Consider the following 122,702-nt stretch of genomic DNA (forward strand, 5'->3'; position numbering starts at 1 on the left):
AGAGTTTTGAGGTGTAATAGAATGGCTCAGAGGGTAAAGAATCCACCTGCAATGGTAAAGACACAGAAGACACAGGTTTGATCTCTGGGTTGGGAAGATCCCTTGGTGAAGGAAACTGCAACCCAATATTCTTGCTTGGGAAATCCCACGGACCAAGGCAGGCTACAGTCCATGGGGTTCTCCAAGAGTCGGACAGAACTAAGCATGCAAGCACAGCCGAGTTCTCTCTTTTTTTTTTTTTAATTCTAATCCCAATGGAAACGAGTTTAAATAGTGAGAGAAAATATCCTTAGCAGATGTGTCTGCTGATTCTGACTCACAGGCTTGGAGTGGGAATCCCATGAGACCCTCATGACTGCTGCCCACGAGGAACTGCAGTGAACGGGAGTAGGTTTAGTTCAGAGAACAAGTCCGGCCAGAAAGAGCGAGGGAGCAAGGCCTGTTAGCAAACTCACCGAGGTGAAGCCAAACAGCCTGATTGTAGCAACCTAATCCTCTGAGTAGGGGCATCCCTGGTGAGCCAGTGGATAAGAATCTTCCTGCCCCACTGGCAACTAAGCCCACGCGCCATGACTGCTGAGCCTGTGTGCTGCAAGCGCTGGAGCCCATGCACCCTTGAGCTGATGCTCTGCAGCAAGAAGCCACCGCACTGAGAAGCCCGCACACCGCGACTGGAGAGTCACCTTGCTCACCACAGCTAGAGAAAGCCTGCATGCATCAGTGAAGACCCAGAATAGCCAGGAATAATTCATTAATTAAAATCTTCTAACCCATAAAAAAAAAATCCTCCAAGTAGAGCTTTGTGGGAGATTTAGGTCTGCAGAAAAGCAGGGCATAAGATGGAAATGTAACCAAGAAGACAAGAGCCTGTGCTATTGCTGGAACTCGGTACCCAAGGTTGCACATCTTCTCTCCAGGAATAATCCATGGAGTCACGAGTGACTTAACGAAACCTGTCACAGACTAACTGTCCCAGTGAGCTGGGCCAGCCCTGAGTGTGGGCCAGGCCCCGGGTATAACACACAGGAATGACAGCAAGTGCAGGGCTCCTTCAATAACCTGACGCACCTCCCTCCGTTTATCTTCATAGGATTGGGGTGGAGGGACCCCTAGAGTCACCAATTGAAAAGTGAAAGAGAAATCACTCAGTCACATCAGACTCTTTGAGACCCCATGGACTGTAGCCTACCAGGCGCCTCTGTCCATGGAATTTTCCAGGCAAGAGTACCGGAATGGGTTGCCTTCTCCAGGGGATCTTCCCAATCCATGGATCGAAACTGGGTCTCCCACATTTCAGGCAGACTCTTTACCATCTGAGCCACCAGGGAAGCCCCGTTAAGAGGTGAAAATGTTCAAGAGAGAAAATCCTTTCTTCACACCCAGGATTTTTTAAAACTTCTTGGGTCACTACTTTTTAATGACACAAGCAGAAATCCAGATAACCGCTCTAGTAAAATTAGACACAGTAACACTCTGATCTGTATCTTTATATATCAATACTTGTTCTAGAGGAATGATTAAGGGTTGAGAAACTGCCCGTCATAATGTTACTAACAGGGGCCATAAGATGCTTGCAGGAATTTTACTTCAAAGTCTGAGGAGAATTGCCTTTACACAGCTCACCAAGTACAAGGCGTGCCTTGAAGGGCAGAAAATAGCTGACAACAGAAATTTGAAGCCTTCACACTCCATGCCAAAGGGGTGAGGGGAGAAGGGCTCTACTACTTTTGAATCAAGGGAAAAAAGCCTCCAGCTAGATACAGCAGTGCTTCCTCCTTTAGGAAACCCACATCTCTGCATCGGTCTCTGCAGCCACAGTGCCCGCCCTGGGGCTGAATTCCTGGCGGCTCACTTGCCTGGTGACCTTATAGGAATGATTTAACCTCGCCAAGTCTCACTTTTCTTATTTTCAAAATGGCATTATGGTGATACTTTCCTCATAAGATGGGATTAAATAAATATAGGCTTGAGAATTTGCTGGTGACTCTTCTCATCATTATGAATAATCGCCAAAATGATATGCAGAATCAAACAAAGCTATTCAAATGGGAGAAGTCACAAAACATGAATGTGACCCCTAACATTGTTGCATGGAGAGAGGAAATGTAAGAGACCAGAGACAAGAGGTGGGCCTTCCCTTTGTCTTTTTTTCTCAAGATTTATTTATTCATGGTAGTGCTTGGTCTCGGTTGCTGCATGCGGGCTTTCTCTGGTTGTGATGCGCAGCCTTTTCTTGTGGCTTCTCTTGTTACAGAGCTCAGGCTCAATAGTTGTGATGCATGAGCTTAGTTGCTCTGCAGCACGGAAGATCTTCCTGGACCAGGGATCGAACCTGTGTCCCATGCATTGCAAGGTGAATTCTTAACCACTGGACCACCAAGGAAGCCCCCCAAAAGGGCTTTCTTTAAAGATAATCTTTTGTCCACTTCACCAAAAGTACATGTCAAAGTTGGAAGAAGTGTTAACAGCTGCTTGAACCTCAGATAATTTCAGATCATTTGGAGAGCTACTACAACCACCTGCTGGAGGTCTGTTTGCAGGGGGTGCAAGGGACTTTAGAGAGAAGGAGAAAAGGAGCAGAGTACAGCCCATTTGACCTCATAGCAATGTTGATTTCGTTTTTGCTTGCCAGGTTTTATATTTTACTCTTGAGAGGCTGAATATAGAACCGATGGCCCAAGCAAATATGACAATAGAACTCCGACCCACCTTCAAGGCCTGGATGCCAAACCCCAGTTCCTTTAGCAGTCAGGCCCAGAAGCCAAACCACAAACCATGCAACAAACAGCCTGGAACAGTGAGGACCTGTTCCTCCTTTGGCCCCAACTTTGACCTCAGAATCAACCAGAGAAAGTCAAATATACTCTTCACACCAATCATGCAAGATGCCCCTTTTCTGGGTGATCCGCCTCCAGCTTTACCATGGCAACAGCCTCCAATCAGAGATAACTGATGCCTTCCCTTTTTCTGTGTGACAAAGCTTTCCCACGTCCGTTCCTGTCTGCTTCTGAGTCTCTGCCAAACCCAAGTGATCAGTGCTGACTCCCTTGTTATACACAGCTCTGAATAGAAGGCCTCTGTTCCTATCTGGGGTGTTTTTATTTTTTACTACCTTCTATAGCATATACATTTGTTTTCACGAAACAATCATGTTTCACATTAGTGTATTAAATTACCAGTGAATAAAATGAATGTTTCAGAGTGGTACCGGGTTTAATCCTGTTCCCCTGGGTGTTCTCACACCCTGGATTGTAAGCACTGACTTCAGGATCACAGAATCCCTTTTTTAAAATCAACTTATTGAATGATAATTTACATACCATATAACTCACCCATTGGATGTATTCTCCTAGTTTTCTTCAGAAGTTTTATAGGTTTAGCTCTTACACTAAATTTTATGATCCATTTTGGATTGATATTCATGTGGGTGATGTGAGGTCAAGGTCTGCGTTTATTTATTTTTTTTGCATGTGAGTATCCAGCTGTCACTGGAGAAGGCAATGGCACCCCACTCCAGTACTCTTGCCTGGAAAATCCCATGGAAGGAGGAGCCTGGTGGGCTGCGGTCCATGGGGTCGCTAAGAGTAGGACACGACTGAGCGGCTTCACTTTCACTTTTCACTTTCATGCATTGGAGAAGGAAATGGCAACCCACTCCAGTGTTCTTGCCTGGAGAATCCCAGGGATGGGGGAGCCTGGTAGGCTGCCGTCTATGGGGTTGCACAGAGTCGGACACTACTGAAGCGACTTAGCAGCAGCATCCAGCTGTCACAGCATAATTTGTTGAAAAGACTCTCTTCTCTTCCACTGAATGCCTTGATACCTCTGTCGGAAATCAACTGACCATCAACATGAGGGTTTATTTCTTTTCTACTCTGTTTCATTGATCTATATCACACTGTCTTGATGACTGTGGCTTTATAGTAAGTATTGAAATCAGGTAGTACAAGTCATCCAATATTCTTCTTTTTCTAAATGTTTTTACTATTGTAGGTCCTTTGACTTTTCACATGCGTTTTAGAGGCAGTTTGTCTGCTTGGTATTTGACCTCCATTCAACTGAGGCACTGAGATTACAGTCTCTGCTCAGCCGCTCAGTCGTGTCGGACTCTTTTACGACCTCATCGACTGTGGCCCACCAGGCTTCTCTGTCCAAGGAATTCTCCAGGCAAGAGTACTGGAGTGGGTTCCCATTTCCTCCTCCAGGGGATCTTCCTGACCCAGGAATTGAACCTGTGTCCCCTGCATCTCCTGCGTTGGCAGGCGATTTCTTTACCACGGCACCACCTGGGAAGCTCCAACTCACTTCAGCAGATACTATATTTAAGTGAAATATTTCTGCAATAAAATTCACCCACAGGATCTTGGAAAGCTATTTATTTTCTCTTCTTAATTCTACATTCTCTACTAGCAACTTTAACTTCTCCAGAGAATCATTTCTCTTCTTTCTCTGAAATGTTCTTTTCTGGTTTTGTCCTTTAAAGTAAAGTCTTTCTTCAAAGTCATATAAGCAGTCACATCTGTTACAGTGTATCTTCAAGTGCTTCATTGAGAGGAGCAGGAAAACACTACTACTATTCCCTTGCCTAAGAAGGATTAATCATTTCTGTAATCTGAAAACTACTGTAAATGTTGAGTGCCGTAATATACATATATTACTTTTGCAAAAGAAAGTGGTGGTAGAAATTCTCTTCTGTATAAGCATCGATGGTGTTCAGAGTAAAATGGTTCCTCTTATAAAGAAAAAGAAGTATATGCACAATACAATCAATTATGAATGGCAGGAGAAAAGTGATGCTGTGGTTGGATAGCAATTCACTAGCCAGCTAATCTCTAAAGCAAGTGGGAAAATAATGCCTTTTTGAGTTTTCTTATTAGAAGACTCAGTAATCTACAAATGGCTAGCTTTTGTTTTTCGTATAGTGCTGGTATTTAAAAAAATCAACACGTTAACTTATTAGTATTTCGGTTTTCAACAAAGTTTAGAACTTTTAAAAATTGAAAAATTTAAGTCACATTTTAGCATTAGTAGAGCACCCTAAAAGTAGTAAGCATTCAATTAACATTTACAGCTAATGATTAAACCTTTATCTTATTTGTTAAAATGTTACATTATACATTACTGTATATGTTATATTGTATTGATATACATTTTGTACCAGAAAAAGTAAGTAAAAAACATTCATACATTCTACAAGAATGCATCTATGAATTGATAGGAGGGCAAAAACAACATCAGGGTTAAGAAAAAAATTCTGGGAATTTAAAAATAATTTCCTTTAGCAGAAATAAAACAACCTACTCTCCAGGAATACTGTGTTTTTCTTCTCAAAGAAGCAGATTCACAATATGTATAAACCAGCCCAGTTGAGTACAAAGTAGGCAGAGTCATTTTGTTGTTGTTAGTTGTTCAGTTGCTAAGTCACGTCCGACTCTGCACGTCACCTCCGACTGCAGCATGCCAGGCTTCCCTGTCCTTCACCGTGTCCCGGAATTAGCTCAAACTCATGCCCATTGAGTCAGTGATGTTATCTAACCATCTCATCCTCTGCTACACTTTATGCTGCTGCAGCTACTAAGTCACTTCAGTTGTGTCCAACTCTGTGAGACTCCACAGACGGCAGCCCACCAGGCTCCCCCGTCCCTGGGATTCTCCAGGCAAGAACACTGGAGTGGGTTGCCATTTCCTTCTCCAATGCATGAAAGTGACAAGTGAAAGTGAAGTCACTCAGTCGTTTCCGACTCTTAGCGACCCCATGGACTGCAGCCCACCAGGCTCCTCCGTCCATGGGATTTTCCAGGCAAGAGTACTGGAGTGGGGTGCCATTGCCTTCTCCGGCTACACTTTATACTTAACTATAATTTTTTGGACAATTTTTAATTATTGGGTCTCAGTGCTGATTGAAGAGGAATGACAGAAACTATAGGCTTTGAAAATGTTGAGTAATTTTCATCTAATTGCACTATAAATACATAAATAATGCTAATAGCCATCAAGTAATAGGGGTTTCCTGAATACCTGTAGATATCTATACATCAGTTTATATGTAATACACTTACTCGCTCAGTCATGGCCAGCTCTCTACAACATCATGGACTATAGCCCACCAGGCTCCTCTGTCCATGGAATTTTCTGGGGAAGAATACTGAAGTGGGTTGCCATTTCCTTCTCCAGGGGATCTTCCCCACCCAGAGGTCGAACTCATGTCTCTTCCATTGGCATGCAGATTCTTTATCACTGGGAAGCCCAATATATATATTAAGTAGTTAAGTGATTCAGAACACAATTTGACTCATTGTAAGGACTCAATATTAGTTCATTATTATTATATGGACATGTTGGTGTTTTATTTATATATTAATTGCATATACTTATTAAATAAGTAGAGAAATTCTAGCTCTGTTAGTTACATAGGGAAGTAGCTGGTTGTCAGTCTGAACTTTTAACTCTGTGATACTGCACATTTCAGCAGTGTGTGTGTGAATGACAACCGTCCATCAAACATTGAAAAGTCACCCATTCTTTCAGCTCTGAATGCTAATTTTGACATTATCTTGCCAGGGAAAGGAAGAAATGTGACATAAATGATTGAGGTAAAACAATCCAAAAAAAAATGTTATGTGGCAGCCTGGATGGAAGCAGAGTTTGGGGAAAAATGGATACATGTATATGTATAGCAGAGTCTCTTTGCTGTTCACCTCAAACTATCACAACATTGTTTGTTAATCAGCTATACTCCAGTGCAAAATGAAAAGCTTAAAAAAAAAAACTATACTTCAATAAAATTTTTAAAAAGAAATTAACAAAAATCATACTGGAAAAAAAAAGGACAGTTCTATGAGAGTGGTTATCTATTTCATGTTACCAGATGTTAACTTGTTCAGTGTTCAGTCGTATTCAACTCTTTGCAATCCCATGGACCGTAGCCAATGAGGCTCCTCCATCCATGGGATTTTACTGGCAAGAATACTGGAGTGAGTTGCCATTTTATCCTCCAGGGAATTTTCCCGACCCAGGGATCGAATCTGCCTCTCCTGCATCTCCTGCGTTGCCGGCAGATTCTTCACTGCTCAGCCACCAGGGAAGCCCAGCCGCTAACTTTCTCCTTTAACATGAGTTTGGACTGTTCGATGATTACATCGGTTGGACTCACTATAAAACAAATCATTTTCCTTTTAAGTGGGACTGTCTAGCAAGGGGCCATGATTTAATATGTGTTAATTACAGGGATAGAAAATATTAGCTGGCCTATTCATTTTTGTAACAAAGTTGTGGGTGAACGTGGTGGACAGCTACTGAGGTGACCCCAGTGAGCCCTACCTCCCAGGAGTCACACGCCTGTACAAGCCCCGCCCCTCGAGTCCACGTCACTTCTGTTTGTGTTGGAGCACTCTTCCTAGCACTCTCTTCTGCTGACTGCCGCGCAGTGAGATGCTCTGTGGAGAGGTCCTTGAGTCAAGGAACTGAGGCCCGGGTCCAGCAGCCTGCTGAGATCTGAGTCCTGCCAACAAACACAGAAGTGTAGCTGGAAGTGAATCCTCTCCAGGGGACCATGAGCTGACTGAAGCCTCGGAAGATGCTCAGAGCTAGGTACTCAGGTCAGCAGTGCCCGGGTTCCTCATTCAGAGAAACCGTGAGATAGTAAATGCTATAAATCAACATTTTAGAGTAATCTGTTACACAGAAATAGGTAATTAACACAATGGATAAATTGAAGAGCCAAATATTTGCTTGATAAATTTGGGTTGAGGGACATACAATTTGTTTAATTTGACTCTAGTTATCTGAGATATTATGTAGGATGTCTCTGAATTGAAAAATTATACAATATTTTGAACAGACGCATCTTTTTTTCTATTAATAATAATTCTCCCTCCCCCAACCCCATGCCCAGCCTGAGCTTCAGGATCTACTTATTTTGCACACAGTGGTAGAACTATGATATTAGAATTTTTTATATTTTCATTTATTTATTTTATTTCTGTTTGTGCAGGGTCTTCGTGGTTGTGCACAGGCTTTCTCTAGTTGCAGAAAGCAAGGGCTACTCTCTATAGTTGCAGTACACCGGCTTCTCGCTGTGGTGGCTTCTCTTGTTTCAGAGCAAAGGCTCTAGGGCACATGGGCTCAGCGGTTGTGGTTTATGGACTCAGCTGCTCCATAGCATGCGGGATCTTCCAGGACCGTGTCCCCTGCATTGGCAGGCAGATTCCCATCCACTGAACCACCAGGGAAGTCCAGAATTTTTCTTTATGTGTATTACTCACTAGCCAAAAGACAAAAAATTAAATAATATGACAAAAATGATTTGCATGTCACAGCTCTAGGCTACATCATGTCACGGAACATGATGTTAGTATTTATTTATAATACTTTCATTACCCGTGGAAGAAAGGTACTTGCCATGGGGCGTTCTCCTTTGAGATGATTTGCCTGGATTACACCAGTCATACTGCATTACATCACACAAGAGAATGCTGATTGCCACTGTCAAACGCAATGTGCCAGATGGAAACTGCCAAAGAAAATTGTCTTTGAGTTTGCATAATATGAATGCCTCACCGCTTCCCTTCGTTGTAAGTAATTTGTAATTCAAAACGCATATCATGGGCAGGTAGAATTCTGGAGAAGGTGATTAAAAAGGTAGTGTTGGTTACACATGTGTGATTAAGATTTCGCCATATTTTCCTTCTACGACTTTGAGCTCGTGTAGCCAAGTGAGAAACTGTGTAAGGAAAGTAAGGTTGAAGTTTATTGAGTTAACTCACTTTGCCAGAGAAAGGAAATGAAATTTAGTGGGATTTCTGGCCTCACTTTATTCCAGGTCTAACAATGGTCTTGTGCAAGCTGGATGGTTCTGGTTTGAAGTTATCCTGTTAAAGTGCTGTGGTTTTCATCTTCTGATGAACATAGCAGATTCTAAATAATTTAGATGTTAGCTTAAGGGCAGATTTTGTATGGTACAGCCTCTCCTGTTTCTGCATTTAGGGCACACTAATTAAGCATTTCAACCAGCTGTCGGAGGCAAAAGCAGGTTATTGGGTTTGGCTTATTGGCTGCTCTTTGTCAAAAGAGGGTGATCCATATTGGTTTGGGTCCTATTAACAAAGGAATCAAAACGCAATTGGTTTTAAATTTCAGCTCCTGCTGGATCAATGCAATGGATCAAGATACAACAGTGAAAAGATACTAATTTATGAGGGCCAGAATTGGCCCTAATAATATCTGGTTTGTATTTCTATAGTTGAATGTTATAAATACTTTTAACCTTATTGCTATGGACAATTAGATAAATACAGCCTACTAAACCACGAGTCAAATTTACTTACTTTCTGGTCTGTTTAGAGAAAAATTGATCATGATTATCTGTTTTTTGCTCAGATTCCTTATAATCAGTCAGGTGTAGCAAGTTTTTCTCCATCCAGACACATGTAATCCTGACAAAGTCTGCTTTCTTCACTAATGCTGCTCCTGGTTGTTGGTTTCAGATGTCTTCAAGAAATCATTCTTTCCCACATCACATAAAAGATGAAATGCATGTTCTAAGTAATTAACAGTGGTGGAAGAAAATGGTCAATTATTTTGTATTGTATTTAAATTAGACTTATTACTCTATTATAAAATAACCTAGATAAAAGCATTTATTTAAGAATAAAAAATACTAAACTCAAAATGGATTAAAGATCTAAACGTAAGACCAGAAACTATAAAACTCCTAGAGGAGAACATGGGCAAAACATTCTCTGACATAAATCACAGCAGGATCCTCTATGACCCACCTCTCATAATATTGGAAATAAAAGCAAAAATAAACAAATGGGACCTAATTAAAATTAAAAGCTTCTGCACAACAAAGGAAACTATAAGCAAGGTGAAAAGACAGCCTTCAGAATGCGAGAAAATAATAGCAAATGAAGCAACTGACAAACAACTAATCTCAAAAATATACAAGCAACTCCTGCAGCTCAACTCCAGAAAAATAAATGACCCAATCAAAAAATGGGCCAAAGAACTAAATAGACATTTCTCCAAAGAAGACATACAGATGGCTAACAAACTCATGAAAAGATACTCAACATCACTCATTATCAGAGAAATGCAAATCAAGACCACAATGAGGTACCGTTTCACGCCAGTCAGAATGGCTGCGATCCAAAAGTCTACAAGCAATAAATGCTGGAGAGCGTGTGGAGAAAAGGGAACCCTCTTACACTGTTGGTGGGAATGCAAACTAGTACAGCCACTATGGAGAACAGTGTGGAGATTCCTTAAAAAACTGGAAACAGAGCTGCCTTATGACCCAGCAATCCCACTGCTGGGCATACCCACCAAGGAAACCAGAATTGAAAGAGACATGTGTACCCCAGTGTTCATCACAGCACTGTTTATATTAGCCAGGACATGGAAACAACCTAGATGTCCATCAGCAGATGAATGGATAAGAAAGCTGTGGTACATATACACAATGGAGTATTACTCAGCCATTAAGAAGAATACATTTGAATCAGTTCTAATGAGGTGGATGAAACTGGAGCCTATTATACAGAGTGAAGTAAGCCAGAAAGAAAAACATCAATACAGTATACTAACACATATATATGGAATTTAGACAGATGGTAACGATAACCCTGTATGTGAGACAGCAAAAGAGACACAGATGTATAGAACAGTATTTTGTACTCTGTGGGAGAGGGCGAGGGTGGGATGATTTGGGAGAATGGCATTGAAATATGTATACTATCATATAAGAAATGAATTGCCAGTCTAGGTTCGATGCAGGATACAGGATGCTTGGGGATGGTGCACTGGGATGACCCAGAGGGATGGTATGGGGAGGGAGGTGGGAGAGGGGTTCAGGATGGGGAACATGTGTATACCCATGGCAGATTCATGTTGATGTATGGCAAAACCAATACAATATTGTAAAGTAATTAGCCTCCAATTAAAATAAATAAATTTCCATTTAAATATATAAATAAATAAATACTACAAATAAGGCAAAAAAAGAAAAGAATAAAAAATACAACTCTAACATGCTTTCTTGTTTGGTAAATAAATGTGCACTTGAAAAATAAAGCCCTACAAGAAAAGTGTGAACCAAATACTGCTTTGTCTTTCAATTTACCAAAGAGAAAGATAAAACATGTGAGTCAGAAAGACTTTCCTGAGATAACTGCATAGTCTGTTACAGATCGGCTTCCTCGGTGGCTCAGCAGTAAAGAATCTGCCTTCCCTGCAGGAGACTCAAGTTCGATCCCTGGATCAGGAAGATACCCTGGAGAAGGAAATGGCAACCCACTCCTGTAAACCCATAGACAGAGGAATCTGGTGGGCTACAGTCCATGGGGACACAAAAGAGTCAAACACAACTTATCAACTAAACAACAAAGAATGTTATAGATAAAACTGGTTGAATAAAGAAAAAAATGTTAATAACTTCTGTGTGAAATTGGCTGTAATCTCATGGATCAATATCCCTTTATGTGACTTTGTAGAAAAATATATTCATTATTACAAAGCAAGGCTTATTTATTCTAGAATAAAGTAGAAAATTAATTCATTTAAGAAATCTATAATTTCACCACCCAAAGCTTAATCTCTAATCCTTTGATTACTTATTATATACTTTCCACACAATTTTTTAGCCTGGATAGTATCAAAAGATATGCGATTTTACCCCGATTATAACTTGCTTTCTAATTCAACAGTATTTTGCTCACACATTTCTTTTCAGTAATGCGGCATCAATATTATTCTTGATGGCTGCATTAGTATTTCACTCTATGGATATATCATCCTTTGTATAAACATTAGGCATTGCTGGACATTGTAATCTGTTGTTAAGCAGTCCTAAAATAAACTTTCCTATTCGTAACATTTGTTGAGTCCTTGTCAGATTCCTCCTTTAGGATACATTCCTAAAATTAAAATTTCAGGATTAATGGTTTTAAGTGTTTGGATACACTCAATTTATCTTATCAAGTGAGAACTTCTTTCATTTCTTAAAGGATATATTCAGGATCCTCCTTGTTGTTTGATCATTTTATATTTTGTAATATAAACAACTCAATTTCTCATGCCAATGTGTGTCTTGGATGACCACTGGAGGTCATCTAGGAAATTAAATATCCCACCTGCGACTCAAATTTTTCAGTCAGAGATTGACCTTTAGGTAAATCAAAGAGAAAAATCATCTTGAGTTAATGTTTGCTAACTCGAATAACATTAAATATTAAAGTCAAATCTCTTTCCTTCCGCCACATCACCACCTGCTTTTAAAAAATGACTTTGTGTTTGTGGAAGACTCAGCAGCATTGGATTGTGTTCTTTTTGTGGTTGAGAGGTAAGTTAAGAGCTTATGCGGAGCACATGTTTCTCTTTCACAATATTTCCTGTTCCTTTCATGTATTTTGCTCTATTGTACTCATTTGAATTAGTTTATGTCAAATGGTGAATCTAAGAAATCTTGGAATCAAAACGCCTGGTGGAGGTTTGCTCCTGCTCTATTATGGTGGCAGATGTGTTTGCTACCGTATTCTTCCTACCCCTCTGCCACGACATAGATTATGCCAGGGTTTGGTTAGCACATAATGTTTTGTTGATATATTTTCATCTTGATGGGTATATCATCATAATTTTCATTCTTGAAGGCTGTGGTAATTATACTTTTTAAACCATGTAATAATAAAATTTTTAATTCATTCTAATAATCTTCTATGATTACTTCGAAGGTATACTAGAGATGAGCAACTCCACTTAAATATATGTATTACATATAGAGGTATTAGTTTATATTCTGAACATTTAGGTAGGCACTTATGTATCAAGAAAGTTGTCACACTGATCAAGTGAACGCCTTAATTTTTCTTCTTTTTCAGACTTAACTTTTGATTTATTTATATAGTATCTATCTCAGAGTATGTAACATATCCTGATATAACAGAAATTATATAAAGATTTCATTGTGGTGACATTTATATTATACACATACACGTACAATGTTTTTAAAGTTAAGGGCTGTCACAATTTGTGGTAAGCGAGGTGCTTCATCCTCTTTTGCTATAGTCTGCTGAAGCTATTTTGACAATCTTTTACAATCTGGACTCATTAAAAGACATGCAATAAAATGTGATAAAAGCATTCAGCTTCTCACATTCTAATTCATACTTCACTCTATTCCAACACAACTAGAAAAAAAAAATCGTACCACATCACCTGACAATAATCCCTTGAAGGTCTTTTCTCACAGAAAAGTAGCCTCAGTGGGAATAGATACAGGGATGAAAATGACACTGAATTTCAGGGTACCCCAAACACTGCCAGGCTGAATATGTGCCCGTTGAAAGCCACTTGCAGCAACGTGGATGGACCTGGTGATTATCATGCTGAGTGAAGTGGGTAAGACAGAGAAATAGATGTCATGTGATGTTGCTTACATGTGGAATCTTGAAATATATGGATGATCTTATTTGCAAAACAGAGGCAGCGGCAGCGAGGTAGAGAACAGACTTGTGGCTGCCAGGGGATGGGGAGCAGAGGGATGGGTTGAGAGAACCGGACTGACATAGACATGCTACTGTATAAAATAGATAACCAATAAAGACCTACTGTGGGCTTCCTAGGTGGCGCTAGTGGTAAAGAACCCTCCTGACAATGGAGGAGCCAATCCCTGGCTCAGGAAGATCCCCTGGAGAAGGGCATGGCAACCCACTCCAGTATTCTTAACCGGAAAATCCCATGGACAGAGAAGCCTGGTGGGCTACAGTCCAAGGGAAGCAAAGAGTCAGACACGACTGAAGAAACTTAGCGCACACTCATGCAAGGACCTAGAGCACAGGGGACTCTACTTGATGCTCTGCCTATATGGGAAAGGATGCTTAAACAAAGAGTGGATATGGGAGTGTTATAGCTGATTCATTTTGCTGTACACTTGAGGCTAACACAGTATTGTAAATTAACTATATTCCCATAAAAATTAAAAACAAACACAAACATTGTTTATATGATCTTGTTTTTCTCTCTATGCTCTGGTGCTGACCGTGGCATATTCTTCAGAGTTCTCAAAATTTTATTCTTAGGGTATCTCTAGACTCTTAAAAATTATTGTAAATGGAAGTGTAATTATTTTTTAAACATATCCTTGGACTACAAGAAAATTATTGAGGCTCTGAAAAAGCTTTTCTCTATGAGTATATATATCTAGAGATACTTAGTGTATTCAAACTTAAAACTGAAAAAAAAATTTAACATATGGATGATTTGTTTAAAAATAGCAAACCCCATTACATGTTAACATAAATAATGTTTTAACGGAAAATAATCTTGGGAATTCCCTGGTGGTCCAGTGGTTAAGACTTGTGCTCTTATTACTGAGGTCCTGCTTTCAGTTCCTGGTCAGGAAGCTAAAATCCCACAAGCTGCGTGGCGCAGCCAAACAAAAAAGTCTTAGTTTCTAAAACTTAAAAATTAACTTTAGCGAGAAGAGTAGCATTGTTTTTATTTTTTTGCAAATGTCTTTAATGTCTGGCCTAATGGAAGACAGGTGTATTCTTATATCTGCTTCTGCGTTCAATCTGTTGTGACATCACAGGTCAGGCAGCCTCTGGTGAACGTCACTGTGGGCTTAAAGCGGAGTGAGAGTAAGAAGACGAATAATGTTTTCTCATTGTTATGAACATAGTTTTGATCTCATGGTCTCCCTGAAAAGGTCTTGAGCACCCCCAGGGGTTCCCAGATCACGCTCGTGAAACGCTGGGCTAGATTATAAAAATATGGATATCCTTATACGTACATCTCTCTTGAGGAAGAAGGGCATTTATGGGGACCGTTCCTGCATGGCAGTCCTGGGGAGTCCAGGCTAGGGCTTGAAAAGCTGCTCTACCATTCAGTGGCTTTGTTGCCATGGAGAGTCAGACATCCCAATCTTAGTTCCCTCATGTGAAAAATGAACATAGCAATGTTTACTTCATGGGGTTGCCTTTAAGGATTGGCACTCTAAGTGACCTGTGATCTCTCTTGTGCTGTTCCTGAGAAACTGCTGGGCTCATTGATCAAGACCCCTTTCTGGTTCTGCAACGTGGAGAACTTGGCTCTGTATCGGGGTCCATAGAGAACAATTGAATCACGGGATGTGTGACCCTGGGGCATCTGTGTGCCGTCTTGGGGCCCACAGGAGGACACGCAGGTGTCATGAACCATGGACAGGGCCAGCGGCTGCACAGATGTGACGGGAATCGGAGCCCACCTCCAGAGTCTGCCTCCCTAGCCTGTTCCTACACAGCTTCTCTAGGTAGCATGTTGATGTGATGCTTCACATCATGGAACTTGAACCTAGAGTTTGTTTCTTGTCATTTTCTGAACACATTTTACATTATGGAAAAGTTATTAAATTTACATCAGTCCCACCTTTGTGTACTCATGGATACTGCTGTAAGAACTTTCACTATAATTGCTATTCTTTGCATCTGGTTTGATTTTGTCAGAATTTTATGTTACTGATGGTGTAGCTGTCTTCTCAAGTTGTTCTTTCTATACAGTGTCTCAGCCTGATTGTATAAGGAATAATTTTCAGCATGGTTATTATCCAACTAAGATGTGCTTTTCTAATTTTTTAAAATATTTTATTTTTTCTTCCATTTTTATTAAGATATAATTGACATAGAGCACTGTATCAGTTTAAGATGCAAAGATTTAATGTGTATATATATATATCAGGGAATGATGACCATTTTTAAAATTTTTAAATAAAGAGAACTGTATGACTCTTACTTTAAAGAGAATTTTTTTCATGTTTGATTTAATTGAATTATTTTATTTAAATGAATTTTTATCTGTACTGGACTACCCTATGGTATCAGTGACATTATTCTCCAAAGCAACTGAAATTAGGGTAATAGGTTTAATTTGGTTCCCTCCAACATATATTCGGTACAAAAATTGTAATTTTTACATATATGTAGCAGTTAGACAGCTGCATCAGATCTCAGTGTTAAGAAAGGCTCAGATTAATCTTTTCTGAGAAGTTTTACTTTATCAAGGAAGACACTTCTGTGTAAATCTGGACCGCTAACAGTCATTGTTTTGCTTGGATAAACCACATGGCACAATTTAGGCCATAGGTTCAGCTCAGTTTAGTCGCTGAGTCGTGTCCAACTCTTTGTGATACCATGGACTGCAGCACGCCAGGCTTCCCTGTCCATCACCAACTCCCAGAACTTACTCAAATTCATTTCCATCGTGTTGGTGATGCCATCCAACCATCTCATCCTCTGTTGTTCCCTTCTCCTCCAGCCTTCAATCTTTCCCAGCATCAGGATCTTTTCCAATGAGTCAGGTGCTCAAAGTATTGGAGCTTCAGCTTCAGCATCAGTCCTTCCAATGAATATTCAGGACTGATCTTTAGAATGGACTGATTGGATCTCCTTGCAGTCCAAGGGACTCTCAAGCGTCTTCTCCAACACCACAGTTCAAAAGTATCAACTCTTCGGTGCTCAGCTTTCTTTATAGTCCAACTCTCACATCCATACATGACTAATAGAAAAACCATAGCTTTGACTAGACAGACCTTTGTGGGTAAAGTAACGTCTCTGCTTTTTATAATGATGTTTAGGTTGGTCATAGCTTTTCTTCCAAGAAGAAAGTGACTTTTAACTTCATGGCTGCAGTCACCATCTGCAGTGATTTTGGAGCCCAAAAAAATAAAGTCTGACACTGTTTCCATTGTTTCCCCATCTATTTGCCTTGAAGTGATGGGACCAGATGCCATAATCTTAGATTTCTGAATGTTGAGCTTTAAGACAACTTTTTCACTCTCTTCTTTCACTTTCATCAAGGGGCTCTTTAGTTCTTCAGTTTCTGCCATAAGGGTGGTGTCATCTGAGTGAGATTATTGATATTTCTCCCAGTAATCTTGATTCCAGCTTGTGCTTCATCCAGTCTGGCATTTCACATGATGTACTCTGCATATAAGTAAAATAAGCAGGGTGACAATATACAGCCTTGGCATACTCCTCTCCCTATTTGCAACCAGTCTGTTGTTCCATGTCCAGTTCTAACTGTTGCTTCCTGACCTGTGTACAGATTTCTCAGGAGGCAGGTCAGGTGGTCTGGTATTCCCATCTCTTTCAGAATTTTCCACAGTTTATTGTGATCCACACAAAGACTTTGGTGTAGTCAATAAAGCAAAAGTAAATGTTTTTCCGGATCTCTCTTGCTTTTTCGATGATCCAGCGGATGTTGGCAATTTGATCTCTGGTTCCTCTGCCTTTTCTAAATCCATCTTGAATATCAGGAAGTTCATGGTTCATGTACTGTTGAAGCCTGGCTTGGAGAATTTTGATCATTACTTTACTAGCATGTGAGATGAGTGCAATTGTGCAGTAGTTTGAGCATTCTTTAGCATTGCCTTTCTTTGGGATTAGAATGAAAAGTGACCTTTTCCAGTCCTGTGGCCACTGCTGAGTTTTCCAGATTTGATGGCATAGTGAGTGCAGCACTTTCACACCATCATCTTTTAGGATTTGAAACAGCTCAACTGGAATTCCATCACCTCCACTAGCTTTGTTTGTAGTGATCCGTCCTAAGCCCTACTTGACTTCACTTTCCAGGATGTCTGGCTCTAGGTGAGTGATCACACCATCATGGTTATCTGGGTCATGAAGATCTTTTTTTGTATAGTTCCTCTGTGTATTCTTCCCACCTCTTCTTAATATCTTCTGCTTCTGTTAGGTCCATACCATTTCTGGCTTTTATTGTGACTATCTTTGCATGAAATGTTCTCTTGGTATCTCTAATTCTCTTGAAGTGATCTCTAGTCTTTTCCATTCTATTGTTTTCCTCTATTTCTTTGCATTGATGGCTGAGGAAGGCTTTCTTATCTCTCCTTGCTATTCTTTGAAACTCTACATTCAAATGGGTATATCTTTCCTTTTCTCCTTTGCCTTTAGCTTCTCTTCTTTTCTCAGCTATTTGTAAGGCCTCGCCAGACCACCATTTAGCCTTTCTTTTTCTTGGGGACGGTCTTGATCACTGCCTCCTGTACAATTTGTGTTAATAAGGGTCAGCATTGCCATCTGGACCATAAAAGAAGGCCACCTCTCGAGGAAAGAAATTATCTCGTTTCTAAGCTTGTTATAAGAGTTTCCTTTAATTTAGAAAGATGGTAATGATAACCCTGTATGCGAGACAGCAAAAGAGACACAGATGTATAGAATGGACTTTTGGACTCTGAGGGAGAGGGAGAGGGTGGGATGATTTGAGAGAATAGCATTGAAACATGTATACTATCATGTAAGAAACGAATCACCAGTCTATGTTCGATACAGGATACAAGATGCTTGGGGCTGGTGCACGGGGATGATCCAGAGAGATGATATGGGGTGGGAGGTGGGAGGGGGGTTCAGGATTGGGAACTCATGTACACCCGTGGCGGATTCATGTCGATGTATGGCAGAGCCAATATATTGTAAAGTAAAATAAATTAAAAATAAAAATTAAAAAAAAGCTTCCTTTTAACTACATTTATTTAATTATGATATTGAAGGGAAATTGCATCCTTTCAGGGACAGTTTTTAAAATATTTCATAGTTAAAGCTGGCACAGATGCTGTGAAATAATATGGTATCCGTGGTTTGGAGAAAGATCTGAACAAAGTGTGAGAAATTAGAGACTGATCGTGGTCCTGTGCTCGCTGGCTCCCCTTACGTAGAGAATTTCTGGCTCTCTCTGCCACCCATCTCCTCCAAGCATTTTGCTTTTAATCTCTTTTTAACCCTGAACTCTATGTCTCGCCTCTCCAGGGTTTCTCATTGATCAAAGGCATCAACATCTTTCTTGCTCTTCTACTAATTCTCTCTAAAACAGACAGACCCCTACCAGGCTGAGTCTGTAAGTTTTCCAGATCTTTCTGTTGCACAGTTTCATTTCTCAGGGCTGTGCCATTTCCTTCTCTACTCCCAGTCCATCTCCATCTATATTTGCTATAAGGAAGCATCCTCTTTGTGTGTTAAAAATAAAACTCCACTTTATAATGTAGTTTTTTTCTTAAAAGAAATACAGTTTGAAGTATAATTATTTGTTACTATAAATAGGAATCCTTCTGGTGCCCCCCCTAATTAGGTGACATAAAATCTTATACCTCAGCCTCTGTAACTTAGTAGAATAATTATATATCATTTATATACTTCTGGGGATTAATAAGTCAAATGAGATTTTAAACAATTTCAAATATAAGTGATTTTTAATAAGGCAGATCTAAACATTTGGCTTAGAGAAACACTGAAAAATCTCCTTCTGGTTTGGTTTACATTATTGATGACTGATTTTCATTTTAATGGATTATTTCAACCCCAGACTAGACAATAAGGAAGAGAACACAGATTTTGGGAGACAGAAGACCGTGCAGATGAACAGTATTTTTGATGTCCTGAAAGGATTGCTCACTTTATATCTTGGAAAATTATTAAGGATTTTACAGATCTGTTTTCCCAGGAATAGCAACAAGAATCGCTTTTTAAAAAGCCATGCTGAAGGCAAGGATTCTAAGATTTCTCCATTGAAATCCCATGGGGGAGAAAGGACTCTAAGCATATCTCCTAAAAAGTTTAATCCAGGTTCAAAAATCACGTCTTAGATTAACACAGTCTCCCATGTGTGGGAGTCAATGTCTTTTGTTGTTGCCCAAGTTGCAGCTGACTCTTTGTGACCCCATGGTCTACAGCACGCCAGGGTCCTCTGTCCTCCACTATCTCCCAGAGTTTGCTCAAACTCATGTCCATTGAATCAGTCATGTTATCTAATCATCTCATCCTCTGTCATTTTCTTCCCCTCCTGCCTTCCATCTTTCCCAGCACCAGGGTCTTTCCCAATGAGTCGACTCTTCACATCAGATAGCCAAAGTATTAGCGCTTCAGCATCAGTTCTTCCAATGAATATTCAGGGTTAGCTTCCTTTAGGATTGACTGGTTTGATCTCCTTGCAGTTCAAAGGACTCTCAAGAATTCTCTCCAGCACCACAGTTCGAAAGCATCAATTCTTTGGTGCTCAGTCTTCTTTATAGTTCAGCTCTCAAATTGGTATATGATTACTGGAGAAACCAGAGCTTTAGCTTTAACTATATGGACCTTTTGTCAGCAAAGTGATGGTTCTGCTTTTTAATATGCTGTTTGTCCATGTCTTTAGTGATTACAATTTGAAACTTTTTCTGTCAAATGAGTACATTTGCCAGGGTGAGGTGGTACACTGCATTTTTCTTTTGGGTGGCTCCTTAACTTGTCCCGATAGGGCTAAAGTAGGAAGCAAATGAGCACTGGCATGTACAGACTCAATGGTCAAGGAAGCAAATGTGATCAGTACATTTCTTCCTAAAATACTTTCAGATTCATAAACTCTTATGAAGCACAAGAATATTCCAAAGGGTTCTTTCTTCATCTCCAATCCAGAGTGGGTTGAGAACATCCAAGAAGGAAATGTTGATTATTCTTCTGGGGCAAAAAAGACATCTGCTGTTGATTCATCAGTTAATCTGTTATTTCAGTCAACGGCTACATAGTGAATACTTACTATCAGCTGTCTACGAGGAGTTCTTCTAGTGCTAGAAGGTATTGCAGTGAATAATAGACAATACTTCTGCCTACTTTGGGCTAGTTGAGATGAGTGGCTGCTTGAGGGGAGAAAGAAAATTGGGTTGTTACCCGTTTCCGATTTTTATAAATTTTGTTGCTATAAATATTCTTATATGTGGCTTTTGGTGAACATTATACATATACATCTCTTTGGGATTATAATTAGGAGGAAATATTTAGGATTGTGGAGAAGATATATATTTGGCTCCAGTCAAAGGTAAGATGTTCAGAAAGTTCCTCTTCTGTGATGGCACATTAGTAGCTTGAAATTGGCTCCCAGGGAAGCATTTACATCAGAGGCAATATTAGAATTCACACCCCTCTTTCCCAGTCCTGTCCAGTGCTCTCCTGAGAGTCAGCTGTTCAGCATTTACAGGCATTCCACTAGCTTTAGTTATTTTCTTATAGTTTTCCAAATTTGTATTTACTAGCTTACCAGTTTATACTCCTGTCAACAACATAAAAGAATTCATGTTGTTCTATATTCTCACCACCATTTATTATCTTGATTTTTAATTTTAGCCATCCTGGTGGGTATGTAATAGAATGCCACTTTGAGTTTAATGGCACTTGGGAAAGTTTTAGGTTATTTAAATTAGCCTGCTACATGGATTTGTGAACATAGACAAGCATTGCATGAATAAAATTGCCTAAAATTCATGCTTCAGGAGAAATGCTTTTCTTCTACAGAAGACTAGAAATGCCCTCTATGTTAGATAATTTTCATCCTTTTAGAGATTTGAAACTTCATTTTAAACTTTCTCACTACTTCTTTTAGGTAGACATGTCTGGATTTTGATATCAAATGAAATTTACCAATGCCCCTTTAAAAAAAAAAAAAGACATGTGTGATGTCAATATAAAAGATGAATTTCCTCTTGACTCCTACTTGTGTGGTCCAGTGGGATGACAGATGGTCTGAACAACAATGAGGTATTGGCTCTAACACCACATCAACTTCCTCATGGGTGTTTCGGGGTTGGGGAGGGGTTGCCTTTCTGTCTGTTTCACAACTGCAAGCAGCCTTCTCACTGGTGATTTGTGGTGATTGCTCCAGCCTCTTTAGCTTTATCTAAGTTACATGTTCTTCCACATGAAGCGACTGACTGATGGTGGCAGAGTTTAAAATAACTCAGTGCATTTGGATTTGAAAAGTTAAAAACTCTTTTAAACTAAAGCAGTGTTTGCTACTATATTTGAAAATGATCTATCTATCCAGTTGGACAAGCACAGCATATGCTTTTTGGTACATTTATTATTTCTTTCTTAATTTGGTAATGGGAAGTAAATGAGGGGATATAGGAGTATATAAATACACACATTTTCAAAGAAGGGACACATTCTACAAAGCACTGTAGACATTATATCCGAGGAAGAATTTGAATGCCATGCAGATATGAAAAGTGCAAGTGGCGTGGATGGAAATGAGTCCCCAGATACTGGTGATATAAAAAAGATACTGAGGAAGAACATATGGAAAACTCTGTATGGTGATTCTGGATCTTGCCACTTTGGGGGGCCACCTTTAATTTATCCTTTGTCCTAAAATGTTTTGCTTATCACATTATGTTGTATAAATAAAACTGTAGGACAACTGTGTTAACAAAACAAACCACAAAATCCTGTATTGATTTGGCTGTGCCATCTTTGCAAACATTTGTGCATTTAGCAAAGTAAACAGTTATTTACACAGAGTTCTTAGGGATTTTAAAGCAGATGGGATGTGTCGATGGTTTGAATCCAGAAAGAGATTTGAGAGTCAAAGTGTAAATGAGTGTGATGGTGTAGCTCAGAAATTCTGAGGTCAGGAGGAGGTGACGGTGACAGGGAACAGTGTTCTCCAAGCTTCTACCAGTAATTCCACACCCCAACTTGGGTCCAATTTTTCCCTATCTCTGTCTCTCTTCACAGTCTGTCTTTCACTTGTCTCTTGGGCCCCATCCTTGCTTCTCAACCATAACTCTCTCCCTGGACCATTCACAATCCTATCAGAACACAAAGATGCTCTGATGCTTCCTGTCTTTGGGACAGAAATATCAAACCTTCTAAGTTTCCCCCACCAATATCCCGTTCTTAGCTGAATGTGAAAGAGACAGAGGTGTGTCTGTTTCCCTGTTGGCTTTCTCTCCTACTCATCCTGGCGGGAGTCTTGTTGCTGGCTCTTCCGTACTATTCCCTGAAGTTAGCTACAGTGAGCGACACTGGTCACATCGAGGTTGCCAAGTCACCAGACATTTCCGCCCTGGTTTTCCTCTTCCCTAGTTCATCCTTCCTTCTCTCCTCTTTGTTTGCCAGGCTCCAGTCACAGCTGTCTTCTCTTGGATCTTTGAACAAGTCTAGCTCTCTTCCCCCTGAGTGTGTGCACTACTTCCATCTTGGCAGGGGAGGGCTTCTCTCCACTCCCTGCATGGTAATTTCTCACTATTAGGTCTGAGCTTTAAGGTCATCTTCTCAGAGTTGCCTCCCCTAATAATTTTATTTAAACTCATCCCCTCAGTGCTTCTCTCTTAGCTACTTGTTTCTAGTTTGCATTTACAATACATTTTACATATTTGTGTGCCGGGGGCCAGCGTGAGGAGCTCCGCCCATGGCAAAGGTCATGAGGAAGGAGGCTTGGCATACGCAAAGGCGTGATCAAGCCTCAGGAAACCCCCTGTTCCCGAGCATCTAACCCCAAAACCAGAGTCTGTTTTATGCTCTCACCTACACCTCTGACTTTACGGGGGGCTCTCCCCCATAACCGTTTCTCTCGGAGAAGGAGTAAACGTGCAGCTCCAAGGCAATAAAAATTCCTGGGCGTGACAAGAGTGTTTCAGCTTACGGACTCCTCTGAAGGTTATCTAGCCCACCTGTATAGGTTCGTCCGGCCACATGTGATTGTTTACAGCCTCCCAACCTGAGAGGCACGAGATGTTTTAGACTTACTAAAGGCAAATTCTTTTGGGGAGTTAGAAATTATTAGTATAATGGGTTGGTTAGGAATTATATTGGTGAAGGGTTTTTTCATTTGTTGTGTCAATAATTGCTGCTAATTCCCTGCTCTGGGTGGGACAAGGATGTCTCAGGTCAAACCTCTCAGCTGACAGACTAGCTTGTGTGACAGGATTATCCATACTCCTGCCACATGATTGTTTACTACCTCTTAACCATAAACAGCACAGAGTTTTGGAGTATTTTGAGAGTCTTAATTAGCATAGGGCTTTTTCTTCTTGTTGAGTCAATGATTGCCGCCAGGCCTCCATATCCTTAGGCACCTAGGAATATATTAATCAATGTATTTGGAATATAGAAAAGGAAATATGGTAGTTTTTGATGTTAGCAATACTAGACTTTTTGAGTTAATGGATTTTCTCTTTTGTAATAGATCACTGTACTTTGTTATAAATCACTGTGTCCTTGCTATGTAAGAATGTAACTTTATCATATCTTAAGACTAAATAGATCTTAAGGGGAGCATTGGTGAAAGGATTTTCATTTGTTAGGCTGATGTTTGCTGCTAAATCTCCATGTTCCCTACACTTATAATGAATATAACTAGCATATAGGAAGAAATAAGTATTAACCCTTAAGCATATAGGAGAAATAAGTATTAACCTTTAAGATTAATCTTGTTAACCTTGGGTTAAATAAATTCCTTTCTTGATTGTACCTCACTACACCCTCACCCTATAGGAATGTAACTTTATTTGGAGGGTGGTGCCTGGTTTAAGAAAAAACACCCTTGGAAGAAATAGGTTTTTTGGTTATCAGAAAGAAAGAATCATAAAATGTCAGCAGGTCTCACTCATGGCCAGAAGATGATGTAATATCCCTAAGACCTTTTTTTATACATTTATGTGAAGCACCTGATTTTAAAGGTCAGGGCTGCTGACCCCCCGGCGACTCTGTATTCATCCCTATGTGTAACAAAAGGTATATAAGCAAACCCAAAAATAAAGAAATCGGATCAGTTTCCAGAAAGACTGATTCCCCCATGTCGCTTCTTTCTTGCTCCCGTTTTTCTGGCTGAATTCCCATCTGGAGCATGGATGCTATTCCACGTAATCCAAGTTATTCAGCCTCCTTTTCTCCACTAATCTTCCTACTACACTATCCATTTCTAATGTCTCTATATCTGTGATTAAATATGTATTTTTCCAAAGACGCCGACTCCGTCCCCACCTTCGAATCACCCTGGATCCACTGGGGCTGGACCCCGGCATTTGTGTATGTATGGTCAGGGGCTTGCTTCTCATTTTCTCCGTCTTCCTCAGAGTATAAACTCCATAAAGACAGTTCATATTCTAGGGACCAGGAACTTACCTAGAACTGTGCTAGGTATTATCTATGAATGAGTAAAAATGGAACCAGATTACAGTTCATATTATTACTATGTTTTCATTCCAAAAAGTGTCATTTTGAATTCAAGTAACTAAGTGAAAGAGGAGAGTCTCAAGTATTTTGTGTGTGTGTTCGGTCGCTCAGTCCTGTCTGACTCTTTGCAACCCCATGAACTGTAGCGCGCCAGGTTTCCCTATTCTTCCCTATCTCCCAGAGTTTGCTCAAGTTCATGTCCATTGAGTCGGTGCGTTTTTTAAGAGTTTCATTTTTCATATATGTGATACTGCTATAAATAAACTAACTTTTCAAAGAATTTTCATCCAAAAAATTTAGGTAACATTTTAAAAGCTTTGGATTTCATCGTCTAATACCCCACTTAACCGAATCTGAGTGCATTCAATTTAAGTAAAAGTGTGTGCCTTTGTGCACTGTGAAAGCTGCTAATATTCCTCATCCTCAAGTCCACTTCTCTCCACTGGGTGACTTTGAGTTCTGCCTTCCTTCCGAGCTCTAATGTCATATGATTTGGGTCACTCCCCTTAGTCTTGTTAGCTTTCGCTTCCCAGTGTAATTGCAGCCAGAAGTGCAGGGTAATTTGAACGCTTTTGACAGGAATAGCTCTGGATAATCTTTTATTAATGTAATTAGCTTGGCTTAATTAAGGGTCAAACCTGAGGGGCTTCTCCAACCATTGGTATTCTATACCCTGCTTTAAATGCTTTTAGTCTTACCCAGGGAACTTCCATTCCACAACAGATAAATCCCAGCAGGACATTCTGACCTGGTTCTGTCCCCAGAACACACAAACAGATAAATCCAACTTCAGCTCCACGGTCCTGGTGTTTTTGACTTGTTAATCTTTTCCAAGGCTGCATGGCAGAGACATGACTTCTGTCCTGTTTTTACTTCATTCTCTCTTCTTAACTCTCAATTCTCTTTTTTAACACTAAAATCAAAGGATTATCTTCAAAAAGCTATTGATAACTACATATATGTCTGAGAAAAGTGGCAGACCCTGATAGCGACACAAGGGTTTTCCATTATTCCTTTTCTTCAGAAGACAAATTCTTACAAAATAGCTTTTTTTTAAGGAAAAAAAAAGGTATTATTGCTTCATACTGCTGTCAGTTTCTGCTGTACAGCAAAATGTATCATCCACACATATACATATATCCCTTTTTGGATTTGCTTTCCAGTCAGATCACCACAGAGTTCCCTGAGCTATACAGTAGGTCTTCATTTATCTGTTTTAAACATAGCAGTGTATACATGTCAATCCCAATCTCCCAGTTCATCCCCCTTCCCCCCTTGGCATCCATATGAATATTCTCCACATCTGTGTCTCCATTCGTTTTGCAGACGGGCTCACCTGTACCATTTTTCCAGATCCCACATATACGCATTTTTTTCTCTTCTGACTTCCCTCTGTATGACAGTCTCAGGGTCATCCACATCTCTGCAAAGGACACAACTTGTTCTTTTTTATGGCCGAGCAGTAGCCCATCTTATCTACTCATGCTGGTGGACATATAGATTGCTTCCATGTCCTGGCTATTGCAAATAGTGCTGCAGTGAACATTAGGGAGCACATATCTTTTAGAATTATAGTTTTCTCTGGGAGTGGGGTTCCTGGGTCATATGGTAACTCTGTTTTCAATTTTTTTTAAGGAACACCCATACTGTTCTCCATAGTGGCTTTATCAATTTACATTCCTACCAACAGTGTGAGAGGGTTCTTTTCTCCACATCCTCTCCAGCATTTGTTTGTAGATTTTTTGATGATGGTCTTTTAACTGGTATGAGGTGATACCACATTGTAGTTTTGGTTTGCATTTCTTAAATTACCAATTACATGTTTCACAGAATTAGAACAAAAAAATTTTACAGTTATGAAAACACAAAACACCCCCTGCCAAGCAACTTTGAAAATGTTCTATTTCATTCTTTCACATGTAGCTGTCCAGTTTTCCCAGTACTACTTGTTGAAGAGTGTTTTCTCCATTGCAGTTTCTTCCCTTCATCATAGATTAATTGACCATAGGCATCTGGATCTATTTATGGGTCTTCTATCCTAGTCCATTGATCTATGTCTTTATTTTTGTGACAGTAGCATACTGTCTTAATTATGGTAGCCCTGTAGTATCATCTGATGTCAGGGAGCCCGATTCCTCCTGCTTTATTTTTCCTTCTCAAGATTGCTTTGGCTATTTGGAGTCTTTTGTGCTTCCATACACATTTTAACCTTTCTTGTTCTGCTGCTGCTGCTAAGTTGCTTCAGTCGTTTCCAACTTTGTGCAACCCCATAGACAGCCGCCCATTAGGCTCCCCTGTCCCTGGGATTCTCCAGGCAAGAACACTGGAGTGGGTTGCCATTTCCTTCTCCAATGCATGAAAGTGAAAAGGGAAAGGGAAGTCGCTCAGTCGTGTCTGACTCTTCGCGACCCCCTGGACTGCAGTCTACCAGGCTCCTCTGTCCATGGGATTTTCCAGGCAAGAGTGCTGGAGTGGGGTGCCATCGCCTTCTTGCTCTAGATTTTTTTTAAAAATACCATTGGTATTTTGATAGGGATTACATTGCATAATACATGCATATGAATAAAAACCCTAAAATTATATTTCAAGAATCTTGTCCTAATTTTTATTACTCCTGATTGCCTTTTCTCATAGGAAATTTTTTTTTTTCCTTTTTCCATAGGAAATCAAATTCCATTTTGTTCTTTTAGTTGCTTTTAAAAAACCTATCACCCTTTTTATCAAACACCCCTAAGTGCAACTTCAGCGCCTGAACTTCCGTCATCTCTGCAGGAGCCAGCTCTGGGGCTCTAGGTCACTTCCCTGAGTTGTGTACAAACAGGCTCTCACGTCCAGTCCACCTCCTACCTCCTATGCCCCTTACCTCACATGAAGACTTCCCTATTGGCACTGAGGTATCAGCTGGCACACTTGGTGACAGTTTGCTTAACTTAATGTGAAGTGAACCTTCGTCCAGTGAGATGTGGAAGCTGGTGATTGTCTTCTTCCCTCTGTTACTGTTTAGTTGCTAAATTGTATCTAATTCTGCAGCTCATCGACTGTAGCCCACCACTCCTTCCTCTGTCCATGGGATTCTCCAGGCAAGAACATTGGAGTAGGTTGCCATTTCCTCCTCCAGGGGATCTCCCCGATCCAGGGATTGAACCCAAGTCTCCTGCATTGGCAGGATTCTTTACCACTGAACCTCCAGGAAAACCTTTCCTGGATTCCCACCAGAATGGGCTGTCTCCAGTCATGGTCATTTATATGGGATTTCACTGGATGTTCTTGCGAGAGTGAACCAGTGGTTGTGCTTGATGAGAGGCTGACCTGCTTTACACCTTGGCAACCACCTTTCATTAGTGCCCTTATTTCCCCATTTATCCGTCTCTGTCCCCAATAAAGGAGCAGCTTGTCTGCCTCTGCCTCAGGGTCTGCATTCTGAGGAACCCAGGTCAAAACTCTGTATTCCTAAGCAACTTGTTCAAAGTCATCTCTCTTGATTTTTCAATTTAAGACATTATCAATTGAATTTCTTCATGAAAGATAAGGACTTAGTGGTTTTACATTTTTATTCACCACCCAATACTTTTTTTCTCTCCCTATTCCCTCTACTCCTGGAGAACGAAATGGCAACCCACTCCAGTATTTGTGCCTGGGAAATCGCATGGACAGAGCAGCCGGGCTACAGTCTGGGGCCACAGAGTTGTACACGACTGAGCAACTAAACCTATCCCCTCTATTGGCTTCCTCGGTGGCTCAGGGGTTTAAAAAAAAAAAAAAAAGCCTGCTAATATAGCCAAACACTTAATCTATAAATATCCTGTTTACATACATAATTTTCATAACCACTTTATAATGTTGCTATTACCATCACCATGTAGCAAAAGATGTGTTGAGAGGTTGAGTGGCTTGGCAAAGGTTACACAGTCGGGTGATTTCTAATTGGTTGTCTTTCATATTCATTTGAGATTCTCTCACAGTGAATCCAGGGAAGTTTACATAATCTAAATATCCTTGGTGAGAGCTGAAACACATTTATAATCACACTCTACCAAATGCCTAAGTCTTTTGGCTAAATGGTGACGGGATCATAAACCTTACAGTCTTATGAAAGCACTCAGGGGCTACACATTTTTTACAAATTTCATTTCTTGTGGAAAACAGAAAACGTTCTTAGTTGTATTCTGTTGCTGAATTTTAACCCGGGAGTAAGAGATGCCTTTCTCTGTGAAACAGAGCAGGACACTTTCATCTGTTTTCCCCTGAGGGGCTGGCTTTGGGGGCGAATTTTTGTGGCAAGCTGACTCAGGGTCAGGGAATGTCAGGAGTGCAAAAGCCAACAGAACCCTGGACAGGAAGAAGAAAGGATGGGATCAGGTGAGGACCATATATAGAATACCTGTCCGGGAAGGGTCAGACCCTGGTGATGCGGAGTTAACCAATCAGTTAGAGCTAGATTCAGGTTCTATACACCACCAGGTTGGGTCTAAATCTGGTTAATGAAGCTGAAGTCCCAACTGGAGATTAAAAGTTTAAGCTGGGGAAGCTGCAAAAGTCACGTTTTATAAAAGTGAACACATGCTAGGATTCCCTGGTTGCTCGGTGGTAAATCACCCGCCTTCCAATGCAGGAGACATGGGAGATGCAGGTTCGATTCCTGCGTCAGGAAGATCCCCTGGAGAAGGAAATGGCTCTCCATTCCAGTATTCTTGCCTGGAGAATTCCATAGACAGAGGAGCCTGGGGTGGGGGGGCTACAGTCCATGGGGTTGCAGAGTCAGACACAACTGACTCACCACCACCACCACCTGCAGCTAAATGCTGGTGGAGGTGGGGGGCGGGGGGGAGTATCACACCACAGTTCTGCCTAGTTACTGTATGACCAAAACCCAAAAAAGGATACACTGCTGCCCAAATCCTACTTTATTTCTCCATGGGGTGGAGTCCCCTTATAATTTTTCTCCTCAAATTCCTACATCAACTTGCTTTAAACTACATTAATGCTCCTCAATTTATTTCATCATCAGTAACTCTTTTATACTTCCTTTTTGTGCTCAGTGGTGCATTATGGAATAAAAATGCATAACTAAGAATGCCAACTCTTTAAAACCAGAACCACCATAAACATCAGTAATGCCCAGCTGGGCTAAAACAACTAATGAGCCACGAACAAGTTCCTCTGATCTCCCCCAACCATTACAAATACACTGACTTGATAAATCTTCACATTACTCCATTTTAAAGAGAAACATGTTCATGTTATTTAACAAGTTTAAAAAAGAAAAAAAATCAATGCTATCACCACACTTACATCTTTAACACTGTAAACTGCATGATGGCAGTTCTGTGAATATACATTACCATATTTTTTCACAGTGAATGTTGTATGACCCAAATGAACCTCCACTTGGATTTTTTTGGCAAATGAAGCCCAATAAAATATCCAAATGTGATAAACAGAATCTCTCAGATGTCTTGTTTCTTATGGTCTCAGCCCCATTCATATCAGTTTCATGATATAAATCAACATTCTCTAGATGAGGGTGAATTGTAAACTATAAATAATTCTATGCCAAAGGATCTACAAATAATTATGAGGCAGATTCAACAGCACAGTCTTCTCCAGGGCTAATTTTACTAATTTTACTGTTTTTCTGTGGTTAAACTGACAGGGAAAGTCTTCTAACCAACCATAAACGCTGATCATTATACAATTAAATATAAAAGGAAAGTGTTTTAGAAAATGAGAGGAAAAAACCTTATTTGGCAATGTGCTGTTACTTACATACTAGCACCTCTGAGCCCTAAAACAAATTCAACGTTTACAACTCATGCTACATCTATTTTAGTTAGGTGAAAGCTCACCCAAGAGCAGAGGTTTAAGGAACAGGGAGCAGAATAAAATACATATTTAGTGGGCATTTATGAATTGGATGGAAATTAAGTTTGAATATGGCCCATTAAACTCTTCATTAAAGACATTCTGCTGCAGAAGATTCACACATTATTACTGGCCCCACCGATATGATGCTGCTGCTAATGATTTGATTATGTGGGAGTAGAGTTTTTTTGAAACTTTAAAAGTTGGGATGCTCAAACTGTAAAGATAATGTAATTTATCAAGATACACTCTTAATTCTATTACAACAAGGATATAGGAAACGTGACCATAACCAAGCTGTAAGTTCAGCCAGGCACATAGTTTATTATCTTTATTAAGAACTATGAGTCACTATATTGTTTAACTTATTAACAGAAAAGGTGACTATATATGTACTTAGTTTTCAAAGTGGAAACTTATATTCCATTTATTTTCCAAGCAGAGGAATACTACGCCTGAAAAAAAATCTCATGAATCATTTATCATCTATATCCTACCCCACACTACAGTTTTTGTCTTCTTGATCGAATGTAATTTTTCTGTCTTCTTGTTTGGTGGGGGGGGGGGGGGGGAGAGAGGGAGAGAGGGAGAGAGAGAGAGAGAGAGAGAGAGAGAGAGAGAGAGAGAGAATGTGTGTGTGTGTGTGTGTGTGCGCGCGCGCGCGCGCGCATGCATGCATACTGGGGTGGGGGGAGTAGTATTAAAGCACTACAAAACATTTTATTCACAATTAAACCTGAGACTTAAAATCCAATGAAATTAAATTAGAATGAGTAGAACACTTTATCAGGTTTCGACTTAAACTCTATTCAAGAACCACTTTGAGAAATAAACAAACTGATGGATAAACAGTCACTTATACTGCCTACACCATGTACATCAACCGCATGACATATGAAGCACTAAAATCAAACACGGAGGTTAAATAGCTTTTGGTAAATTTGAAGTGGATAGAAACGGAATTCAGTGGCAATATTCTGAGAGGTAGGTCATTTACTAAAATTTGACATAGGATCACCCCACTTTTTGAACTTCGGCAATAAACCTAGTTTTATTTAACTTTACTCACTTAAATGGCACACATTTATAACTCCCAAGAAATTCTTATAAACACTACCTAAAATAATACATAAAAAAACAGACCAATAACCTGCAAGTGTTATCCATTTACTAAATGTAATTCTTTATACATCTATTATACATTTAAATTTATTTTCTTACTTATTATTCCAACATGTTAATGTAGAAACCGTGCTGGGGTCTTGAGTCAGCAATGAGCTGGCAATGTGGCAACGAGCTGGCCAGAACACGTAGCACGTGGCATTTCAAAATTTCTAATCCAATTCTTAAGTCAAATTCAGTCATTTCTCCCCTCTTTCATTTCTAAAGTTAATATGCCATAGATAGAGTAGTCCATTCCACATCAAATACAACTGAATAATAAAAGCTCAGTCATGTAATATTAAAGTTAATGCCATTATTTTTCATGGTTCTTTTAATTTTGACCAGCTTTTGTAAAGAATGCATTTGTAACATTATAAAATATACCACTGGTCTTAAAAAATTTTATAAACTAATTTATAAACTAGTAAGACTCATGGAACCGTTATCTGCAAGAGTGGCAATTTATTCCTGGCCACATATGTATACCCTATCATCACAGCCTCTATTATTAATACCAATAAAATAGAATTGCTATGTAATAAGAAATATGGCAACTAAATACCCCCCTCCCCACCTTCCAAAAAAAGAACAATGTCATCACTTTAATTTTATTAGGAGTCACAATATTTTTTATTTAGGAAAAATATTTCCTTCAATGTTCATTAGATAATGAATCTTATTTAAATGAATAATTTACTTTCACTTTTCTGTGTAGACCAATTAAAAAGTATGCCTCTTTCCCTTCATAAGCAAACTCTAATTCTGCATGGCAGATAAGAAATTAATACTTTATTTCCTTCTAACTTAAAAATTATGAAATTTTCCTCATTATGAATCAGTTATTTCTTTTGGACTGTTGTCATGCTGCTGTTGAAAGAAAAAGTTAGTAAAGGATGGATACATGGGAAACAAATCATAAAGTATAAGACTAGTTTATAAGGAAATATATTAAACATTATTTAAATATTAAACAAAATATTCCTACATTAAATAAATAAGACTTGAATTTGTCATCTGGAACCATAGGCCAATACCACCAATAATGGGGATGGTCTAGTGCAAAAGGTGGCCACAAAAGAAAAAAACAAAAACAAAAAAAAGGAGGAGACGACACAATATTTAATTGTTTTCATATTTAACCAGTGATTTTTCAATCCTTTTTCAACAGAAAATTATCTGAAGGACTTTTAAAAAATACTGATGAACGGGTCTCATCCCAGACAAATAAAATCAGAAACAGGATTCAGGTAATGGAATTTTTTAAAAGGGCCCCAAGTGATTCTAGTATACAGTCAGAGTTGAGAGCTGCTGATGGAAACCCACAAGCTTCTGATTGTTGCCCGACTCAGAAAGGTATCCTATGAATGAAGAAAAGGAGCTTTATTTTACTGGTGGGACAAGACACGGGTGTCTCCAGTTACTTGTGGATAAATCAAGCTTACTAATGTGTATTTCATTTCCATCAAAATATGTGCATAGGACACTTCATTCACTGTAATTCTATATTTTCAAGCTCCAAGATCAAGTAGAGTCAACGCTTTGTAATAAACCAGTTATACTGAAACTCCATCACTCATTCATGCACAGAACATTTACTGAAAATGCCTACTATGTGCAAGGCACTGTGACAGGCACTGCTATAGGACCTGGAGTCATGAGAAAGGAAGAGTGATTGGCCAGAAGCTTGGTTGTTTTTTTTTTCCCTTAGAATTCATGGCTATAAAGTGAATTCCATGGACCTAGATAAGGGAATGAATTTTTTAAAAAGGAAAAGAAATTAAGTATGTATTAAAGGTCTGATTTTAAGATACATTAAATAGCATATTTGTACTTTTCCTAATGATTTCCAGAGCCTTTGAATACACGTAAGGCAAATTCAAGATAGAAAAATAAACCCTATTGAAAGCAGATGTTCTGAGTTATAACCACACTCTGTAAAAGTAAATTTCATACATAAGTATAAATACTAAAAATCTTTATAGAAAGGTAGTTCATGTCCACTTGTAGTAGTCTTAACAAGTAATCTTACATTAAAATATTACAGATTCTAGTCCTTGACTATTTCATCATGGAGAAAGTTCATACAATACATAATTTATTTTGAAAACAGACTTATATACTGAGAAATTCTAATGTGAACAAATTTGAGTTTTCTTTTCAAGAAGAAAGGATGCAGAGAAGGTAAGAAGGGGGGGTGGGGCACAATCTGTTCAAATCTTATACATGTCCTAAATCCTAATAATTTAAAATGCTGACTGCTTTTTTCCTGAAGAACCTAGTAAATCCCATATGAATAAATACTTTTCCTATTCATTACTGACATGGACTTTTGTGGTTACTTAAAAAATAAATAATAAGTGCTTTCCATTTTTATGACAGCATTAGATTTCAAAATGAGGCTAGGTAATGTCAGCTTAACCCAGAAAGCAGCTACATGTGGGGGGAGGGGAAGGATGGGAATGGCACAAGATGAATGATCAGCAACAATTCTAGTGGTAAAAACTCTTTAGGGGAGTAAAGGGTCCAAGTTGCTTTTTAAGGAATAAAGGATGGATCAAGACTCAAGAAAAATGTTCATTCATTGTACCTTGGAGGCAACACTCTGTCTAAAGTACAGAAGTAGTAAAATATTTTACTAAGTTAAAATATAGGTTTTATATTTTATATGATATTGAATACACACAAAAATACCAGTGTTTTCATCTTGTTTCTGTTCAGACACTTAATTAAGCAAATATGTTCTTTGGTGTCTGGGAGAGTTATCAATATTAAAGATAATGGAAGATAAGAACATGCCTAGAAATAGAAGACTCAAAATCCTATACCATATAAAGGAAGAATTGAAGGTGGACTTATGAGAAAAGATAAAGTTACTCTGCAGAAGGACTTACACATTTCTTTCCCCCGAATCATATTCTGGCTCCCAAAATAAAAAGTATTATAGCCTATTAGGTTTTTAATCTTGTGTTTTGAGATTTTTTCAAGTGGAAAGATATCACAGATAGAAATATATCACTCTAAGTTTTACAATTACCAAAGTCAGTGAGAAGAATGTACATTCATTCAATGTATTCATTATAAGTAAAGAAGTCTTGAAAAACTGAACAGTTCAACCAAAGCTGAAGAACTGTTCTTGATTTTTCATTATTCCTTTTTAAATAAAGAGAAAGTATAGTACACATACAGGCTGACATTTTGATTCATTCAAAATAGTCACATCCCTTTGCTTGGTTTTTGAAGTTTCAGAGACTAAAATTTAATACCATTCATAACATAGTATTTTCAATAAAAGGAATTAAAGAGCAATGAAAAATCAGAAGCAAGATGGCTTAGAGAGCCTTATAACCTCTACATATACACACATTTGTAACCTGTATTTATTTTCTAGAGAAACAAATTTTAAGTGATGCTAATGTAACCAATGGAGAAAAAACTTCTATCAAAATATACAATTTCCATTACAGACTAGAAGACTAATATTAAAAAAATAGTTGTAAGCCAAAAAGTTTGCTTATATGGATGATAGGCATCATCCCTTTGAAGCATAAATCATCAAATAAGGTTTTATAAAAGATCGATCCGTGACCTTCTTCACTTTTAAGTTCTTGATAAATTCATAAAGCTTCAGTCCCAGTCTTTAGAGCATGGTGTATCCACGGTGTTATCATCTTAATTCAGATTTCCAGAAAAGCAAGAAAACAAGTAACTCAGAATCTCAAGTGAGATTTGTGCTTTACCATGTACCTGAAAAATATTATAATAGGTCATAAGGATTATAGGAATTTTAGAATTTTTAGAATACTACATGTAAAAATAAGTATTGGTATTTTTAAAGCTTAAAATCAGCAGTGGAAAAGGATGTTTTGCTTTCTAAAAAGTAGATACTGTAACCCTTGGGAATATAAAGATTTCTGAAGTAAGCCAGAAAAACCATTCATCTTATGAATTTCTACAATGTAAGAGCTTCTGGCTAAGATAATTAATGATTCTCTTTAATATATTATCAATTACAACCACTGGGTAATCTCAATCATCTCTGTCTCTGAGGAAACACCCAAGAAAGTTACAGTTACTTTCTAAAAAGTACCTCAAAGGAGAACAGGTTCAGTGGTACTGTGATCATACGCTGTCCTTACTTTCCAATTATAAAACAGATATTATTGTAAACGGCTTTAGAAAAAAACAATTTATACTAGTAATTAAGATAAATTCAAAAACCAAATTCCTTTCACGAGCTACCAGGTACCCATACCTCGAGTCAGAAACCTTTCGAAAGGTCCTGTCAAAAAATGACAGGACTGCTTAAAGCCAGTTCCTTGGATAGACAGAAAACAAGGTTCAGACAAGTCACAGGGCTCATCAGAGCCAAACTGCAAAATCAAGACCAAATCTGAGTCTTTGAACTCGGGTTTAGTGTTCTCCCTACTAAGCTTTAAGCCCTTTCTCCCTTTGTTTCCAAAGTCAATACAACAAAGATCAACATCAAATTAGGCAATGTTTCAAAGGGGAGCTGCGGGATATGGTTCACAACTTTAAGGAACCTAAAATACAACGGAGAGACAGGAAAACTACTGCAATAAAGCAGAAGTAAGTGCATTTTAGGATCATGATTACCTATCCAATGTTTCCCAGAATCGTAAGAAAACTGGTCTGTCCAGATGACGTTTGTGATAGCTGAGTTCTAATACTGTTACGTCCCATTTCTGAACGTTTGGGTCCAGACGAACTTCATCATATTTGAGATGGAAGGCTTTAACTAGAAGTAGGAGAAATAACATTCTTTATTCAAACTGCAATCAACATTATAAAAATATTTTATTAAGGAATAAAAAACCAACCACAGACATTAACCGAAAAAACTTAAAAGAAAAAAAAGTTCAATCTTTCTTCTACCGAAAAAGCTTCATTACAACCTAAGTGATCTCTAAAATAGAGGCTAAGCACTGCAGTATCCCCCAAAACATTTAATTCAACAAAAATTTACTGAGGCTTATACACGCCAGCCACTGGGGACTGCAATGAAGAATGAAGTAAAATAAAATGTGTACGATCCAGTGAAGGATAAGAAGAAAATGCCTACTCACATACAGCATGATAAAGGTAGTAGAATATCACAGAAACACCAGAGAGTAGTTTACCCAGATTACGGGATTCAGAAAAGGCTTGGATAGTTAGGGTGGCATAAGAATTAGGCAAACACAGAACAAAAGTGACCCAGTTAACAAAAGAGAATGTTCAAAGAGAAACTAGTTTAGTTTAGAAACTAAAGAAATTTAGCAAAGTTGCGTCATGCAAAGTAGCACCGGAAATGGATGAAGGATAAGACCACAGAGGTTCAGAGCAATGTTGGTCCTAAAGGCCACATTAAGGAGCTTGCATGGTTGCCTAAGAGATATGACAACCCACTCTGCAAAGTGTTTAGCAGAGACCAATGATACGGTATAAAACCTAGAGGAGAGACAGACAGATCTGCTCTACTGGGGAGAACATACACATACGACAGGAAAGATTCAAGAGGTAATTAGTAAGTGGGACATGGTAATAAATGATGGGACATGGTAAGAAATGATAAAAAAGGAAGAGGAATTGGAAGGTCTCTAGAGAAGTTGACCTGGAAATAGATATTTACTTGATATAAAAAGAGTCTAGCAAAGATCCTGAGAAACAGGATTTCAGGCAGGAGCAAGCTCAGAATGCCCTACCCAAGAACAACTCTCTGTAGGCAATGTCCTACGTGTAGATCCTACTCAGCCATGATTTTAAAAAATCTGAATTTTACTTCAAATGTGATAATAAACCACTGGGTAGTTTGAAGCAAGAAGGTGAAATTATTTTCACTTTCAAACGCTATCTCTGGGGAGATTAGAGACTCTAGGACAAAACTTCCCAACAAATGTATGCTGCCAAGGTTGATAGGTTTTGACCACAAAACACTGACTCTGAATCTTCCTCCTTGATCATCTATCTGGCTGGATAGATGGCAGTTTATCCTCAGCAGTTTATCACTAGTGGTATTTGTAGTCAGTTTATCATCAGTGGAGTGTTAGTTTTACTTGTGCACATGGAGGACATTTTGCTTTTCTTTCCTTTTTTTACTTTTTCTTCCAACATTCAAGATATAAACATTACTATAACCATTATGATCTAGTATTAGGAGTTTCTAAAGAGAAAATGATTGACTGTTAATTGTTTTTAATAACTCTTTACAGACTGCTTGTTCCATATCATTTGCAGGCTTACTGGCTTTTGATGTTAATAATTAATCAAGGTCTAATTCTTGATTAAAATACAAAATAAACCATTTGTGACCCTCCAACAGCCCAAAAAACACATAAACATTATTGCTAAAGTATTTGCTTTTATACTCTCCTGAGTATATTATTTGCTAAAGTATTTGCTTTTATACTCTCCTCACTGAGTACATTATTTATTTTGAATTTAATTCAAAGTAATCAATTTAAACCAGTTCATTAAAGGGGCTGTATGTTATGGATTCAGAAAAGCCATTTTCAAAATATTTATTATATATGGAGAAAATATTTGTTTCTTTAAATTTTTAAATCAAATGAAGTCACTATTCAGTACTCTCTACTCTGCTCATTACATGTTTCTGTTTTCTGATCTTCTCATTATTTGTTTCGAATCATTCTTAAAAATACATGAGTTATAATTTTTTAAATGACTTATTTAAAGTCACAAGGGCCAATAATCCCCTTTACTAATTTCAATAGATATAGTTTACATAGCATTTATTTTTCAACAGAATGCATAATTTTTAAATTGAAACTGAATATCAGAGTTCAAAAAGTTTATGTTACAAAATGAGGAAACAATTTCTTTCATCACATAAAGTATCTTATTAGCATGAAGCAATGGTGGCAAGCAAACTTAAACCAAGACATCACCATAAAATATCTTTCTTACTCAGAAAAAGACATAGTTTTTAGGCCTCACCAAAAATGGAAGAAATAAGATTCTTTTATAACTAGACAGTTATCTGGGAGTACTAAAGCAAAACTTTACAAAATGTGTTGTTCATTTTCTGCAAACTGCATGACTGTTGTCGATACATTTTTTGCAGAAACAAAGAAAAGAAACAGAAAAGGTGCTCTTATATAGCATTTTGGTAGATACATGATGGCATGGAAAATGACAAAGGGGCAGCATAATAGAGAAGATTATTAAATCAGAAAAATTTCTCAATGATAACTAAAAAATTTCAAGAAATTGTCATTTAAAAATCTTGGACTTGAAGCCTAAAAAACAGTATTTTTAAAAATCAGTATCAAGCTCAAATTTCTCATAATTTTGAAAAGATTTTATTTGGCAAAATTTTATAGTTTAATATTTAAGATCTTCTCTAAACCTCTATTTTATTATGCAGCAAAAAGAAAATACATTTTTTTACCAAGTACCCTCAGTTTACCCCTATGCTATACAGATATTATCATTTTCCATGTAGATTGGGGGAAAGGTGAGAAGCTACAACACTCAAGAGTTAATTTACAGCAAGGAGACCAGCTCCTCCGTCCGTGCAGTTTTCAAGGCAAGAGTACTGGAATGGGTTGCCATTTCCTTCTCCAGGGAATCTTCCCAACCCAGGGATCGAACCCAGGTCTCTCACATTGTAGACAGACTCTTTACCATCAGAGCCACCAGGGAAGTCCAGCTAAAAGCTAGGAGAGGACATATTTCTAAATTTCTGGCTTATGCAAATTACTAAAAACACTGAGGAAAAGAACAGTCTGGGGAGGAAGGAGAGCATAAGACAACAGATTCCTCTCAGAAGAGGCAGAGCCCGATGCACCAATGGGACTTCACAGGGAGCCACCTGGTCATCGGTGAGACAGAGAGGCCCAGAACATCAGCCAGAGACATAACTTAGAACTAAGGACAGAGATGGTGACAGGAAGCCACCAGATCTCGAGTGCGTGTCTATAATTAAAGCAGGAGAGAAGTGGGAACACAAAAATGTCACTGATGTCACTGAAAGCCAGAGGAAAGATAGCTAGAGTCTGAGTAAATGTAACAAGCCCTCAGAAAAGAGCATTTTAAGAAGAGGAAATGGATCAAGAGTAATATGATAAGGAGACCAAAAGTAGCCAATATCTGGATCCCTGTGGGAGCAGCTCAGTGGGTGAGCAGGTACCACCACAGCTGCCTGCGATCAGACTTGGCTGTGGAGGAAAAGGAGAGGAAGCTAGAAGAAAAGGTGAGGGAAGAGGAAAGGGTTTTTCTTCCATGTGTTTTAGATGGAAGGGCAAGAGTACTTTCATTTTAAATGCTGGTTAAGTAAAGAAGGAAGGTTTACGAGAAAGAATAATTCATGGAAGAAAATCATAATTGTTCATTAAAAAAAATCTCTAAGTCCTTATCTAAATTTCTGAAGACTAATGATCTGAACAAAACTCAATTAAAAGTTACGTTCTTAATGAAATTTGGAGAGTATTTTCATCTTCAAGACATTCTAACCATTGTTTATTACAGTACTAGTCAACAAGGCAAGCAAGTAGGTGAAACACAACAAAACTAGCGTTCAGTGACATTTTGCTTTCATTAAAATTCCCACTCTCTCTGTATCTTTGACTTCTATTTATCAAATCTGTGCATTACTCAGGTTTTAGAAATAACAAAAAAAAACTACAGTCATATTAGCATTCATTTTAAAAACTGAATGAAGGTAGGAGAATAATGATTAAAAGCTTTCAAGCTTGGGCAGGTTTTGGCCTAAAAGAATGGTGGCACCACTGACAAAAACTGAACTGCTTTATTTAAAACAACAAACAGCTGGATTTCACAGTAGCACAATCTACATTCAAAATAACTAAAGTTATTATTTCTAACAAACATACTTGTTTATGAGGATGCTTTTTAAAACACGATTTTATTACTGATACTAACTTCACTGGGTACTCAAATTAAATAATAATTTGAATATCCGTACATATAAAAGGGCTTCCATGGTGGCTGAAATGGTAAAGAATCTGCCTATAATGCAGGAGACCAAGGTTCAGTCTCTGTGTCAGGAAGATCCCCTAGGTACTGGCAACCTACTCCAGTACCCTTGCCTGAAGAATTCCAAAGACAAGAGAAGCCTGACAGGCTACAGTTCATGGAATTGCTATTCAGTCAGACTTCAATTCTTCTTCTTTTGGTGTATCAATAATGCCAAAATGTGACCAATGAAAGATATGATACATGACATCTACACATTTAACAGGTGTCTACAAAATGGTTCCCAATGCCGTGCTCCTTTCTGTGCTGATGACACGAGAGTCAATGAGTCAGACCACGCTGCTCACATCCTAGAAATGGCATGACAGCCAAGGAGGACTTACAATACAGATATAAAAATGAGGTCAGGTCAAGCAACGAACGTTACCATGAGATCACCAGGAGGAAGTAATGGCTACTTCCAGGATGGTCAGAGGAGGGAGCTCCCTAAAGGAGAGAGTAATTGGCTGAGACCTGAACAAACAGAAAAGGGCCAAGTCTGCTGCAACCATTTCAGACAGCAGGAACAGCAGCCAACAGTCAAGTGGCATTGTTAGTTCAGCAAAAGTCAGCCTATTTAAAGACTGGCGATCAATTCTACATGTACGTACATGCAACAAGATTAATGATTTCTAAGCAACCTACAAAGTAATTATTAATGTTGAAACACAGGCAATAATTCACTTTTGGATATAAAAACACAGAAAATATTAATATTCCAAAAAAGGCTTTTAAAATATTTCACAGGTGTTTAAAAGTAAAAATATATGGTACTTACTAAGAATCCTTTGATATACACATCACATGTGCAGAGCCCTAGATGGCTCTTTCTCTTAAATAATAGAGCAAAAACATTTCTACATTAGATAGGCAGTAAAAATAAAGAGAATCTTACTTTTAGCAAATATGTCAACTGGTGATCCATCAGGCAAAAGCCAAGGCCAACCTTTGAACTGCCACGCAGGACCCTGCACAAAAACTGCTACAACCCGGTCCCTGTTAGTGGAGAAGAGGAAGGGGAGAGTGGAAACTGAGTGGCTCAGGCATTCTCAGTTACTACAACCCTTAGGGAAAGAGTCTCACCATCACTCCTGCAGTGGAGTCTCCTGTCCACACGTCTGTGAGGGGAAACACAGTGCTGCACGTCCACCATTTTCTTTATGTTACAGCAATAGAGTGTGTTAACGACTGCTATACTCCCCATATATTGTTTTTAACACCTAAGTCATTTAAACATAATTACATGCACAGTCCTTACATGAGATCCTTTCAGCCTTTTATCTCTGCCCGATCTATTAATTAGTGGGCCTATTTTTCTAATGTAATAGGGAACAATAGTGTATCTGTTAATTGAAAAAGTTAGTTTTAAAATCATTTACAATTCAAACACATCTTAAATGTTTAATTAAAAATATCATAAATTACAGTATTTCACTATTTTGAATTCACTACTCACTAAAGCTCCAACACCTTAGTTTGAGTTCTTCTGATTATCTGGAAAATAACCTGAGTATAGAAACCACCTAAACTTTTTCAATTGTTTTACAACTATTTCACTCACTCTGAATTCTCGACTTGGTGTGGTGTGTGCGCGCACTAAAGCAACTAGTTTTTCCCAGACATTTAACTTCCTTTTCCGAAAAAAGCACAAATCTCTTTCTGGGGCCTTACATTTCTTTACAAAATATTAATTGAGAAATTACAATAAAAACAACTACCATAAACAGTTTAAGCCTACAACTAAAGAAATGGAAACAAAATCATAACATTAACAATAACCAACATTGTAAGATTTACTACAAGCATTCACTATGTGCCAGTGCTGGTCTACACAGCCTACTCATGTCTATACATTTAAACTTCAAAATAATCCTGTGAGGTAACCTATTACCCCTATTTTACAGAACAGCAGAGTATGTTGGAGACCAGGAGGCAGGAAGTGGGGAGGGAGCAAGAGCGTGGAGAAAAGGAGGGTGTGAACAGAGAGAGGGGAGAACCAATGACTGGTCATGCTACCGTCCTATATGGGGACTGATAAATCATGACAACAGCCAACTCACTGTTATACTGGAAAACAGTTTTGACCTCATGACTCCCTTAAAGGGCCCTGGGAATGCCCAGAGGACCACAGACCATACTGTGATAATCACTGCATTAGATTACGCATCCAAGAGAGTATTAAGCCAAGGTTACCTTCAAGTTAAAGACCTACAACAACATAGTTACTGTGAAAAGCCACAGCTTAAAATTCTTAACAGCTCAAAAGCTCTTATGGTTAAAATTAAATCTTAAATTAAAAATTTCATAGGATATATGCTCCACACTATCTAAACCATCTTTGGGAATGGAGCACACTATTAAATAGCCTCTCAATTTTATGATGTAACTTGCAGCACACACTAGTTGAAGGACAAAGGTGCCTGCCAAACAAAAGGGAATTTGTCAGACAGAGGTCACCCAGATCCTTCTGTGTCTCACAGGGTCAGCAGGGAAGCAGGATAATAAAAATACTACTCCCAGTGAATTCCCCTTTAGGACAATTAACGAGAAGAGAAGAAGAAAGGTAAGGAAAATCCTTCCCTAGGCTGACACTGATGGCCAGGGCCCAAGCTAATATACAAAGGCAGCGCAATGCACAGTGCTGGCACTTGCGCCCTGCATGACTGCGCCCTGCAAATCTGTGCAAACGTACACATGGCACGCCTTTCCACTTCCTGCAAAGTTTAGACAACCTGAAATGCTCGTCTTACACTGCATATGTAACTCAAAGTGTCTCTGCTAGGTACTAGGACAGAATTCCAATACGACAGCCCTTGAGTCTTCACCAAAATCTTTAACATACTAGTATTCTCACTGGCTTGATTTTCTAATATCTGAAGACTAATGAGTACATCAAAGGTAAATTTCGGGTAATGAGTCAATGTGTTACACTCTCTGTATCAGAGAAATGCACACTCGGACTATGTATTTTTATTCTGGCTTAGATTAATGAAATAATTTAAGGTAATTCATGTATCTGAATATATAGGCACTTTATATTATAAATAGCTCAATATTTTATTAAAGGATATTTTAATTCAATAAAAGAGCTGAACTGGGATGATGAGGTTATTATTTTCATTAAATTATCCCCTCACAATGAAAGTAACAATGCTTTCACTTACCATTTCTTTACCAAGGAAAATTAGAATTCTCCAAACCAAAAATCTAAAATATAGGCTCTCTAAAACATTAGTCTACTTGAAAGTTTTGTTCCAAAAGCTGATCCAGAATAAGTGGACAAGTGGGAAAACTTTTCACTGTTTTCCACAAGTTTGTGCTTCTTGTTATAGACGTCCAAATTATATTTACTTAATACTAGAACGTTAATATTATTGAGGACTAAATCAGATACTAACACAGGTTTTAAGGATAGAATTCAGTATCTTGAATTCATGATAAAATTTGGTATCTGTTAATTACACAACAAATGAAGGACTATGTAAAAGCGTCAGTTAACTCACCAGTCCTGAGGCATGAGCTTAAGGGGCTGGTCGACTACTCTGTAAGGAACTGTGACACTAATGGCAGTGCCCCCCGGTTGCATCTGGTCTTTTCTTCTCTGAATTAGAGTTTCATTTTCTCGTTGGCAGCCTTGCTTCTTCTTTTCATCTGATGGAACAAATCTTTTAAAAAACAGGAGACAAAATGATTCCACAACAATCTTAAATGAGAAAAGAAACTGTACTTTGAAATTACTTTTAAAATGACAGTTTTAAACCAAAAACATTATTTTAAAAATAAACTCAATCTGCATATACAGAATATGGGTCTTTCCTTTGCACGCCAAACAGAAGTAAAGCTCACTTACGTGAGAAGTCGCTGTGTGTGAATCTCACATTCAGACGCAATCTGCGTGTGTTAGTGTGACACTTAGCATTCCCAATGGTTCCATACACAACCACACTAATCCTTGATTTCTCAAATGCTAAGAAAAGGGAAATTTTACTATAAATCAAAGATCACTTGAAATGGAGCTGATGCGGCTAGATAAAGATAGGTGATTCAATCCATCAAGGAGTGTCACCAAATACGCCTTTCCACAAGGTAACCACCACACCCACCAAGATACAGAACACGTGCAACAGACCAGAGAAATTTCCTCCTGCACCCTTCAGTAATCTCTACACTTCTTCCCCAACAGGCAACCACACAACTCTGCTTTCCATCATCACAGGTGACTTCTAGGAATTCTATATATGGAATCACACAAGAATGTACTCTTCCATGCCTGGCTCCTTTCATTCAATCTAACGTTTCTGACATTTATCCATGCTGAGGGGCACACTGGCAGTTCATTCTGTTTTACTGTTGAGCAAAATTCTACTGTATGAATCTGACACAATCTGTTTATACATTCTACTATAAACACTCTGGTATAAGCCTTTTTACAGACATATGTTTTCACTTCATTCTCTTACATAAATACCTATGAGTGGAACTGTTGGATCGCAGGGTATGTTTAACTTTAAAAGAAATTGTCAGAAAGCTTTTCAATGTGCAATAAATTTCATTCTAAAGGCATCTCTGAGCTAGCTGGCGAGAAGTAAAGAATCCTTGGGCCAGAGAACTGAGTAAAGAATGAAACTCAAAGGTCAGGACAACACTGCAGACTCCAGCCCATGGAAGGCAGTGGCAAGCTAATGAAACTTCAGTTTTGTCTCTTACTTTACTTCACTAGACTCTTGGAAGAGGAAACAAATCCCATATTCTGCTCAAGGTAGAGAATCTAACAGAAATTCCTTCTTTCATAAAGTTAGGACTCTGGGGTTCAATATAATGTAAACCAGAAATAAACCTACTGCTCACCCATTTTCCTAACCTCATCTCAGCCCTAACCAACACCCTGACAACTGAAAGAAAAATCAAATCTCAGAATTTAAATTGGACTTCATCTGGATTTAAAGCAAAAATTAACAACCCTGACCACAGTGGTTGGTTCAGAAATACACCTGTTACACTGTATAAGCCAGGTAAACAGGATTTAATCCCAGGATTTTTGCTGGAATTACTGGGAAATGAGCACTGTCTCTTTGTGGTGACTGGTAAATTGGAGTTTCTGATAAGTCATCTTTGGCCCTGAAGAAGGAGAACCTGCCTAAGAGATGGAGACACCAACTCCTGCTTATTTCATTTAGCACTGAATTCAACTGTGTCAGAAGCCAGGACTTTTCAGTTACGTTGAGCCAATTATTTTTACAGTAAAGCTACTTTGAGTTGATTTTTAATACTTAACACAAAAAATTATCTAACAAAAAGAACCAGAACTGCACAATTGACTGGATGGATATCTGCAATCTGGAGAAATATTCTGACATCCACCGACTCTACCATTATTTATTTATTCCACTTAACATTCTATGACTATGAAGGAGTATGGGTAATATGATTAAAGTCACCGCTGTTTAAACAAGTAACAAATCTCTAAAATAATTTCCTTAGTATAATATAAAATGCAAATGAGATATCATTACACAAATTCCAGATTTTAAGTCTATATATCATTTTGAAAAATGAACAATTTCATCAGTATTTCCCAGATTAAAAATACAGTTTTCCTTTCTTCTAAATAAAAGAAGTTGAAATTTGCAGGGGAAAAAAAATTAGCAATAATATCTGGTGTTAAAAAAAACCTCAAACAGAATTTAACGTGAAGCTATCGATGTTGGATTGGCTATGCCACCAGGTGCTTATCAAATGCAAAAGCAAATCTTGAACCCCACGCACTCCAACAAGGGGCCCTCGCACAGGCTCTTGGCCACGGTCAAGAACCAGCTCCAGTCCAAAACTGACCCTGGAGGAGGTGGAGCTCCGAAGCTGGATTGAGGACTGACCAGCCTCTCCATCAACCCGGACTTCCAGAAGGGCCTGAAGGACGGGATCATCCTGTGCACACGCATGAATAAACTGCAGCTGGGATCAATCCCTAAGACCAACCGCTCCACGCAGAAGTGGCACCAGCTAGAAAACCTCTCCAACTTTTTCAAGGCCACGGTCAGCTACGGCATGAACCCTGTCGACCTGTTTGAAGCTAACAACCTGTTTGAAAGTGGGAACTTGATGCAGGTGTAGGTGTCTCTTTCTTGCCCTGGCCAGGAAGGCCAAGACAAAGGGGATGCAGAGCAGCATGGACACTGGCATCAAATACTTGGGAGAACTAGGGATGAGACTGACGATGCCACCATGAAGGTGGTCCAGTGCATCACTGGGTTCCTGATGGGCACCAACAAATGTGCCAGTCAGTCGGGCATGACCGCTTCTGGCACCAGATTGCATCTGTATGACCCCCAAAACCATATCCTGCCCCCATGGACCACTTGACCATCAGCCTCCAGATGAGCACAAACAAGTGGGACAGGCAGGTGGGCACAACGGCTCCAGGGAGCCGGCGGCACATTTGCAACCCAAAGCTGGGGACAGCCAAATGTGACAATCCCTCCATGTCCCTGCAGATGGGCTACACGCAGGGAGCCAAGCAAAGTGGTCAGGTCTTTGGCCTGGGCCGGCAGATACATGACCCCAAGTACTGCCCTCAAGGCCCAGTGGCCGACGGGGCTCCAGCAACTGCCAGAGAGGGCCAGGCCCAGGGGAGCCCTCAGAGTGCTGCCTCTACTACAGGAAGAGGCGGGCTCCTGAGACACCCATGTGGGTTGTCTTCCCACATCATTGCCCTATATGGGTTTTCCTGTTTTTTGTCTTGTTTTTCTACATGTCAGAGTGTTACCAGTTAAGAGTCTGGGGGAAAGGGGTAAAGGCCATAGCCAGATGCATGTGGGGTGGGGGTCCCTACCAGGGCAGCTCCAGGCATCAGGTTTCCCAGCAGACTTTGGGCCAAACTTGTTAGGTTAGGGGGGAAAAGAAACCAAGGCAGGGAGGGGAACTGGCCCTGAGTAGTTTCCGGTTACATCTACCCCACTTTTTCCTGCCAATCAGTCTGTGGTTTCTGTACCCACAGAAGTTTCAGGCAGTTTTAGTGAAATGAAAATACTTTGTTCAGGGGAGTGTGTGTGAGTGTGTGTGTTGGAGGGGGAAGTTGGATGCTGAGAGAAGGTAAGGCCATAGTCCCAAAATATTTTATGTCTCATCGATTTCCCGAGGACCTTCAAACCACCAATCCCGGCCCCTCCCAGGGGCCTAGTGGGGACACTGAGGCCCAGGCAGGACAGTGGAGTTCTGAGTGCTTGAGACAAAACCAGCCCCCGCTCCCCTCACTCCCCCACCAAGTACTGCACAGGGACCCCCACCCAGAGGCCCCCATAGGGATTAGCCCTGCCCAGGAGCCCTGGGACCAAGAAATAATGCAAAAATACCAACTGTGGACCAAAGGAAATTAAACCTCTTTTTTTTGGCGGGGGGGGGGGCGGGGGGGAGGGGGCGCAGAATTTCTATAAGAAAAAATTCCAAGGAGCATGAACAGAAATTACAAACTGAAAACAAAGAAAACCACTAAATGAACAGTTAAGAGAAAAAAGAAAAACCCCTTAAAACACAAGGAAACAAGGTATCATGAATGAAACAACAGATAAAAGAAAGCGATTAGTAACGACTTCCAATGATGCAGCTATCAAAGACCAAACTTGTGAAACAAGCCTACAAGTATGTAGAGGGAAAAAGAAATCATTGAAAAAAGGCAAGGGGGTGCGAAGGAGCACCAAAGATTTGAAAAAGAACTAAACAGAACCTCTAAAATAGAAACAATAAGACATCTGAATTTTAAAATGAAATGAATAGACAACATCACACTAGGAGATAGCCAAAGGAACAGACAACTAGAAGTTAAAGTCTTCAAAAATGATCAGGAATGCAGGTGACAGAAAAACAAAAGGAAAGCAGAACTGTATAACAGACATAGATGATGAAATGAGAAAGTCTACAGTGCGTCTCATTTAAGTTCCAGAAAGAAGAGAGGAGAAGAAAGGGAAGAAGGGAAAGCAAACGGGTCATGTCTAAAGTGCTAAGAGCCAAGACTTTGTGAACTGATGAAAAACACAGATCCACAGATTCAATTCTGATGAATCCCAAGGAGGGATATGTAAGAAATCTACACCTAGGTACAGCAGATAAACAAATTTACAATGACCTTTAACAAGATAAAGCAGATATCCTTCTAAGTACTGATTATCACAGCTGACCTCTGATCATCAAAAAGTAAGCTATTATAAAGATGGTGCAATAACACCTTCAATGTAATAAATTAATTCCTATACAGTTTTCCAAAGTGGTTGAAGCATTCTGCACTGCTGTGGCAGCTGGGTACATGGAGCATTCATGGTCCAGTGTGAGTTCAGGACTGCTCTCCTGCCTGCTCTTTCCCAGGCCTTAAGTAGTCCCCCATAAACATGTGCTGAACAGTGTTTGACTGATGCAAGGGGAACTCTCAGTCTATCTCTGGAGCACTCCCTCTGTGTAATCTTTCCCCGCTGGAACTCTGCCCTATGTGAGGACTGTTATAGCCAAAATCACAAGCACCATCCAACCAGTTTATTTTAAATAAGCTCATGGGCCCAGTGAAACTTCTCTCAAGATCATGTTTATAAATGTCAAAGCACTTCTTAATACTTCCATAATAGAACCTTGATTTTGTTACTTAGAATGTTAAAGGTGAGGGCAGGATTTATTTTGCCTCATTTCATTTACTTACTGAAGGGCTAGAAAACTGAAGAATCCTCAGTTTACATGAAACCAAACAGAATCTATGCCAACATGAGCTATGGGATACAGCCAGTACTATAATTGTGTGGAGGAGGTTTCAATTATGCATTAATTACATAGCAAAGCCTCAAGCTGACTCAAGCTGTAGGGGAGATGTCAGTTGCAATGAGGTGTTAAACAATGAAGGGAGTGTTTTAAACTCAGAAGAAAAATTAGGCATGATCTATCCAAAGAAGGTAGTCTGTTAAAACTGTTTGCTTTCTTGGTAGGAAGCCTAACGAGAAAGATGTTAAAGTTTAGTTTCCGACTTCTATGTACTACTTACTACTTTTATTTTAATTATTATCAAATCTATTTCAAGAGGTGGGCAAAAACAATTATGTTTCATATATGCCCAACTGTAGACTTAGCAGCAGCAGCAGATTACTTGAGGAACTGTGGATTATTTAATAAGACACAGCACCGTCTCAATATTAAACTCCATGAAAGAAAAAAGCCTAACAAAATATGAGGAAATAAAACCTAAAAATTCCTTCTTTCCATATTGTTATTGGAAAAACGGTCACTAAAAATTCCACTCATAAGTATTAAAGAAAAAATACCAGAGATACATTTGCATGCGCCAGTTACACAGGATTTTATACAGCTACTTAAGTCATCAGCACTTACAATTCAATTCTGCATCGATTAAAGCCTAGAGTCAGTAAGCATTCCAACTTACTTTGCTACTCATTTTTAAGTTGTGAGTTATCTAGAAGCAGCATGATTTTCTTTTTGAAGGTTGTTTTTGTTTCTGTAAGATCTGTCACCTTTATTTTACTGCGAAAGTTAAGCATCTGTAAATTTTAACACAGGATATAGGTTTCCTCTTTGCTTCTTCAACCAACGTTTACTAATTAATGTCTAGGTTAACAAACTATGGTCCCCTTTCTAGCATCATCATCGTCGCCTCTTGCTCTTCCTGCCGCCCTGAGTCACTGCCTGCACAGCTTGGGCCACCTGGCTCCCCATGCTAGCCACTGATATTTGGCATTTGTACAACACGGCAGACATTGACAACAAAGAACAGTCTGAACTTGATCAAGATTTGGATGATGTTGAAGAAGTAGAAGAAACTGGTGAAGAAACAAAAATCAAAGCATGTAAGCTGACTGTTCAGATGATGCAAACTCCTCAGATTCTTGCAGCCCTTCAAGAAAGACTTGATGGTCTGGTAGAAACACCAACAGGATACACTGAAAGCTTGCCTAGGGTAGTTAAAAGACGAGTGAATGCTCTCAAAAACCTTCAAGTTAAATGTGCACCGACAGAAGCCAAATTCTATCAGGAAGTTCATGATCTTAAAAGAAAGTATGCTGTTCTTTATCAGCCTCTGTTTGATAAGCAATTTGAGACCGTTAATGCCATTTATGAACCTACAGAAGAAGAATGTGAATGGAAACCAGATGAGGAAGATGAAATTTCAGAGGAGCTAAACACAAAAGGCCAAGATTGAAGATGAGAAAAAGGATGAAGAAAAAGAAGATTCCAAGGGCATTCCTGAGTTTTGGTTGACCGTTTTTGAGAATGTTGACTTGCTCAGTGATATGGTTCAGGAACATGAAGAACCTATTCTGAAGCACCGGAAAGACATTAAAGTGAAGTTCTCGGATGCTGGTCAACCTATGAGTTTTGTCTTAGAATTTTACTTTCAACCCAATGAATATTTCATAAATGAAGTGTTGACAAAGACATATAGGATGAGGTCAGAATCAAATGACTCTGATCCCTTTTCTTTTGATGGACCAGAAATTATGGGTTGTATAGGGTACCAGATAGACTGGAAAAAAGGGAAGAATGTCACTTTGAAACTGATTAGGAGGAAGCAGAAACACAAGGGATGTGGGACAGTTCGTACTGTGACCGAAACAGTTTCCAATGACTCTTTCTCTTTTGGCCCCTCCTGAAGTTCCCGAGAGTGGAGATCTGGATGATGATTCTGAAGCTATCCTCGCTGCGGACTTTGAAATTGGTCACTTTTTACGTGAGCATATAATCCCAAGATCAGTGTTATGCTTTACTGGAGAAGCTATTGAAGATGATGACGATGATTATGATGAAGAAGGTGAAGAAGCAGATGAGGAAGGGGAAGAAGTAGGAGATGAGGGAAATGATCCAGACTAGGACCCAAAGAAGGATCAAAATCCAGCAGAGAACAAGCAGCAGTGAAGCAGGATGTTTGCGGCCCTGAGGATAACCTGCACTGATCTACCTTCTGCTTCCCTGGAAAGGATGAAATTTACATCATTTGACAAGCCTACTTCAAGTTTTTTGTTGTTTATTTATTTGCTCATTTTTGGTTTTGCAGCCTAAAATAAAAATATCATACAATTAAAACAAACAAACACACACCAACTATGGTCCCTCCTCCTCCCTCTGCTGCTGCTGCTAAGTCGCTCAGTCGTGTCCGACCCTGTGCGATCCCCTAGACGGCAGCCCACCAGGCTCCCCCGTCCCTGGGATTCTCCAGGCAAGAACACTGGAGTGGGTTGCCATTTCCTTCTCCAATGCAGGAAAGTGAAAAGTGAAAGTGAAGTCGCTCAGTCGTGTCCGACTCTAGCGACCCCATGGACTGCAGCCCACCAGGCTCCGCCGCCCATGGGATTTTCCAGGCAAGAGTACTGGAGTGGGGTGCCATTGCCTTCTCCCTCTAGGGTATATACATCTATTAATCTAAAATACATTTTACTTTTCTGGTTTTTTACTGGAACTTGGAAATGGGGAGAAGACAACCTGAATTTGTTTTACAACCCCTTCAAGCTCTCTAGCCAAAGCAAAACAATTCATGTTAAAAATTAAATGATAACCTTTTTCATTAAGACTTTTGTCAGAGTTTCTATAGTTTTCCCTAAAGGATTCAGATATAAAAGAATATATTCTGTTTTTGAAAATTATATTTGAGACTATCTGCAAAGCCAATAGCACTGAAATCAAACATTCATTTTCTCAAAATAAGAAATACTGAATCAGTAACTAGTAACTCACAACAAAAGCTCTATGTCTTACAAAGAGGACAGTTTAGCAAATTACTTACTTCAGGTCCTGGAGAAGGTCCTTTGCATTAAGCATGGTTATTAAAGAGGTGGTAGCTGCAGGAATTATGATAATGGGTGTTCGAGATCCTATAAAGACAGAATTTTCAAGGTATCAAATAGGTTATTTAAAGGAATTATAGTTACTTTCCTAATTAAAAAGTAAAAGCCTACAAATTTATATTTTTCACTCTTTTAGCTAAAAGACATTTTAAGCAGCAGTGATATTCAGACTAGTTAATGATCAGGACAGCTTGAGCACTAACCACTCAGAATGGACACCAAACACACACATCTGCTACCACTGCATGGGAAGGCCATCAGCCCTGGTTGTGTAAGCAAGAGCTTACTTTTTAAAGCAAGTTTAGAGTCACACACACTTTACCTTTCTTCTGATTTGGGGGAGGTCTGGCTTGAGAAACTGTAAGAAAGGAAAAAAATCCAAATATTTGAGTGTTATAAACATCACATTTTTATTTTCAAACTTAAAAGCAAGGCCAAAAAATTTGTATTTACACGACTCATTAAAATTTTTTTTAATGTACTGTAAGTTTCTTAAATAACATGAAGCTATTTCTCTGCTTCAGAAAGTCACTATAATGCCTCAGCAGTTCAACAATCAGTAGTTATAAACAAAGTGGATATATAGCATTGCTAGGCACTGAGACAGAGAAGGCAATGGGACCCCACTCCAGTACTCTTGCCTGGAAAATCCTATGGATGGAGGAGCCTGGTAGGCTGCAGTCCATGGGGTCGCTAGAGTCGGACATGACTGAGTGACTTCACTTTCACTTTTCACTTTCATGCATTGGAGAAGGACATGGCAACCCACTCCAGTGTTCTTGCCTGGAGAATCCCAGGGATGGGGGAGCCTGGTGGGCTGCCATTTATGGGGTCGCACAGAGTCAGACACGACTGAAGCGACTTAGCAGCAGCAGCAGTAGGCACTGAGAATCTACATTCATAGACGTTAGGGTCCAGAAAAGGAGGCAAATAAATGATTTCTGAATTAACTGATTACTCTGTGATAAATATAAAAACACAGAGTACTACAAGAGGATATAACACTGGGAGAAGGCCTGAGAGAGGGAAATGTAATTAATCTTGGTGGAGAAAAAACAAAGATGTTACCCCAGTACCTAAGACCTAAAATACCTATCTTTATCTCTCTTTTCAAAATTTTTGGGTTTTATTTTATTAGCAATGAGTCATGTGAAGGTCTTTTTTCTGGAACTGCCCATATTATCAATAATTTTGTATATTATAAAAACATGAATATTCATCTCTCTTTATTATTTACATATACAATGGACTTTATAATAAAAACATTTGTTGGCATAATAATGGTAACATCAGTCTAGTTCAAGAAGAACGTATTTTAGGAGAGAAAGTCCTGCTTGTTCAATTTTCAGTATTTATTCATACAATAAATTTTTACTGACTGCCATGTGCTGTGCTAGAATTAACTTTTAAATCACGAAAAATAAAAATTCAACAATTTAAAATTCTAATTCAACATCAGTTCTTAGACATACCACTTTTAAAGGAAAGTACACACATCTTTGGAATATGTTCTATTTCAAAAGCAGTAAAATGCTATATTTTAACTAGTACTTTGTACTCCTTTGTATAGCTATTCATTGTGATAAACATTATGGAGACAGTAAAACGCTACATTTTAACTAGTTCTTTGCACTCCTTTGTATAGCCATTTGATTATGATAAAACATTATGGAGTCCAGAAGTATGATCTTGCAGCCACAGAAAGCAAAGAAAGATAAAATACAAACACGAGTTCACATGCATATTTACCAAAGTGCTCTCATCTTTCTTTTTGCTGAGAAACAGATACTAAAACCTTCTCAAATTATTTTTAGAAACAGGACTCTTGGATACATCAACATGTAGAGCGAGACATTATCATCTGCAATATAATACAATCTCAATAAACACGTGGAATTTGACAGAGGAATAAAGGAAAGGTGGGCTGGATAGACAGATGTACAAACTGGAGACAGGAGTGGCTAGGAGAATGAATAAGGAGAACAAAGCAATCTTTGACTGAAATACCAGATATACTAAGGAAGCTCATAATGGACACAGAATATAAGGGACGATTCATTAAAATCAAGGCTGAGAAGACAGAGTTAGAAAAAGACAAAACATAGACGCTCACATGTTAAAAATAAACTTTAGATATTTAGTAAAAAAAAAAAAAAAAAAAAAAACTACAATTAAGGACCAAGGCAGAGACACAATGATGAACATACTAAGGATGAGCTTGATCTAAAGGCAGGAGGAGGGAAGAGTGGAATAATGCTGAGTCCATGAGGAGCATGAAGGAAAGCAAGAGTTGGAGCTTGATTCTGTCTCCATTCTGCCACTTTCCAGACAGACAATAGCCCCCAAGCACACTGAGATCAATGCCGCTCAGCGTCAGCTGTCCTCAGCCATAAAACAGAGACAATAATTTCTACATCTTGATTCTGTTGTAAGACTCATATGAACAACAAAGCAAGGTAAGTTCTTCTTCAGATCCTGGGCATATTTATATTTACTATTTACTGAACCTCATGGCCATGGCTGATGCTAAAGGTACTGCAGCGGAACTGCCACAACCACTGCCTTCAGCAAACACCATAACCGACCACTGACAAGCTGAGAATAGGCAATTACTGTTGCTGTACTTGCTTCCAAATAGAATTATATTCTCTCCTTAAGTATTTATTCAGAGCCCATGTACAGGGGACTCTGCTAGGTTTTTATTTTTATAATGATAAATAAAACAAAAATAATCCCTGCCCTCAAAAAACCATTCAAGTAAAGGAGGGGAACCAGACCATAACAAAACAGGCAAATAAGCACATAAAAACAAATTTGAATACACAATATTAAGGAACAAAATGAATGTACACTGATATTAAAGTGTCCTTTAGACAGAATGCTTAGAAAAAGCCTCTCAAAGGAAATGGGATTTCAGCTGAGATTTGAAGGATAAAAAGGAGCAAACTTGCAAAGAATAAGTGAAAGAACAGTCTAGATAAGAGGTAGGAATGTGGGCCAATGCCAAAGGCAGAAAGAAACTGTCGTGCTTATGGAACTGCAAATGTGCAGACAGGCAAAAGGAAGGGTGCAGGACAGGAGGTTAAAAATATATGTAGGAGCCAATTCATGAAGGGCTTTCTAGGTGATGTTAAGCTTATATTTAAATTCTGTTAGAAAATCCTGTAACTTTTTAGCCAGAAAGTGACATAATTTGATTTTCACATTACACTTTCTATAAGGGGAAAAATAGCAATTTTAGTTAAGAAGTCAAAGGCGGACAAGCAAAAAAAAAGGGGGGGGGGGAGGGGGACAACTGTGTAAGCAGCAAGCTCAGGATGATCACCAGTATTCTACAGTGGTGCCACCCAAATTAAATGTGGTTAATTAAGGCAAGGGTTTTCGGTAAACTTTCCAAGGCCGACTGAATAACATGCAATAAAAATGAACAGCTAGAACCCTGGCCATACACCTGGATGCTGTTAACACTATTTTACTCCCAACTCCTATCTGTATCTTGTTGAGGACCAGAAAAAAACAGGTCAGGGACTAATACTTCAAGATGCACTGGTCTAGAGAAATGATGGTAACTTAGACTTGAGTTGTGGCAGTGGAGATAAAGAGAAAATAGATAAATACGGAATACAGAAAAGGTAAATTTGACAAAACTCACTGGCATATTAGATGAGAAGAATAAGCGAATATGAAGAATAAAGAATAACTCGATTTGGACTTAAGAAACAGAGGTGACAGTGGTGTTATTTACTGGTGAAGAAGCAGAAGAATGTGAAGACCTTGTGGGGAAAATATCAAAGAAAAAAGGCTGTAAGCCAGTTTTAAGATACCTATGGCACATCCAAATGTTAAACAGTTAATATAAGACACCAGAGGTAAGAAGAACTGGAGACACAAATTTGAAAACCTTCAGCACATTGATTTATAACTATGGAATGAGGCAATCCACCTACATTCTGAAGTGGATGACTGAAGAGCATAAGAAATGTGTTTAAAATATACAAAGGGCTAATCCTCTCTCAATCTCACGTGCAGATCTTAAGAGAGCAGATAAACTAGAGCCATAGGGTTATGGATAGTCACCTCCCCACATCAGCCTATCTGTAAGACAGAAGTAATGACTGAAAGCCGGAGAAGTGACTTATGCATTGTGTACACATTGGAAAGAGGCAGCAAGAGCAGGGATGTGTGCAGGAGATTTAATCTGGCTAAGAAAGGAAATGACATTAAATTCCACTATGGAGCTTATCAAACGCTCGTGCTTCTTAATTCACTTGAAAACATGTGTCTCTTGTTAGTTACATTCCCTAAATGAATGTTTAAAAATTAGGAATGATTGTAACACTTTAAAATACTACATTTACCCAGGGACTTGCCTGGTAAAACTAGTGCAAAATATTTGGTGAAAAATAAGAAGAAGAAACAAACAGTGAACAAAAATGGAACACCATCCCTGAGTCCCTTCACTGAAGGCAAAAAGGATAAATGGTTCAGTCCCTATTTCCTAATAATTCAAACTCTACCTAACAAACAACAGTATACAGATCTATGCTGTCTCATGTATGTTACACTACCAGAAATATTATGTTTTTTTTCTATTTTAAAAAGATAATCCAGATGAGCCTACCCTATATTACAAAATGTCCCTTCAAAACTGGGTAGCACCCAAAAAGCAAATACATTTAACAATCTGCAAAACAAAAATACACAAATCAAGACAAAGATGACAAACTGCTAACACCCACTCAAGTCAGTCTTATTGACTAGTGAGTATTAAAACTTATAATCTCTGCTTCTGGGACTGTGGATCTATGGGGGTCAATTAGTGAGTGAAACGAGACCTCACATCGATGGGCATCAGAGTATCTATTATATCATGAGATATTCTCGAAGATTTATTTCAGTCATTTTAATCACCAGTGCACCCTGGCAGAACTGAGAAAGAATGGCAGATTAGGAGGTGAAGGACCCACAGCTCCCTGCTTCACACGTGACCTTCTCCAAGACTACAAACTAGCTGGGAGGGCCCAGCCCCCTTCCCTGTCCCTCTTCCATGGCACATGCACACAAGCTGGTTTACGCAGGTGTTAGTGCCACCCCGATCCCTTTCCTTTGCTTGCCATGTGATTTTGAGCAAATGTGAAACAGAGACAATTATTCATACACAGCACAGAACAGAGCTAGAATCCTCAGGTGGTGACTTGTTCCTTTTTTATACTATTTCTGAATTTCTCATGTGATCTTCCTTAGACTAACCATCCTTCCCGTCCAAGGGAAAAAAAAGAATTCTACATCAATCATCCCACTGCCTCTACAATATTCCAGGCTGCATTCCTGGGGTCCATGTCAGCCTGCCCGTTTCTATTTCCCTGACTTTTTCTTCCTTCCTGTAAGGAGCTCCTTTAGCTCCTTCTTCTTTCTGGCATTGAGCACATGGAAGGCATTCAAATAATATTTAACTGGATTTAATTGTTCTTTCTTGTACTCGCATAACAGCTTTTGGCATGGTCTTGTCTCCTGAAAAACAGTCCCATAGTTCTGTCATCTGATATAAATTATATCCAGTGTGCTCCAAATTTAACAAAGATTTCAAACCAACCCGATGTCATTAAAAGGAAGAAAGAAAATACTGGTCATGTCAAGATCCAGGTGGATCCAAGACACAGTCAAAGAGCCTACAATACCATCCCAATATAACCTCTCTTACCATCATGCTTTTAATGTGCTTCCAAAAATCGAAACACTTATAATTACATAATTTTAGAATTAGCCTATGTGTGAACATACTATGAATAAAAAGATATCCAAATCTGCACTACTGACACTAACAAATTGAAAAGGAAGACCAACCAGTTAAATTCCTGACTGGGCCTTTTCAATTAACACCATTTTCTTAATAGCCACTTTTAACAGCACTGATACTAGACTAGGCTAAACACTAAAGTAAAATGAACAAATGAACAGTAAATCAAGCCCGAAACACTGAAAATGAACATAGTGTCTGTATCTACGTGCATTTATAAAGATCAATCTTTTTAGGTACCAGGAAAAGGAGAGAAAATATTTTTAAAATAACTTTAGGGAATTCTCTGGTGGTCCAGTGGCTAGGACTCTGTGCTCTTACTGCTGAGGGGCTGGGTTCAATCCCTGGTCAGGGAACTAACAAACATCCCACAGGCTGTGAAGTATAGCCAAAAACATGTAAGGATTAAATTTAAAAAAAAATAACTTCAGTATTAGCCTTGTTTATTAATGTATATATTTTTAAAATTTTAGAACCTAATATGCTCAATGATACAGATATCTGAAATCCTAAACATCAAAGCTGCTTATCAATCTATTAAAATTATGGTTTTATGTTTCCACAGGAAAAGACAAAAATCACATCCACCATACTATCACAGAACTCAAACAAGAAACTGATGAGAGAATGGGTATGTAATAAAAAGCTTTTTAAAACATTTTCCTAAAATTAAAAATATTTTCTTAAAATTTTCTATAACTCAACTATACCTATTTACTCAAGTAAATATTCTTATATACTAGTTTTAAGTAAAATTTAATTCCTTCAAAGCATTACATAGTATCAAAAATTTCAGTTGTGATAACAGAAAAAAACTAAAATTTTTCTATTTTTACCTGGTCTTGGTACAGGTTGTGCTGCAGGAGTCTGCGTCTTCCGGGCTGATGCACCTTCCTTTAAACGAATAAAAACTGATTTGTTAAAATTCCTTTGTACAATAAACACTTTTGTTTAATTACTGCAAAAAAAATTCATGTCTATCTCTCCCTCAGTCATGGAACATGCTATGAGTTAAAACAAACAAGCACCTTACCTTTTATGTTACTGGTTGTGAGATGGTTAAGAGAAATCTTTAGTTGAAAATATACTTAAATTGTTACTATTCATTAGTTATTGTAAGTATGTAAGATTTTTCAAATATTCAATGATTTACTTAATTGCTGACAATTTTAATATTCTCAGAAATGTCATTACCGGTTTTAAAATCAAGTCAATCTTTTTCCCCTTAAGAATCTCAAAATGAGTAAGTGATACATAATCTCACATTAGAAAGATGTAAACAGTGTTACTTTGAGTGAATCTTTAAAAAACACAAAATTTCAAATTAAACATCTTTAAACTACTCAGGGAAAATAATCCATTTACAAACATGATATGTGTTACATTTAAGAGTGGTTGAAAATTTCTTAGAAGCTGAATAACAAATCTCAAGTAATTACAAAGCACGTAATATATATAAGGAAATATGCTAAGGATTGAAGTACATCAATTATATACTCAAGAACAGACACCTCTGAAGTGCTTAACAGACTTCAAAAGTTTTCTATCTTTACTGCAATAGTTTCAATCATATTCACACTAAATTTTCATTAAAATATTTTTCTTTATAGAAAGCTACAAGTATAAATTTCAAAACAGCTAGTAACTCATGAAGATTTTATTCTAGCTGTACTTAAGTGAAGAAAATTTGATAAGTATCAGGAAAATTACACAAATCCGTAATAAGAAAAATCACTACTACAACCACAGAAACATTTCTAAAGAAGTCCTGCTAAACAATGTTCACTTTACTCATATTACATTTTCTTCAGAATCTGGTATTTTACTGTGGTAAAATGCAGAGAATGCATTTCACTTGGAATACAATAGGATTCCTGGCATTCAGTTTAAAGGCTTTTTTAAAGAAAGGTTAAAAAAGAGGACTCCCCTGGCAGTCCTGTGGTTAAGACTCTGCTTCCAATGCAAGGCGCACAGGTTCCATCCCTGGGCGGGGAACTAAGATTCCAAACGCCTCATGCATACCTTCCCCCTCAAAAAAGCTAAAAAGCTAAATTTAAAAAAAAAAAAAAAGAAGAAGAAGACACAGAGGCAACTAGCAAAAATTCTTTGGGGGAAAAAAGCACTTGAGGACAGCAGAACATCCTTTTCAAATATTTTCACTATTATGCATTTAGTTATATACACTGGTGTGGTTGAGACTCAGTCACTTTGGATGCTGGTTCCATGAATGTGTTAACTTTGTAAAAATTTGTCAAGCTTACTAATGATATGGTCATTATATTACAAGCAAATTATATTCAAGTAAAATTTTAAATGTAAAGAAAGTGAGTCACTATTAAGGTGGAGACCATTTTCAACATTTAACTTCATTTAATGCACTGTATTTTTCTCTAAGTTCATGTTAGGGGACACAACTGCTTTTACTCATCTTTGTAAATCTAGTACCTAGGACACAACAGATGCTCAACAAATGTTGGTCATACTGAACTCAATTCTAGACTTCTAAAAACCAGAAGCCAAAATAGAAATTAACCAAAGAGATTTTAGCTTTCTCTCCTATCTTCTTTTACAAGGGGGAAACAACTAGATATTATATAATAACAAGATTAAGTTTTAACCATATTCCTTTTGAATTCTTACATGTAAATACTGGGACTTCCCGGGTGCTCAAACGGTAAAGAATCTGCCTGCAGTGTGTGGGAGACATGGGTTCCATCCCTAGGTTGGGAAGATCCCCTGGAGGAGGGCATGACAACCCACTCTAGTATTCTTGCCTGGAGAACCCCCAGGAACAGAGGAGCCTGGCAGGCTACAGTCCATGGGGTCACAAAGAGTTTGGACACAACTGAGCGACAAAGCACAGCACATACAGGTAAACTGGGTCAGTTTAAGTACACAGAGAAGGAAAAAAAATGAAGAAAAAGAGATAGGAAGAACAATGAGCATGCACATATGCAGACCTCCTCCTGTCTACATTTGACTAGAAGGCTGGCTAGTCCTGGGTTCAGCCTATAGAGAGTTCCCTGTGTTTTATAAATGGGAGTCAGCTAGTCATAAGCCTGTAAGGAGTTAAGTCTAAAATTACAGATAATCGTGTCTCATGACTCATGGAGAAAAGCCATCTGCAGAATGATGTAAAGAAGTTACCAGCATGCAAGAAGAGACATGGAATACAATATCCCTCCATAACACCTATCTAGTTTCAGTGGCCTGTAAGACCTCTTCTCCTGCTAATCCTTGGAATCTTCTTGACTCCAAGAGACACTAAAATCCCTCATCTCATTCTATGCAACCCACACACTTTTTTGTCTTACTTACTAGACCAGAATCTGTTAACCGCAACCAGGAGAGTTTTATCTAATTTTGTCTTCTCAAATTCACTGAAAATTTTGAGTTGTCAGTCACTATAGTACAACTTTGCTTAATTTTGGATAAGTAAACACAAATAAGTTCAAAGGCACACACATATATAGCCATGCCACTTCAATAGGCTGTGAGCTCCTTGAAATGAAAACAGCAAAGACCTCTGCTAATCATATGGTTAATTCACAGCCATTTCTAGGACTCCCTAACCAATACAAGAGCAGCTAAAAGCTCATATTACTCTGATCTGCATTTTGTATAAGTCACTACATAAAGGACCTCAGAAACCATATAACCTAATTCCAGCACCCTTTAAAGATGAAGAAAGAGAGGTAAAATCGCTTTTCAAAGGCTACACAGAGGTCTATCTGGCATATGTTAAGAAACTGAAATAGAAGGAAAACAAAGAATAAAAGAAACAAAATGAAGAAATAATAATTGGCAGTAATAGGGAACAGACTGACAACTCTGTATTTTTAAAGATATTTGGACTGGGGGAAAAATGCTACTCAGCTGGGAGAAGAAAAGTATCAGCACAAAACAACTGAAAGAGCTGACGAGTTGTGCTAACTGGAGAGGAAAACCTGCTTTCTTTTAAAAAGTCAGAATCATTATAATTTCACCAAGGCATTCTGGAAAAGAAGTAACTGGCAAAAAGGGATGGGGGAAACAGTGACAGCATCGCTATCTGCAAAAGAACACAGTGAAACAAGGTGACTGTTTACAATCCCTCCTTGCTTTCTTTCAGCTAGCGAAGAGAATCTAGCATCTTCTGGCATTGGGGAAAGAACACTGGTATCTGCCACTTAAACAAGTAGAAAATAACACAATATAAAATACTGTAAGAAAAATATATGTAATAAGTTATCAGTATGAAAAATATACTATATTTAATTCTGGAAAATGCTGTTTATATAAAAATTAATAAGACACTGAAATTTCTTAATGAAGAAAACATATGGACTATACATACACACACACACACACACAGATTCTAGGAGTTGATAATCTACCTCTTTGACTACTGTATTTATGAGACAAAAAGTAACATTTTTAAAAAGTAAATCAATATTAATTGTACACTTGCATGTTTTGTCTTTTTAAAAAGTAACTTATTCCCATGAAATCTGTATTTGATATTCAGAACTCACAAATATTAGGATTTTTTTTAAGCACCTGAATTTTTTAAGTTCCAGAATGAGTCTTTAAGAAAATCATTTTGGAAAAACTAGGTACAAAAAGGAAACTGCAACTCTGAGCAAATCACAAAAGAGGCTGAAAAGCACTAAAGGTTTCAGGAGCAAAAAACTTGACACAAACTTTAAGTACAACTTATTTTTTGTTTTTTAGACTAGTCATAACCTGGAGTATACGTATACAATGTTTGCTAACATAGAAAACAGTTGACACATTTCTAAAACCCAGTACAGTGTGTCTGTACAGGCATACCTCAGAGATACTGCCGGTTTGGCTCCATACGACTGCAATAAAGCTAGTATCTCAATCAAGTGCGCCACACAAATTTTTTTTGGTTTCCCAGTGCATACGAAAGTTACCTTCACACTATACTGTAGTCTACACAACTAATCAACTATCTCTGCAAAATTACAGGATACAAAATCAATACATAAACATCCACAGCATCTCTATACACTACCAATCAGTAATTTAAAAAAGAAATTAAGAAAACAATTCCATTTGGAATAGCATTTAAAAATCAAATACTCAAGAATTTAATCAAGAAGTTAAAAAAAAAACTGTACACTGAAAACTTTAGATTGATGCTGAAAGAAATTAAAGCCATAAACAAATGGAAAGACATCTATGTTCATGGACTGCTAAGATTAAGAGCATTAAGATTTCAAAATTACCCAATGCAATTTATAGATCCAATACAATCCCTTTCAAAATCCCAAAGGTGTTTCGCAGAAAGAAAAACTGATCCTAGAACTGATGTGGAATTTCAAGCAGCCCCAAAGAGCCAAACTAATCCTGAAAAATGAACAAAGCTGGAGGACTAAAACTTCCAGATTTTAAAACTTGTAGATAATCAAAATACTGTAGCAGGGAACGAAGGCAGATCCATGGACCAACAGAATGAGATAGCCCAGAAATAAACTTTCACGTACATGGCAAACTGACTTTTGACACAGAAGCTAAGACCATGCAATGGGAAAGGATAGTTTTCAACAAACAGTGCTAGGAAAACTGGATATGCACGTGCAAAAGAATGAAGCTGGACCACTATCTTACATCATCTACAAAAATTATTAATAACTCAAAATGGATCAGAAACCTAAATTTAAGAGATAGAACTTAAAAAAATTTTTTAAACCTACAGATAAAAAATCAAAGCATAAAAGCTTCATGACATTAGATTTGACATCAGTTTCACGGATATGTGAAAGTAGTACTAAAAGGTACAGGAAAACAAAAGAAAAGCAGATAAACTGGACTTGATCAAGATTAAAAGCTTTCATGCATCAAAGGACACTAACAACAGAGAAGTCAATCCAAAGAACAGGAGAAAAGATTTGATAAGGAACTAATATCCCTGGCATTTGGCTAAAACATTATCTAGACGTGTCTATGAGGATGCATCTGGCTGAGACGAACTTCTGAATCTGTAGACTGAGTAAGGCAGATTGTCCTCCCACTGCAGACGGGCCTCGTCCAATCCACTGAAGAACTGAAGACAACACAGAGGCAGAAGAGAGGAGAATTCCTCTCTGCCAGGCTGCGTCGAGGGGGCACACTGGTGTTCTCCTGCCTTGGACGCAGACTAGAGCGTTTACACCATTAGTCCTCCAGTTCTCAGTCCTTCAGGCTCAGACAAGAGCTGCACTAGCCCATCAGCTTCCCTGGGTCACCAGCCTGCCGACAGCAAATCCTGGAACTTTTCAGTCTTCCTAACCACATGTGCCAATTCCTCACAATCAATCTATCTACCCTATTGATTCTTTCTCTGGAGAACCCAGACAAATACAGCAATAAAAATTTTCAAAAGAGTGAGATATAACATAAACCTCTTTAAAGAGGCATTCTATCATATTGGGAAAATGTCAGCTTTTTAAAAATTATTTATCTGGAGATTAAAAGAATCACGTCCACATGAATGTAGTTCCTTAATCTACAGATAAATAATTTAGATAAAATGCTAATTAGAGCACTGCAACTGGAAACAAACCAAAGTGTGTGTACCGATCTCCTTTAACATCGAAGTCCATCATGAACAATTCTTTCTCACTGAGGTTTAACAAAAGCTTTATCTTTCTCACTTAAAAGTCAGTAGAATTGTTTTTATAGTGGAAGAGGGACACAGGTAATGTAGAAGGTCCACAGCATCATTTGTGAATCTCATGGGTCCATGGGCTAAAAACAATTACACGTAACTAGAGACAGAGTAAATCAGTGCAAAAAACACCTGACTTACATACAAGTCTTGAGCTCTAGGTTCTAGCTTAATGTGGCTTTGCTACATTAAGAGCAAACCTTTGAGAAAAATCTCAACCTCTCAGGTTCTTGGTTACCTTGCCTGTAAAATGAGGAAACTAGATTTTTAGATGACCTCAAAGGTCCAATTCTACTCTGAAATTCCATTATTCTAATGTAAGTAATACTTTTTCACTAGGAACAATCCCATTACAGTACAACCTGAAGGGTCCAATTAAATGATTACGTTTGAAGACAATTCAACGTGGGTTTCTTCAAACCTATTATACAGCTTATAATTTTGCTCTATAGCTTGTAAATTGGCTCTTCTTTTGTTTCATGTGAATAAACAATACTCTGTTGCCCAGCTCTCTCTATCAAAGGTTACATGTTTGGAATTATATTAATTTGATTATTTTGGGAATCAAAGAATTACAGCTACTGGCCAGTAAGATTTAAAAACAATTTAAAGGTGCGGACCTAGTATGCTTCGCAACTCTATCAAACTTAACACATCCCCGTTAAGAATATTTTACACTGATCCCTCTAACCATTTTAAATGAAATGCATAGGTAACATAACTAACCTATAAATATAGGCAAAACTTTTAATGGAAACCAGTGTCCTAGAAATAGACTTTGTATTCCAATTATGTTTTAGGTTCGTTTAATAATAAAAATGATCTAACACAGTGGTCCCAAGCTTTTGGCACTAGGGACTGGTTTCACAGAAGACAATTTTTCCATAGACCCAAGGAGGAGGGGTGTGAAGGATGATTCAAGCACATTACCTTTGTTGTGGACTTTCTGTTATTATTACGTCAGCTCCACCCCCAACCATCAAGCATTAGATCCCAGAGACTGGGGACCCCTGGTCTCTCTCTCACACACACACACTAGGACATTCGGAAGTCCTGCAGAACACAGGACTAGTCTTTGTTGTTTTCAAAAACTGTCTCAACACTACATTCCCTGGTCACATTCACTAAATGCCCTTCATTTATTTTGTCAGCCCAGAACACCTTCCCTCGTAAACTTCTAGAACATGTCCTAGGAAAGCAGTATCAAGCTCAATACCACCCTCATTGATAACCCCAGCTATAACCTCTAAGATTATTCTGTGTGTGCCAAAAAACAACTGAAAGATTCTGGTTGATTTATGCTGAAAAGAAAGAGCTGCGCTACTGAGAAACCAAAGCATATACAAGCAAAAAGGCATACTTTGTTTAATTGCACTGCATATACTGCACTTTTTTTTTTTTTAACAGATTGAAGGTTTATGGCACCCCCTACGTTGTCAAATCATGGTTAGCATTTTTTAATTAAAATATGTACATTGTTTTTTAGACACAATGCTATTATTGCACAAAATATACTAGGAACATAATGTTTCTACGCACTGGGAAACAAAAAATTCCTGTGACTCACTTACTACAGTAGCCTGAAATTGAACCCCAAATATCTCTGAGGTATGCCTTTATTATTACAGTACTTTCCAAATTACTGATTTTAGATGCTTACTTTTTCTCTTAGGATCATTAATAGTTTGTGTGAATTAAAATGGACAAATGTCAAAGAGACATTTAAATTTAGTTCCACTTTCAAGTCAAAAGAAATCCTTAAACATGATAAGTAACTGCAGCATAAGCTTATGAAAACTGAAGGCAAAATAGGCAGGCAGGCCAACACTGACACTTGTGGTCATTCTGAGATTGCTAATTTGCAATCAGCTAATTTCTGCTCTGTGAGTTCAAAGAAAAGTAAAACTGGTTTGTAAAACATCAATAAAGGTCAAAGGAAAATACCAAATTCTTAATAAACATAACCACTTTTTTTCAAAAAGGAAAACTTCTAATATTAAAGTTAAAAATATGCCATCTGTCCAAATCTTTTTATGTAGTGAAAAAGATGTCATTTGATTTTAAGTCAAAGCAGTCTCTAGATAAATTCCAAGTAAACACTGCCATGCAAAACTGCTGATTATCTCAATAAAACTGAAGGTGTTACCTAACTAATTGGTTCAAATGGAATTTTTCAGTGTATTACATTGGAAATTACATCTGCTCCAAAACATTAAGATTTTTCTCCAGCAGTGGAAAAAGATAGCTGGTTTTTCAGGTGAAATAAATGGCTTGCATTCAGGGGCCTACTAGCCAGACTAAAGCATAAATAGGAATGGAGACCAATGAAGGGAAAATTGATTCATGTCTCCCAAGGCTGTTTGCTCATCACCCACCCAGGCTGAAGTGCTATCTCCCCATTCCTTACTCCAGCATTCTTTTTACCAAAGACATTTAGTTGAATTTATATAGATACATAGTATAATTCCATGAAATCACTTACCTTTCCTATTACATACTGAACAAATCTATACCTGACTGATCATGTAATAATCACTCAAAAACTATTAACAACGTGAATAAAAATAATATTATTTCTGTACCCATTTAAGACTTAAAGAGTTAGGAGGCACAGCAAATTCTGTCTTTAACTTCTAGCTCCTTAAGGGATATTCTAGACATGCACGGGGAAACCCTAATAGGAACCTGGATAATTCTGGCCATGATGCATATAGTAATAGTCACCTATTTTCCCACCAGGGATGTGCTATAAAATTAAAAAGCAGACCTATGCAAGTAAAAATTATAAGACATTTATAACTATAAAACTTAACAAAATAGCTGCCAGTCTGCTGAGTCTGATAAAGAAATCTATCACATTTAGTGAGAAAGTTTAACCGTAGAATTCAGATTTTAAAAGAAACTAGACTGAAGGAAGAGCTTCTACAAGCTTGCCTGTCATAAGATTTTTACAGCTTCTCTTGGCTGGAAACATGCAGGTTGCTAGAAAAAGTCATTGAAGGAACTTTTATCTCATGACTGCTGTTTTTCTGTAAAGTTCCTAGGCTAGCTTAACTTAAACATAAGAAACAGAATGCAGTTGTACCTGAAAGTTTAAAGTAAATTCTGATTCGGCACACAGGTATCCTTTCATGAGCTTTCAGGAGTCTCCTCTGCCATATGAACACTTGCTCCTCTGCAAGCACAGTTGAGACAATAGTCTACTGGGAATTCAGGGGCTCCACCTAACACTGCAGGGACCCCTAACCAGCAGCTTATCTACGGAGTTCTCTTAATAGTCAAGATCCATAAGAAATTCAGAGGGGCAATCAAAAAAACAGCCAAAAATAACTGCTTTATCCTTCCTGGAGGAAAGGCGAGGGATACATCTAAATCTTCTTTGTATCATTTATTAAGGTGTGTCGAATTACAAATGCTGGCACACAGTAGTTGATCAGATACCTATCTATTGATTAAGTAAATAAAACAAAAATACAAACATCCATTTAAAATCCTATGACTGATCTCTGGGTATGCTGTGCTCGTGTGCTCAGTCACGTCTGACTCCTTGAGACCCCATGGACTGTAGTCCATCAGGCTCCTCTGTCCATGGGATTTCCCAGGCAAGAATACTGGAGTGAGTTGTCATTTCCTTCTCCAGGGGATCTTTCCAATCCAGAGATTGAACCCACATCTCCTGAATTAGTAGGCAGATTATTTACCACTGAGCCACCAGGGAAGCCCCATGCTGTACTAGTAACAGCAGGGCCATGCAGCATAAGGTTGAGAACAACTTACTTTTGCTTTAATTCCCAGCTGGACTCTTTCTTATCATTAATCATCCGATATTTGGGATAATTGTTGTATAACTCTAAACACTGGTTCTTCATCTTTAAAATGGGTATTATAATAATAAAACTTTATCAGAAAAAGAGTCATTTATATAACAGCTCAAGCAGGCTTGGCACGCAACATGAATTGAGTCACTGCTGTTACTAGCACAGTCAAATCCTATGTCAGGAATTACTGATAAATAGTGACCTAGTAAGATCTACTTATACTTTTATAAAATAAGTCATTTTAAGCAGGCACTTAACCATCGCTCTGCCACTTAAGTTTAATTAAAAACAGAGTAGTGAACATGTAATATGTGTGGACTTAGGGACTAAATGCCAAGAAACCTGGATTTTAGTTCTATCCTTCACACTTTACCAGGAAAAGCCAAAGCTCCAGGCCTTAGGTTTCCCATCTATAAAACTCTTAATGTTCCGACTAACATTTCCAGGAAAATCACATACATCCCTTAAAAAGAAAGTCTTAGGATTCCTAAAACTACAAAAAACAATTTGTCATTTATACTAAAAAATATATAACAAAAACAAAAAATAAAAATATTACAGGAAATATAAATCTATATTTGAAACAACATATATTAGTAAGAAAATAGGTGGGACCAAAAATATATGACCACAAATAAATAGCTTAAGTTTCAAAATGGTAAATTTCTATGAGTTAATGTCCCTAAAATCTGAGGAAAAACTGATAACTCAAGTTATTTTAATAAAGAACAATGCCCCAATACTTGTAGAAAAAAAGCAGCAAGGTGCCCAACAGACTAATCATACAAAGAAATATTTCAGAGTGAGTATCTAGTGTTCATGGAAAACTTTGCTTGATGGCAAGTTACTAAACCATTCTGAAATATTAGGACAAATAAATATGATTACTATGATCTCACTACCCACCAAGAAGATCCTGTGCAACTATGCTTTATCTATTACATTATTTTGTTGAATTCCACCATACAAGTAATTTTAAATAAAAAGAAAAATAAAAAATAAATGACATTAAAAAATGATTAAAAATAAAGTTTTGCTGCCTTCAAGAAAGAAACTGCACATTAAAAAAAGAAGTGGCTGTATCAAACCATGTGTCAGTACAACAATTCATGGCAGCTGATTTATATAAACTCCAGAAAATAATGGGGAGATGTCTAAGTTACTCATTAAAAATGGTCTATGGGTTGTAACTAGATATTAGTAAAACTAAAGTTAGAACAATTTGAGGGAAAAAAAAAATTCAAGGGAAGGAGTGTGATGAAAGGGTTAAATTACACCAAGTCACATACTAACGTTACATGGCTTATGCACGGTAAAATCATGCAGATAACATGAAAACCAACATCTAACACTGAAAACATTTAAAAAATCTGCGCTTGAACGTAAAGTTAAAAAATAAAGGGGAGGGGGGATAAGCTGAAAAAAATAATCATCCACTTCATAATCCTTCCACTGTTGTATATTCACTTATCACTACACTTACACTGACTACATATAATTTAACACAAAGAAGCAAAATCTCTAAGCTTCTCCCTACCTTGGGTTTTTAATCAAAATGAATGCAAACTATCACGTGGGATTCAGCCAAGCAGTGACGTTAAATTCTGCTCTGTCAGAGAGAGCATCTGTCAAGCCCACATTTAAACTGCTGCCTGCCTGTGCAGCAGCTGAGGAACCGTGGATTTCATATTACAGACTAAAACCCCAGTGAAACTGCTCAAAATCCTTCCCGCAGCTGCCAGGCAACGACGAGAGAGTTAAATCCTGCTCTTTTCCAATACAATCGAAGCACTCCATTCTAGCTCTGGCTGCTTTACATTGCAGCTCAGGGTTCTTACTAGAAATATGGATACTGAGAAGAGAATAGAGCACTGCATTGTCCGGCCAGGAAGACAGCAGATGTAAAAAGCTTCAATGCATCAACTGTGGGGAAGAGTCGACAGTGCTCCAAACAGAAAGAACCACCACAGCTCTTTTGTTTAAAGAAAGAGAAAATGAAAGAAAGCAAAAACCTCAGAAGATTAGCACCCATATGAACAAGGAAGGGAACTCGAAGACAAGCAGACAGATGGACACTTTGGACACTGTGAAAAGCAATCGCAGGAGGCAGACTGTTGGGGGAGGTGTGCGTATTCGACAGCATCTTTTTGCTGGAGCGATGGCGTGCCAAAAGTATCTTCAGTGGGCATAATCCTCGCCACATAAATGGCCTGACCAAGGAAGGTATGTCGATATCTTGTGTGTGATACTCATTTAAATGTCTGTTACCTTTTTATAACCCAGGAGGCACTAATCTCTAATAAACAAGTTCATACATTTCACTGTCCTTGAAACTATGAGACGGTTTCTAAATATATGATTTTAAAATTTGTCACTGTTTAGAAGACAAGCTGTCACTGCTTTATTCAAGTAAATATGTAGCTCGCAGTAATTATGGATTACAGAAAAGGCAAAGAGTAACAAGCTGTGCTTAAAGGCTTCTCTGAAAAATGAAACTTAAAAAAACAATCTGAAACCCGCTAAAGAAAACACAGCAATCCTCTATCAAATTAGGTCAAGCTGAATCCTTATCCAGTAAATTAAAGGGCTCTCCTTAAAATGGCTATCAAAGGAGTCAATGCAGTAAAATTACACTAAATGGTATAAAAAAAAATGATCCTAATATTAAGAGCTTTTTCAGTCCTTTGAAAGCAAAATCTTAATATAGAGCAGGTTTTAGTAACAAAATCTTCCCTATGTCCATCTCCTTAAATAAAAGTAAGGAACACAATCTCTGAAGACTATCAACAAATTTTAAGTACCACTGAACTGTAAGATACTAAAAGGAAAGCATTTGTACAGGATCACAGAAGGCAGTGTGTGTTTATGCACAGCACACTACCACAGGAGATTTACATGTCCACGAATACAACTTCAAACAAAGAAATATAAATATTTGCTACTATTACCCCTATTGCTAAAAGCAAGACTTTACTTTAAGCAACAGACTGATTCTAAATGATCAAAATATAAGATTGGTTTTGGTGATCATTTTTAAAGTGAAACTCAAAAACATAATATGAAAATACTCTGAATAAAAATATCCATGTAACAGCAATACAAGGTCAAAAATTTCAACTTAAATGTAGCCACTGTGCCAGGCTATATAAATATGTAACAGTGAACTATTGGCACAGTATGTGTGTGCAGGGCAAAAATGAATCTACTATTTTAGTAACAATCCCAGAATAGCAGCTCATGGCTCAGGAACTCATGTATTTCTAAAAATTTTTATAGGTCCTCAAAGATTCTGATTTTTGCTCAACTTCATAGCACAACTCATTATTTAATAATCACAAAAGGCAAACATTTTAAAGATATATGCAAGCATTCTATTCTAAAATTAAGATTAAACAAGTCTATCAGGCCTATTATTATTACAGTTCAACATCAACTCTCACTCACAGCATTTAGTCCATTAAAGAATGAAATCAGACAGTATTAAACGAACAAAAAAACCTCAAGTCTCTTTTAGAGCCTTTATCTCTCAATGTTAAAGTCACCCATTAAACATTTTTATTAGCTAGCTATCTCAAAATAGGAGTGCAGAGTTTTTTATTCAAGCACCCCTAAACTCTAGAACTGTTCCAACAGACTATAAACATCAACACTTTTAAAAGCCAGATAATAAAAACAGTGCATGAGTGTGTGTGAGAGAAAGGGAACAACATTTTACAGTAACATCCTCTCCATGAGCGTCAACCCATAAGATGTAAGTACACATGAATAACTTAACAATATTATCATAAAAACCCATAAAATATAGATCCAAGCTACTGCTACTCTGAAAATGTAAAAGTGCAAAAACTATGTAGAATATCAAAATATTTGAACTTTCTAGTTTTATTACCACTTAAGAATTAATGTATGACAGGCAGTAACTGGAAAAGAATTTTATCATTTAATAGGAGGAGGAATCGTTACTTTAATTGTACTTTCTTTTTAACAAAACAACTATGATAAATACCTGAAAAACCTTTAATAAAGAATTTTTAAAGGCTACACATATGCACTACATTTACCAACAGGAGAGTTGTCAAACGGGTATATATAGATTTCAAGTTTGAGCAGCTTAATATTTACAAACATACAAATATCATGAATTTAAATTAAGATGCATCTCCATCACATATTGCTACAAAATCACACAGGACCGTGAACTATGGGCACTATGCCAGATTACAATATATAATAACTGGCTCTTTTCTGTAACACTGAAATACTTTAGAAACATCACTTCAGGCATATTTTCATAAAAATACAGTTTACTAATATATTTACCTGCATTCATTTTCCAGTCCTTTATTCATTCAAATATCTGACCTTCTATTTATTGCTTCTTAAACCATCTAATTTACACTCTTGAAAGATCTCAATGATTAGACTTCAACCAGATTTCAAGCATTCTCTATCAACAGAAAGCTGATACACTTACTTTAGTTTTGGAATGTTTAAAATAGATTAGCAAATAAACATTAAAAGCAAGTTTTGTTTCTTTTAAATTTACACACATAACCCTCATAGCTATTGACCTCTTTACGGGGTAGAGGAAGAATTATTATTATTTATCTATTATTTCATTTGAAAATAAAAGCTTAGTTTTCTCATCTCAGCAGAATGGCCAACTATAAGAAAAAAAAAATGAGTTTCTAAACTAGAACACTCAGCTCTATTATTTTCAGCTGAATTAACAACAGAACTGTTTTACTGGTGCAGTGAAGTCTTGGTCTTCATCAAAATAATGTGAAATTAAACTAAGTGAATAAATTCTAATTAATAAATAACTAGATTCTATGTTTTTAAAACCTGAAAAATTTAAAAAAAAAACTGCTCCTATCTCACAAAATGATTAAATAATTTATCTCTGAAAAAAAAGGTAACTTCTAAAAGTACATTTCATATACCAGAAATTATCAAAAGCTGGTGTCTATACTATTATACTTTAGAAGTCCATTCAAATTCCCACCTACTTGCTCCTCCTAGTGGCTGTTACTAGAATAGGAGTACTTTCATTCATACATGTGTCTAATACTTTCAACCAATATTTTCTAAATACTTCATATAAGTGAATGTTATTCTAGTTATTCAATTTTATGAGGACTTCCATGTAAATGCCATTATTTCCCCCAAATAATTCAATTTCATATCGAAGTTAGGTATATTTGCTATTAACCATAAACTTCTCAGTATCACAAGCTAAATACATTCACACACACACATATATATACATAATTTCTAATAAACAAATGCTTTTAAACAATAAATTAATTGACAAGTTTTCTTTTCCTTAAAATAATTTTCACAAAAGTTGAAAAAGTTAAAATTAAACATTAGTCCCCATTTCAAAAAGTTTTCATTCTCTTTTAATACAATTCAAGCTATAGCTCCTCACCTATCGTCAACCCCCACACCTTGGTCCAGAAAAACTAAGAATTGAAAAAACAGGAACAAATTTGTGCTATGCACTGAAAAACTTCTTCGAAGATCAGTTCTTAATACGTGGCATCATGCATCTCCCATACTGACAGCTCATAATTCTTGTCTTCTAAATGTAGGGCTCTAAGTGTCATTCAAGTCCTACAAATGTAATAAATTCTCCACATGCAAATTCAGAACACAGCATAACTCAAAAATCTTTTAAAATGCATTCTGTGAAATTTAAAATTTTCAACAACTGATGATATAACAGTACCTAATGTCTGTATTTTGAAAAACTTGGAAGACTGTTCAAAGCAGTTGTTTGCTAATTCTAATACGGAGATTCAAATGAAGTACACGATAGTACTCTGTGAAGGCCACAGATAATTAGTTGCTATATTTTAAAAATCAATCTTAAGTCTAAGTAAAGACAGTGATCTGAATGCCTCACATTTGAAGTGGAAGGCTAAAATGAGAAAAGGGTATTTGCAAATGTTCATCATTTATTACTGTCTTAAGATCTTGCACTGAAGTTACTGAACCCTGAAAATTAATTTCGACAGGTGCATCTTCTCATTGACTTTCTCCACACAGTAGGGGCCAATGGAAACATGCCAGGCAGTGTACTGTGACTAACAGAACTCTGCCATAATCAACCTTGCACCGTCTGTCCCACAACCGATACATGACCATTTTACAAAAAAGGCCGCTGACTGTGCACCATACCACCAATGGTATGTCAAATCAATTTTAATTAATGCCAATACATTTTCCATCTGCTCTCAGGACTTTTTACATGGCCTCTCCCAGGAATCCAGCAGTGTTTCTCTCTCCTCCATGCACACAACTTTCAGTCTTTAACTTTAGTCAAAAGAACAAATGATCAGAGCTACTGAGATGATGAAATAAGTGGAAGAAAAATCCATCACCTCTCTTAAAAGTGCTCACTGCGCTCCAAAGGTATATTTTTAAAGAAATTAATCCTGTTCTCAGGACATTAGGTTGCCAAGGGAAGACAAATTATAAACTTTGTTCCTGGGTGATCATATTTTCACAGCTTACAAATTCCCATCTGCCCTAATTTTATTAGTCTCTTTAAAGCAGTTCTGTGTATTTAGCATTTTGTAAACTTTTATGATTCATCTTTATAGAATGACTGCGAGGGAGACGACGTGACCGAATTAGAAAATGACTACCAAAGAACAGTATTGATTCAGGAGAAGGACACGTTCCCCAGCCACCAGTATCTCTCATCCATTACTGGATATTTACAACATGCTTCAGTGGAGGAGGAGACACTGCTGCTTTGCAAAGATGAGCTGGAATGCCAAGAGGTCTCTGTTTCGGACCCATCTTATTGGTGTACTTTCGCTTGTGTTTCTTTTTGCTATGTTTTTGTTTTTCAATCATCATGACTGGCTGCCGGGCAGAGCTGGATTCAAAGAAAACCCTGTGACATACACTTTCCGTGGATTTCGTTCTACAAAAAGTGAGACGAACCACAGCTCTCTTCGGAACATTTGGAAAGAAACTGTCCCTCAGACCCTAAGGCCTCAAACAGCAACTGACCCCAACAACACGGATCTGTCACTGCAAGGAGTCACAGGGCTGGAGAACACGCTCGGTGCCAACGGAAGCATTTACAATGAGAAAGGTACTGGACATCCAAATGCTTACCATTTCAAATATATTATCAATGAACCTGAAAAGTGCCAGGAGAAAAGCCCCTTTTTAATACTACTAATCGCTGCGGAACCTGGACAAATAGAAGCTAGACGAGCTATTCGGCAAACTTGGGGCAATGAGAGTCTAGCACCTGGTATTCAAATCACACGGATTTTTCTTTTAGGCGTAAGTATTAAGTCAAGTGGCTACCTTCAACGTGCAATATTGGAAGAAAGCAGACAGTACCATGATATTATCCAACAGGAATACTTAGATACATACTATAATCTGACCATTAAAACACTCATGGGCATGAACTGGGTTGCAACATACTGTCCGCGTATTCCTTATGTAATGAAAACTGACAGTGACATGTTTGTCAATACTGAGTATTTAATACATAAGTTATTGAAGCCAGACCTGCCTCCTAGACATAACTATTTTACTGGTTACCTAATGAGGGGATATGCACCCAATCGAAACAAAGACAGCAAGTGGTACATGCCACCAGACCTCTACCCTAGTGAACGCTACCCTGTCTTCTGCTCCGGGACTGGTTATGTTTTTTCTGGAGATCTGGCAGAGAAGATATTTAAAGTTTCTTTAAGTATCCGTCGTTTGCACTTGGAAGATGTATATGTGGGGATCTGTCTTGCCAAGTTGAGAATTGATCCTGTGCCCCCTCCCAATGAGTTTGTGTTCAATCACTGGCGAGTTTCTTATTCAAGCTGTAAATACAGCCACCTAATTACCTCTCATCAGTTCCAGCCTAGTGAACTGATAAAATACTGGAACCATTTACAACAAAATAAGCACAATGCTTGTGCCAATGCAGCAAAAGAAAAGGCAGGCAGGTATCGCCACCGTAAACTACATTAGAAAAGACAACTTTTTTTCTTCCCCCAAAACATGCAACCTGTAAAATACTGCTAAAAGCATGTGTAGTTAAAATGATTATGATTACATGCATAGGAACAAGTTTTAGTTAAAACTCATCACATAAAGGAATCCAAAAATATATTTTTTAATTTCTGAAGAAAGTTAATTCTTAAAAATACATTATGTAACAAAAAAGTATCCCAAAACAACCTATTAAAAAATCTACTTAAAAAAATCCACATGGGGGATTCTGTGTATTAACACGCAATAACAGGCATGCATACATCAATGGTTCGAATCTTATGTTAGGGGCCAAGAGGATGTATCTGCATGTTTTCCAAGTAAATTTTAATTTAAGAAATGGAGATGGTCAAAAGACTCATTTTAGATTTAGTTTTCCATTTCAATATATGTAAATAAAACATTACTGTCAATTTTAAGGAAACTTTATAATTGTGCAAAGGACAAATTTTCTGACCTAGGGTTCTAAAAACCATATTCCATGCAATAAGATTTAATGAGGTATTCCATAAACATAGTTATAAAGTTCAGAGGTTTTAGCAATGAAGTTCTCATCTAAGTATTTACTTTCTAAAAACAACTGAGATGTTCATTTTCTTTTATCAGTACTCACATTTATTGGGGGAAATTATTTTGACATGATGTGATAAAATGTGAAAAATCAATGTGTCTCAGGCTCTAGTTTTTATAAAAAGAAAAAAAAATTAAATGTTCAAAACAGAAAGTTTGTTCTCGTTGGTGTTCAGGGCCAAGCTAGTACTTCACTGATTTCCTCAATCAGCCAGTTATTGGACTCTCAAGGAGTATCACCACTTAACTTCAAGCATATCTGAAAAAATCATTCTCCTCTAACTGAAGCAATCACTGGTTACTTACAGGTACAAACAGGATGCACGGTTGAAAACAGATAAAGGATAAAGAGTGCAGCAGCAGTTTCATTTAATACATTTTAAGATGCATGACTGCCAAACCACAACATATGGGAAGTTTATTTCCTGACATCAAGTGTACACATGCCGATACTTCATCATTTTATGGCACCTACTTTGTTCTATGAGTGCCAAGTTTACAAACTGCCTGCAGTTTTTAATTTGGTGGGTGACAAATATCCTGTTCCACCGATTAAAAACTTTTGGGGAGGGATGGGGGAAAAACTACAAATGTTTGATGAAACACTTGACTCTAGGATGAACAATGTATACAATGCACTTTTACCAAGTTTTTAATAAAAAGGGTAAACTAAAAACCTTCACTGAGTGTTATGGTCCAAATATTTCAGAAATTTTGTTGGTTCCATTACAAATTTTAAAATCAAGAAACACTAACCCATCAATTTTAAAACAGTGCTTTTATTTTACACCAGTATATAAATCTATCAATCTTGATTTAGTAAGGATGTTATTTATGCTAATTCTAACATCAATCATTTTTATCCTTGATTCTATTCTGAAGAGTTATCCACTGAAACATCTATTAAAGTTCAGAATCACAGAGAATGTTTCAGTATTTAAAATTTAATGTGTTGAATTCTACTGATACTCAGCTTATCTCCCATTTTTAATTCAGTCATCTAAATGTTCTGTTCTACACAGAATAATTCTGAATGCTGAGCTATATTACCCCACCTCTGGGTAAGGTCTGTTTTTCACTTACTTTATTCTGCATGGTCATAAAAAGACTAAAATTACTAAGCACCAAAATTACTAGACGAAGGTCACACATAGGAGGATAATACCAAATTAGTGTGATGAAAAGTAAAAGGAACCCTTCCCTCGGTATAGAGAATTCTAGTAACTCTTTTTTAAAAGTGTGCGTGCACATGTGTGCACGCACAGGTATACACACTCAGAAACAGAATCCAAACACTATTCGTTCAAATTCAGTGCACAGTATTTTCCTGCCAGAAAAATTCAAGTTTAAAAAGATAGCTAATGAAAAACAGAATTCTTAACAGACAATAAATTCCTATCTCAGGTGTCAACTTAAAATCATTTCTATATCCCTAATAACGCCATCTTGAAAACTTATGGGAATCTGATGGCACTCCAAGTTCTCAAAGAGCACTGAATCCAATAACAAAGTACTTTAGTAATGCTGAAAATCTTTATTTTAAAATAAATATTCTATCATTAATTTATTTTTGACCTTCCATTCTGAATATGCAAGCTGATTTCTTCAGCAAGATTTTCATGTTTGTATTATGATTTTAAAAATACAATACTTATTCAAACATCTCACCAAATATTAATTATGCCAAGTACCATGTAACTTTTATTATACATGAAAATATAATTTTAATGACTGCACTTACGTCTGGTCAAAGGAAAAATTATAGGAACAGCTATGTAATCTTTATGCTCAAAGTGTCAAGAGATATTATGTAAGATAAAAATACCAAAATTTTCACTATTCACACTAGTTTATTTTGATTAAAATTATAGGTGCTGAAGTTTTAATTCAAGTAAATAATTTAAAGTTCTCACCTCGGAATATACAGTATAATCACATAAAATCAATGGGAATCTTATGAAAATCTATTCCCAAACCCCTATAAAAATAGTGCCAGCAAAGCAGCAGGAACTATTTACACTGGTAGTGTGTTAAAGGACTGTACACACACGTCGTATATAATTCTTCAAAGTAACAGTAAAGGACAGGAAAGACTGCAAGAGGTTAAATATCTGAGACCACACACACAGTAAAGCAGCAGGGTTCCAGCTCAGATTCTTCACCATTATGCTCTTCTGCTACACTCTGCATGTATGATTCCTGCTAGAGTCTAAGAGCTAAGCAAAAAGGCCTGTCCTCTTTCCTAGTCTGTACTCCTCCGTCACCTTCTGTGAGGCTCTCAGGCTGCACAACCATTTTCCCACACTGGCGAGAGACCTGATGTCAAGTAAAGCGCAAATAGAGAGGGGAGTAAAGCGCAAATTCAGAGACGGGGAAGGAGAGGAAAGCTGGTCCCTCAGTCATTTCTTCTTCTTTTCAGTTTTGATGTCTGGGGGTCAGAAACTTAGAAAAGCTACAAATTACTGCTTATCTCTTATTCTTTTGGGCACTGAGAGCCATCTGTATACAAACAGGCAGGTGGCACTGAGAAATTATACAAAAGGTGCTTCTTTTCAAGTATAACTTGATTACTGTTAGTAGACAAAAGCAGCACCATATTTTCTCACTCTACTGGTTAGTCACCCACTGTTTTGTCATGAGGTGGTAACACTCATTTTATCCAGCTGATTCAGGTTAGTTTCAGTTTTTAGTGGTTTGACAACATTTGACTATTAACACAGATTTAAGGAGCCAAAAATAAGTCTCTACCTTACACACACCCTAACATACCTCACAAAGTATCAGTGTATCACTTAACATGACTCTCAGAAGATGGATAATGCATTAATACACCAAATATTAACAAGGGACGTTACGAGTTTTGGCAAGAAACCTGTTGCTGCCCACCTCATCAGCACACACACACACACCCTCCCCCAAGTGCAAGGTAACTATAAGCCTTATTACTTTCAAGATGTGATTTACCACAGAAGGAAGAAAACCATTTCTGTATTTGCAGGAAGTGTTTCTCCTCCCTCTACTAGCAAATATCCAAACTGAAGGATGACCAGACAGAAAGCAACTGCCTCCATCCGGTCACTAACCTAATTTAATTCAACTTCCAACTGAACCCTCCACACTCTCAACCTGAATTTCACCTGAGACGGTGTCCTGAACACTGAAAAAGGAAAACAAACCAGTTCAGTTCAATTCGGTCGCTCAGTCATGTCCTCTTTGCAACCCCATGGACCGCAGCACACCAAGCCTCCGTGTCCATCACCAACTCCCGGAGTCCACCCAAACCCATGTCCACTGTGTCAGTGATGCCATCAGCCACCTCATCCTCTGTCGTCCCCTTCTCCTCCTGCCCCCAATCCCTCCCAGCATCAGGGTCTTTTCAAATGAGTCAGCTCTTCGCATCAGGTGACAAAGTACTGGAGTCTCAGATTTAGCATCAGTCCTTCCAATGAACACCCAGGACTGATCTCCTTTAGGATGGACTGGTTGGATCTCCTTGCAGTCCAAGGGACTCTCAAGAGTCTTCTCCAACACCACAGTTCAAAGATATCAATTCTTCAGTGCTCAGCTTTCTTTACAGTCCAACTCTCACATCCATACATGACCACTGGAAAAACCAACGCCTTGACTAGACAGACCTCTGTTGGCAAAGTAATGTCTCTGCTTTTTAATATGCTATCTAGGTTGTTCATAACTTTCCTTCCAAGAAGTAAGCGGCTTTTAATTTCCTGGCTGCAATCACCATCTGCAGTGATTCTGGAGCCCAAAAAAATAAAGGCTGACTGTTTCCACTGTTTCCCCATCTATCTCCCATGAAGTGATGGGACCGGATGCCATGATCTTCGTTTTCTGAATGTTGAGCTTTAAGCCAACTTTTTCACTCTCCTCTTTCACTTTCATCAAGAGGCTCTTTAATTCTTTACCACTTTCTGCCATAAGGGTGGTGTCATCTGCATATCTGAGGTTATTGATATTTCTCCTGGCAACCTTGATTCCAGCTTGTGCTTCCTCCAGCCAAGCGTTTCTCATGATGTCCTCTGCATATAAGTAAAATAAGCAGAGTGACAATATACAGTCTTGGCGTACTCTTTTTCCTATTTGAAACCAGTCTGTTGTCCCATGTCCAGTTCTGACTGTTGCTTCCTGACCTGCATACAGCTTTCTCAAGAGGCAAGTCAGGTGGTCTGGTATTCCCATCTCTTTCAGAATTTTCCACAATTTATTGTGATCCACATAGTCAAAGGCTTTGGCATAGTCAATAAAGCAGAAATAGATGTTTTTCTGGAACTCTCTTGCCTTCTCAATAATCCAGCGGATGTTGGTAATTTGATCTCTGGTTCCTCTGCCTTTTCTCAAACCAGCTTGAACATCTGCAAGTTCACAGTTCACATACTGCTGACGCCTGGCTTGGAGAATTTTGAGCATTACTTTGCTAGCATGTGAGATGAGTGCAATTGTGAGGTAGTATGAGCGTTATTTGGCATTGCCTTTCTTTGGGATTGGAATGAAAAGTGACCTTTTCCAGTCCTATGGCCACTGCTGAGTTTTCCAGATTTGCTGCCATATTGAGTGCAGCACTTTCACAGCATCATCTTTTAGGATTTGAAACAGCTCAACTGGATTCCATCACCTCCACTAGCTTTGTTCATAGTGATGCTTCCTAAGACCCACGTGACTTCACATTCCAGGATGTCCGGCTCTAGGTGAGTGTGAGTGATTACACCTTCATGATTATCTGGGTCGTGAAGATCTTTTTTTTTAATAGTTCTGTGTATTCTTGCCACCTCTTCTTAATATCTTCTATTAGGTCCATACCATTTCCGTCCTTTATTGAGCCCATCTTTGTATGAAATGTTCCCTTGGTATCTCTTAATTTTCTTGAAGAGATCTCTAGTCTTTCCCATTCTATTGTTTTCCTCTATTTCTTTGCAATGATCACTGAGGAAGGCTTTCTTATCTCTCCTTGCTATTCTTTGAACTCTCCATTCAAATGGGTATATCTTTCCTTTTCTCCTTTGTTTTTCGCAGACAACTAGCCAATTTGATCACATGGACCATAGCCTTGTCTAACTCAATGAAACTAAGCATGCCGTGTGGGGCCACCGAAGACTAACGGGTCATGGTGGAGAGGTCTGACAGAATGTGGTCCACTGGAGAAGGGAATAGCAAACCACTTCAGTATTCTTGCCTCGAGAACCCCATGAACAGGATGAAAAGAAAGAAGGATAGGATACTGAGAGAGGAACTCCCTAGGTCGCTAGGTGCCCAATATGCTACTGGAGATCAGTGGAGAAATAACTCCAGAAAGAATGAAGGGATGGAGCCAAAGCAAAAACAACACCCAGCTGTGGATGGGACTGGTAATAGAAGCAATATTGCTATAAAGAGCAATATTGCATAGGAACCTGGAATGTTAGGTCCATGAATCAAGGCAAATTGGAAGTGGTCAAACAGCAGATGGCAAGAGTGAACATCAACATTCTAGGAATCAGTGAACTAAGATGGACTGGAATGGGAGAATTTAAGTCAGATGACTATTATATCTACTACTGTGGGCAGCAATCCCTTAGAAGAAATGGAGTAGCCATCACGGTCAACAAGAGTCCAAAATGCAGTACTTGGATGCAATCTCAAAAACGACAGAATGATCTCTGTTCATTTCCAAGGAAAACCAATCAATATCACAGTAAGCCAAGTCTATGCCCCCACCAGTAACACTGAAGAAACTGAAGTTGAACAGTTCTTTGAAGATCTATAAGATCTTCTAGAACACCCAAAAAAGATGTCCTTTTCATTAAAGGAGATCAGAATGCAAAAGTAGGAAGTCAAGAAACACCTGGAGTAACAGGCAAATTTGGCCTTGGAGGACAGAAGGAAGCAGGGCAAAGGCTAATAGAGTTTTTCCAAGAGAACGCACTGGTCATAGCAAAGACCCACTTCCAACAACACAAGAGAAGACTCTACACATGGACATCACCAGATGGCCAACACCGAAATCAGACTGATTATATCCTTTGCAGCCAAAGATGGAGAAGCTCTATACAATCAGCAAAAACAAGACCAGGTGCTGACTGTGGCTCAGATCATGATCTCCTTATTGCCAAATTCAGACTTAAATTGAAGGAAGTGGGGAAAATCACTAGACCATTCAGGTATGACCTAAACCAAATCCCTTATGACTATACAGTGGAAGTGAGAAATAGATTTAAGGGACTAGATCTGATAGAGTGCCTGATGAACGATGGACAGAGGTTCATGACATTGTACAGGAAACAGGGAGCAAGACCACCTCCAAGCAAAAGAAATGCAAAAAAGCAAAATGGCTGTCTGAGGCGGCCTTACAAATAGCTGAGAAAAGAAGAGAGGCGAAAAACAAAAAAAAAAAAAAACAAAGGAGAAAACAAACCAGCAGCATCACAAAAAATAAATGTTAAACAACAGAAAGCTGTAACATTATATGCCAAATCTTAAATTCATATCTGTGTAAGTCTTAATTAAATGTTTAAAATACACTAATTTACACAATGTAATAAAATTAATAAGGGTTGTCTGCATCACTGTCATACCTAAAAGACTACTAAAAACATGTATTTGAATATAACAAGAACCAGAACCAGTGTTCGTCTCTACCGGCAATGAGAACCTTTCTAACATACCTGCAGATGTCCTTTGGGAAGCTACACCATCCTCCAACGAGAAAGTTCCAGGAAACTTTCAATTGAGACACCCTGCCTGGCACTGTGCCTGCGTGGCACAACCAGAGACCCTCTCTCACAGCAATGTGAATTCTGAAGGAAATACACAAATACACGCATCCTGAGGTGCGGCCACATACACAAAACGGCTGGGGCTGATTCATTTGGGCTCAGTACCTGCAGAGATTACCCACTAATTCTTGCTCTCTACATCCCCAGAGCTGCTATGGTTCCTGTCCCTTCTACCACTTGGTTCTCTCATTTTATGAACTCACTCATAGTATTCTGATACTTTTTGTTTTTCTGGCTTCAGTTAGCCAAAGTCGATTTTTTCTCATCACCAAAGAATCCTATGTGAGAGAAAACCCACGGCCAGCAAACGCTGCAGTAATCAAGTTGTTCCTCGGTCCTGTGATGACCCCAGAGTACTCCATAAGACCATACCCTCTGTGCGCTTCACCATGTGAACAAGTCAGGAGCGTAAAGGGGTCCAAGAACAACTTCTCTGTTAAAGAAAACAGGCTGAAAATTGTAGAGTTCTTCACAGTCTACATTCATGGCCAAGCCTCACAAGAACAACAAAGTAGCTTTTCTGCATATGACACAATACTCCCAAGAGCAGGGTGCTGTCGATATCTTATTACTGAAGAGTAAGGAGGGAAACATGCTTGGGAGCTGTGTTTCTAGTAATACCAGTGTGGGGGAGAGCCCACTGTCTCCCACATAACCACCAGCAGGGAAGTCACCACCAGCATGGCTGCCTGAGCCCCAGCACTGTAAAATGCTGTGAGCTTAGAAATGAATGCAGGGAGAAGCCTGCAATGCACATTCACAGTTACTGTTTAAAATTATTCCTTTATCAGAGATCTTCTCATCTCCTTGAACGTGAACGTGAATGTGAAGTCGCTCAGTCATGTCCGACTCTTTGCGACCCCATGGACTGTAGCCTACCAGGCTCCTCTGTCCATGAGATTTTCCAGGCAATAGTACTGGAGTGGATTGTCATTTCCTTCTCCAAGGAATCTTCCCAACCCAGGGATCAAACCCGAGTCTCACACATCGTAGACAGACGCTTTACCGTCTGCAATCTCAGCCTAAGGTTTAAAAGAAATAAGTTACAATGTTCTTCCTGGCAGATTTAGAAAAGAAAAAGCTAATAACTGAGCAAAAGACAACAAAAGTTAATTCTTACAAAAATAAAATCAAATTTCTTAACCAAAGTTCACAAGTATAACTCCAAATTAAAGTAGCTGTATGTTTTGAGCATCTCTAAGTACAAACATTTAACAGTATATTTAAACCCAGTTATCGTCTCTCATCTCCAAATTTAAGAACTTTTAAAATAAAAGATCCTACCATCCAGTCAGTGGCCACATAAAAATATCAAGAGTCATCCTCGCCTCCAGACTCATCCTTGCCACTGCCTCCTCTTATTATCACCCATATCAATCTATCCCCACGACCTGGATTCCTGGTGAAATCCACCCACTTCTCCTCACCTCACACCTCCAGTAATTCAAGCGAGCAATACCTTAACAACTGGTTTCTTCACAGTCACCCAAACTGTTTCTCATACTGCAGTTGAAACAATACTGTAAAAACCACAAAGCTATTCAAATCATCCCACTGCTTTCATGGGGATGCTGTTTATTGCCACAATGAAAAAGTGAAAGTGAAAGTCACTCAGTCGTGTCTGACTCTTTCCGAGCCCATGGACTACACAGTCCATGGAATTCTCTAGGCCAGAATACTGGAGTGGGTAGCTGTTCCCTTCTCCATGGGATTTTCCCAACCCAGGGATCAAACCCAGGGTTCCTGCATTGCAGGCAGATTCTTTACCAACTGAGCCACCAGGGAAGCCCACTGCTGTAATAAACAAACCAAAAAATCCTAGATTATAAACACTGAACTGCAACCTGACTCCATTAAACATTCTCACCTTTTTGGTTTGCAGCATTCTCATCTTACTTGAAAGGAAACTTATTTTTAAGATGTCAAAATCAATTTCTGTCTACAGTGATGAGTCAACCACTGGTTTGGATACGGGCTCATCCACATTGCAAGTAAAGCAACATAAAGGTAAATACATGTTGACAAAAAGAAAGCACAAGTATTCTGAAAATAATTACTATAATCAGTTCTACAAATGTGAAGGTCCCTCATATCACAGTGCATTTCTAAGCAGCGACCAAGACGCTGAAGAAGATCAAGAAGCGTTAACTTTCCTCAACAGAAACTCAATGCCGAAGAAACATCATTTCCCAACAGACCAGTTCACCATGCTAAATTCCACAACTCTAACACTAGCTCAACAGAAATGTCTTGAGTCAAGCCCTCCTTAGTGTTGAAGAAACTTCCAAAAGTCCACTTGATAAATATTTACTGAGAGCCTGGGCATTAATACATGAGCTGTAGATACAATGATAAACAAAAACAATCATTAAGTTGTTGCAGTAATACTCCTTTGATAGAGAAAGTCATGAATCAGATCTTCATAGAAACGAGTGGAAAAGACAACTATCTTATCTATCACAAAGGACAGAAACAGTGCTCTGCAAGCATAACAGGAGAGGGACCCCATCTGTGCTGCCTAGAGTCAGAACAGCCTTCTCTGAGGAAATGTTTATGTTAACATCTAAGCAATAACTAATCAGGCAAAGGGGGAACAATTCCAATAAGAGGAATCCGCAGGTGCAGTGGCCCTCAGGTTGGAGTAAACCAAGGCACAAAAATAAAGAGGAAGATTGGTATGAACTGTTGACAAAAAGGTAAAAACAGGTAAAATCACATGAAGACTTATAGCACAGAGTAAGGATTACCTATGGCTTTTATCCCTAAGAGAAGTGGAAAGCCACTGGAGATATAGCAGTATTTGGAAAACAGAAAACACTGAGGCTAGCACATGCCTAACAGCTCCTCTCTCGGTGCGAGGCATCCTGAAGAGATAATTGAGTGAAACGGAAGACCAATTCAGAGACCACCGCACAATCCAGGGAAGAAACAAAAATAGCTGGACCAGGAAGGATGGTGGTGGTGTGGAAATAAGAACTGCAGAGATGTTAGCAAGCAAAGTCCACAGGCCTTCAAGACATGCGGCTATTGGAGGTGAGGGAAAGGGAATGAGTGGCAAGGCCTAAGATGCTGGCCAGGGCACTGAGGGGGTAAGAAGGGAAGATGCCGTGTGACAACCTGATTCATCGAGGATAACATAGTGAAAAGCCACTGGAAACTGTACAGAGGACCGTCAAGTGGCCTGACCGCCTATACACCACAAAGTACCGACAATAATGATAATAAATTTTAACTACTAGTCCACACGCATATGAAAGGATGGTAAGTAACTAGAAATATATGGATAATAAGAGCTTAAGATTCATTCATCCAATAAACACTTTTCAAGCAACACCCATGTAACCACTACTCTGTCCTCAGCACTGGGGATGTGGTGGAGGGCAAGAAAGATGTGTTTCCTAACTTCAGACCCTCACGGGCGAAGAAACCATCCATGTATACAAATACGTAAAATTACTTGCAGAAAAAAACTGGGAGGGTTTCCTGGTAAAGTGACCATTAAACTGAGATCTGAATTCTGAGGAGGCAGTCTTATGAAGAGCAACAGGAAAAATGAGCCAGGCAAACAGAACTAAAAAGACAAAGGCCAGGAAGGTTGAGATAAGTCTGTAGAAAAACCAGAAATGAGCCAGTGAGGCAGACCTACAGCCAGGCTTTCTTAATATGCTTACTCTAGAGTAGGGCATTGTGCATAGAATTCAGAGTTCCTAATTTGGATGGGAAAAAAATCCACAATTTAATTTTCACCAATATCTAACAGAAATTGACACAGCCTTCTCTCATGAATGTAGACAATAAACCACAGTACTATTAACAATGGTTGTGGCTTTGTCACCAACAGAATTGAATATTTTCATATCACAACTGTTACAGATATATTCAAACAGTGTACATAGTACTACTTTAAAATTCTGTGGAGAAGGAAATGGCAACCCACTCCAGCATTCTTGCCTGGAAAAGTCCATGGACAGAGGAGCCTGGAGGGCTGCAGTCCATGGGGTTATATGACTGAGTACACGGGCATGAGGGTGGAGGGAGATGGGCTGGTAGCAATAAACTGGTAGAATTAAAATAAATAAATAAATAAATAAATAAAATAAAATTCTGGCATTTATTAGTTTTGTCCCTACATCTTGTTATATAATGCATTAGTAAAAGCAGCACAAAGTACCATTATCATAAATTTGTATTTTTTTAATTTTGTTAATTTAATACAATTGGCTTTCTGTGTTATCTTTTGTATTTCATGCATTAAAAACATGAGAGAGAGGACTCAAAGGATTCATTAGTCTACTAAATGGGTCCATGACACCCCCCCCAAAAAAAATCATGAATTTCTAACCGAAAATAAAAGAAGTGTAAGATTCCTATCAACTAAATGCAACTCCTGTTAACTACTAGTGGTTCTTTGGATCCTACTTCCAATAAACAAACTACAAAAAGATTTTTCAGAAAAATCAAATAAGCTGGAAAATGAACTGGATATTAGATGATACCAACCATTACTATTTGTTTTGTTATATGTAATAATGCGAGGTTAAAAAAGACCATTTTTCTTTCTAAGAAGTGCAAAGTACATAGGAACAAAATGTCAGTGTCTGGGTTTTGCATCACAATAGTCCAGGAGAAGGGGGAGAGGTGAACAACTGAAGTGAAAGTGATTAAAAAATAATCCTAGAATCTGTATGATGGACAGATTAAAAAAATCATATACTACTTTCTCTAATTATATTTATATCTGAAATTTTTCATAATTAAGAAACAAGGAGGTGGGGGGGGGGGTCGGTGGGGAGGGATTCAGTCACTACTAAAGGTCTCCTGGCCTTTGCACTTGGTCTGACTTTACTGAAGAAACACAAATACTATCTCTGATTTCCGAGAAGTTTCTGAGGGAAGAGAGGAACTGAGTGCCTGCTGTCCTTGGCAATTACCTTCCTCACTGGAAACTGATAAATCAGCATTTAGCATTTGAAATGTTACTGTTTCACAAGCTTGACAATGAAACACCAATATTAGCCAGTTTCTCAGCCTTGCTCTGGGCCAGGCAAACTGCTAAAGAAAGGCCACCTTATAAGGCAACCTGGGATCTACACGACTGATCTCTGCCAGGGTGAATAACCTTCTGCACTGCTGCTCATCCCCAGCAGTTATTTATGCTTTGATCTGTTACTACAAAGACAGTGGTGAAAATTCTTCAGGTACTCACAACCAGATTGTATGACCAGGGACTGGTCTTCAGTAATCTACAAACAGGGTTCCAATGTAAATTATAAGTGTAACACTACCATGTGTTACATGGGGAAGTTACATGGGGAAGCACGTTTTTGTAAAATCTACTATCCTACGACCTTTGTGCTGATGATGAGTGCTTCTAAAAAAATATTATATGAACTTTTCAAAACTACTGAGGACTCAGGAAGTTTATAAATAAGTCAAGTATGTGTCATAAAGTTGCTCAATCGTGTCCAACTATTTGCAACCCTATGGAATGTGGCCCATCAGGCTACACTGTACGTGGAATTCTCTAGGCAAGAATACTGGAGTGGGTAGCCAGCCATTCCCTTCTCCAAAGGATCTTCCCAACCCAGGGATTGAACCCGGGTCTCCCACACTGCAGGCAGACTCTACCATCTGAGCCACCATGAAAGCCTCCAAATGCATGTCACAGATCTCCCCCAAACTGGAATCAATTTATTACAAGGTATTAAATCGATTGTATCTATTACATTTAATCCAGATAAAGAAAAACTGTTCCCTAAATCAACGTATTTAAATAGTTAAGCTTTTAACATTTACTTTCCCTGTTAAAGTTACTTGGGGAGGGGGGCGGATGTAATAACATACACTTAAGTTATTGATGAATTATAATGTATCCACAAATTTACCATCAGAATGACTGGTTATTAAAATGTAGCTCTCTATGTTAAAAGCCAACAATTCCTAAGGATATAACGAAGCATTCTGTATTGCCTTTTAGGATTAATTATAATAGTCTAGTCATATCAGAAGCTGAATTTGGGGCTGTGGGGATTTATAAAGAAAACTAAAATCTTTTGGCATAATTGAAGTTAAAATTCTTCTGAAAAGTCAAAGAGTTGCCTAATTTAAATTCTCAAGCTTGGTATATTAAATACAGAATTGAATTATAGGATATTAATGGCAACACACATGAAAGAGAGAAATGACAAACAGACACTGAAAGAAGACCAAACCATCTAAAATGTCAAAATTAGGGGAGGTAAATGATTAGTGTGATAGTGTCCAGAATTCACTGTTGATAAATGATGATAATACACCGAAACCAACTCTTTTCTGGCTTAACTAGTAATCTGTAAAAAATGTTACACTGACTTGATTTCAAAATAATTTTGTGTTTGGTCTTATACACTTCTGCACAAACCTAAATGTTAAGAACAAATGCTTTTTCAATGACAACATAAAATATGACTTCAACAGCAAGACAACTACTTGAGTTCTACAGTTTGTCTCCAATTAAAACAAAACTAAAAAAAAAGTTAAAATATTTAATTCCTTAGCATTTCATATGTGTATATCTTCAACTTATTCACAGTAAAGCACCATTCTGAAATTTCAGCTAAAAACCTTAGTTCTGAACAGTAAGATTTGTCCAGACTAAGTTTTTTAAAAACAGGTATTTAAAATAAACATGGGAACAGTCACTCACAGAGGAACATGAGAAGCAGGAAAGACAAGAAGAACAACACTAAAAGAAATATCCATCAAGAAAATGACCTGGAAAAGAAACCAAAACTTAGAATTAAAGACCAAATGAGGTTGTCAGAGTGTAGGACAGAGGGGATAGTGAGGGATGAATTAACAATCCAATGAGTTTTAAGAGAAAAATACTAAGACACTAGGAAAATAAAACTTGAATGTAGGATTTATATAAAAGATTGGAAATTCACTGAAGATTTAAATCAATTTATGAAGACCTAGAAATTGATACAGCAAACAAAAACTCAGCCAACAATAGCCTAACAGAAAAGTACCCATCAAGAGAATATCTAAATGCCCGATTACTAGTTATTAGTGAAAGTGAAGTTGCTCACAGGTTAAAGCGTCTGCCTCCAATACAGGAGACTTGGGTTCGATCCCTGGGTCAGGAAGATCCCTTGGAGAAGGAAACGGTAACCCACTCCAGTATTCTTGCCTAGAGAATCCCATGGACAGAGAAGCCTGGTAGGCTACAGTTCATGGGGTCGGAAAGAGTCGGACATGACTGAGTGACTTCACTAGTTATTAGTAATTACTAGTTATCAATATACCATGTGTTTTTCATATGAATGAACTGATTCAAATCATGTCATGAAATTATATATTGAATATAATCTTTTCCCCTCAAAGTAATGAAGAAAAATATGTAAAATAAAATCATGTCTGAGTTAAAGAACAGTAACAGGCAGTCTAAAACTACACTCAGAAGTTAGGATGTAGAAGTGGTGAAATACGCTCAATATTGACAGTAATTCTGTTAAAACTGAATATATTAAAGTTGCTGTGATGAAGGTAAATAGAAATTTGAATAAAAGACTATACTGTAGTATGTTCACATTGTAGACAGACGCTTTACCGTCTGAGCCACCAGGTAGAAGAATATAGACAAAGTTATTCTTGACATATGTGCTAGAATTAATTTAGATAATTGTCGTAGAATTTTTAATAATAGTGTTAAGATCGCTCTGTTTCAGGGTGTTTTAATAGTGTTTATTGTGAGAACAGAAGAAAACAGTACCAGTTTGGAAATATGTCATTTTGTTAGTAAAAATGCTACAGTTACTTATGACTCATACATGCACAAAAGAAAAAACTCTGTCTGTGCTTCTTTCAAAATAGGTCTCAGGAGCTGTGTGACCACAGTGTTAACTATACGGTCATTGGTAGAATAAATTTAAAAGGTATGTTACAGACAATGTTAAAATTTTAAGATACTGTGGATAAACTGATAACTACTCTTTAATGAAATGAAAAGCTACATTAATAGCATTTAACCATCTAGGCTTACACTGAAAGTACTATCCACTGTGTAATGGATTTTCAATAATCTTAACAAGATACATAAACTGAAAGCAACAGTATAGAAGAGCAATATGTTTTACTTTATAAGCATTAAAATTCCCTGACACTTATTGACATGATCTGTACTATTATTTGTTTTTTCTGAGTATATCAGCATCAAAATGCCAATTCTGTTAACAAACTATTAAGGTAAAATGAGATTTTAATACCTTTAAGAAGATATCAGTGTTAGGAGATGAATACCCACCCAAAGAAGTGTTCACTCTACGTACCGCCCAACTATTTTAAAAAAGAGAGTTGGGGGCACTGTATTATTTGTGTAGAAAGTTTATAAAATACCTATAATATAAATATTCCTGCAATAACTACAATTAATTCAGTGCTACCAACAGCACTGAAAGAACAATGCTAAACTAGGTACATCTGTGCACATTTAAAACCCTGAAGACCTCAAAGGAGGTTATCATAGTCCCATTTTTCAGATGAAAAAATCAATACCTAATCTGTTGCAACAAAGAGGCAAAGAAATCAAAATAGGTGCTCTCCTCAGTCTCCCTCATATCAACAGTATGCCCCAAATCTACAATAAGCACATTATAAAAGAATTTTTAAAAACCAGTATGGAAAAATCACCTGGGGAGAACTACTGTAAGAGGGATCCAAGTGAAGCTAAGAATACAAAGAAAACATTCAATTTAATGGTGAAATCTTAGAAAAGTCTATGAAAATGCAGATATAATAAAAAATAAACTATGCACAAAATATTAATATGTTAAAAGTTAAGTATTTACTTCATGTAACAGGGAAAGATATACAATTGACTTTCAAAAGCTTAAGACATATAATGAGTGACTGACAGAAAACATACAATGCTCTGTTTTGTTCAGGGGTACACCTTTATGTTGCTCAGGCTGACAAAGGACAGAGTGCCCCTCCCATTCCCCAAAACATCAAGAGAGTCAGCAAGTTCTGAAAATTATTTCAAGTGTAATGTTCTCAAGCAAAAACATGCCAATCTAAATATAGAATGCAGAAAATTATAAAAGTAATATTCTTACTTACAATTATGTGACCATACATTAAAATCTCAATACTTTACATACTTTTTGGATCAAAATAAATAGTTTAAGTAATTAAGCCTCTTTATATATATGAGCCCTAGCAGGTATACGGAAAAGCCTAACTAGCTAAGCTGTCACACCCTCAATATGATAACATCTTTGTAGTGATTTTATCTCAAAGAATAAAGAGCTTATAAAAACACAAGGCTACAGTAAAACACATTCTAGTTACTGGAGAAGAAAAGGGTTCTCATAATATTTAAATAAACCAGTCTTCATAGCTTTGAATGAAAATTGTATCATTAGACATGTAATATCAAGTTCATCACTGGAAGTAGAGTTGCCTACATTTTCACATACAACAAACTGAGATTATACATAAAACTATAAACTCATAATAAAAGTAGCCATCATTTATCTACTGAGTCCTTTCTGTGCCAGGCACTTTACTCACTCATTAATAATACTATGAAGTAAATTCTATCCTTATTATAAAAACAAAACCTCTGGCAAAAAGGTTACATAACCATCTCAACTTAATTAGTGGCAGAATGAATGGAAGAGCTGAGATTCAAAGCCAGGACTGACTTCAAAGCTTTAAATTTGTGTTTCCAACTGACTGACTTCTTTTTAGCAAGCCAGCACTGCCTTTATTTAGAGCAGGGATTTCAAACTTAAAGGCCAATAGAATCTAAGCGGTGTACAGAAGTGAAGAAGGTGACATAAAAGACCAGAGTAGTGAGGCTTGGAGCAACCCGGAGAACTCGTAGCAGGTAGAGAAAGTAAACTGCTCAGGTGGACATGGGGCTGTCATGCTGGACTGTGGGCCCAGAGGCTTCTCAAGGGGCTGGAAATGCAAACTGTTTATGTCACAGACTCCGATCTTTAAAGTGTTGGTGAATAAAATAAAATTTATGTGGGGCCACAGTGAAGGACCCCAGAAATGCATCAAGAGGCCCAGGCAAGCACAGACAGGCAAGCTGCACCTAGCTCTGGAAAGTTCCTTTCCCAGAGGCACCCTTCAAACACACAGAGTAACCCATCTTCTTTCCAATCTTTCAAAGTGACACATCCTTCCCCCCGGGCATTGCTCCTCCCTGCCTTCTGATCCCTCGCTGTAAAAATGTGCTCTTCTGCAATATTTATGTCAGCTCCTACTCAAACTCTGGACCTTACTTCAAGAGCTACCCCCTCAGTGAAGTGTACTGACTCCCATAGAATACCAATTTTAGGTTTTATGGCACAATGGATTTGCACACACCTGGCACAGTCATAATTGCACGAGAGCCATGTGCCTCTCCAACAGTCCACTTAAAAAGAGTCCACGTGCACGTCTGGTTGTGCACACCAGTGCTGTGAGCCTAGCCTAGCACACAAGCACCCAGCAAACATCTGCTGAAGGGAAAGTAGAGGGAGGCGAGTCTCACGTAACAAGTCTTGATCAGCTATCCCCATCTCCCACTGGCCTGGGCTCCGGACCCACCTCCACAGTAGCCCCGGTACTATTTGGTACAATTCGAGCCCAGATGAGCAAATGTAACTGACAATGTAACTTTGTGAAAATTGAGATTCTGGATCCTTCTGAAAAGTGAAAATTGATGGTGCTATTATTAGACCTCTCGCACAGATATGGGAAACCCACCCCAGTTTACGATCAGGAAAATGGTTTCCCAAAAAAAGAGATCATAAGAACTATGATGAGTGTTGGAGTGGCCTTCAAATAACAAATGAAAGCTTTTCATTTGTATGATTTCAGAGTGCAAAAGGTTTCCTCAAAAATAAAACAGCAAAAGGAGTCAATGATATTCAGTAAGAACAGGAGCTAGAATATGTGGCCCTTTCACATAAACAAGCCAGACTGGGAGGTTAAAATAAAGCGGTTCGTGATGAAGGATTGCCACATCTTCTCATTCCCTCTCCAGTGGAACCATAGGTTTGCTACCACCCAACAAAAAAAGGTTCATCACCAGCTCTTATTTACTATACAATGAAAAGCATTTTCTAGTGGCATTTTTTTAGTCTAAAAAGGCCCCTTTCATTAAAGAAATTCATGAAAATATACTCTGATGTCCTCCATAGCGAACGGTTCCTACTCCCAAACCATGACTCCTAAGATCACGTCAATTAAACTGATTCCATGCAACTCTGGTTCTCTGCAATGTTTTCAACAGGAGGGAGAAAGGGGCCAACCTGGGGGGTAAACAAGCCCGGGAAAGAGTCCACACTCTTTCAGTTAAGATATTTAAAATTTTAAAATGACGACATTCCTGTACCACAAAATATGTTTAATCCAGTATTTCTTGAACATTAGAGAACCCAAGTGACACATGTGGAGGGAAGTCTGTCAACCAGGAAAGCCCCCAGCTATTCTTCAACATAAAGGTCCTGTGCCCCTGCATTTCTTGGCATGATTCAAAAGCTAACCAGAGGCCCAACTACACAAACTTGTGACTTTAAAGATGCCTGGGCTTCTGTTTCTATAATAAACTTAAATCATCATCTTCATGAAACGTTACAAAATACACTGCCTGGGCCTTTACTTCTATAGACTTCAATTATGATTCTTACGAAGTATTATCAAAACACATATCCTTGGAAATTCCCCAGTGGTCCAGTGATTAGGGCTCCATGCTTCTACTTCTGGCAGCGTGAGTTCAATCCCTAGTCAGGGAATTAAGATCCTTCAAGTATCACAGGGTATCCAAAAAAGATGCAGAAAAAAAAAACACCCCACATATTCCTTCTGTATAATACATGTAGAGAACTCATTTGTACAAAAATTTTCTAGTCTGCATAAATCAACTTACTAGTTTAGTCTAAAATCGAAGAGAACTCTAGTGTCTTGAACTTAAAAGGTATGTAGATCAATCCTAATGAAGACTGAAACTAACCTTAATAACTATGTATATCAACAAGGCATTTCAAAACCCTGAAGAACAAGGGTAGCAAAAATAAGCTGCACATAAATTAGTAAAGAAGTCATATCTGTAAAACAAAGCCTTTAACATACTCTTAATAGCTTTGTACATTTGCCTGGATCTCACAGGAGAAACTTTCTTAATTGGAGAATAAGGTAGAAAGCTGGTGAAACTCACAAGCTCACAAACAGGTAATAATTTTTTAAAAAAAAAAGGAGAAAAAAAATTACACTGAAAGGATGAGTTAGAGGTTCAACTAAAATTTCAAAGCTTTTAGATTCAAAGTTCTCAGTGTATTATTCTCTAACAATGCTAAAATGAATCAGGTCATAAGCAGGACAGAGATTCAAACCAGGCATTAAAACATTAAAAGTACTAGCAATTTAACCATGTTTAGTCTTTCTGCTGCATTCCTACACAATGTGTTTCTGTGATTAGTCCTGTAAAATCATACACCATAGAACTGTTTAAATTTGCCTCTTACAAGTATATTTAGGAACAAAGACTCTGATAAGGAAGTACAGCCTCATCATTCTCACCCTGTTTAATTAAGAAGCTGTCTTGGATTTTAGAAAAACGGTTCTGTAAAAAGCATCTATTAAAAACTATCACAGATTTTACTACTCGCATAGAAGTTCAATTATGAAATCTATTTCACAGCATTTCAGATGAGACAAAAGTAAAACCAACAGTGACAAAAATAACCACAAAAACCTTACTTTGATGGCTATGTAACAGCATCAGTTCTATAGTTCACTTGGAGAATGGCCAATAGGCAAGTTCTGCCCCCAAATAAATGTCAATAAATAAATCTTTAAGAATTTAAGTTAAATCTTACAGCTGTGAGTTACCTTTTGAAGTCAGGAAGAACCAAGCAGATCTGATAAAATGGCTTACCTAGTCTTTTATCATGTTCCCCTCACCCACTCTACTCCGGTGACCTGGCCCGCACACTGCGGCGTATGGGGCCTCAGTCCTGACCCCCGCACGTCTTTCACACAATGCTCTTCACCAAGTCTCTCCTCAGCTGTCACCTTCTCAGAGAGGCTTCTCTGACTCCTCTGTCTAAAGAGTCCTATCGGTTTATTCACAGCAACAACCCTAGCAACCAGAACAATGCCTGACACAAGTACTCAATAAGCACTTGTTGAATGAATAAGGAATCCTCATACAGTTTTAATAATATAAAATCAAATCTGATGACAGTTTAAAAATAAGTGTATTAGCAAAACAGAGATAAAGACAAATACCATGTGATTTCATTCATACGCAGAAACCAAAAAAAAACAATGACAAAACAAATGGGAACACTCAAGAACAACTCACTGATACAAAGATGACTGCATTAACCATAAGTGGTTACCAGAAATACAGGTAGTTGGGAGGTGAGACACATGGGTGAGGGGATCAGCTGCATGATAATTAGACTTGTGGCGATCGCTCAGTAGCGTACACAGATGTTAAATTACAACGCTGTACAACTGAAACTTATTTTTTCTAAAAAAAAAAATAGGGCTTGGTCAGATCATCTAGAAATAATAATCTTTAGGAGGTTAAAAAATAAAAAAGACAAGTTTGCTAAAACTGAGCCAAAGGCTTACAATCACAGGCATTAAGCATTCTCGGTTGTGTCAAGTATGCAATTTGTAGCATGACATGAACTACTACAATCTGTCTTTTCAGGACATGAGATATTATGGCAAAGAACTCTTCCAAATGGAACCTCGTATCTCATCACTAACTTTAAAATCTCCAACCAGGTAGCATCCAATCTACTTGCAAGTTAATCGAAACAACTTTCATTTAAACATACTCAGCTTAAAAAATAAAAAAGACACCCATGAATCAAACAATACCCCTCAGCTCTGTCAGCACAACTGGTCATGAAAGATAAATGTCTGAAATAGAAACTACCAGAGAACACAGATTTCCTTCAACATCTGCTACTCACATAATATGACTGGAATAAAAGAACCTCTGCAGTCAGAGTGACTTACCGTCACAGACTTGAGAGTCATCCCATGGTAGGTGCCCATAGTGTCAATTTTGAAACCTTCCGTTTCTATAAAGAAAGTGAGATTACCATTAGATTTTATATATTTTATGATAAATAGCAAATCTAAAGTAATAATCTACATTATATCTGATAGCTCAACAGAATAACAAAGCCTTGAATCTACTAGACATACAGTTAAATTACATACTTGTGAAGATGGAAACTTTCAAAGGAATACCAGCTCAAAGATGCAAACAATACACACCAATGGGCCCAAAGTACAGAAGCTGGTTAGGATTGTCTCTACAACTGTGTTCAAGTCATATAGCTGGTCGGAAATACAAAAAGCTAAACTGAATAAAATATTTTATAATCCCCAAGTTATTTAGTCCTAATATGAACTCTTTACCATAAAGATCTGTGTTCCAAAGTAACAATCACCAGTACACGTTTTGTAATTCGTAGAAAAGCAACACTAAATATCGACAGGCACTCCAGGACAGAGTCTCAGTTTACCTTTCTGTAACAGGTCAAAGAGGTAAATATTTCACACACTGCAAACCATACAGTCTGTCACAACTCCTGAATTCTGCAGTTGGAGTGCAAAGGCAGGATGAACAACGTAAGTAATCAAATGAGTACAGCCTGATTCTACCCCAGGAGATTCAGATTTGGTCTATGGGCTGTAACCTGCCAACCCCTACTTGACAAAAGTCATTCCAAGAGAAAAATTGGATAAAAGGATGAACTACCATCTTTCCATGCCATATGTTCAGTACATACCTTTATCCAGCCAATGAAACAAGCACACAAAATTCACTGCATCAAGGCAACAAACTCTTTAATAAACTTACGGGGATTTCAGATTATGCAGGAAAGAAATCATAAATGCTACCCTTTTACAATTGCTTCTCTCTCATTTTTTCATGAATGAGATAAATGAAGAGCCCAAGAAAAGTTACACTGACATTAGTCCCACCCTCACTAAGCGCCTTGCTGATATGGCAACGGCTCACTGCTGAATGAGCCATGGAGCCATCACAAAGCCAGTCCTCAAGTGGTTACTCCAGTCTATGCACCCAAGTCCTCAATGCACACCTTTATAACTGGGGAAATATGATTTGATATGTAGAGTTTCTACCCTAAAATAAACTTCTGAGAAATAGAATTAAGGCTAACAATAGCAATTATTTATAGGTAGCTTATTATATACACCAGTCACTATTCTGGGGACTTTATTAACTAGTTTAATCCCCACAATAACCCAAAGAGATAGGGACTACTACTAAATACTATTGGTATCGTAATGACACACAGAAGGAAACTGAGACAGACTACTGTTAAAGTAACATCAAAACTTTTCTGTAAAATGCCAGACAGTATTTTCAGGCTTTGTGGGCCACATGATCTCTGTCGCAATTCAACCCTGCTGTCACAGTGCTAGAGACACGGGGTAAACAAAAATGAATGAGCGTGGCTGTTTTCCAACAAACGTAATTCAGAAAAACATGTAGTCACAGACTTGGCCTGCAGACGTGTGCCAACTCCTGCTCCCACATGAAGTCGCGCTGCCTCTCGGGTTCAGCACAACCACAGCAAGGGGAAGAGAAAGATCAAGTAACTCGCCTTCTTTTCCTTTGAATCTTTCCTGGTCATATCTGTTGTAAGCAGCCGGGATAGGCTGTTTGGTACGCAATGTGGGATCCTGCAGAAAAACATCGTTAAGTTATATGTCAATATTGTCTAAACTGTTACTTAATACTTATAATAAAAATCACAATAAAGCTATTGTTTTCTAAGCTTTCCTCTTAATATTTTGGCCAATAAGACCAAAACAAGGAGTAGACAAAACTGGGGAATCATCTGAAGCTGATTTTCAAGATACTGTTTACTGCTAGAACACCAACCCAACTAGGAAGGAGGTAAAGACCACCAAGTAAATGTGCATCAAGGCAAAAAACAAAATTCTCAGAAACTGCAGAAATAACATGGGTACACTTAATAATTTCATTATGATTAAATTTCTTTAAAAATAAACTCACTCCAATCATGAATTATTTTTCTTTAACCCAAAAAATAAACTTTTAATTCAAACCGTATATTCAACTGGCATGTTGGAGTCTTTTAACTGAATTATTCCCCAGATTATTAATCCTTATATTAAATAAATAAAATAATGACAATAAACCCATTTATCAAAGTACAGTGCAAAGCTGAAGTTAACAAAGCTGTTTTCTTAAAACACTAGCCAATCTAACTTGCCAATCTAACATGTAATTAATTCACAAATACTTTCTGAAAGTCTATGATAAACTAAAAAAGTATATTTAAAGAATATTCCCAAAATTGCTTGGGAAATTCATGTTATTTGTAAAGACTGAAATATTCTTCATTTTGTTACAATAGGATGCTACCACAATTATTACTCCAAATCAAACATATTCATTCAAGAGTGTCACTAGGTATATACTTCCACAGTCAAATGCCAAACATTAAAATTTTCAAGTAGTTTAATGATTATGAGAATACAGAGAATATTCAGTCACAAAGGTAACAGTTGAACTGTTTTAGGAGTTGATGTAAGCTTCCTACCAATTGCTATTCAACAAGTCCACCAATTCATAATTATAAACACTGTTTTGCATAACAGCACCTATCACTGCCTTTTTTATTTATCTGTATGTCCCACTAGACTCTAAGTGCAAAGGAAGCTTTTCACTCTTACACATCCTGTATCTCTGTCGGCACACTGCCTGACAATAAGAGGCACTTAAAAATGTGCACCTGTGGTTGACTCATGCCGATATGTGGCAAAAACCACAAAACTGTAAAGCAATTATCCTCCAATTAAAAAAAAAATACCTGGCCAGCAAGTCACCTGACGTGTTTATCTAAATACTAGCAAAAATTCACTACCTCGAAAAGGTTAAACACCAAGAATTTCATGAACAAATAAACCTACTTACTCTTGCAAAGACTGTATTAGTACTCTACCAAATTTTGACATACTTTTAGAAATTATAAAATGAAAAAGGTTTTATTTGCATGTTATTTTTCCTTTGCTGAATCTTATGAAACTGGCTTCATAGATTTCATTTATATGTGGAATCTAAAAAAAGAAAACAAATCAACAAACCAAACAAAACAGAAACACACTCACAGAAAGATGTAGAACAAATGTGCGGTCATTACAAGGGTTGGGAGGAGTTGGAACAAAACAAATAAAAGGGATTAGGAGGTACAAACTTCCAATTATAAAATAATTAAGTCACAAGGATGCAATATGCAGCATGGGGAATACAGTCAATAAATAATATTGCAATAACTCTGTATGGTAACAGATGGCTACTAGACTTCTGGTTCTGATCAATTTGCAATATATATAAATGTCAAATCACTGTGCTGTATACCTGAAAAAATATAATTTTGTATGTCTCAATTCTAAAATAAATAAGTAGATAAATACTTAAAGATGTTTTCAATATTATAACACCAAATAATCACTTTTAATAAAACAACTATAGAAGCAACAAAATGTTCTTACAACAGGCGCTGCATTTGGGGCCGGTCGCTGTTCAGGTGCACGCCCTTCTTCTCTGGCCTTTACTGACTGAAGAATTGCAAAAATATTCTTGGAAAAATTCTGAAACAGAAATGGATTTCAATTATTGAGTCCACTTAAAATTAAATACTCAATAAACAATTTCAGATTCAGTTTTCTCTATTAATTCTTCCCTTACTACATCATAATGAGGCATGATTACTACACACGAAAGTAAAAATCAACTACTACTAGGAAATTCATCCAAAGACCAGTTATTATAAACCCAATGTTATTCACTTATTTTCATTTTACCTAAAGTACACAGCTGGCTATAAATTCATTGATATTCTCCATTTATTCAAAAAATGTAAGCCGCAAACAAGGTAACATTTAAAAACAAAAGTACAGCAGATTTGTTGTCAAGGGGGCTTCTTAGTTGTAGAAGAAATGAATTCTTCTGAAAGAAATCAACTATTAAAGTTTCTTCTTGATGAACTCCAATGCTAATTTCAGACTGCTACACTTCATAGGTTGAAAAGTTCAAGATACTGTTAGGAGTCAACAGGCACTTTTCAAAGCTGTGTGAGTTGGAAAGATTTTTAAAAACATAACAACTTTTACATGAACAACCTTAGCAACATTGAACAAAGCTGACAAATCTGACCACTCCTTCATGAAATATTCTTTCACCTGAGACTATCCCCCTCAGTTCCCTTGGGGCTCTTCTAACTCTGCCTGTTAATCACTTATCATTTTAAGCAACATTCTGTCTCCTGTTGAAGAATATAACCTTTGTGAAAACCAGGACCAAGGCACCCCCAGTCAGTGCCCCCATGTGCCTGCTGGACGATGTCACATAAACGTTACACAAATAAACATGGATAGGAGAGGAGAGACAGCCTGAAACATAATGTTAACCACTGCCACAGGAACAGTACTTACTAGCTCCTATAATTCTTTAGGACAACAAACATACATCTCACAACCACTTACTCTTAAAAATTATGGCACACCCCAAAGAGACTTTGTTTATATAGGTTATAATATTTATCAAATTAGAGATTTGAACTATTTTTAAAATAGTAATTCCTTCAAAAATGAGAGGAAAAGGTACTCTAAGTAAAAATAACTTGTTTTCATGAAAAACTATTTTCCAAAATGTACAAAATGTTAATGACAAGCAAGTGTGACACTATGTTAAATTTAGGAAACTGCTATGGCCTCAGTAGCAAAAAGGAACCTCCCAAATTCTAACTTTCTTTTAACTGACAAAAAAATACTGTCAATTTCATATTTTGAACCAACAGCCTTTCCTCCCTCATTTTCCAAAAAATGCCAAATGCACAGGTGCTTTTCATGGAGATAATCATCATATTTTGGTATGCAGAAGTGCTTTGCATGTTCTGATTTCATCACAGAAAATACTGGTAAGAATATACCTAAAGGTTAAGATTTAATAAAATTAGTGAATTTTTGAATTTCATCAAGGACATCATTAGCAGTGAAGAACAAAATGGCCACTAGCAAAGACTGGTGCCAATGCTTTAATTCACATCAAGATACCAGCAGTTAACTAACCACTGCTTTTGCACCAGAAATGCAAAGGTCAACACAGTGACAAATGCAAATAAAGTCTTAATCTTATTAAGAAAATAGCTGAGAACACGAAAAGCAAATCTCACTATTTTAAAACTCTAGAAAAAAATTAAAATGTTACTAATTTTATGTGGTAGAATTACAAGTGATTATTATACCTTCCTTTTAGTGATCTCTTTTATCAATTTTTCAATAATGACTATATATTAGTGTGTATAAATTTAAAAGTATATCTTAAACAGTATCATAAAATTAGACTGCTTTTTTGTGACGTGCTTGCAATGGAATTTTGAAAAAATAACTTTTGCTCAAGAAACTCAGCTAATAAGAAAACCCTGATCGGTGGTAATAATGAAGATCTGCTTAAAATCATAGGGCCATTCAGGGCAATAAGCACCTAAAAGTTTTTTTTTTTTTTTTAAGAGTTTGTCAGATGAAAACAGTATACAGAGGGACTACCTACCAGTCAAAATCATCATTTTGATTTTTAAAAATGTTAATACTCACAGAAGCAAACCTAGCTACAAAACAGTTCTTCTAATACTAACTTATTTTTAAATTACACATTGGTGCCAACAATGCTAAACTCAACTACAACACTTAGTTTTGAAATAGTGGTACAATCCTGCCACCTAGAGCTCAAAGAAGTTATTCATTTCAAAAATCACAATGAATACTGGTAGAATGTAAGTAATAATACTTAACTATTAGCCACCCTAGGCATTAAAAATGAGTATCAACAGATCTGTCTACGATGGCTCCCTCATAGCTCAGGTGGTAAAGAATCCGCCTGCAGTGCAGGAGACCCTGGGTTTGATTCCTGGGTTGGGAAGATCTGCTGGAGAAGGGAAAGGCTACCCACTCCAGTATTCTGGCCTGGAGAATTCCATGGACTATACAGTCCATGGGGTCGCAGAGTTGGACATGACTGAGTGACTTTCACTTTCTTTCATCAACAGATCACTTAAATACAAACTTAGGATTTACTCGTGTTTTCAGATTTCTTCATAATTCTAAGCTCTGGAGAATGATTCTTAATCTTGACATCGACTGCTCTACGAAACAAGTCAAAGTACAAGAGAAAAAAATTCTTCCCTTCATATATTCCTTCTAGTAGCTATTCTACTAAAATGGCACAGTGAACTTAGGGCCAGAATCCAAAAAATGTGCAAACAAAATGAGTCTGCCTAGACCAATGAAGAAGTTCACTTTCATCAATAATCTCACAATTTCTAAAAAATCTTCTTACCAAATCATCACTGTGAACTGTGTCTCAGTGAAGAATTAACATTTAAGAGAAAATTCAGATGTGTGGGAGAAAAAGAGAGGTAAAAATAGGTAAGTGAAACAGAATTGATTCAACCTCTTTGGAGATCTATTAAGACACTGAATATCCAGTATCTTTCAACTTCTTATCTTTCAAAATTTAAAGTACCTTCTCCTTTAACCAGCAACTGGCTTCTAGGCATTAATGCCTCTGCTATGTAGTCATAAATGCATGAAGGTGTATGTACAAGGATGTTTTTTAATGCAGTTATTTATAATCATGAATAGGAAACGAGAGAAGACGACAGGAGAGAGAAGGAGGCAGCAAAAAAGGGGAAAGGAAATGAAGAAAACCCACCACCTGCAGCCAAAAAACAAAACAACTCCATTAATGAGGAACCAGCAAACATTGCCACAACCACCCAACAGAAGAGACTGTATCAAATACACAAACAAATTAATGTTTGTTGGGCCATTTTCATTAGTTCTCTACTTTGTGAGGAAAAAAAATCAATATTGGTATTAATGACCAGAGAGCTTACCATCAAGATTCCCTGTTCATTGGGTTTAAGCAAAAAATCTCACCAATAAGAAAACTGTAAATCTCTGGATTTACAAACAAAGCGCAAAGAAAGGGACTCGCACTTTGACTCAGATTTTTTCATCAGCTTCTCTGGTGACCAACCACCAATCATACACTAGCATGGAATGGTAAACAGATCAGTTAGAAAGCTAAATGATTACTGCTCTCTTAGATACAAAAAACTTCCTCCTCACAGGAAATTTTAACCAACTTTAAAATCAACCGTAGTTGAAACACACACAGACACTAACAAACAAGAAGTGGAATATAATTACCTTTCCTGTGCTCTGTAAAATAGTTGTTCGCGTCCGCCACACTCTTTCTCTGCTGACAATATCTCGGGTCACATCTACCTCAGCATCCACAAAACTCCTCTGTTTTAAGGCAGTTATATCATCATCTAAGTCAGTCTTAATGGTAGATCTTTTCTTAGCCATAATTTTGGCTTTGATTGCGGCAATTTTTTCCACTGACATAGCTTCAGACAAAGACCTGAAAGCAAAGTCTTTTTTAATATTCACAGCAAGGATCTCTTGAGCACACTATAAAATATTTTGCTACATTTATAACTTCCTGGTAATAATACTTTAAGTGGCAATAATTAAGATTTCCTCCATATATATATATAAAACTAACACACTTGATAACTTATAACCATGTAAGGGTCCACATAAAAACACTATAAGCAAATTAGTAATTTTTAGGAGGAACGATGCACAGTATTTTTCACATTTTTAAAAATCTCTTCCCCTACCCAAATAATTAATTAATACAGCCTTTTAGATTGATCACCATCAACCAATCAGAGAATTCTGCACAAGCCGATCACATATCCTGGGACACCGCTCCCTCCGTCTTTAAAAATACTTTGCTGAAACCCATCAGAGTTTGGGTTTTCTGAGCACAAGGCACCTGTCCTTCTTGTGTGGCCCTGTAATAAACCTTTCTCTGCTCTCCCTCCACAAAAAAGCCTTTTATATGAGACTTTTATTTGCTAACCCTCCCCATCCTGCATACAAATTACACACACACACACACACACACACACACACACACCCATAAGCATGTGCACACAGCACCTTGAAAGGCAGGGGGAAGAATTTCATTCTGTAAAGAATCCAAAGTTTAGGTTTTCCTTGAAATTTATTTCAAGGTTTCAATCTATGTTATAATATACAACATATCAATTTTACAGCTGACAGAGACATTAATGTGCCACATAAACATATACCCCTTTTAAAGTCTGGAAGATAAAACAATACTTTGAAGTTCTCATTTTCTTTCTTTTACTTCATTTTCAAAAAGCACTGAAATAGCAAACAGAAGCTATGCTTTCAGAAGTAATGGAAAAAAAACAGACTTAACAATTAAAGTATAGATTTCATTAAAATCATATGCTTAGTGTTATTTCTCACAACGTAAAAACAAGAAAAAGAGTTTGGAAACCTTAACTGCAGTTGATAAAATTATTACTCTAATCACAAGATGACAATCTTGAAATACGTTTAAACAACATGTGGGGAAAAGACAGGAATTCCTGCAGGCGTAAACATGGTAGTATTATGCAGTATGCTATTTTATTTCCATTAGGTATGGAAGTACTTTACAGCAGATGCTCAATATGTATCAGCATTTGACTTACTTTAATATAATACTATGCAACTTTCCCTTAAAATCAAAAGCATACCAGCACACCTTGAGCCAAATTTAAACACTTTTCTAAACTATAATCAAAACATGCACTGGACAAGCTCTGGAGTTTCACTTCCAGCCAAGATGAAGTAACAAGAGACTGGTTAATCCTCCTACCTTGAAACAATCAGTCAAAATATATGACACAATAGTTTACTCAATATCTTCTATCAAGTAATGAAAGACAGTGATCTCTCACACATGAAAACTAAGTAAGTAAGCCCTATGGAGGTTGCAATTTACAGCCTTCAAAGTTCCCAACACAGCACAGGGAGGAGAACTCAGGCAAAACTTACCATATATCCTGATTTGGGGAAACAGAGCTGGGATTCCAGTAAGATCAAAGGGTACACCAACTCACAGGCCAGAGTGCCTAAGAAGAGAGAGCTGCACAGGACCCCTTGAGTACTCTGGCAGATTACTGATTAGCCCATAAGTAGTTGGAAACTAAAGTGAGGAACAGAACCACCTAGAGGGAACGGAGTCCAGCACCCACACAGGAGGAAGAGCAAAACCTAGTCCCACCAGCCAGACTGAAAACCTCATATTTATGGGGCGTTAGATGGAGTTAACGGTCAAAATGGTCCTGTCTCAACAACAGTGGGCAGTAACTACCCTAACTCCACACTGTTCAAACAACAATTCTTAAACCCTAACTAAACACTGTTCAAACAACAATTCTTTATAAATTAAAAAATCAAGACTCAAAAGGAACAAACTGTTTCAAAGGATTAACTATGCCCCAAAACAAAAGAAAATTTAGAAAAACACAGAAACATCCAGCACTCAAAAACATAAGATGCACAATGTCTGGTATCCAAACAGTACAAGGCATATAAAGGAGCAGGAAAATGTGAGCCAGAATGAGGAGAAATCTAAAGTGAAAAACACTGCAGGACTGACAAAGGCACCAAAATAATACAACTATTCCACACACGCAACAAAGAGAGACACGGACTGTGTATTTAACTTGTAAAGGTAAACAATACGATGCTCGAGACTACCAATATAAGAAGAATATAATTACATTAAGAAAAAATGGGAGAACTACATACAGAACTACAGAAACTATCCAAAATGAACAGAAGAAAGAACCAATCCAAAAAAAGAAAAGAACATAAGTGAGCTGTTGAATAATTACAAGTACGAGTAATCAGGTCAGAAAGGGGGGAGAAAAGGAAAAAGAAAAAGTTGAGGAAGCAGAATAAAAGCTTTTCTAAATTCACTGAAAATTATGAACCCAAAAATCCCCTCAAAAACTCAAGCACAAGAAACATGAAGAACACTCTCCCAAGTTATGTGATTAATTAAATAGTTCCAAACCGACAATACAGAAAACTTTTTAAGTAGTCAAAGGAAGAAAGCCACATTTAAAGATACAGAAGAGAATTCCCTGGTGGTTCAGTGGTCAGGACTCCATGCTTTTACTACCAAAGAGCTCAGGTTCAATCTCTGATCAGGGAACAAAGATCCCACAAGCCACAAGGTGCAACCAAAAAAAGAAAAAGGGGTAACAGATTTTTAACCAAAAACACCACAATCAAGGAGAGAGTGGTGTATCACACTTTAAAAAGAGGTAGTCTGGAATTCCATATCCAGTGAAAATTTCTTAAAAGGGGGGGAGGTGATTTTTCTGAAATAAAAAAGTTGAAAGAAACACCAGCAGTCCTAAACGGAAATAAATGTTAAAAGAAGAACATTAAATTAAAATAACAAAAACAGTAAGGCAGTCAGGCCAAAGAGAAAAAAAAATGGGTACACAAGTCTACAACAGGGAAGAAGAGGCATGGAGGCAGTACACAGCATTTTCCCTAGATGTTTAAACAAGGGTAAGAACAATGCACTGTGGTGTTTGGAACACATGTATGAGTAAAACGTATGACAACAGCCGCACAAATGCCAAGAGAGAACAGGAAGCCCCTGGTGCTGAGGTTCCTGCACTGCACACGAGGTGGCAGACCCTGCAGGCAGGCAGTGACCCCACACACCACACGCAACGAACCCCAGCAACCACTCGAAGAGAACAGCAGCACACACTACTCAGCCAACGAAAGGGTAGAACAGAATCACAGCAAATATTCATTTAATCTAAAATCAAGCTAATTTCCATTTTAGGGAACAAAATTTTGAAAAGAACAGAGAGACATAGAGAAAACAGCAGCAAATTACTGACCTAGAATTAAGCATGTTAATAATCACATTAAATGTAAATATTTAACGTATGGTACTTTACAGGGAAAGTCTGCTAATCACTGCTATAAACCAATAAGAGATTTCATGACAAATGAGTGGCTTGGATTATGGAATAATTTAATATCGTAACAGAATCAAGAAACTTTCAGAAAGCATAAGCACAATGGCTTCCAATCCTCCATCATAAAAAATACTCGAGCATCTTCTTTCAAACTGAGAGCAGGGAAACACACACTGAAGAATGCAATACATGTAGACAGCATGTTAATACCCCTGTTTCCACATACACTTATATATATTGTCTAAATTGCCTATTTTCTATCAAAGAAATTCTTACCTGATTTGTTCAGTCTGTACAATCCCTTCTTTGTGACCCTCCAAACGAGCAGCCAATCTCTCTTTATCAAGGCGTACACACTCTTCATCCTGAAAATAATGAGTCCGTAAATATTTTAAAATTTAACTTAACTTTTAGTACAACAAAAAAAACAAACACTGCAAGTAACTTTTGCCAAAGTTCCCACCTACAAAGTCCCAGGCATCACTGGCCTTGGGTCAATTTTATAATACTTTTAGTTACATACAGAACTGACTCATTGGAAAAGACCCTGATATGCGGAAAGACTTAAGGCAGGAGGAGAAAGGGACGACAGAGGATGAGATGGTTGGATGGCATCACTGACTCGATGGACGTAAGTCTGAGTAAACTCCAGGAGTTGGTGATGGACAGGGAGGCTTGGTGTGCTGCAATCCAGGAGGTCGCAGTCAGACACGACTTAAGCAACTGAACTGAACTGAACATAAAAACAGTAACAACTGTATGTTGGAGCACCTAAGATTAGAACTGAAAGCTTACAAACAAACTTTAGTAAGTTTTTCCTATAATTAAGGCTTCTTTTATAATATATCATAGCTACTCTTATTCGGAAAGACAATATACAACAAAAAATTCCTTCTCCTCAGAAAAGTAACTAAATTTTATTAGTCCTAAATGTTCATTGGAAGGACTGATGCTGAAGCTGAAACCCCAATACTTTGGCCGCCTGATGCGAAGAACTGACTCATTGGAAAAGACCCTGATGCTGGGAAAGACTAAAGGTGGGAGAAGGGGATGATAGTGGATGAGATGGTTGGATGGCATCACCAACTCAATGGACATGAGTTTGAGCAAGCTATGGGAGATGGTGAAGGACAGGGAGGCCTGCCGTGCTGCATTCCATGGGGTTGCCAAGAGTCAGACACAACTGATCGACTGAACTGAACTGATGAGGAGCCTTCACCACAGTTAAAACTTTCATCTTGGATCGAGATGGTTTTCGTATGTTGCCCCAGGTCTTGAATCTTTTAGCACAGAACACCAGAAGTGAAAGCTGAATGTTTTTCAAAGGATCTTCTTCAGAACACCAGGTGCTTCCTACAAAGTGCCCATGAGCCATTTCATACCTGACTTCAACCTTTGCAACTCAGCTTCTACCTTATTTAGATATTAGAATCTCAGGTAAAAGTTAAGTCTGAAAAGTGTTTGGTTACTTAAAAAACAAAACTTACTCTGATCTAGTTCAATGCCTACATTCAGCAAAAGAGAAAACTGAGAACCAGAGTCAGTGTCTATGGTTAACGAATATGAAATTGTGTAAAATCCATCAGTAGATTCTATAGACCCAGAAAAACGTCATGCTCCGTGTTCTAACCATGTTAAACTTAAAACAGCCATCTTGCCGGGGTGAATGAAAAAATTAATATCTCAACAAATGTGTTAAATTACATCTAAAATAAAAGTTTAACACATATTACTCAAGTTCCTTAAGAGACTGATTTTAAAGACAACTGCAGCCTAGGTTTCAACCAGATCCCAAGGTTTCTCTCTGCTGGCATAGTGCCTAGCAGGCCCTCAACAGATATTTACTGAACTGAAAACTCTCAGTGTGTAATATGGCTACTCATGTAATTCATTTAACTCTATAAATACTCTGGAAATAATTTCATTATGCTATTTCTTGTTGATTTTTAAAGTTATCAGAATTCTAGCAAATCTGCAATTCTGAGATATTAAACTCTTTCAAATAATTAAACCATGAATTTCAGTTTTTCCCCAATAAATCATGTCTTTAAATTCACTTATTTTGTACACAATGTGTTACAACCTCCTTTCACACAGAAAGAGTTGTGGAAAATTTCAGTTTTGCTGTTACAAAATCTGTACCCAGCAGAGGGGAGCAGCCAGGAGCCAGACTGCCTGGGCTCTAATCCTGGTTATGTGCTCCCCAGCAAGTCACTGCTCTCTGAGCCTGTGAGCTCACAGATGACATGTGTGGCTGCCAATTTCAGGAGGTGATGGTGAGGACTACAGGAATTAATCATGTACATAAAGTAGAGTATCACCTGGTGCAAAATAACAACAATCAGCTAATTATCTCTATCATTATCTGAAAAAACAAGTCTCAGAGTACACTGAAGCAAAATCACATAATCTTGGGATTAAATTTTGTCAGTGATTCTACTGTATGCATTTACCAACCAACTTTGCCCCTAAGAGTTACTTTCCTTATCTTTCTCTAACTGTGGATGCTTTGCTGTTCATGAAGCAGGCAAAAGGTACAACTATTTGATTGTTACACAAGTGTCAAATGAAAAGACTTACAGCTTCTAGTAATGTTAACCCTACCAGTGATTACAAGTGTGATTCCTATACTGGTCATTTATTTATAGCCGATTTAGTCATTTCTCAGATTTTAAGTAAGCCTCTAATGCATTATCTTCCATTTTCAGAGTGTTTATATGTAAGTGATCTGAGGCTTGTTAAAAACAAACAGTACTATAATTATACAATTTAAATTCCTAACATTCTAAAACTTTGTAAAGTTTTAAGACAACTGAGCTAGTTAATAAATTATCTTTTCAACATTAACTGCATTTCTTACAGGGTTCTATTCAACATGAACTGTCCTGTTTACCAACAGTAATATTCCACTTGCTGGCTATAAAATACTACCAAATCATCTAACCTGATAAGTCAACATTGGAAAAAGTAACTGTTCACAGCTCTTCAGAGGGGAGCAAACTCCAACATCACCTTATTCCAAGGGAAAGTGAACTACAACACAAAGGCCAAATCTGGCCCATTGCCTGTTTTATGAAGTTTTTTTGGAGTACAGCCTCGCCTTGTCATTCATGCACTTCTCTGCCTACAGTGCAGAGGGGAGGAGCTGGATTAAGACACGGCCCCAAAAGCCTGAAGGAGGGCCTCTCTGGCCCTTTATAGAAAAGGCTCTGACTACTCATCTAGTCCAACACTTCCATCAACAAGGATATAAAGGCAAAGAAAATAATTTGTCCATCATGCAGCCTGTATGTGAGAGCTCTTATAGAATATAAGAGCTTAAGCTAATTATTAATCAACTGCAAATATAACCACTTTTCAAGAAAAAAAGCTCTCAGGACTACGATGAGCAAAGAATTCTTACTACCACACAATTTCAATCTCCATTTAAAAAAAAAAAATCACTTTAGAAATAAAGTTCCATTACCTCAATTCGTGGTTTTTTTGCTTCTGCCAAAACTTCATCTGCAGCTCGTTTGACTGTAAGAAAAGAAGAAATAAATGTACAGTTTGGGGACAGGTGTTTAAAAGTTCAGTATAAACATGAAACAAGACATACCTTGAGTAGATCTCTGCAGACCTATTTCTAGAGGGGCACTTCTGTCTATACTGGCCGATGTTGCTGAAGATTTAAAAAGATATGTGAAAAGATAAATATTTGAATATGTAAGACCAGAAATTTATGCAAGGGAAATACTCAAGATCTGTTACATTTCTTACTTAATATAGGATTATATCTCTTAAAAAGCTAAGTTTTAAAGCAAGTTTGTAAAAGTATTTTATTATAAAAAATTGATCTGTAATAAAAAGTTATGTAAGAGGACAAACTATTTTTGACCATTTAACTTACAATCTGACCGAAATCAACTACAAAGAACATATTCCCACATATTACAATGTAGGTATTCAGAAGTGTATGAAAACATAAATAAAAATATAGATGTACATATTAATTCACGAGGGATCAACATTAGAGCACAGCTCTGAATCGGGTGGCAAGTAGTGAGCCATGTGACAATGTAAAACAAAATGTAACACAGAGTTCGGAATAGCAAGTGCGTAGGATCTAAAGACAAAAAAGCTACAAGAGCCAGGAAGACTGAGAGCCGATGAGGTCACAGAGATGAGCAGAAGCATGACTGTGCAGGTCAGGGAAGAAGGATGAGCTGTATTCCAAATGTGATGGGAAGGCACAGGATGGCCTCGAGCAGGTGAGTGACACAATCAAGTTCAGATGCTCTTCAAAAACAGGTCCCTCTAAGTGGTGAGCAGAGACTACATGGTAGGAAACGAACAGCAAGGACCTTCAAGAGGGCTGTGCAATGGTCTAAGGAAGAAGGTGGATCAGGGTGGTTATACGATACTAAGAACCTGTCATACTTTCAAAGATAAAGAAAGGACTTGCTGGTGGAAAGGATGTGAGCTGTGAGAGAATAGGAATTAAAGATTTCTCCAGGGTTTGTGCCTAAGCCAATACATGAATGGGGGACCATTTGCTGAGATGGAAACACTGGGAGACCACACCTGCTCTTTCATTGTCTGTGGAGAGAAGGGAAAGAGGGAGTCAGCACTCTATTTAGGATACGTTACATTTCAGACACCTGTTCAGTACCCAAGAGAAGATGCTGACAGGGAATTTATAAATGTGAAGCTCAGTAAAACGTCAATGTTGGAGATAAGGAATCAAGAAAAAAAAGTGAGGTGAACAATGAGTAGAAAGAGATCCTCAAGAGTCTGTTGCCCCAAATGCCAAGTCAAGAAAAGCTTTCCAAGGGGAGTAAGCAGTCAACAGTATCAAATGCTACTGAGGTCAGGTTAGCTGTGAAAAGCAGAGACCAAAGGATCTGCCAATCATGCGTCAGCACACACACTGTAAGAGTGATGTGAGTGAGACAGTGAGGAAGAGTAGACTCAAGAGAGAATCAGAGGTAAAAAGGAAGCAGTGATACCACGCAACTCCTGCAAAGAATTCTGTAATAAAAGGAGAAGAAAAATGGAGCAGTAGAGAATAGGAAGCGTGTGTGTGCTAAGTCTGTTCAGTTGTGTCCCACTTCTTGCAACCCCATGGACTATATCGCCAGGCTCCTCTGCCCATGGGCTTCTCCAGGCAAGAATACTGGAGTGGGTTTCCATTTCCTCCTCAGGGGATCTTTCCTACCCAGAAATAGAACCTGCATCTTATATCTCCTGAATTGGCAGGCAGGTTCTTCAGCACTAGCACCACCTGGGAAGCCCAGCGAATAGGAAGGAGGGAGTTTAAAGTTTTTAATGAGAGACATTACCGTGTACATCCTAAAGGGAATGATTCAGAAGAGAACTGATGATGCAAGAGAGAAGCAACAATTTAAAGGAAAAGTCTCTGAGAGTGCAAAAGGCGATGGACTCCACATGCAGGGAAGGGCTAGCTGGTCCTAGGAGTAAAGTGCATACACGGTAATAGGAAAGAGAAAGCAGCACGTAGACAGAGTTGCAGGTAGGGGAAGTTTATAATGAGAATTCACAATATCTCCCCACTGATTCTTATTTCACAGGGAGTGGAAACCAACTCCTGTTTAAGAGTGAGAGCAACTTAAAAATTACTCACATGCTTCACCATTGAGATATCCAAGTAGATCTTTTCGGTCAGGTCTTCTAACCACTGGAATATTTTCGGTCTAAAGTCAAAATTTTAAAATAGATATCAAATCGATAACAATTATAAGAAACTTTAGTGAAGTTAAACAACTTTTAACATCTGAATTTTATTCCAACTTATCTTGGCAACATATATTAGAATCATATTTCTAGAAAATAACCAGGCTAAACAAATCTAATAAAACCTTGAAAATTTTTAGGCATATTAATTTTTGGTAACTTTATTCTCAGTTCCAGTAACATATTCAAAATTCCAGTAACATATACAAAAGATAACCATTAAAAATAAAACAATAATCCTAACCCTCTTCAAAATACCAATTATATTCTCATTTTTCCCTTGGATAAGTATTTATTAACTCTACTCACGATGTTTTGGATTTAGACCCATAGACTGCTCATTTTAAGGGTTCCAAATTGCTTTTGTTTCTCACACCCTAACCACACCTCCTCAAAATATGGTACTTGAACTCTTTCAAATAAACTAAATCAGCCACTAAAACTAAATTTTCATAATTAACAATAAGTACATGTCCCAAGAATATACACTGGGGAAATGACAGGCTTTTCAATAAATGGTGCTTGGAAAACTGGACTATTACAGGAATAAGAATCAAACTGGGCCACTTTCTTATAACATATACAAAAATAAACTCAAAATGGATTAAATACAACAATGAAATTCCGGGAGAAAACACAGGCAGTGTGTTTTTTGACACGAATCTTAGCAGTATTTTTCTGGATCTGCCTCCTCAGGCAAGGGCAACAAAATAAAAAAAGAAACAAATGGATTACATCAAACTAAAAAGCTTTTGCACCATGGAGGAAACCATCAACAAAATGAAAAGGCAACCTACTGAATGGGAGAAGATATTTGCAAACAATATATTCAATAAGGGATTAGCCTCCAAAATAGAGTAACTCACACAACTCAGTATCAAAAAACAATCAATCCAATTATGAAGTAAGTCATGGGAATGTAATGTATAGCATGAGGAATATAGTCAATAATACTGTTAAGATGTTGTATGATGACAGACGGTTACTAGTTAGACTTACTGTGGTGATCAAGTCACAATGTATGTAACTGTAGAGTCACTATGTTGTACACCTGAAACTACTATTAATGCTGACTATACTTCAATAAAGAAAAAAAGAAAATGACTGAAAACATTTATGTGTGGTTTAGGCATGGGAAAAAATTTAGGAGACTATACAGTAAAATGTTAATGACATCTGTTTACTTTCTACATTACATATCTCTTTTCTTACCGTTGAGTGTGTATAAATTTTGTAAGCAGGAGAAAAAGAGTAAAAAATTAAATCTGGAAAATGTGTCTATTGTGCTAAATGAGTAGTTTTCCTTTATTCTCTTATATTAGCAATTTGTAAAGAGATGAGCAAAACAAATAAAACAGTATACTTTAGGCACCAAGTCATCCTTGGACGATAAAATCAATGAATTGTGTTATTACCACAGTTTTCCCCAGTTTTCATAATGTAAGCAAACAACAGCAGAGTACAGAGAAAAGCTGGTTACCAGATTATACAGTTATAAACTCTGTTACTTTATATGGGCAACAACAAATAAGCACCCTTAATATTTTGGCCAATTACCTTATACTGAATACTGACCATATTTAACTGCACCAAATATTCTGCACATACACCTTGATGACACGAGATAAACAATATTTAATCACTTGAAATTAATTTGTCTTTTAAAAGTTAGGTTAAATTTTAATTTCTGCTTATGAGTATAAACAAGTAAGAGCGCCCAGGTTTTTTTGGGCTTGTTTTTAAAAACTAGTCTACATGGACTACCATTAACAGTTAAAAGATTTGAATTAATTTTCTTTAAATTACTGTATCTAAGCTTGATAATATACTCGATCATTTAGTCTCTGATGAATTATGTATTACGTTATCACCAACAGAAAACAGGAGCTATGTGTCAGAAAAAGTTGTTTCAGAAGGTCTGCTCAAAAGAGCAACAAAGGAGTTAAAAATTTTGTAGAACCCTAGACTTTCCAAATTCTACCCTTTCAATCTAACAAATATTCAAGAGAAATGATAGTTAAACCTTATGTGACCAAAGGTCCTAAGGACCACAGTAACAATTATGGCATCAGTTACCTGCTATAGTCATTCCCCAGAGACATAATGTAAACCTAAACAAAGAGTGTGGACTATCTTTATTACCTCAAAATGAATGGACCTATTCAACAAAAGATTCTAATCAGTGTTTTAAAATTTCATTTTTAAAGATCTGAGTTAACAGAGCTTTATGGAGCTGCTGCTCTTTATAGATGCTGCTATTTTATACCACAATTTCCCAAGTCACAAATAGTTTCACCCCACATATTGCATTTTTAAATACACACTTGACACTAAATATATATTTCTTGTTCAGAGAAGCAGTGTTCAAGCACTCTAAGGCAGAAAGCAGGCACCTTTCAAGCATCTGAAAACAAATAAATTTATCAATAATGAAGAAAGTTTGTTGATTAAAAATTCATTTTAAAAAGATGTCTACTGGGACTTCCCAGCAGTCCAGTGGAAAGGACTCTGCACTTCCACTACAGGGGGGTATGGGTCTAATCCTTGGTCAGGAAACTAGAATCCCTGAAAAAAGGAAAAAAAAAAGGGGGGGGGGGAAGCTGTCTACTAAATCTGACTCTTTTTGATGCCAAAAAATCCTTTTTTCGAGATTAAACTAGAGCTCCAAAATCACTGCAGATGGTGACTGCAACCATGAAATAAAAAGATGCTTGCTTCTTGGAAGAAAAGCTATGACCAACCTAGACAGCATATTAAAAAGCAAAGACATTACTTTGCCAACAAAGGTCTGTCTAGTCAAAGCTATGGTTTTTCTCCAGTAGTCATGTATGGATGTGAGAGTTGGACTATAAAGAAAGCTGAGTGCCGAAGAATTGATGCTTTTGCACTGTAATGCTGGAGAAGACTCTTGAGAGTCCCTTGGACTACAAGGAAATCCAACCAGTCCATCCTAAAGGAGTTCAGTCCTGAATATTCATTGGAAGGACTAATGCTGAAGCTCCAATACTTTGGCCACCTGATGTGAAGACCTGACTCATTGGAAAAGACCCTGATGCTGGGCAAAACTGAAGGTCGGAGGAGAAGGGGATGACAGAGGATGAGATGGTTGGATGGCATCACCAATAAGATGGACATGGGTTTGAGTAGGCTCCAGGAGTTGGTGATGGACAGGGAAGCCTGACGTGCTGCAGTCCACAGGATCGCAAAGTTAGACATGACTGAGCAACTGAACTGAACTGAAACTAGAGTTCTGAATATCAGGGTCTTCCCACAGGCTTACATAATTTTTAAAACATCCCTAAAAAACAGCTCTGAAACTCCTACTACTATAAACGTTACCCACAACTCACAAGTTAAAAAAAAAACAAACACAAATTTTTAAAAATCCACATAAATTGATCTAACTTTGACCCTCCAGGAGACTTTCTTACAGATAAACCTTTCATTCTTTTGATCTGAAACTCATGAGGGAAGTTATCACCAAATAGGATCAACTATCAAATTCAAACAAGTCTCTAAATGAATTCTACTTACAGCTGCACGTCGGACATAGACAGGATGAGATAGGTGCACATTATTAAGTAGAAATAAGATCGAATCCAATGTGTAGTACTCTCTAGGTTGGCCTTCCTTCCCAGTCCTGAAATGATTAAGACAAGATTTTTACTCACAATTCTAATACAACTCCTTGAGCTTAATCATATAGCATTATCTACACACACGGTGCTATCCAAAGAAAAATATTCTTAAGAGCATGAAATCTAATAAGTGAAAATGTCATTTGGGCACACAAATGCAAACAATGACAAAAAGCAAGAGGTAAGGAAAGTACTATTCAAACTTTATTACTACAGACTTCTTAGAATTTGGTCCAAATTAGCTTCTGAGCTTTGTTAATAGAGAAACCTAATCAGTTAGGAAGGATCCATAAGAGAAACAAACTGATTAAAAGAAGCATACTAGTCACTTAGGCTAAACTTACAAGAAACTTATCATGTCTTCTAAGTAAGATTCTGCTGAGAAAACACCCTTACCAACATTCTTTAACACTACAATTAACTTCAGAGATATGATTCTTATGACTTCTCTCAAATTAAACTAGTGATGTAAAACCAAAACTAATTCTACCTGTGATAAAACAGTCATCCAGGAGTGCAAGCCCTTTCATGCAAATACATACTACTACTTGCTCAACAAATGTTAGTGTCCAATCCCACTGTCCTATTACATTCTCCCCATCTAGAAATATCAACGTATTGTTTAAATTCATCTGAATATGGCCCAATATAATCAGTCCCAATTATTTTTCTAGGCTGTATTTCCACTTTTTCTCTAAATCAATATACTTCAAACCACATATCACTTATCAATCACTGTATTATGAAGTAGATAATACATGAGTAACAAGCTGTATCTCTTCGTGATATCGTGATATATTAAAAAAAAAAAAAACAACAGGATGCACTGCATTCAGTAAGGGTAAATATTAATGTCATGCATATGTGTGCATTTCCCTAAACACAGAGAATAACACTCAATGAAAATACATGTACTGGTGTGATTCACTGCTGCAAAAATTTGAAATCTACTGTTGTAAGCACTCTTTTCTTACTACTGGCTTCACTCAGCTATCAAAACATTTCCTTTCCAGCTCTCAGGTCTTTAAGCATGCCATTCCCTCAGCTGGAAAGACCTAGCCCACTACTTCGCCCTCAGAATTCCTATCCACTCCTTAACATTTGTTCATTCATTTATTCAAGAAAAACCTAGCATGTCCATAGGCCAAACACACTTCTATGAAAACTTTCCAAGTTAGAAGTGATTGCTCTCTTTAGGAACTGGAATTCGATTCTTATCAAGTTATGTGTCATCTCTTCCACTCTGATTGAGATAACCTCCTTTGAGGCACCGACCTAGGTTTTCAAAATATTTTCCAGTTCTGGGACTGAACAGCCTTACACTGTGAATACTCAACCATTTTTTAAAGAAAAACCAATCAGTTAAAAATCCAATCAGCGCTGAGCTCCTACACAATGTGTGGGGCAGAGGACTCCTAACCTCTTCCAGCTTGTTACTCCCCAAATCAAATAGACTTTTCATCACATAAGCTGTTAATTTGTTTTTAAAATGTAAATCTGCCTGTGCAAGTTCCTTTTGAAAGGAAAAAAAAAAAAAAACCAGAAAACTCAGAATGATTTTACCCATCTGCACAAAGCTAATTAAACCATAAGCAGCCCAAGATGCCAAAAAAATTAAATAAATAAAACCCAAGGAACTAAACTTCCCCTAGCTTTTCATCAACTCTTCCTAAAGCCCACTGCTCCCATTCAATCAAGCAAAATAAGTATGGAAGTTTTCGTCTAGGGCTCTAGCTATCCAAATGAAACGCCACTGAGAGAGGAAGGGTTCACTCAAAAAGCCCCTCATGATGATCAGACCTATTTTTCTTTTGAAATACATATGCATATATCTATTCTTTTTCAGATACTTTTCCCATGTAGGTTTCAGATCTCCCTTCGGGTGTCTTCCTTAAGGACTTACACTCGGGCAACCCTCACTGGGATCAACATTCCCAGACACACACTCTTCACACACATTTTCCACACAATCGCACACTCTATTCGTTCCCCACTTAGAATGGCAAAGTTGACTTCATTTCAGCAGGAACTTTCTCCCTGAGGGAGACCCCTGCCTTCACCTCCAACAGATTCCGACGACTTGTCCCAGGTCGCCGAAATCTTTCCCGTCCTAACCTGACGGAGTGGGTTCCCTTCTCTCTCTGCTTGAGGGAATCGCGAAAGGAGACGGAACCGACCAGGAGCTGCAAAGGGCCAGCAGAGACCATCGCAGAAGAGCCTCCGAGAGAGATTTAAAAAAACAACAACTAAAGGACAAAAAGAGCCGCCCGAGGACCCGGCGGGGCGCTCCTTTATATGCACCTATGCACCCGGCCGGCTCTCCACACACAGGGGCAGAGACCTCCACACGGAGCCGCGGAGGAGGGACCCCTCCGAACGCCGCTCCTCCCGCGCCCTCCTCACAGACGAGCTGCAACTTCTGCTCCCGGGAAAACTTTTCCCCGGAGCACCCGTTTTCCTCAACCCGCAAGGGGAGCGGGGGGGAGGGGTTCGGGGAGAGAGAGAGGGGGACCCCGGGGCGCCCAGCCCTGCCCCCCGCCGCAACAGACTCACCCCCAAACCACATAGTTGGTCTTCACGTTCTTGGGCCAGGAGAACTCGCCGAAGATCACTTCGTCCCCTTTCACCACAATCTCCTTCTTCTGGATGTTGTACTGTCGCAGGACGCTGAGCACGTCCGCCATCTTCGCCCCCCTCGCCGCCGCCGGCCCCGGGCCCCGCCGCCGCCGCCGCGCCCGCCGCCCCTTTCGCCTGTCGCCTCGGCCCCCCCACCCCCCGCCCCTCTGCCTCGGCCGCCGCCGCCGCCGCCGCCGCCGCCGCGAGCCAACTGCAGTCGCACTGGCAGCCGTCCGCGCCTACGACAGCAGCGGGGGAAGGAGCCACCCAGGCCGCCGAGGACCCCGCGCTAGGAGGCAAGGCCCCGCCGCGGGCTGCCCGCGGAGAACGCCTGACCGCGCGCGCCGCCGCCGCCGCCGCCCGCCGCCAGGGGGCGCCGCGCCCGCCCGGGAAACGCCCCTCCCAGACTCCCACTTGGCGCGCGGGGCCGACTCCCGGCCCGCAACTCATAGGGCGCGGGGACGCAGCGCCCACGTACGGCGCACGTACGGGGGAGCCTTGCCCGGCGCACGCGCGGGAGCACGGACCTCGTCCTCCTTTCCCCCGCCCCCGACTCGCCCCACCACGCGCAGCGCGTACGCGGCAGGCGACAGGTGCGCGCGCACCTGCGCGGGGAATCTGGGACGTCAGTTCCCAGAGCGCGCAATGGGTGCTCCTCGACGGGCCCGCAGTGTTGGCCGCTGGCCAGTGCAGTGTGGTCTCTCCTTTAACCAGGCTGCAGCCTGGTGAGAGGTTTGCAGAGCCAAGGTTGCCGTCCCGACGAGGTTGGACCCACCTAACAAATGGCCTCTTGATAAACCCCTGTAGAAGGGAAAGGTGTTTGGGGAAAGATGTTGCTTTGGGGGTTATTTTTTATTTTGTGTTTTTAGTGGGCTCGCCTAGGCCAAAGATCAATGCCGGGGCACTGGTGTTTGTTAGCTGCCTTTTGACCTCAGTCAAGTTACACACCTTCTCACAGAATCAATTGGTTAATGGAGAACATGGAAGCTAAAAGCATCACGCAAATCAAAAAATCATAAATATTGGATCTTCCCCTTCTCAGTTCCTTAGATGGTGGCTTTTTCCGTCTTGTCCCCTTCTCCTGGCCAGCCTCAAGGGGCTACAGTTTAATAGCTGTCTTCCGAGATGCTAATAGGAGAGTTAGAGAACACAAGCTCAGTTTATTGATATAAATTCAGTTTACTGTGGCATGTCTACCTTAAACATATCCCATGGGCCATTTTTTTAATATGTCTTACTATAGCAGAAAAGGAAAAAAGTCAACTTTGTGATTGACATAACCAAATTCTTTTACCCGATTTGAAAGAAAGCAATTTTCGTTATGTG

The 122,702-nt window shown here is 38.1% G+C and overlaps 2 protein-coding genes and 2 pseudogenes across 2 annotated transcripts; 3 read left to right on the forward strand and 1 right to left on the reverse strand.

Annotated features, from left to right (window-relative positions):
• Positions 1–32,603: 32,603 nt before the first annotated feature.
• On the reverse strand, positions 32,604–121,650 carry CDC73 (cell division cycle 73). Its single transcript, XM_069544533.1, has 17 exons — positions 121,314–121,650; positions 118,657–118,762; positions 115,013–115,082; positions 112,988–113,050; positions 112,856–112,908; positions 109,666–109,754; positions 105,719–105,935; positions 101,999–102,097; positions 100,081–100,159; positions 98,456–98,520; positions 59,450–59,507; positions 53,139–53,174; positions 52,756–52,843; positions 44,495–44,656; positions 41,887–41,987; positions 36,612–36,753; positions 32,604–35,741 (listed from the first exon to the last, which is right to left on the reverse strand). Exons 1-17 carry the CDS (start codon positions 121,442–121,444, stop codon positions 35,705–35,707), a joined length of 1,596 nt encoding a protein of 531 aa, XP_069400634.1. The 5' UTR covers positions 121,445–121,650; the 3' UTR covers positions 32,604–35,704.
• Positions 46,707–47,874, forward strand: LOC138416249 (calponin-2 pseudogene; annotated as a pseudogene).
• Positions 47,725–51,900, forward strand: LOC138415978 (nucleosome assembly protein 1-like 1; annotated as a pseudogene).
• B3GALT2 (beta-1,3-galactosyltransferase 2) lies at positions 70,535–78,360 on the forward strand. Its single transcript, XM_069544534.1, has 2 exons — positions 70,535–71,309; positions 75,695–78,360. The coding sequence occupies exon 2, from the start codon at positions 75,819–75,821 to the stop codon at positions 77,085–77,087; it is 1,269 nt and encodes a 422-aa protein (XP_069400635.1). The 5' UTR covers positions 70,535–71,309; positions 75,695–75,818; the 3' UTR covers positions 77,088–78,360.
• Positions 121,651–122,702: the final 1,052 nt, after the last annotated feature.

Source organism: Ovis canadensis, chromosome 12 (assembly GCF_042477335.2).
Source record: "Ovis canadensis isolate MfBH-ARS-UI-01 breed Bighorn chromosome 12, ARS-UI_OviCan_v2, whole genome shotgun sequence".
Taxonomy (NCBI): Eukaryota; Metazoa; Chordata; class Mammalia; order Artiodactyla; family Bovidae; genus Ovis; species Ovis canadensis.

Bases quoted from the DNA above. Each gene is read 5' to 3' on its own strand.
- B3GALT2 (XM_069544534.1), top strand. From the start codon at position 75,819: ATGCTTCAGTGGAGGAGGAGACACTGCTGCTTTGCAAAGATGAGCTGG.
- CDC73 (XM_069544533.1), bottom strand. From the start codon at position 121,444: ATGGCGGACGTGCTCAGCGTCCTGCGACAGTACAACATCCAGAAGAAG. The intron at 109,755-112,855 runs GTAATGGAACTT...CATTATTTTCAG, and splicing joins CAAAAAAACCACGAATTGAG to GATGAAGAGTGTGTACGCCT. The intron at 35,742-36,611 runs GTAATCATGATC...AATATTTTTCAG, and splicing joins TTCTGGGAAACATTGGATAG to GTACATGGTAAAGCACAAAT.